Source organism: Electrona antarctica (genome assembly GCF_951216825.1).
Source record: "Electrona antarctica genome assembly, chromosome: 4".
In the NCBI taxonomy this organism is placed as follows: Eukaryota; Metazoa; Chordata; class Actinopteri; order Myctophiformes; family Myctophidae; genus Electrona; species Electrona antarctica.
In genome coordinates this window covers 40,685,536-40,827,437 of record NC_136809.1, presented here as the reverse complement: position 1 = coordinate 40,827,437, position 141,902 = coordinate 40,685,536, and the positions used below count along the sequence as shown (strand labels likewise).

The 141,902-nt window shown below is 42.2% G+C and overlaps 13 protein-coding genes and 1 long non-coding RNA gene across 20 annotated transcripts in view; 7 read left to right on the top strand and 7 right to left on the bottom strand.

The window, feature by feature from the left end:
- Window positions 1–9,195, bottom strand: part of LOC306921050 — a 34,188-nt gene extending 24,993 nt beyond the window's left edge. The window contains exon 1 of the long non-coding RNA XR_013789732.1: window positions 9,076–9,195. This is a non-coding gene — a long non-coding RNA (uncharacterized lncRNA). The remainder of the gene's footprint in view (window positions 1–9,075) is intronic.
- LOC306921047 (hexokinase-1-like) overlaps window positions 1–12,363 on the top strand; it is a 32,999-nt gene extending 20,636 nt beyond the window's left edge. The window contains exons 8-20 of one of the 2 annotated variants that reach the window (XM_079498120.1): window positions 1,070–1,253; window positions 1,974–2,129; window positions 2,560–2,793; window positions 3,846–4,150; window positions 4,599–4,747; window positions 5,160–5,279; window positions 5,605–5,700; window positions 6,263–6,274; window positions 6,957–7,056; window positions 7,489–7,672; window positions 7,976–8,131; window positions 9,174–9,407; window positions 11,108–12,363. In XM_079498120.1, the coding sequence (XP_079354246.1) occupies window positions 1,070–1,253; window positions 1,974–2,129; window positions 2,560–2,793; window positions 3,846–4,150; window positions 4,599–4,747; window positions 5,160–5,279; window positions 5,605–5,700; window positions 6,263–6,274; window positions 6,957–7,056; window positions 7,489–7,672; window positions 7,976–8,131; window positions 9,174–9,407; window positions 11,108–11,267 (2,090 nt within the window). In that variant the 3' untranslated portion in view covers window positions 11,268–12,363. The remainder of the gene's footprint in view (window positions 1–1,069; window positions 1,254–1,973; window positions 2,130–2,559; window positions 2,794–3,845; window positions 4,151–4,598; window positions 4,748–5,159; window positions 5,280–5,604; window positions 5,701–6,262; window positions 6,275–6,956; window positions 7,057–7,488; window positions 7,673–7,975; window positions 8,132–9,173; window positions 9,408–11,107) is intronic. The other variant, XM_079498121.1, reaches the window with a different exon arrangement.
- Window positions 12,364–12,895: 532 nt separating this feature from the next.
- Window positions 12,896–25,534, top strand: zbtb45 (zinc finger and BTB domain containing 45). Of its 2 annotated transcripts, XM_079498123.1 has the most exons (7): window positions 12,896–13,038; window positions 13,900–15,257; window positions 15,625–15,756; window positions 17,704–17,844; window positions 20,738–21,023; window positions 21,229–21,576; window positions 25,485–25,534. In XM_079498123.1, exons 2-7 carry the CDS (start codon window positions 14,217–14,219, stop codon window positions 25,511–25,513), a joined length of 1,977 nt encoding a protein of 658 aa, XP_079354249.1. In that variant the 5' UTR covers window positions 12,896–13,038; window positions 13,900–14,216; the 3' UTR covers window positions 25,514–25,534. The 2 variants fall into 2 exon arrangements, with proteins under 2 accessions (XP_079354249.1, XP_079354248.1); XM_079498122.1 differs by lacking the exon at window positions 25,485–25,534 and having other exon boundaries at window positions 21,229–24,889.
- A 1,609-nt stretch (window positions 25,535–27,143) lies between these two features.
- On the bottom strand, window positions 27,144–33,472 carry dla (deltaA). Its single transcript, XM_079498207.1, has 11 exons — window positions 32,994–33,472; window positions 32,578–32,880; window positions 32,222–32,282; window positions 31,863–32,120; window positions 30,927–30,987; window positions 30,662–30,792; window positions 29,352–29,521; window positions 28,982–29,198; window positions 27,957–28,731; window positions 27,728–27,884; window positions 27,144–27,609 (listed from the first exon to the last, which is right to left on the bottom strand). The coding sequence occupies exons 1-11, from the start codon at window positions 33,207–33,209 to the stop codon at window positions 27,604–27,606; spliced, it is 2,355 nt and encodes a 784-aa protein (XP_079354333.1). The 5' UTR covers window positions 33,210–33,472; the 3' UTR covers window positions 27,144–27,603.
- A 10,800-nt stretch (window positions 33,473–44,272) lies between these two features.
- LOC306921323 (rho-related GTP-binding protein RhoU) lies at window positions 44,273–46,005 on the top strand (the record flags this gene model as incomplete). Its single annotated transcript, XM_079498432.1, has 4 exons — window positions 44,273–44,525; window positions 44,738–44,796; window positions 45,001–45,030; window positions 45,502–46,005. The coding sequence occupies 4 exons, from the start codon at window positions 44,273–44,275 to the stop codon at window positions 46,003–46,005; spliced, it is 846 nt and encodes a 281-aa protein (XP_079354558.1).
- Window positions 46,006–52,635: 6,630 nt separating this feature from the next.
- On the bottom strand, window positions 52,636–59,390 carry ccsapa (centriole, cilia and spindle-associated protein a). 2 transcript variants are annotated; one of them, XM_079498632.1, is made up of 5 exons: window positions 58,963–59,390; window positions 58,156–58,254; window positions 57,650–58,064; window positions 57,177–57,514; window positions 52,636–56,798 (listed from the first exon to the last, which is right to left on the bottom strand). In XM_079498632.1, exons 3-5 carry the CDS (start codon window positions 58,029–58,031, stop codon window positions 56,619–56,621), a joined length of 900 nt encoding a protein of 299 aa, XP_079354758.1. In that variant the 5' UTR covers window positions 58,032–58,064; window positions 58,156–58,254; window positions 58,963–59,390; the 3' UTR covers window positions 52,636–56,618. The 2 variants fall into 2 exon arrangements, with proteins under 2 accessions (XP_079354758.1, XP_079354757.1); XM_079498631.1 differs by having other exon boundaries at window positions 58,156–58,257; window positions 58,963–59,389.
- A 1,074-nt stretch (window positions 59,391–60,464) lies between these two features.
- Window positions 60,465–64,291, bottom strand: acta1a (actin alpha 1, skeletal muscle a). Its single transcript, XM_079499134.1, is given in 8 exon segments — window positions 60,465–60,864; window positions 60,867–60,974; window positions 61,114–61,295; window positions 61,632–61,823; window positions 61,932–62,093; window positions 62,189–62,513; window positions 63,131–63,270; window positions 64,243–64,291. Coding segments are annotated over 8 exon segments (1,185 nt in total). The 5' UTR covers window positions 64,277–64,291; the 3' UTR covers window positions 60,465–60,822.
- A 3,263-nt stretch (window positions 64,292–67,554) lies between these two features.
- On the bottom strand, window positions 67,555–88,413 carry nup133 (nucleoporin 133). Of its 2 annotated transcripts, none has more exons than XM_079500070.1 (25): window positions 88,127–88,413; window positions 86,499–86,611; window positions 86,193–86,296; window positions 85,313–85,546; window positions 84,860–85,030; window positions 84,258–84,413; window positions 84,066–84,136; window positions 83,696–83,843; window positions 82,829–82,979; window positions 81,586–81,740; window positions 80,526–80,635; window positions 79,754–79,917; window positions 78,913–79,007; window positions 76,228–76,452; window positions 75,320–75,442; window positions 74,398–74,497; window positions 73,826–74,074; window positions 73,011–73,144; window positions 72,111–72,269; window positions 71,285–71,420; window positions 70,472–70,590; window positions 69,936–70,016; window positions 69,180–69,244; window positions 68,388–68,476; window positions 67,555–67,794 (listed from the first exon to the last, which is right to left on the bottom strand). In XM_079500070.1, the coding sequence occupies exons 1-25, from the start codon at window positions 88,261–88,263 to the stop codon at window positions 67,658–67,660; spliced, it is 3,426 nt and encodes a 1,141-aa protein (XP_079356196.1). In that variant the 5' UTR covers window positions 88,264–88,413; the 3' UTR covers window positions 67,555–67,657. The 2 variants fall into 2 exon arrangements, with proteins under 2 accessions (XP_079356196.1, XP_079356197.1); XM_079500071.1 differs by having other exon boundaries at window positions 80,526–80,617.
- A 248-nt stretch (window positions 88,414–88,661) lies between these two features.
- Window positions 88,662–95,786, top strand: taf5l (TAF5-like RNA polymerase II, p300/CBP-associated factor (PCAF)-associated factor). Of its 2 annotated transcripts, none has more exons than XM_079500072.1 (5): window positions 88,662–88,871; window positions 89,917–90,058; window positions 90,345–90,449; window positions 90,581–91,338; window positions 92,263–95,786. In XM_079500072.1, the coding sequence occupies exons 2-5, from the start codon at window positions 89,920–89,922 to the stop codon at window positions 93,052–93,054; spliced, it is 1,794 nt and encodes a 597-aa protein (XP_079356198.1). In that variant the 5' UTR covers window positions 88,662–88,871; window positions 89,917–89,919; the 3' UTR covers window positions 93,055–95,786. The 2 variants fall into 2 exon arrangements, with proteins under 2 accessions (XP_079356198.1, XP_079356199.1); XM_079500073.1 differs by having other exon boundaries at window positions 89,878–90,058.
- Window positions 95,787–96,591: 805 nt separating this feature from the next.
- capn9 (calpain 9) lies at window positions 96,592–108,234 on the top strand. Its single transcript, XM_079499141.1, has 20 exons — window positions 96,592–96,933; window positions 97,990–98,059; window positions 98,349–98,467; window positions 98,679–98,812; window positions 99,827–99,995; window positions 100,585–100,668; window positions 100,991–101,076; window positions 101,175–101,252; window positions 101,586–101,746; window positions 103,215–103,372; window positions 103,724–103,932; window positions 104,662–104,698; window positions 104,818–104,898; window positions 105,565–105,622; window positions 105,898–105,962; window positions 106,157–106,225; window positions 106,335–106,413; window positions 107,235–107,351; window positions 107,890–107,948; window positions 108,091–108,234. The coding sequence occupies exons 1-20, from the start codon at window positions 96,727–96,729 to the stop codon at window positions 108,115–108,117; spliced, it is 2,067 nt and encodes a 688-aa protein (XP_079355267.1). The 5' UTR covers window positions 96,592–96,726; the 3' UTR covers window positions 108,118–108,234.
- A 3,828-nt stretch (window positions 108,235–112,062) lies between these two features.
- Window positions 112,063–116,407, top strand: LOC306922019 (G2/mitotic-specific cyclin-B2-like). Of its 2 annotated transcripts, none has more exons than XM_079499376.1 (9): window positions 112,063–112,178; window positions 113,151–113,264; window positions 113,418–113,741; window positions 113,860–113,985; window positions 114,131–114,289; window positions 114,398–114,643; window positions 114,883–115,041; window positions 115,191–115,295; window positions 115,797–116,407. In XM_079499376.1, exons 1-9 carry the CDS (start codon window positions 112,119–112,121, stop codon window positions 115,905–115,907), a joined length of 1,404 nt encoding a protein of 467 aa, XP_079355502.1. In that variant the 5' UTR covers window positions 112,063–112,118; the 3' UTR covers window positions 115,908–116,407. The 2 variants fall into 2 exon arrangements, with proteins under 2 accessions (XP_079355502.1, XP_079355501.1); XM_079499375.1 differs by having other exon boundaries at window positions 114,871–115,041.
- Window positions 116,408–119,265: 2,858 nt separating this feature from the next.
- On the bottom strand, window positions 119,266–120,444 carry LOC306921679 (large ribosomal subunit protein uL4B-like). Its single transcript, XM_079498923.1, is given in 2 exon segments — window positions 119,266–120,361; window positions 120,364–120,444. Coding segments are annotated over 2 exon segments (1,110 nt in total). The 5' UTR covers window positions 120,430–120,444; the 3' UTR covers window positions 119,266–119,317.
- Window positions 120,445–121,088: 644 nt separating this feature from the next.
- ltv1 (LTV1 ribosome biogenesis factor) lies at window positions 121,089–129,100 on the top strand. The gene is made up of 11 exons (XM_079499662.1): window positions 121,089–121,288; window positions 122,448–122,579; window positions 123,190–123,408; window positions 123,591–123,684; window positions 124,478–124,607; window positions 125,608–125,821; window positions 126,224–126,351; window positions 127,810–127,943; window positions 128,163–128,215; window positions 128,352–128,552; window positions 128,703–129,100. Exons 1-11 carry the CDS (start codon window positions 121,286–121,288, stop codon window positions 128,814–128,816), a joined length of 1,422 nt encoding a protein of 473 aa, XP_079355788.1. The 5' UTR covers window positions 121,089–121,285; the 3' UTR covers window positions 128,817–129,100.
- Window positions 129,101–129,586: 486 nt separating this feature from the next.
- Window positions 129,587–138,537, bottom strand: LOC306921322 (interferon gamma receptor 1-like; the record flags this gene model as incomplete). Its single annotated transcript, XM_079498431.1, has 9 exons — window positions 129,587–130,941; window positions 131,134–131,264; window positions 132,080–132,266; window positions 132,354–132,523; window positions 133,373–133,557; window positions 134,144–134,264; window positions 135,108–135,122; window positions 135,545–135,567; window positions 138,470–138,537. 9 exons carry the CDS (start codon window positions 138,535–138,537, stop codon window positions 130,516–130,518), a joined length of 1,326 nt encoding a protein of 441 aa, XP_079354557.1. The 3' UTR covers window positions 129,587–130,515.
- Between the last annotated feature and the right edge of the window lie 3,365 nt (window positions 138,538–141,902).

The following is a 141,902-nucleotide window of genomic DNA, read 5'->3' as shown; positions in this document are numbered from 1 at the left end:
GCTATACACTGCCGCGTGGTCAATGGGTGAAATGATTAGAAGACGGTATACGCTTTTTTGTTGTTTTTCAAAAGGTTTGGCACAGCATACTACGTATATAGCATATAACACCAAAATGAATTGCCCAATTAATTGGGACATACTAATAAAGTTGACCTTGACCTGGCTGTGACCAAAAAGTTCTTGTGAAATTCAGTTGTCATAGCAGCACCGGAATATGAAATTAAGGGACAAACAGATCAAAGGTTGTGTTAAAGATTTTTAACGGTAACTATTCCCCCTCGCTCGCATGCACACGCACGCGCACGCACGCACGCACGCACGCACGCACGCACGCACGCACTTGACACACACTTGACACACACGCACGAGATGATTAAACCCTAACCCCCGGCAGTCAAAGTGTCATATTCGGGAATGCACGTGACATGATCATCATACCTAGAAGTCATGCGGGAACGCCTACTGAGTGGCCTTGATAGCCCATACATCCAATCAGAAGTCTGATTGCATTAAACGATGCATTAAACGATGTTAAACACATTAAACTCACTTTACCAAGTCACTTTGCCACTCGATTTCCCATTCACTTTCTGCATGCGCATACCTCAATGCCATATATAAGATAATTATAAGCTAACATATAAAATGCTGCTATTGAAGATTTGCCATCTTGAAGCTCAGAGGTCATGTGGTTGTTATGACTCCTTTCCAGTGTTGATTTCATCAACTAAAACTAAAACTACCTTTTTGCCATGACGAAAACAAAATAAAAACTATTCGTTTTTATTTTGCTTTAAGCTACGATGACTACTAAGACTAAATACATTGACAATTTCGTCAACAAAACTAGACTAGAGCGTTAAGGAGGGACTAGTGTCAAAATACATTTGTCGTCAAAATCAACTACACATTTAGTCGACTAAAATCTTATATTTTGTCAACTAAAATTAGACCAAAACTACAACCTTTCAGATGACTAAAATATGACTGAAACTAAAATATTTTTTTATTCAAAAGACTATGAGTAAACTAAATAGAAATTCTAAATCAACACTGCTCCTTTCAGGTACAGGAACCAACGCCTGCTACATGGAGGAACTGCGTCACATCGACCTGGTGGAAGGAGACGAGGGCCGGATGTGCATCAACACCGAGTGGGGCGCCTTCGGGGACGACGGCTCCCTGGAGGACATCCGCACAGAGTTTGACCGGGAGATTGACAGGGGCTCCCTCAACCCAGGGAAACAGCTGTAAGACCACACGCTTGCACAACACTTTGGGAATGATGGGTTTGTGGTTGTTGTTAACCCATTCTGGGCGGGAACCCCTTTTGGTGTTTATAGCATTATGTTATACTTTAGCTATTGAAACATAGCAGATCTACAAGCTCATAGTGCGGCACCGAGTGCTGCGCTACGTAGCATTGGGATGTGGCTTCCAATGGTAGAGAATACATTCTAAAATTTGATGACATGCAATTTGATGACAAATTATGACCACTAGATGGCCATACAAGATGCATAATTGTATATAGAGGAAGAAAAAACAAACAAAAATAAAATGGTATAATTTACAGTAGTATTTTTCATCTGAATCACTTTGTTCACCAAGTGCTGAAATGTTGTGACTATGGCATTTTGGGGGCAGCCTTGACGTAAAGGTTGTGCTTGACTGCTTGTAGCCAAAAGGACACAGATTTGAATCCCTGAACCAGCAGAAACAATCTGGGTGGGGAAGTGAATGGCCAACACTCACACACCACTGAAGTGCTCATGAGCAGAGCACTGAACTCCAAACTGCTCCAGTGGAGCTGCACAGTGGCCAACCATATAAGACTGTGGTTGTACTGGGCAGTTCCCAAGTGTTAATGTGTGTGTCTGTGTGTTTATGAAACAATAAGTTGAATTTTGTTAAATGTCTACTGCAGCAAACTTTGCCTTTCTCAAAACCTTCTTTTGCTGTGGGATCAGGTTCGAGAAGATGGCCAGCGGTATGTACATCGGAGAACTTGTTCGACTCATCCTGGTTAAGATGGCTAAAGAGGGACTGCTGTTTGAGGGACGAATAACCCCTGAACTCCTGACAAAAGGAAAGATTGAAACAAAGCATGTTTCAGCAATTGAAAAGTAAGAACTCCAGCCTATGAAGTCGAAATAAAGTATGCGTTAGTTAAGTATATCATTTATTAAAAAAAATAAATAATAGTTTTAGAGCTGGAGACACCACTTGTACTTTGTACTATGTACTAAGATTTGACTTGACTCAAATCACTAATCAGATTTGATGTGGTAAAAATCCCAGAGCAGTCGCCTATTAAAGGACACGCCTAGTTTAGTGTATCTGCCTTCCTATAGCATATTGTTTGAGCAACCGTGTTAACTGGCTTGGCACTGCCAAACCGGCATGGATAATATCAATTATGAGTATGCTGAGCAGAGCTGTACACTTAAGACTTAAACTTAGACTCAACTCAGAGTCTTCGATAAGAAGATCAGCTCTCAAGACTTGACTTGTACATGCACTGAAAACTTAAAGAGTAAATTATTTCCATTTTAGGAGCAAGGAGGGCTTAAAAAAGTGCATGGAGATCCTGACCAGGCTAGGAGTGGAGCCTTCGGATGAGGACTGCCAGGCTGTGCAGCATGTGTGCACCATTGTATCTTTCCGCTCAGCAAATCTCATTGCTTCAACACTTGGTGGAATCCTCACCCGACTAAAAGCCACTAAGGGAGTTGCACGCCTCCGCACTACTGTGGGAATTGATGGATCTCTCTACAAGATGCACCCTCAGTAAGTATTTCCACACCAGTGGCATCCTGGATTCATGAATGCACTTCTCTGCATCTTAATTGATTTTAAAGGACAATCTGAAATCTTTAGCTTTAATATTGACTGCCACGCACATCTTTCTTGACATTACTGCCAATCATTTTCCAAAACATTCCACAGTGTGTTAGATTAAGACTTTTTTTAGTTATTCACTTCCATTAATTTCAGTAAGAAAATATATCCAAAAGTTTCGATAGCTCCGCCTAGCTTTGCCTAAGAATGTAGGCGCAGATTTATGAAAGTCTGGCTATGCGAGACTAAAGTTGCAGAGACTTTAAAAATCCTTGAGACTAAGGTCGCCTTCACACCAGAAAGGTTTACTGCGATTAAAACGAATCCTGCTGCACATTGTCGGAAAGTGCGCTTCGTTTGGCAGGTGAAGCCTCATTCAAATCCTAATGCCCATCAAAGAACCGCATTCTACTCTGCCAAAAAAAACGGGGTTTCGCTTCGCTTCCAATCGCGTTTGATTTAGATTCGGTGCAGGTGGGAATGCAATCCGCAGCAAATAAAGGAAATGAAGCTAAACAGTTGGAGACGGAGAAGGGATATTAATTCCGTATTCAGTCCGTCTGTGCGTAAACATGCAAGTGTTGTCACTGATGTCACTGTGTGGGGAGGGAGTGGGGACTTTCTTCATGTCGATAAACTTGTAAACGGAGGTCGGATTCATTTTGTGCTGCTGTCTGCGCTGTGCCTCCACAAGAGTCCACATGCCCAAAAGAACAGTGCATGCACACAGACACACGCACGTTTGCACACAAGAGTGAGAGACGTCTATTCCCCGACACACGTTACGCTAATTTTACGTCCTAACTATTACTCAAAGTATAATTTCAACACCATAGATTTCACTGTGTAGTTTATGAATGGAACAGGCGAGTCGTCTGGTATTCCTGCGGATGACAGCGCATTGTAAAGGCAAACCGCAGCAATTGTGTATTGACTACATGGTCCTTAATAAATGTCCGATGATTCAGACTCAAAACCAACCAAATCTCCATCCTCAACAGATATGCCCGGCGTCTCCACAAGACCGTGAGGCGCTTGGTGCCAGAATCTGATGTACGCTTCCTGCTGTCAGAGAGTGGGAGCGCCAAAGGGGCTGCCATGGTGACAGCAGTGGCATATCGTTTGAACGACCAGGCTCGCCAGATTCAACAGACCCTGGACAAGTTCCGACTGACCAAGGATCAGTTGTTAGAGGTGAAGAAAAGGATGAAGACGGAGATCGAGAGGGGGCTGGGGAAGGATACGCACGCGGAAGCCACGGTCAAAATGTTGCCTACCTACGTCCGAAGTACACCCGATGGATCAGGTGATGAAAAGGGGTTTCCTGTCTTTTCCACAGTGAAGGTCCCTGAGCAAACTTTTAACAAATGATTCATAAAATGTATATTGCTGACAAAAACAACGAAACAAGCAATCCAGATATGAATGTGAATATGCCGGTCACTGCCACGCGAAAGATGTTCGAAACAGTTACTTTTCATTGGTTGAATATTTATAAAACCCACACACAGCTTAAGGCATATTCAATCATAGTCCAGTTTTCGGTGAAGAGGTGACCACCGAAACTATGGTTAGTAAAAACAGCGAGATGTGTTGTGTGAGCAGTGACCACCGTGGCATGATGTCATCTTGTCGTTTTCGGTGGTCACCTCTTCACCGAAAACTGGACGGAGTTACAAGGTTTCTTCCAACCAGCAACGATATACTCCCTATGTACAATTTATCTGACCAACAAAACTTTCCTTGTGTCACAGAGAATGGTGATTTCCTTGCTCTGGATCTGGGAGGGACAAACTTCCGTGTTCTTCTTGTAAAGATCCGCAGCGGAAAGAAGCGAACGGTAGAGATGCATAACAAAATCTATGCCATTCCCATTGAAGTCATGCAGGGAACAGGAGAGGAGGTAATTAAATGTCACTCTCTTAAGTTTGGACCTACTTGTACAGTACTCCATTTTATAGATAACATGACAGTATGTTTCTGATTATTGTTGCAACTTTCAGCTGCAGTGCTATAGATTTTTAAAGATTAGATCGGGGTTACAGTTCTATTCCTACATTTTTCGCGAATAGCGTCATGAACGTGTTCAAAAAATGCATGCAGTATGCACATTTAGAATGGGTAGCAACAATTGGAACGGAAGAGGTGACATGCACTACCCTTAGTTTGAACTATACATTATCCATAATTAAATAATGTAACTACTCCATTTGATTCCTCCAGCACAGCTGATGACGGTTACAGCACACGTGATGTAATACTTTTGTTCTCTTGTTACTGAAATAACTTAAGAAAGCTGTCGCTGTGTCTCTCAGCTCTTTGACCACATAGTGTTCTGCATCTCTGACTTCCTGGACTACATGGGCATGAAGAGTGCACGTCTGCCCCTGGGATTCACCTTCTCTTTCCCGTGTCACCAGAAAAGCCTTGATGCAGTAAGATTTAAGTTTCTATACGTTTCTAAACTGTTCCCAAACATTCTCGAAGCAGACAAGCAGTGGTACCTCAGGTTTGGTCAGGGAGCTCCAACTATCGTAGCTGGCACCAGTTAATCGAACTAGACAATTTAACCAAATACAAAAAGTAATCGTGTGATTGTGATGCCTTGTTTTGGAAAAGAAAATCAAACCGCTTTTTTAATTCATCAAAAGCGTTAATCAAATTACTTATGAGTAAGTAACATCATTAGCGTTATTTATATGATTGATATAATTATCATCATTATCTATCATTGACTAAATAGTGTTTTACAATCTACAGGGTATTCTTGTAAACTGGACCAAAGGCTTCAAAGCCACTGACTGTGAGGGTGAGGATGTGGTGGATCTTCTACGAGAGGGAATCAAGAGGAAAGAGGTAACAACAGGGTGTTTATTCAACACTAAACTGCATCATTAGCAACAGCATAACTAACAGCTGTTATTATCCTCTAATCATTACCGACACGATACATTGCATTTCATTACACCCTGACCCTGTAAACTGACGAAGCACTTGATTTACGGTAAAGTGCAGTAATGCACCTCTTGAAGTATTGGGCTTCACATATTATTCTAGTAGCATATGATTATAAATGCAGGCTATAGGTGTAGATGAATACAGGGCAAGCTATTTCCAAGGTTAGCCCTGGCCAGACTTTAAAGACTTAGCCCCTATACTAAGTTGCTTGTCAAAAGTAAAATAGCAAAAATAGTCTTGTAGGCTTGTAGATATACAGTTTTCAGCTAATGTTAGCCTATTATGACATGCCCAGAATAGGGGCTCTATTGTGAACAACTGATCTGTCGATCTGTCCCTCATCATAAAAGAAATCTTGATCTGTCATGAATCTCTTGTTTCTTGTTCTACCCGAGCGGTTCACCCAATTCATAATCAAGCCATCATTATTCCATTTCAATATTTGATTTTACCCTTTTAGATCGACGATCCAGTAAGTATTAAGTGAATTTCTGTTTAAGCTAAAGGTAAAGCAAAGTCGAAATGCGATGTGTGGATCATTGTAATAGCATGTGATAACTTCAGGAGAATTGCCTATGTCGAGTGTGATTGGTGTGTTGCATTAGTACCGGTACAAGTATTTGAGTTAGTGAAATGATTACTTTGTTGCCTATTGTGAAAAAGGTTTGAGTGAATTGCAATTTGCTTGCTGTAAAAGCTTACCATATCTGACTAACCATTCTCCAACTAAACGAGTCATCTAATTCCATTTTTGTCCACCATTCTTTCATTCATTATTCAATAACTATTTCAATTAATAATCAGATGTTTAACATTTGTGTTCAAATATTGGAGAATTCTTTTAGGCGAAAACCTTTCAAAGAATAAAAATAAAATGTAATAAAAACTTAACAGTAGAATTAACAGTTAACATCTGACATTGTGTATACTGCAAAATTCAACTAACTAACTTCATCATCAATTCTAACCATATAATTAAGATAAACTTCTGATAACTCAAACACCCACAAAACAAAAATGACATATTCACTGCATTGAAATTTAACCTATTATATCATAATGCACAATTGGAAGGTGAGAGACGATCAAACACCAACCTGGGTTTACACTTTAGCCTAGAACTAAGTCACCTCAAGTGCTGTTTCTGTCAACAGGAGTTTGAGCTGGACGTGGTGGCCATAGTGAATGACACAGTGGGGACAATGATGACCTGTGCCTATGAGGAACCCACTTGTGAGGTGGGGCTTATCGCAGGTATGCTCGTCACTGCTTCTGGACAGTATTAATTATTTTCAATGTGGCATCCCTATACTGGGCATGTCACTGTGGGAAAATAATCTACATTTTGTTTAAAAAATTGTCAAAATAGCAGATCTACGAGTCTCTAGATCGGCTATTTTCACTATCTGTCATATATGAATGTGCTGTAAAGTAAGTAGCCTTGCAGAGCCATGTGGCCCATAGGGCAGGAGCCCATCTCCTGTTTCTGTAGCGTGAGACAGCTTGATGTACAAGTACGTACACTCCCTGGACATGATGTACAAGTACATCCCCTGGACATGATGTGCAATCAAACATGACAAAAACAAGTTTGATTGTTGCCGTGGTGTAGACTGCAACAGCAACATTTATAACACCAATGTAACTATGTAGTTTCTGATACCATGTGTTGTAATGTACTCTCAGGGACTGGCAGCAATGCGTGTTACATGGAGGAGTTGAGAAACATAGAGACAGTGGAAGGAAACGAGGGCCGCATGTGTGTCAACATGGAGTGGGGGGCATTTGGTGATAACGGCTGCCTGGATGACATCAGGACCGAGTATGACCGTTCGGTGGATGAAAACTCGCTCAACGAAGGCAAACAAAGGTAAAGGGAAATCTCGCTGCTGTTTGAAATTGTATTGTTCTCTAATTGCCATATCGTAGCAGTCCAGTAGTTCTGCATGAGGGCGTACATTTACAAAAAACTAAATTAAATTTGGAGAGGAAAGTTTCTTGTCTTTGCAGACACAAATCCATAAAGCTAAGCAATCAAATGTTCCAATTAGAGCAAATTATTAGTCACAAATATTAATTCCATCCAACGTTTTTAACAACTACGGATTATGAATTCTTGCAAAATATACCTCACTTTTTCTGTGAATCAGACTTTTCTCTTTCCTATGTTTAGGTATGAGAAGATGTGCAGTGGTATGTACCTGGGAGAGATCGTCAGGAACGTTCTGATTGACTTTACCAAGCGTGGTTTCCTGTTCCGCGGGCAGATATCTGAGACACTTAAGACCAGGGGCATCTTTGAGACCAAGTTCTTGTCTCAGATAGAGAGGTGAGAGATACAATTCACACTGCACCATCACCATTCAAGAATATGCTGCTATTGCAAAACAGTAGTAAATCAACCAGTTTAATCACTTCCAACCTGGCATCCCTATTTTGGACATCTCATTATGGGGGGAAAAAAAGTTAAACCTTTTAAAAAAATCTTTATTCTCAAAAATATATTTTATGCTTCATAAAATTCGTACATTACACAAATAAATGGGCAAAAAATAATTTTGCGCAACATCATTGTGTGATGAACTATAAACTAGGGCAGCCGAGTTGGTAGAGAAGGTCAGCCGCCCATCTAAGTATTGAATTGTGCATGAGATGCTAGGCTGAGTTTGTAGTCAAGGCAGCGGCAGCTAAACACATTTATAATGGGTGTTTTGGATGTAGGTGTGCCCACCCAGAGCCAAGGGTATGCCAATGTTGCTGCATGTGCATGTACATTCACACACCTGAATGTAAACATGCACATTATTGTATTAACTGCAGCTGTGTTGCTTACATCACGGTGTACTATACGCAGTATAAGGTAGCCTCGGTCCCAGGCTCACTTAACTGCGAAAAAGAAGAGCCTGGTCACAACCTAAGGCAGATAAGCTATCGAAAGGCGGCACTTCCGCCGTGTAACCCCCCCCCCCCCGGAAGTTAACGTTTTTTGACCAATCGCAGCGTTGTGTTCCCGAAAATGTATTCCCGCTGAAATGATCATTGGGTGGGGACTAGTAAACACAGCAGCACCGCGTGACGTAGTTATCTTACACGCAACACTTCCGCCACTTCCGCTGATAGTCTTTTCAGCGTAGGTCTTGGCCAGGGTGAGTATAAGGTCAGTTTTATGCAGCCTGCCAAGTAGAGTAAGACAGATATCAGTTTGGCCATTATTTGACTTTGACAGATTTGGCATCGGTCGGGTTCTAGTTAAACAAGAATGTGAATGTCTACCTTAGCCTCTTGGACAGCTGTGGGGTTTGCGGTGATCCTCATACTGTCGTTATCTGAACTTTGGACACGCTCTCTCTCTCTCTCTCTATCCTCCACAGCGACCGTCTGGCCCTGCTTCAGGTCAGGGCTATCTTGCAGCAGCTTGGCTTAGACAGCACATGTGACGACAGTATTATCGTCAAGGAGGTGTGTGGTACTGTATCCCACCGTGCAGCACAGATCTGTGGAGCCGGAATGGCTGCAGTAGTGGACAAGATCCGTGAGAACAGAGGACTAGACCATCTGGACATCACCGTGGGTGTAGACGGCACTCTCTACAAACTCCACCCGCAGTAAGTGACTGAAAGAGGGAAACAGAAGAGCTTCAGAAGAGTGACATGACATGATGACACAGGCCTACACACCATTTTTACATTTCAAGCTATGCTGAGGGTAGGGGATCACATTTCGAATTTGATTAAACACAATACAACCTTTTTTTCAACCTTATCTTTGTGTCTTTATCGGTAGTAGTAATAATAAATGCATCAACTAAGTCCTTCAGTTACACAGAGTCAGTCAAAAATTACAGACATTCTTCCCTCTGCCATTAGGGGCAAAAGCAAAGCAAAGTTCTTTGTTTACCCAGGGTGAATGGACTAAGCTCGAGATGCTTGTTTACAGCCAGACCCTGCTCATAGAACATTTCATGGTAGGGGTTCAATGCCTTGCTCAAGGGCACTTCAGCGGTGGTAATTTTAACGTGCCGGTCCGGGGATTCGAACTGGCGACCTTCCGATAACAAGACCACTCCGCAAACCGTTCGGCCTTGAGAAATTCTCAAGAAGAACCAAGCCTTCCTATGTAAAGACGGTGTCATGTTCAGAAATCCCTGCTTGGCACTCAGCATCAATGGGTTGGATAGGGGGGTTAATCAACTACCGTAATCAAATGATTCCCGAGCGCGGCACGGCTGCGGCTCACCGCTCCAAGAGATGGGTCAAATGCTGAGAACAAATTTCACTGCTGTAACGTGTGACAAATCGTACAACTTTGACTTTTTGAGCTGGCATTTTATAATCAAAACATTCCTGTGTCAGTCGACACGTAATGTCCCAAATTGACTAAACACTCAGTGGGGTATTACTTAGTAACAAGAGTATAAGTAGAGAAACAATGATTATATGCTATAGTAATAAATCTACACTGCTCAAAAGAATCTAGGGAACAATGTTTGAACCTTGAATTTTGTGCAGTTTTTGTTGCACTGTGCACTGCTCACAAAAACTGCAAAATAAATAAACAAACAAATAAATAATTAAGGGATGAAAGGGTTCCCTTTATTTCTTTGAGCAGTATAGATTATCAACTGCATTTATCGTTGCCGGAGGTTATATAGCACAGGGCCAAGCTGTAGTGTTATCAGTAGCAAATCTGTCTCTGTGTTTTATAACTCCCCAATTAAGGCTTACAGATGAGATAAAAATATAAGAGACTAAAAGTCTGGCCCGACCATCTGCACTTGGACTGACTAGGTTAGCATAACATTAACTATTAATAGATACAGTCATAAGCCTGTCTCCAGTAATACGTATTTATCACTGTAACTACAATGCTACATTGTCAGAGGAGCCGAACAAAAATATCCTTTAATCTTTTTGTAACAGTACACAAGACTTAAAGAATCTTGAAATATGTAATCAATCTACAGTGAATCGACACTCGTGAAACAGCTCTCTGTTTATGATACTACTGGGTCTATGTGATGTCATGATGACAAGACTATATTATTAATAGTTAAGTATTATACATATCTAATATAAAGTGTATTGATTATATATCCGTCTGTGTTTGATAAGTTCAGTTGGGAACTGTAGCAGTAGTGGCTGAAAGCCTCTGCCTGATGAAAAAAAGCCTAATATCTCACCCAACCAAGGGGGAATTCCCTTTAGGCTAGTGGTCAAAATGTTGACTTTTCACGTGGGACACTCAAGTTCGAATCCCGAAGTTACACCATCCCAATCACATTTTTCTGTTCCCTACTTCCTCACAGCTTCTCTGGAATATTCCACCAGACAGTGAAGGACCTGGCCCCCAAATGTGACGTCACGTTCCTACTATCGGAGGACGGCAGTGGCAAGGGGGCCGCCCTCATCACTGCCGTTGGCTGTCGCCAGAGAGAGCAGGAGGCCCAGCAGGCCCAGCAACACTGAGGCAACACTCCACCCAAAATGAGCTGCTTGCTCCACACCTCGCCACCTTTAACACCACCTCTCTCCATGTCCCATTGGCAGCCGTGACTCCATCTCTGCTCCACCTGCTGGCCCCTTCCTCCACCACGCCAGAGAGAGAGACTATACGCATAGGGAATTAAATTTAAATGTCTAAATATTTATTTATACCGCAACGGAAGGTTTATTATTTCCACGTTTGTACATTTTCCTCGGTAGCCTGTTGTCAGTAATCTGATACGGATCTCAACTCCTTACAGTAGGTGTGCAATATTTGTGTTGCTAATTTTATTTTTATATGGAGGCAAATATAGAAATTTGTATTTATATAGGCCACACTTTAAATCCCAGACGTCATTACAGTATTTGCACCGCAAACAAAATCCCTCTACTTTTTATATGTGGGCTAGAATACCAGTTTAAGTGAAACTGCTGAATGAACTTGCTTTTTTGCCGTTACTGTAACAGCTTTTTTGCCGCTCCAGAAGGGCTCCCTGCATAGGGTTGAATGCAAGAGTCACGGCTGTTAAAACAAACCCTCATTTTATGTACCAAACAAACACTCACGTTATACTAGGCTACTAATCCTTTTGTCCACGTTACTCATATATTAAAGTGTTTCACCTGCACCATACCGTTTTCATGAAGAGTTGAAAGGGTTTGAATGAGCCACAGTGTTATAGCTTATCTTGTTACATTTTGTGAACTATTATAGGTGTTGTGTTGAAGATCACCTCTGAGCATTGTAAGCCACAAAGAATAAAATGTTCATTGGGCTCCAAGAAAAGTGGATACCAAGAACGCTTGTGTGTGTATTTGTGTGGCTGAGTGACATGTTTGTCCTATTGTCTTTTGACCTGTAGCTTTCAATGTCCCAAGTTGTATGGAGACTGACTGCATGCCTTATTACATTGACACAAATTGGGAGTTCTGGATCATTTCTCTCTCTCTCTCGCTCTCTCTTGCTCACGCTCTCTCTCTCTCTCTCTCTCTCATTTATTTTGTACATCAATACAGATCTGTGCTAAAACAGTGAAAAGTGAATTCATTAAATTATATTTTGTTGTGCAGTATAAAATCCTGTGGTCTATTTTTTTCTTGGACTCAAGAACCAGGGACAGTCCTAACAATAGGGGGGGGAAAGGAAAAAAATAAAATAACCTTACAGACAACATATTGATTGAAGGATTGATTGATTACATTAGGCGAAATGTAAACAGCACGTGGTTTAAGACTAAAAGGCTAAAAGGATAAACACAAAAAAAGTCCTGGTGACTTGTTTCCATTGTGGCCCTATACTATGCATTCAATTCATGATATGACAATTAACTGCAAGCTGCTACACATTTTAGGTACATTTGGGATTGGGAAAAGGGGAATAACATAATTACCTAATTTCTTTTTACATTGCAATCCAATGCAGTTGCAGACTTAAAATACAGAGCACAACATCAAAGCCTTTAGAAAAATGCAATGCTTGCAAGAATGCAAGACCACGAACAGCTGTAACTAACAGCATGGTGTTAATGGCGTTGTATGTGAACTACACACACATAGATCTGACATTCTGCAAGTCTGCAAGCCACCACTGCTCTGTCTGTACACACACACTCACACACTGACTGCAGCAGCACAAATTGGAGGGATACGCCTGAACGTTATACGCTACTTGCTCATGTCATTTCTTTGTTTACAATGCATGCACACCAATGTCTGGAGGTAAAAAGCACCGCATTGTCGCTGCACGTTGCAGGTATGTATTCTGGCTTTACACGGATGCAATGACAATGTTAACTGTACGATAGTTGTGGGTCGAAGGCGCTGTGCAAAAAAGGGTGTTAGCTCGTTAGCTGACAGGCTAACTTCGCTAGTTCTTGCCTTTGGCTACGTGCTAGCATTGCATTGGAGCGTGGAGGATAGCTTTAGATATCAGGCAGCGTGTATATTTTGCAAGTTAGGTTAGCAGACTCTGAAGTTGATGTCATTGTGCTTTGCAATCAAAGTTCATGTTCATGTCCCCCACATTGCTGTGTATGCATGACATGGTTATTTTTTGTGTGGCATTACGTGGACAATGTGTGCGGGAGTGGAAGTGGCTAATGTCAACATCTAAGCTAACGTTAGCTAGTCAGTGTTTTTTTTTAACCTGTTGGGTTGGTTAGCTACGACTACGAGAGCTAACGTTACGTTAGCCAGTTAGCAGTCCATATATCGAACTGCCATTTGCATTTGTAACAGAAAAAGAACGTTAGTACAGTTTGTGTTGTCAGTGCTGCTCACCGTACGTCCCTTTTGCTGTACTCACAGCGCGACCGGACACTTAAGGTTACTCTGTCCACAAATAAACAATAAACCCTGACACCTGGACCTAATGCCCGGCACGTGCTGTCATTTAGTCAGGGCGGGTGTTCCACAGGAGTGATTGATTGATTGATTGATTGATTGATTTGATTTGATTTGATTGAGAGAGACAGTTGGTTGGTTCTTTAACTACCCAATTGCTATTTCTAAAACTGCACAATTAAGGAAAATATTTGTGCAAAAATAATTACATTACACATTAATGAAGGTATATATTTTGCACTTTAATGTGGTTTATCTTGTAATTTTTCAGCCGGGTTGTGCTAAGCGTGTGAAGCCCGGTGGTGAAGGAGAGCCGTAGAAGAGCAACCGCCTCTTGCAGCTCAACAAAAGGAAGGAAGTTACTTGGACCTCTCCACCCCCCATAGTCTTTGAAAACTTCACAAACACACAGATGACTGCTTGAGCAGCACAAGCGGCCCCACCGTGGCCCATGAGCTATTCCCGTTCCTCTCCCTATCCTCCTCGTCCCTCAAGCTGACGCAGAACCCCAGGCACCTGCCCCCCCTCCCCCACCCCCACCCCCACTCCCACTCCCACCCCCACCCCGGCAGCGCCCCGCCGCATGCCATGGCCACCGGTGGCACGGAGACCATGCATTACATTCACCTGCACAACTCCAGCCAGTCGGTGTTGGAGGCACTGCGCACACAGCGGCGTGAGGGCCTCTTCTGCGACGTGACGGTGCGCATCCACGACGCCTCGCTGCGAGCGCACGCGTGCGTGCTGGCGGCCGGCAGCCCGTTCTTCCAGGACAAGCTCCTGCTGGGACACTCTGAGATCTCGGTGCCGCCGCTGGTGCCTGCCGAGACGGTGAAGCAGCTGGTGGACTTCATGTACAGCGGCTCCCTGGTGGTGCTGCAGTCGCAGGCCCTGTGCATCCTCACCGCCGCCAGCATCCTGCAGATCAAGACGGTCATCGACGAGTGCACCCAGATCATCTCTCAGAGGAAGGCGGCGGGCGGGGCGGCGGCAGCAGCGGCCGCCGCCGCCGCTGCCGCCGGGGGGGCGATGCTGGGTGGAGTGCTCCCCAAGCAGGAGGAGCGTGGAGGGGTCAAAGGGCGGGAAGGCGGCGGAGGAAGCTGTGCTGGTGGCGGTTACCCTAACTTCTCCAACTTCATAGCGGACTGCGGGGCTAGCAACAATATGGGCGGCGGGCTGGGGGGCACTGGCGTCAGCGAGAGCGGCCCTGGACACCTGGATCAGGCTAACCCCGTGGGCTTGATGGCGCTTGGGGACATGGGGCCCGGCACCATGTGCAGCGGTGTCGGGCTGGCTGCCGGGGCCGGCTCGGTCCTCATGAAGCAGAACACCAGCTGCACGCAAGACGTCAGGTACAAGCTGCGGGACCTGCTGGCGCAGACGGCCAACGGCGCCAGTACCAGCAGCACGGGGAACCTCTCCACAGGGTGCAGCTCTGGAGTGGGCAGTGTTGACAGCATCGGCAGGGACAGCCTTCGCGGCAACGCCACCGACCTCTCGGATGACCTGGTGGGGATGGAGCGGTACAGCGAGGAGGAGGACATGGATGGAAGAGAGCGGGGAAGAGACGGAGACCGAGACAGGGGGGCGGGACATAGCCGCAAGCAGAGGCAGCCACTCAGGCTCCAGGTAGGGGGATAAGGGGAAGAGTTGCCATGGTTACAGCTTTCAGGCATGCAGAGCTGCAACGGTTTGCTTTTCTTTCTTTTTCTGCTTTCCCTTTTCCCTCACTGCATTGGCGTATATCACTGAAATGTTTCTGCACTTTATCACAACTGAAGAGAGGCTGTCGTGTAAACTACTTCTCCTCTAGTTGACATGCTATGGCCTTCCGCGTACCTGCTGTGGGTGATTAAGCTAATTAACATCCGGGTGAAGAACTCGTTGCTCTCTTCTTTGCTAAATCACTCTTCTGAAATTTGTAGTCGCGTTAACATGTGCACTTTTCTTTTCTCCTTTCGTAATTTTTTGTATTAATTTTGACGTTTCTTCTTAGGTCCTAGGAGGAGAGGGAGTGGTGGTGAAAGATGAAGGGGTGCAGGACGGAGATGGGACCGTCTACGCTTTGGACGGGAGACGAGATGGAGAGCAGGAAGGCTCCCAGGAATCCATGGCAAGCTTTGGACAGGTGGGCCAAATCAGAGCTGCAGTTTTGTGTTGCAGGTGCACTGCAGCTATGAGTGCCTGTGTGTGTGTGAGAAAGGGGGGGCGGGGGGCTCACTGGAAAATGTGTTAGATAATCATAGAATTAAGTTGTGTCGATTTAACCACTTAAGCCCTGTGTACTTTGTTGTACTACGAATAGCGAAAATAACTGATGTACTGTCAAGCTCACGTGTTGCAACTTATGCAAATTGTTTTAATTATTCGTGAACAATAATTAATTACATGCTCAAAATAGGGATGCCACGCCAGATTGAAAGTGGTTAAATAATTGAAGGGTTTGTTTAGATTTCTAAATAATGTTCAATTATTTAGATTTTTGTCAGTTTGTCTGTTTTTGAAACATTTAAGCATTGCGTGTCAATTGATATGTAGTCTTTTGGGAGTAAATCTTTAAAATTAATGATCAATTTAGACAGAATTGCAGTAGCTCAAAAGTTGGCAGGGAGGAGGAATTGTCAAGCAAGCATATATGCTGCAGCGTTTTGTGTCTGAAGTGAAGACTGTACAAGGAATATCTCCCTGGAATATCTAAAAAAAGGATTCTGCCTTGTCTACCAATTCTCTCCAAGGCACTGCATAGCATGTCACTGCAAAGGGAGTCATCCACTAAGTATAAATGTAGATTTGTCATTGTTTTCATGCATGGCTCACCACTTTATTGTCAGGCAAGGCAAACCACTTTATTGTCAATTAGACTATATTGCAAGATTTGAACTAGGGGCTTTGTTCTGTTACACAGAAGCAATTCAGGGCAGGCAATTGGGTAAAGTTCTCATAGACCTATGTAAACTTTATTTTCCAGTTGCTGCAGTTTAGTTAAAGAGCCTTTTATACTGGTTGGGAGATGTCTTTGCAGTGCACATTGGCATGTGGGGTGTTAACGTATTGTCAGTCAAATGCTGTTAAATTTAGACTGTAGCTGTTTTTCCTGCTCTCACAGTCACTTGTGAAGATAACAAGCCGTCATTCAGAGTCCGTTGCTATTTGAATAGTCCTAGCTGACTTGTTAGTAGTTAATAGTGACAGGAAAATGAATTTGCAAATCCAGCATTCTCTATGATGGATTTAAAAAAAAAAAGTGTTCCTGATTGCAAAAATGTTTCTTGTTTCCATTTGAGAGCAAAGATTTACACAGCGGAATCCTGCATTTATTTCCACTGAGTGTTAAAAATTGAGCTACGGTATAGATATATTCCTGCAGACAGTTCTCGACTATCTGCACAGAAATCCTGTCAGATAATGTACAGTTGGTGTGTGCCCTTGACAGCAATGTAGCTGGACTGGTTGGACCACACTACCAATAAATCTTTCTCTCTCGTAGAGTATACACTGTGCTATTACGGCAGCAGTTGATTTTAAAGGTGCATTCTTGTGAAATGTGAGGGATATGAAATATTTACCCAGGATCCAGCTGAAAGCATCACCTGCATTTGCTTGTTACCCGAGACCGCCTGAATTCTGAGATTCCTTTCCTGAATTAATGTCAAACAGTACTAGTGGTTCTTCTGTCTCATGTTTGACTAGTTGCAGTGCTTAAGTGTTAATATATTTGAATTTACCTAATGTAACGACAGACTAATGGCATCCACCCCAGTAACAACAAGACGAAAGGCATCCACCTTTTCAACAGACTAATGGCATCCACCCCAGCAACAACAGATGAATGGCATCCACACATAGTAAGAATAGACTAATAGCATCCACCCCAGTAACAACAGACAAATGGCATCCACAATAGTAGCAACAGACTAATAGCATCCACCCCAGTAACAAAGTAGTAATGGCATCCAACCCCACAAATTATCCCTGCTTCACATGAGAGTACACTTGAGAGTTCCTCAGTCGCTTGAATTGTGAAATTCAAACCAATATGTGAAGGGTTTTCTTTTCTCCATTGTGTGTATTGTAGGATTTCTATGATGAGCAGGGGGTGTTTTCTGAGAGCTTCTGGCCGCAGAGTGAGCCTACTCAGACCATGTCGTTCAACCCCAGAGGGAGAGTCAACAAGCCCCTGACTCCTCCTCCCTCCACGCAGTCCATCAACAACCAGGTAGGCGCTCCAATTCACTGTCAAATCTTGAGTGTTAATTTAACTCTCAAGAGTTAACAAATGGAACCACATGGACCTGTACGTGTCTTATTTGGTTCCATCCTTATATACATGATACTGTACTACGATATCACATTTTTACTTTGATCCACCAGTGATGTGTTTTCATTGGAGGGAAAAAAAAGAGTTGGCAACAAACTACATTTTATACATGCATGCATTCAACATGAATACATTAAGTAATGCAAGCAATGCTTGCATCGCAGCGCAATGCGTCTGCAACTTAATGAGGTGTAAGTAATGGATTCTTTCATTTGTGGCCTTCCCCCACTGTTTAACTCCAGAAATAGCTTAGAAAAACTTATCTGTGTGTGTGTGTGTGTGTGTGTGTGTGTGTGTGTGTGTGTGTGTGTGTGTGTGTGTGTGTGTGTGTGTGTGTGTGTGTGTGTGTGTGTGTGTGTGTGTGTGTGTGTGTGTGTGTGTGTGTGTGTGTGTGTGTGTGTGTGTGTGTGTGTGTGTGTGTGTGTGTGTGTGTGTGTGTGTGTGTGTGTGTGGTACCACACCAAGTACTCAAGAATTTCAAGTACTCGATCCAATTTTACCCTCTAAATTACGCAGAAAGCTGGTGACGCCTTGAGAGTTTGATGACGCTTAGTCTACACCCCAAGATTTCCGCCAGGATGCATGTTCTAATAATACTGTCTAACAACATAACTTCAAACTGTTTCTTTCTCTATGTATAACTCTGTCTCTCTGTCCCTCTCTCTCTCTCCGTATCTCGCTCGGTCATTCTCCTTCTCTCGGTGTGTGTGTGTGTGTGTGTGTGTGTGTGGGGGGGGGGGGGGGGTGAATTGAATTGCATTGATGTTAGCCTGACTGATATCATTGACATCACTCATAAAGATCAGCAGCAGGTAATAAATGGAACATCAAATGATATACATTTGTCTTATTGGCAAGTGTTGTGAAATAACCGGGACAAGATTACAACAGTAATGTCAATACTACAGTATATCCCCAGAGTCACTTAAGTGCTCATGTAATTGTTGAAATGCTGTAGGTGGTAGCCTACTATGGCGCTCATAACCTCAGACCCCAAACATAAGTAATAAGAAGTTCCACCAAAGCCACAAGGCTGTATGAGAAAATGAAGCCATACCAATGAATTGGCACAGAAGACCTATCAGCATGGTATTACTTTAATTATACTATTATAGCAGGCCACAACAATAGTGAATTAAATAATATTACCAAGCCCCATATCGCATAAGCTCAGATAATGAGTGTGTGCATGCATGACTGCCTGGTTTTTGACTAGTGTAAATGTGAAATCTGTGAATGAGCACAGGTGAGATGTCTATACTTCACTGACTTCTATTGTACAGTTGGGTGCCACCGATATTGTCCCTTATCATTTGACCCATTTAGGCCTGACCTCAAAATTTAAAAAAATCCTTCTAAATCCTCCAGTTTTCTGAAATAAATATTTTCACGACTTTTCAAAAATAGCAGACCTACAAGCTCATAGCGCGCCACTCGGTGGCGCGCTATGAGCTTGTAGATCTGCTATTTTTCAATAGCTAAATTATAACATAGTTTAAAACACCAAAAGGGGTTCCCGCCCAAAATGGGTTAACTGTCCTTTTGCGCAGATCACGCAAACCTCAGCAAAAAGAAAAGGACAATATCGATGGCCTCCAACTGTACATAGATCTAGGCAATAGGCAGGTATCCATCCATGTGCATTAGGGCTGCATCATGATGAGAAAACACTTCTATTGTACATAGATCTAGGCAAAAGGCAGGTATCCATCCATGTGCATTAGGGCTGCATCATGATGAGAAAACATTTATATTGTGATGATGAATCAATATAACAATCAATCAATATGATATCGTGATTGATTATGGCGATCAGAGATAAATTTGCAAGCAAGCAGCTTTGGAAAGCACCTAGTTAAAGACAGCAGAAATTCGTAAAACAATGAAAGAAATATTGCAGAAAAATACTGGAAAAAATAAAACAGAATGTATAGATGAATTCATCTATAGAGTTTATCTCATCTATTCTGCGTACCTCCCAAGTTCATATACTGTCTAATAGGGAGATTGGAGTTCAAAAGTCTGATTGCCTGGGGAAAGAAACTGTTTCGCATCCTTTCCGTGTCATTGTGTGTGTCATTTTCCCAATGGCAGTAGGGGGACTGACAACAGGCTGTGAGAGGGGTGGGTGGTATCCTTGATGATGTGTCCTTGCTCCCTCGTGCATATTTCACGACAATAGACAATTTATAAATTGAATAATTTGATTATATGGAAGCAAGTGGGGAAATAACGGTGCAGGGTCCAACGTTAAGTTTCTTTTCCTACTTGCCCTACAAGTAGTACTTCCAAACTACTTCAAACTACTTCCAAACTTGGTTGCATTGTTAGAGGGTTACAACAAGTTAGCTAGATAACTTGTGTGTGAGTGAGAGACAGAGACCAGCCACTAATAGTGGCAGCGTGCAACTAATGGGAGAAATTTAGAATGAAAACAAAATGAAACAACATCAACAGTGGTACGTGCCTGACCGCCGACCGGGCAGGTCTAGACAGGTTTTAATTGCCCACATTTGACTTCTTTTTTTTTTTTACTTGCCCCAGGGCATTCGGGCACCAGTAAACGTCCGACCCAGCCATGTTCTAAGCAAAGCTGAGTGAAACCTATTTTTCAACTCTCTGCGACCAGATAAAAGGCTGATACAATACCTCGTCACGCTGTTGGCATTTCTAGCATACCCGTAAAATACACTGGGCTTGCATTGAAAACATTCAAAACATGCTCAGGGGGAAAAACAGCGTTGGATGAGATGAGAATGAGAATTTAGGCGTCTCTTCTGTTTTCTCCCAGCTGCTTTTCCAATACCCGGTGAGCCAGTCGCAGCCAGCTCCATTCTTCGTGGGTGGGCCCATGGGAGGAATGGACAGCATGGCCGGTGCAGAGCCCAGTCAACAACAACAGCAGCAGGCTCCGCCCCCAGCACCTATGACACCTGCCCCGGCCCCCTCCACTTCTTCCTGTTCCGCAGGCCCCTCTCCTTCATCCCAGGGATCTGAGACCTCATTTGACTGCACACACTGTGGCAAATCATTACGTTCCAGGAAGAACTACAGCAAGCACATGTTCATCCACTCCGGTAAGTTGTCTTGGTTTACTATGTTTTGTTAACCTATGTCTTACCATTTTCAGCATCCTCTGGTGTACGAGTGACGGGAGTGACATGCATACATGACAGCTTCATGGCAGTAGATGCATCACACGGCCCAACGAGGCAAGCATTGAGGGTGTTTTCTGCTTTTGGTTTGTGTGCGTGCTCACTTGTGTCTGTGTCTTTCCTCCAGGCCAAAAACCTCACCAATGCTCCATCTGTTGGCGCTCCTTTTCCCTGCGTGACTACCTCCTGAAGCACATGGTGGTGCACACTGGTGTCAGGGCCTTCCAGTGCTCCGTGTGCGGCAAGCGCTTCACCCAGAAAAGCTCGCTCAACGTGCACATGCGCACACACCGTGCCGAACGCACGTTCCAGTGCACGGTGTGCCACCGGGCCTTCACCCACCGCACCCTGCTGGAGCGCCATGCCCTGCAACATGCCCATCACACGCCCCAGGGCCAGGCTCAGGGGCAGGGGCGAGGCTCTGGTATGACCTCGCCTCCCAAGCACAGCCCCCCAGCTCTGGGAGGGCCCTCAGGTATGGCTGGCACGGGTGGCATGGGCAATATGGCCAACATGCCCAACCATGGGGCTTCCTCCACCTAGAAAGAGATTAGTGTTCCTGAATCCTTAGCTTCACTCCCCCTCCTGACCCCTGTCCCCCTTTCGTTGATCCTTTGTGTTGATGTTAAAAACATTTGACCAGCCCCTACATTATGGTGGGAATGAAATGCGCATTTCCTGCTACTTTTGCCCCTTTCAAAGAGGGTTCCCAGTCCCATACAGGTCTGGAATAGTATAAAGGTATTAATGAGAATTTCGAGGTCTTAAAAATGCTACACATGTAATGTTGTGGTTGTAAACCTAGTGTCATTTCTCATATTGTGATATTGTTTTTGTCAACAATAATTTCCAGTAACGCGGTGATTTGGTGCTGCTTGGTTAGTTGATGATGCTCCGCCACTATAGGCTCACATCATGATGATCATTGATCCAAAGTTATTTTAGTAAATCAAGAAATTTACGTCCTTAAAATCCAGATATTCTTTTAATTTTAGCATTCAAATGCACCACAAAGAGTCAACAAGTTTCGGAAAGAGGGTCAGATTGGTATTGATTCAGAGTTTGTCGGTGGAGATTTTATTTGATTTCAACAAAGGTTATCTTTTTTTTTTTTAATGGGGGGGAGGTGGCTCATTTATGCTCAACGTTAAGTACAGACATGGACGGCGCCTTCCATACGCAATCATTTCAGCTGTATTTGTCATGTTTTCTGAAATCTTACGGAATACAGTATGTACAAAACGGAGCACGCCGTAAATGGCTTGAATCTAGTTGAAGTGAGACGTGACATACTTTTAATTAAATGGCAGCACCTTTTGAGAAGAGGTTGCACGAGTTAGTAAGAACTTTTAAACATATATATCTATGATGTCAGTTCGCCTGCATGGGCACAGGGAAAACATTTATTACAGAACAGCTCTTTCTTTAGGTACTGTAAATTATTAGGACCTCCTTGATGTCGTCATTTTTTTCGTCGAAAACCTTTGACTCTGCCCTCTAGTATTGCTTAACATCCATGACAACGTAAAGGATTCATTGAAGTCATGGTAACATTGTTTGGAACTGACATTTATTTTCATACAGTATGTAAACGGAGCATAAATGAGCCTTTTAGGTGAAAGAAATCAGAAGGGGGTTGGGATCATTTCAGTTGTAGTTCAGTTCTATTTCATTCAAAATATAAACTACAGTTTACATATGCATCTCCATTTTCAATCATCTCCATAATATAGATTGAATATAAGAACATTTTTCATCAAAAGATTTGCAGCTTTTGAGAAATGAAGAAAAAAAAAATAACCCATTTCATTTGAATTGAATGTGAATTGCCTCAACAGTGAATCTGGGAATGAACAAGGATTACAGAAGTTTGTTGATAGTTGAGATGATGATTTAAAAGTAATCTAGCAAAGCTAGAATACTTGACCACAAGTGAGTGAGGGTGAGGAGAGTAGGAATCCAGATGCACAAGAGAGTGAATGAAATTCACCATCGAGTGTCAGACAGCTTTGTAAGGTTTTCGATAGGCACCACCGCACAGCCTAGGATCATATACCTCGAACCAGAATGAGTCCACAATGGCTCTAAGGACACTATAGTTTGAAATGTTTTGGGCATTTCAGCATGTTTTACACAACACACACACCTACAATTACCTCGGTGGTCCAAAGACAGGCATTATGCTTTACATAAGCTACATCAAGAAGAAACAGTGAAATCTAAAGATATTATAGATCAGTTTACTTTTTAAAAATCCTTTCTAAAGAACATAAATGTAAAATTTCCTGTACATCGTTACGCTAGCTTTGTTAATCTGTTGCTCGTCTGTGATTCTTCGATGCAAAAATAAGAAAAAGGAAGAAGGAAAAAAAAATAACGTTTGAAAGAACTTTAAAACTTAAAGAGCCATTAAAACTATGTTCAACTAGATTGAATAATGATGACAAATCAATGATTTCTATCAGGATTTAAGAGTGTATGCGTTTGGTTGTATTTTATCTTTCAGGGCTCTTGTCGCTGAATGGGAATGATATGTTGCAAAGGGAGATAAGCCTTTCTGGCAACAGTGAAAAGTCTAATAAAGTTTTTTTATGATTTTAGTCAAACTAAATAAAAAAGTACAATCACCCCTTAAAGTTTTGACTTAAAGTCAAAACTGTGATAATGTTGGTTATCACATTAATATTTATTACAATTTGATCGCTATGCACAATTACGTTTGCACATCATGTTGACTTAGACCTAGATGTTGTTCGCCCCAATGATATTTGGCCTAAAATGTTTGTTTTGTCTTGTTTCACACCTAAAAGGTGATCCTAGAAACTTTACTGCTTTTTGCTTTATCTTTATGTTCAGGAAACCACAATGTCAAATTTGAAAAAGAGCTTTCCATTTGGAATTAATACATGAATAAATAAATTCATAAATTGGCACTGTATTAAAGACAACCTTAATACTTTTAATAATATATCCCTTTGGTAAATATTTATAAAATGAGTGGATTCAACAGAATAAGTTTCTGTCTGGTCCTCACTATAAATAATTACATGAAATTCCCCTGTTGAAATTAGGAAAAACTGCTTGTTTACAATGACCAGCCTAAGCAATGTGTTGCGTTGCCTTGGTTTGTAAGATTGTAACCTATTTTGCATACTGTATATGATGTGCTTGGCAGCGTTACAGATGCAAGTGAAAAAATAAATAAAGAAATGTAAGAACCGTTACGATTTTTAATAGATTACTGCTAAGTTATAAACACAAATGTTTTTGTGAAACCCACAAGGTTTTTTAAGCTTTTTGGAAGTTATATTTACCTCATTTGCTAAATGCCAACACCATGCTATGGCCTACCTTTGTAAATGGGCAGTATTGTACTGTTTCAGAGATTTTATCTATCCTCAGCTATTGAAATGGTTTTGATGCATTTTGTCTGAGGCGGACCCTTGTACAGTACTGTAATATGTGTGCTTAAGCCATGTCAGCGCATTGTAATGTACTGTGTTATGCCTTTTTTTTAAGGAGGGAATATGATAATTCCCTCTTTTTCTGTTTCTTTTCTACATTAATATTTGTTTAACAGAGGTGAACTATGTCATAAGAAAGTCATTTTATAAAAGCACTTGTAATCATATACCACATCATTTATGTATAAAAAACTGAAGGCATGATTTAACTTTTTATGAAAACTTAGATGTCGTACTTCATTGACTTAATTGAATTTTAAAACAAGTGATTTTAAAAAATGTTTCAAAGATTTTTCCTCCAAATAAAGTCTCCTACGGCTTAAAGCCAGTTTGTTATCTGATTTTTCCCACCCCAACACATACAAAAAATACATTTGTGTTTCTTCAGTGGTTCTTTTGGGTGGTTGAGGTCTTAAACTTTAAGACTTAAAGACTAGCATTGCTGATCTCAAAGCCCCTGTGGTTAAAGAATCAAGAACGTTCTACTGGTTCTTCAGTTTCATTTATAGGCACCTCTAATAGTGCTACAGTACAGGTACAGGTGGTTTTGCACAATGTTTGTGCAGTGAATTGGATATTTTCGATAAAAAACCTCTTTTTGCAAAAATAATAATTGAAAAGTGTCCCATTTTTTATTTTTTAAATAATTTGTCTTGTCCAAGTACTCAAAAATAGGAATGCAATGGTTAATGTGGTTACATTTACAAGGCTTTTTTCCCTCAAATGAAAAGGTTTTCTATGAACATTTATACACACCAACAATATCTTTATTTGGTTGGTTGGTTCCCCATTACTAAAATAAGGGGGGGGGGAAGAAAGATAGAAACTAGAAAGGAAAAGAAAAAGTATTATATAGACAATATAAAAGCTTCCTTTCCTGAAAGAACCCATAGAAAATCTTTTTTCTCTCCTGTTTCAGACTTTGAAGGTCTGGCTGGTAGTGGCTGAACTCTGGCCAGAAGGCATCTGTTACTCAGCAACATCTGTTCCTGTTAAGCCCAATTTATACTTCGTCGTGCGGCGGTGTAACGTGCTCGGAAATTGCAAGACCTACAAGCTCAAACCAGGTTGCGGATGTGACACGTTGTGAGCTTGTAGATCTGCAATTTTCCAGCGCGTGACACCGTCGTGCGACAGAGCATAAATTAGGCTTCACTCTCTCTCCCAGCATGCCGGGGGACACATAGCTTCTCCCAAGGGTGGCCCTTTGTGTGTCCCATTGTCAATTCCATCATTGTCTGCCGAGGTCTGTTCCCATGATGCTGTGGGGTTATAAAAGCTCTATAGAGGCCAACTCATACTCCTGATGATTTACAGTAATTTATCTCTGCCTATGCCATAATTGTGTTTTAAAATGTAACCGTAAATTTCAATAAAATTGTCACAAAACTTGTTTTCTAAGATGGCTATTGAGCAGTAAAACTGGCCTATATAATAGTGAACGGACAGAAAAGCCCCAGCCACTGGGTTACATTATAAGAACAACTTCTCTTGGGATTTGTCAACTTAGGACATGTACCAAACTCTGGGGATGTTATATTCAAGCATGGCTGTACATTTCTTGAGTTTTCAGGCACGAATTAACTGTCTTTTATTTTAACCACTCAAATTAAAACCTATCCTACATACTTCTTTGAATAGCCCCCCCCCATGCTGAAAATAGCCGATTTACAATGTTATGTATATCAGATATTTTCTGCAAATGTTCACCCCAGAATATAGGGACGCATGTGGTTAAAGAGAAAGAAATAGGAGTGGTAAATCTAGCATGAGCACATTGTTTTTTATGAATAGCCCCTCCCGTCTGTCTCCTGGGAGACACTTTAAAGTTCTGTCAGTAGCCAACAGTGTCTGTATAGAATAGCCCACTATGGGGTCGCCAGGGAAAGATAACAGATGTTACTGATTAACTCTGCTCACAGACCCCAAAAGAAGTAGTGTTGAGAATGTTTACGGCCTAAAAAGAACAAAAACAAAGTTGCACACTGTTAAATTTCACGTTTAATAATATTTATTTGGAAAAATAGTCTTAGCTAAATCCTTCGTTCAAAAACGGTAAAGGAGGCAGTAACATAAGAATTTGTACAATCCCTCTTAAATAGCATTTCTTTAAAAAACAAAGTCCCATTGACCTGAAGTGCCTTTGCAAATAACATTGTTACAAAAAACAACTTAAATAATAACAAACATCACAAATATACAATATTACAAAATAGAAATAATGTAAAAAATCATTAAATTAACTTAAATTAAATCATAGCTTAAATCATAACTTTTTTCTTTCTATTTTTCTTCTTTTTTTTTTTTACAAAAAGGACGATCTGTATCAAAAAGAGCAAAAGGTTTTTTTCATTTTTTTTTCTCAATAAAGACAAAATGTTCATGTCCAAAAAAACAATACTATGTCATAAATGGTTTTGGAGGGCTTTTTAGGAGAAAGAAAACGCACTTCAATGAACACAGTGATCAAGTATACATTACAGTCTTCACAGGTCTAAGCGATATGGGAGCATAGCCCATGTGAACAGCCTCGTGAAGAACCAGGCCATTATGGCCAAACATCCACCATTTGATGCAGTTCCTGCACCCAGCAACGGCATGTGGGTTAGAGAAAAGACCTGAGTGCAAATGTTGCAAAAAAACTAAAAAGACTAAAACCTTGGCTGAAATTGTAACAAGAAGACATTGCCACAAAGTGACAGTGTCCAAATTTGTCTCTCAATCTCGTTACAAAATCAATTTGTCAGCCCAATCAAAGCCAGTGGAAACACAAGCAATAGTTCGCTTTGAAAGGGAAACCGTTAAAAAAAAGTTTTTATTTGTATTATTTTGCCCCCCCCGCCCATTTCTCTTCCCACAGGCCGCCACTGCCTGCACTTAATTTCCAGTAGAGAACCAGCTCACTCTGAATATCAGTTAAACGTCTCCGTATCAGCAGCAGTCTTAAGGTGGGACAATCCCCCCAGGGTTTAGAGCAGCATTTCAAGGAGTATAAAAAGTCTCCTATAGAGCAAATGAGCAACTGGGCTGGTCGCTCGTTACACCTACAGAGACACAAAAGAAAACTGAGATTAGTGTTTATTTCCCAAATATCTCCACCGAAAGAACTGGTGTTTACACAACAATTGGTGACATGAGGACGATAGGGGGTTCAAAACTCACCTCAGTTGCAATTATACATTCATCCTTCTCCTCTGACATCACAAACACAGATTTGTACTTGGTGTCCGCACATGCAGACATTTCTGGGCCTTTCTTTTCTGATGCATCGCTGTGGAAGAGAGGAGAAAAACACAAAAATGTTGTTAGCCAGGCGGTACTTAGACAAACAAATCGCAGCTGAATTTGTACGTTTCAAGACAACATCAACTTTTCAGCATAAAGTGCTTACCTTTTTAAACGTTTGCTGCGTTTCTCCTCAAACTCAAACGAGTCGAGAGATTGGCACTTGTCCTCACAGGCTGCTTCCAACAAGGCTTCTTTAGCAGCATGCTCATAGTTTACCTCGTGTACGAGGTTATAGTCTGCGGGCGGGTGGCGGCTCTTGTAACCGCTCCTCCCCGGTGAAGATCCTTCATCGGGGTCACTGCAGAAGTCCATCTTCTTGTTGATGTTCTTGACGCCTGTTGTTGCCACGACACTGACTGCCAGGTCCTTGTCGCTGCGGTGACAGTTGTTGGTCAGGTTGTTTATGGTCTCGCCCTCAGTGAAAGTGTCTTGACCCTCACGCTGGGCCTTTGAGCGGTAACAACTGACCAGCACCACACATCCAGCGAGAAGCAGCAGCACCAAAGCCACCCCAGAGCCGACGGCCATCCAGGGAACGTCTGAGCCGCGGATTGCGGCGTGCTCCGGAAGTAGGAACTGGCAGTTGCGGCCTCCATAGCCCGGCACGCACGCACAGACATATCGGTTGTTCCTTTCATGGCACGTCGCTCCATTGTGGCAAGGGTTGTGTTCACATCGGCTAATGGGAGAACTGCAGTTGCGGCCGGTGTATCCCGGGGGACAAGAGCAGACGTAGCCGTCTACACCCTCTTGGCATGTCGCACCATTCTGACAGGGGTACGCCGAGCACTCGTCGCCGGTGTGGTCACAGTTCAGGCCAGTGAATCCGTCAGGACACTGACACAAGTAGGAGTTGACGAGATCCACACAGTGTGCTCCTGTGACAGAGTATGGATAAGCAATTAGTCTGGGATCGATAAGGCAGGGTGTTGGACCGTAAGTCTGAAGGTCCATGCTGCCTGACTCAAATGTATTAATCCCTTTCAAGCTGGTGTCCATATTTTGGGCATATCATAAGAAAACATTTCGCTAAATTTCAAACACATCTAAATAATATTCAAAGATAGCAATAGTAGCTATTTTTTAAATAAGTTGTTAAACAAGATATGAAGACATGCCTGTCCATACCATTTGAACAGGGACTGGAGGTGCAGTGGTCAATCTTCTTCTCACAGTTGAAGCCGGCATATCCCGTGGGACATTGACAGTAGTAACCTCCGTCAGGGTTATCGGCACATCGGCCATCGTTGAAGCAGGGACCGTCGGCACACGTCATGGCACTCAGTTCACAGGTGTTGCCATAGAAACCAGGAGGGCATACGCAGGAATATGTGTTGTCCATATCCTGTTTGAAGAGAGGGCATGTTTACAACTCTATCTTAAGTAAATGTTATCTTTGCAATGCTGTAATCAAGTATTACGATATTTAATTCTCTAACTGTATTTGTACTGACAGCAATCAAATGAGCCGTCAACGTGTGTAAACACTGTGACTTACAGTGCAGCTCCCACCGTTGCGGCAGGGGCTTCCCGCACATTCGTTGACCTCAGCATCACAGCTGGACCCAGTGAATCCTGGTTTGCAGGAACAGGTGTAGCTACCCTGGCCAGTGTTGCTACAAGTGGCTCCATTCATGCAGGGCTTGTGGTGAGTGCAGTAGTTGAGGTCTGGAAAGACACAGCAGCACATGTGGATTAGCCTCAGAGGAACACATGGCAGAATTAACAACAGCAGCATGCAGGAGAATGTCTTTTTGCACTCAACTCGTGCTGTATATCTTCTAAAACGCCCGCTGTCCTGCTATTGTCTCTGTTTACCTCGACACTTAATCTATCATCATTTGTTTGTTTTTATCGCTTTATTTTTTACACCCGAGCGTTTGCATCTCTCACACGCACGCACACACATACACACACACACACACACTATCTAATATTTTCTCACACTCTCCCCATCTGGCACCTCTCTAACTTGTCTTTTTTCGACTTCAGATAAGATTCTCAGAACCTAAACCCTGTTCAGGAGGTTAGTAGTCCTACAAAAATACCATAATACCAGATCTACAAGTTCAACGTGTGTTGTGATGTTGCAAGTAGTGAGTTTGGTAGATTGGCTATTTGTGTCTATTATTTTGTAATACCTTTTCTTTTTTTTGAGGGGCGCTAGCCCCTCCTATATACAGGTTTAATGTTTGTTTTTAGTTAAATGTTTGTTTTAAAAATGCCATTGACAATGAACAAATATTAAAATCCATTAACCATAAAGAGAATTTAATGTTTGTGTTGGCACTGTTTGTTTTACATCACCAGTACATCACCTAATCAACATGAGTTAGACTTTAATATATTAGCGCCCCTCACTTCACACAGGTGTGATTTTTGAGGGGCGCTAGCCCCTCCTATATATGGCTTTAATGTTTGTCTTTCAACGATATTTGTTTAAGAAAACGCTATAGACAATAAAGAGAAATCTAATGTTTGTTTTGAGGACTTAAACAAACATTAGCACCCGTTGCTTAAACAAACATTATGTTGTAATTGATGTTGTAAGATGATAAGAGTGACCCTCACTTCACACAGGTGTGATTTTTGTAATGACATATAGCCTACCTCCCCCTTCAGGGGTGGTCGAGGTTGTAATGGAAACAATAAACCAAAAACAACCACAGAACTGAAAGGTTATGGCAGGTTCTGGGTTATCCATCCTAAAGTGGAAAAGAGACATCTGTCTGCCGCTCTGCCTGTCTGCCCCTCTGTCAGTCAGTCAGTCAATATGTCGGTCAGTCGGTCTGTCTGTCTGGGACTCACCTTGGTTGCAGAAGAGCCCCCCCCATCCCTCCTGACAGTTACACTGCCATGGTTGCTGACACGTCCCGTGGAGGCAGCCCGGGTAACGAATGCAGTCATCGCAGTAACGGCCTTTGAATCCCACTCTGCACCTGTTGTCCAATTAGAAGAACACCGGTCAGTCAGTCCACTCAAATTACCTCATGTGTCCCCCCCGCCCCCTCCCCCCACTAATTAATTAATGCTTTTCTGTTGGTAGCAAGAGGTCAGCATCACATAAACTTACTTGCACTCCCCGGGTTTCTCGCAAAAGCCGTGATCTCCATCACATCCTGGTAGGCAGATCGCTGTATGAAAAAAAAGGTATATATTTTATGTTTACAACAGCAAAACAGTTGGAACAACATGGTTTATTTGAACAAAAATAAAAACAGCTATTAGCCTGGTTTTACTCTTATATAGGCTACTAATTAATTAATTAAAAAAACAAGTCCTGAAACCAATTACTGTTATTTAAAACAAAAGTATCCTTTATTAGAACCATGGAAGAATGTTCTGATCAATGTAAGTAAATTGAAGGGAAGCGCACGCACGCGCACACACACACACACACACACACACACACACACACACTTTTTCTTCGCTGTGGGTCAAAACTCTTTTATTCATTCAGTGCACACAACTCCCCTTAATGTCTCGGATTGGGCAGATAAGAGTGGACAGCTGGCGAGTATGTTGCCAGTGCGCGACAGCTGCCCCATTGTCTACTCTCTCCCAGCAGCTGCCCACTTCAAACAATACCTCACCCGCCTCAGCCAATCAGCGTCCAGCCCACTCCGAGAGTAACGAATCGGACGTAGCATGTAAATTTATGGCACGCGTGAGATTATTCCGAAAACTTTCCTCAGCCTCATTTGAATAAATCAAGTGGTCGTGTGTGTGGGAGCGTGTGGGAGCGTGGTGTCTTCTTGTATGAGCGCACAAGTTGCTAATAATAACGGCTTCCACGAGTATAGGCTATAGGCCTGCTAAATCCATAACATAACAAATCGCTGATAGCACTTACATAGACTGCAATTATACTTTAGTCATGATCATCCTATAGGCCTACCTACTGTAAAATCCTCAACCCAAAATGTAGGACTACCATCACACTCTCATCTCACGTAGTTAGCCTACAGTTAAATGATCAGAACAGTAGTGGTCTATCAGTATTACTCACGTTCTGTGCAGTACGTTCCCTTCCATCCCGAGTCGCACACTATCTCGCCTCTCTCTCCACAGGTGAAGTGGCCGAAGGCGTCGTCTCGTGGGCGGCAGAACACCGAGCATCCATCGCCGTAGTAGTGCTCGTCGCACACGAAACGGTACGAGTATTTCAGCTCGGTTCTGCCGCCTGTGTGCAGATCCTGGGACCACTCCTCTCCCACGGTCAGATGTCTCTGTGTGGTCATGGTGCTGATGACGCGATCTGGATTCTCTGAAGCATAGGGGGAATTATGTATTTGGTTACATACTATTAGGTTCTCAGACTCTCGCTATCTTTCTCTTAACTACTCAGCAGGGTGTTTATTGTAGTACCTGTAGAGAGGTCGTCTTTGGAGTCGGTGTGTAATGCCTCGATAATCAGCGAGAACGTGCCCTGGAGAACACAAATGGCTTGGTGAGACAGGTGGCCAGCGAAGATGTGGCGATAAGATCAAGCATAGCATGCCTGAGGCAATTGTTCTCTACGGTGCCTGTGCACAATGCTATTACAAACGCTTAACCTGATACGAGCACTTTCTGAGCAGCTGTATTCCGAGCCTACTTTCAGCCCGCAGTGCTGTGTTTTACGCACGATTACGCGCGGATTCACCAAGATGGCGTGGTTTGCGGTTTGTTTTTATTCATGCATCACTGGTTCAGGAACAAACACAAGCCAATTTACTACTCACCGGCCAAGTAAATCCGAAGTTGATTTTGATGGGACTGGAGAACGAACTCTCCGGTATAACATCGGGCACTTGGAATGAGTTTGAGCCGAGCACCGGCGTCACCGCGCCGCCATAAGTGCACGGCGGTTCCGGGGACGCGTTTGGCTGATAATGTTTCAGACAGATTCTGAAAAAGGTTTTACATTCGCACTGCTGTTGGAATGATGAAGTGATTCCCCCCTTGCAGCAGTTTTTGTTGCCTTGTACTCCTTTCTTGTTTAAAAACTCCTGCAACTTCACTTCAAAAACTCCCGAGCAAAATCCCTGTTGAGAAAAGAAGTGGGTTTTGTTTTAACTCGAGTTGAACTTCTAGCTACTGCCTACTGGTGTGGTTTCATTGTTCTTAAATGATGAAATAATTACAAGATATTGCTTACCTGACACACCAAGATGGACATAACGGCGACAGTTAGAATGATGACACGCCCCATATTAAATAAATAAATAAATAATAAATAAATAAATAGTAAAACAGTCTGGGGCTCAGGCAGTGCACTCAAATCCGTCCACAGCTCTGAGAAAGATGCATTGAGCACGTTTTCCTGCCTTGTGGTCTTCACATTAGCTGATGGTTTAAGCCACGCCGTTTTCATTCATGTCCAAGAAACAAAAGGATAAATCCAAACTGTAAAAAAGTGAATGATTTGATCTGTATTTCAAAGGTAAAAAAGAATGAAAGGAAGAACAAAAAAAAGCTTTAAAATTCCCTTGGTGCGATAATCCAGTGCTAAAAGTGTAGAGAATTGTTTGATTCGGTTCCTTTCTTCGTTCAAAAGAAGAAGGCGACAAATTTAGGAAGTAGCTTTTGTTGTGTCTTGGTCTATCCCAAGGACAGATTTGTCACTGATCCAACATTCTTCCTCTCCACCTTCTCCCAACGTCTTTCCCTCAACATGAACTGTTCATCTGTTTACAGGAAAGGCCGCCTGCCGCCAGTTTTATACGGCTTGGCGCATGCTATGGTAATAACATGCAAATGAACTGCTCCCACCCCAACCCCCCAATCTGGCCCGAATGTTCACAATGGGGACCCAATACCCATGCCCTCGTAGCACAAGAGTAAAACTGGCTAGTTGTGTGAAACTATTTGATCTTATAAGAAAAGAGCGTTTAAACAAAGATTGGCGATGATCGACAATAGCCTAATTTAGAAGTTGTGTTGCAGCACAAAGCAGGAATCCAATGTGTGGTGCTGATGATGATGATGATGATGTGGTTTTGTTTAAGTCAGACTTTCCAGTAACCCAGGTGTTGTGATAGGTCTACCGTATAGCAGCTATGTTGTTCTGCATGTGTTATAGAAAAACTTATTTCAACTGAAGGCATTGGTGGAAAAGTAGCTGCAAAAATAATGTTAGGTTAATTCTGTATTATTTATATTGGGCTATATATTCGTCAAACCCTGACTCAGTTAAGTGTGTATAGCTTTGTGGCTTACTCCACCCTCGTTTTGCTATTTCTGGTGATGGTGTGGGAAGAATTTAATGCTTTGAATCAATTCAAAGGCTTAAATAAAGGAAACATTCCTTGGCAGAGATGTGTGACTATAGTGAGGTAAACGAGTGAGGGGGGGGGAAACGGTTTTCAATTTGCTTCAAGTAAAAAAAGGGGAAAAAGTGGTGTGTGTGTGTGTGTGTGTGTGTGTGCGCGCGCGCGTGCGCGCGCGCACGTGCTTACTGCTTTGAGTGAGTAGTGTACACGTGTGTGCGCGCGCGCTGGTGTGTCTGAGAGTCCATGCACATATCCGCGCGCGCCAGAGAGAGAGAGAGAGTCTCTCGCATGCATGGCCGTCCTGAGAGCACTTTGTTATTGTGTGCTGGAGGAATAAGTTGTGTGCGCTCAGCTGTATGGTAATTCGGGCAGCACCTGCTCTCCCCTCAATAACAGAGCGCGAGCTTCCCTCGGCGCGCGCCGCCATCCTTGCACAATGCCCCCCCCCCCCCCCCCCCAACACACACACACACACACACTTTGAAGGAGTCCCTTCAGAGTAAAACATGGCCAGCGCGGTCAGAGGTATAGTGTATAGGCAGCTATTTGATGTTTACTTCTGAAAATGTCTTTTGCAACATCTCCATGGAGATGGCTTATATACGGAGGCAATTCTGAGCAAACGTCAGACTGGGGGGGACTATTAATTCGAAGTCCTACTTTAGTGTTGAGGCAATGTGGAGATGGGGGGTGCGTTTTTCTTAATTAGGTCGTTATAACTTTAGTGTGATTTTTTTGATAATGCATGCATGCATGGCCCGCGGTCCATAGTTATACCACACACACACACACACACACACACATACACACACACACACACACACACACACACACACACACACACACACACACACACACACACACACACACACACACACACACACACACACACACACACACACACACACACACACACACACACACACACACACACACACACACACATTGCGTCACTCTGTTAAGATATGCACCTCAGGTTTTTAAGCCTGGCCTTCTTTTGATGCAGTTGTAATTAGGCTATCTACCTGTTGTCTGACCATATTGACAATACAAATATGGGATGACAGCAAACTAAGCCTGTCAAATTCAACCATGTTCAGTCAGTGTATCTTTACTATTCAGTCTTTAGTCTTCTTGGCAAAAGTACTGCCATGGGCCCCCATGGCTTGATATTATAAGAATAAGAAAAATGGCAAAATCGGCACTCCTTTCCTTTTAGTAGGCCTATTGAGGTCATGCATAAGTATATAGGTAGCATGTGCGCCAAAGCAAGAGTCTTCCGAGTCAGGCTTGTAAAGTGTGTGATTATTGGCGTTTGGTGTGACGCTGAATGCTTGAATGCCATCAATACAATCAACATGTTGGTTTGGGTAGCCTATAGGAAACATGCCACTCCTTCCTTCCCCTAACTGACTCTTATGTATATTGCTGCCAACCGTATAGTTTAGATATTCTCCCTTTTTTCTTCTCTCTCTATAGCCTACTTGTGTGTACCTTCCCAAAATGACGACGGAGGGGTGACTGTTTAACTAAAGTGGTGCTACTGTAGGGGGCTGTGTAGTTTAACTCCTGCCCACCAGTAGCTGCGCCGAACAAAAAGGGTGACTCGAGGCCCGACAATCCATCCATTCTGTGCGCTTTAATTTTCATTGATTGTGAATGCACGGGGGAGCCCTGGGGGATTCTGTGTGAAGGACCACGACACGCCTTCAGACGCGGTCAGACCCTTACAAGCCATCTGCCACTGCTCCAAAACGTCGTTTCTCTCTCTCTCTCTCTCTCTCTCTCCTCCACCCGCCCTCCCTCAAGCGCACCGCGGACTGTCCACTGACTGGGCACCGTCTAAATTGAACTGGAAGCATGTTAAAGGAACCTGTAACGGTATGGCTATCCCGGGGCCATATGGCGAGGGGAAGCCATAAGTTTTCGTCCCCGAAGAGTAGACACCACATGGTGGCTCGTGGGAACGTAAACACGGCGCGCATCACACGAAATCGATCATATGAAGTGGTGTGGTGAAGATGATTAGCTTGAATTAAGCCCTGGGTTCACTCATACTTAGGCGCACGACCGTGTCGCGCGCCGGAAAATAGCCGAAGCTCACAATTCGATACTGCTATTTTCGACGGAACATAAATTAGGCTTCACGAGGGGTACTCGTCCTCTGACTGTTACCGGGTGATCAATGGATTTTTCATTGATATGCCTTAATGCCTATACCACTCCATGAGCAGTGGAAACAATGCTACATATATTAACACTCAATCTACCAATTAACATAATTGATAGATTCTAGAAAACGTCGATGCCATTTTGTGCTCATTTCCCCCTTCCAAACAAAACGATTTTACGCATGAGTCATTTTTTGTGCATTTAAATTTAGCCCACACCCACAACCCAGAGTCGCTTTACGAACGACACACTGGCACACATCTGTTTGTTTTCAAAAGTGGCCCATATAGGCCCAAATAGTTGTGGTGGAAAAATGGCGGTGTATGATGATGGCAGTGGCTTTGGGAAGTCTTTCATTTTCATAACTGACTCGCCTGTTTACCTGCTCAAATCCAGAAAGCAACAGGCTCCTTTGTGTTCAGATCAGATTACTAGGGCCAGCTGCTTGAAGAGGGGACACAGGCCAGTCCACGGGTCTGCTGGTTCGTGCTGCCGTCTCATTTGCATGATGTTGTTGCCGGAGACGTGCTGAGCTTAAGTTTAGGGGAAGAGTGCCGCAATAATTACGTGGGGGCCCCCAAGACGCGCCCGCGTGTGTACATACTACACGCGTATGGTATGCAACGTGTGTGTGTGTGTGTGTGTGTGTGTGTGCACGCACACACACACACACACACACACACACACACACACACACACACACACACACACACACACACACACACACACACAGAGGGAGGGGGACTTGGGCAAGTTGGACCATAGGAGAAGTAAAGGAGGCGTCGAAGGTTTTTTCACGGTCCTATGGCGAGTCGCGTGCCAATGTTTATCAAAACACATCTGCCGCGTTCCCCTGGGCAACGCCTGTTCGTTGACGCGTCACAACAGATGCGGGTCCCTATGAATAAATCGATAATTCAACAACTGATACTTTACATGATACATTGATTTACCCACAACAAATACCACTGTTTGTACTTCTGAACATTATAACACAGGTGAGTGAGAGTGAGTGACTGAAGACACAATTTGGATGCGGGTTAAAGAATTAGGAACCTATAATGTTTGACTTTAGTTGCATCCTGGTAACTTAAAAAGCTAAATGTCATAAATTACGCTGTAGCCTAAATATTAATACTACAATTAGATTGTTTTAATGCCCATATAGGCTCAAACTTGTTGAGAATAGCGGTGAAGATTTTATACATCTCAAAATATTGGAAGATAAAACATGCATGAGAACGTGCAGGGGAGCATGATTTTACCTTTTTTTGGGACACACAGTTTTTATTCACCATTCTTCATAGTGATTTGAGCAGTCTAAATTATCATGCAGATTTCACTGTCTCTGTCTCTTGATATCCCCCCTCCCTCTCTCTCTCTCTCTCTCTCTCTCTCTCCCTCTCTCTCTCTTTCTCTCTCTCTCTCTCTCTCTCTCTCTCTCTCTCTCTCTCTCTCTCTCTCTCTCTCTCTCTACCCCTCTCCCTCTCCCTCTCTCTCTCTCTACCCCTCCATCTTTCTCTTCTATCGCTGGACCATGAGCATCTGCCCAGAAATGAACAGATGTAGGCACCTGCGCTGGGAGCCCACATATGCACACATGTCCCTTTTCAACCTTCCATGGGACCCAGAGCCAGTCACAATGGGGAGAGATCAGGGGTGCAGTAACCAAATACTCCCAATCCCCCCAGGACACCCGCTCTGTTAGAGGCATTGTCACCAGTAATATCATGTGGCCGCACCAAACAATCTGGTGTATGACTGCTCATTTGAGACACTTCATATTTCAAGTGAACTGAAAGGTGAGGGATAACGGAGAGCATGTAGGCGCTGGCTGTGTTGAGAGTCTCCCGATTATGTACTTTAGTGTATAAAGCAGGGCTGCAGGATGTTCTTATATGCTTAAAAGAGAGACATTTTATAAGTAATGGAGGTTCAATTCAGTTGAACGTCGTTGTGGGATAAGTGGCTGTTGGGCTCATTTAGAGGCGCTGAGCCTGTGGGTGGCAGGTGCTAGCTGGGGTTGGGAGGATGAAAGAGAGGCTTTATTGGAGCAGGTTGGGTATAGAGGGACCAGGTTACAGATAGAAAACCTTGTTTTTTGTTCAGAAAGATATAGGCGAGAGAGAGAAAAAAAAAGCGGGCCAACAGCCCACCGGTATACAGCAGCAGCAGCGGCAGTGGATAATGGGCCATAATAGCCCCCCGTCCCTATCTCTCAGCTGCCACTGGACGACAGAAGATCCACGCGCACCTGTTGTCTTCCCCCCATTGTGTCCGGCGAGCCCTGGCGCGTTACACCTCAGGAATGCTCCGCAGCGCCATTCAGAAACCTGTCTCCTTCTCCCAGGAGAGAGCTTTTTGCCACAGTGGGATGGATGGGGTAAGGAGGGTGTTAAGGGAGGTGGGGTGGAATGGGGTGGGGTGGGGGGGGGGGGGGGGGGTGGTGTGGTACGATGTACGGGAACCAGCAGGGAGGCTTTTGGGACAGGGGCTAAGAAGGAGGGGAGATTCTCCAAAGCCCACTGTCCTCTCTCCTTCAGGCCTCCTCTCCAGGGGCCTCTGTCCAGAGAGCCCTGTCCTAAATCACTGGCCCCAGGGGGAAGACTCTCCATTGTGAGGATACGGCCCCGCAAGCTGGGCCGCCAGCTGCCACTGCTGCAGCGTCATGGTGCCCCCCCCTCACACACACACACACACACACACACACACACACACACACACACACACACACACACACACACACACACACACACACACACACACACACACACACACACACACACACACACACACACACACTAACCCCCTTCCTGCACCCAGCCCTCTCCAACACCATGACAATGCTCTCTCCGGCCAGGGCCACAGGCCACCAGAGACCATTAAAAAGGACTTGGGAGAGAATCCTGAGAGAGACCCCAGCAATGCAACACATTTTTTAGACAAACATTAATGATGACAAACTCTGCGCAGGGTTATAGTGTATGACATCGGTAAACTTTATAATATCGATTACCGACCGGAAGGTGAATAAAATTGAGTGTCGAATGAGGGAGAGGTTATAATAATTGTGATCTTGTCAATATAATTTGCGATATGACAGTTTTCCTTGTGCAAGGGTTTACAGAGGTTTAATTTTAAAATATATATAATAACTTGTATATAGCTCCTATATAGCTCCTGAGCATTTTGCTGTGCAATTATTCCAAAACAAATGTTTTAGAATAATTGCAATAACTATCATCTTTTTTATTGATTTGATTCAGCATTAACTGTTATATGTCATGCGTAGGCCTGTTTATGTCTGTACAGTAATCCATCAATTTCAATCCTTGGATGTAAACATCTGGCAAGGCAAATGGACCTGTGCAGTCAAGAAGAAAATAACAAACATATTTCCCCCCTATTCATGTGTACCAATATTAAGCACGCATCATGCATTTGATACATTTCCCTGATCACAACAACAACGGTGAACCCTGTGACAAAAGTTTGTGGATAACGTTAACAGACAACCTTGCAGAGTTTTTTATTTTATTTATTTCATCGTCTCGTAGGAGGATTTTCCCATCCATAACTAAGGGAGTCATCTCTCCATTGTGCAGCGTCTAATGATGATTCTAATGATGGCTTGTCCATCTTTGATAAGAAACAGCACGCCCCTCATTAAAGACCCCAGGGTCTGGTTCTCATGGCTCCTCTTCTTCTCTTTCCCAATCCCCCCCCCCCCCCCACTGCACCCTCCCTTCCCCCGAAGCTGGACAGCAGGCGAGGGAGTCGAGACAACACTCGTGGCACACGCCTGTTGACCGAGCCACAAAGCAAAAGCGTGTGACACACACTCACCCCTGCAACCCAGCCCACCCCAGACCCCCCACCACCCCCCGCCCAGGTCCCATTGTCCTCCTTGTGGGTCCCACAGACAAGCACAATCCAACACCCATCCAGACACACAGAGACCCTCCTTCTTCTGCTTCTTCTTTCCCCCTTCTAAAACACACACACACACACATGCACAGATTGCACACGCATGCACGCACGCACGCACGCACGCACGCACGCGCACACGCGCACACACACACACACACACACACACTGTCACAATCTCCTCCTCTTCCTTCCGCACGTTCCCTTTACGATCCGTTTTATCAATCAGCTGATCTCTATCTTTCTCACACATACAGTACACCGGTACGGTGCAGTATCCCCCTCCTCAACCTCCTCTCTCTGTACAGTACACCGGTACGGTGCAGTATCCCCCTCCTCAACCTCCTCTCTCTGTTCCTTTTTTCCACATCTCCTCCTTCAGCCTTCATGTACCATCACCATCATCATCACAAACTATACCAATCCCCCTCTCCTCTCTCTCTCTCTCTCTCTCTGTCACATCAGCTGCTAAGGTGGAAATCCATCATTGTGTGTGTAAAAAAAAAAGTCCTCCTGCTCACTGTGCAGCTATTACCATACACCCGGTAGTTGGGTGGGATGGGTGGGAGGCAGGGTGATTTGTTGGGTCTCTAATTCACTGATTCATATGCAGACAGTATTTCTTGGTGGTGGAGGGTGTGGTCTGGGTTCAGGCGATATGGTGGTGGGGCTATGGTCGGAGATGCTGGTGGTTATGAGGTTTGGGGGGAGTTGGGGGTAGAGGGGGGTGGGTAGGGGGGGGGGGGGGGGGGGGTGCCACGGCTGCCGGGGTCAGGCCTGTGTGTCCTGGGAAAGTTGGGTTCTCCATTTAAATCAGCACATGTTGTGGCCTTCTGGTGGCTGCGTGAATGCGCACGGTGACAGATGGCCCCAGTCCATAACTATAGAGTCCGAGCACCCTGGTCCCTCAGGGGGAGAGAGAGAGAGAGCGAGAGAGAGAGAGAGAGAGAGAGGATGAGGGAGCAAGAGGAGGAAATAGGGAAGAGAATGCAGCGCTCAGCTGATCCCATAAAAAAAGAAAGGGATGGAGGAAAGAGCAGAGAGAGGAGGGGGGGTTGTGGATGTGTGCGTGGGGCGGGGGGGGGGGGGGGGGGGGATGAATGAAGGGGGTCTTTTAATCCCAAACTCTAAATTGAGTAAATGTATTTGCCTTTCTGCAAACTCAAATAAGAGGCCCACGCATGCAGGCTGCCCAACGATTCTGACTGCATGTCTAGTTTATCAGCTGTGGGGGGCTTTGAGGCGATTGTATACGAGTAGAATGGCAGCTTTGTGTGTTGTCTGTGTGTACCATAGGGTTTATGGGTTTCATGCCACCTTCTGAAAGCAGGGGTGCCCGATGTCTCTATTCAAAAGATCACAATGTATGTTTGAGCGCTGCTATTTTTCACTGACTCATCGTTAATCCGATTAAGTAACAAGGTCGGCACTTGGTTAAGGATTCTCCTTTTCTCAGGCTTACATGTTAAATCTGTAAAAGATGGCTGTGGACAAAATGGCATCATCTTTTAGGCCCAGGAAGTGTGTTGTTCAGAGAATGAAGGACACAGCTCACGTTCAATGTATTACAAGGGCAACTCTGCCAAGTACCTGAATCTTATCATTCTGTTATGGGGTTACGGGGAATCTGATATGATGACACTTCCCATTATGCTCTGTGCTTCGGGAGCTCTTTCTCAAAGGGTGATGAAAACTATCTGTGAGCCTACGTTAACTGCGTCCAAACATCAGCATGTGAGGACTCACATTTAAAATCAGTTAAGTCATCTTTTTTATTGAATACTGTATTGGTCAGAAATGTAAACAGCACGTGGTATTAATGCAAAAAGGATAACACAAAAAAAGTCCTGGGACTTTTCCATTATGGCCCTATGTATTCCCTATGTATTCAGTTAATCAAAAGCATGAAAAACGCATGAAAAAAAGTTAAATAATATGTACATGTCATCAACAAATACAAGAGAAGGGAAAATTACATTTACTTCCCCTTGTTGTCTCCTGATAGATGTTTTTTCTGGCTCACTCTATGATATACCCAGCCTCCTTATACAATGCTGTTGTATTACTTCTGTATGAAATTGAGTTTCATTGAGTGCTGTCTAAAAGGTATGGTGACGCCCATGTCGCCTACTCACTGGTGTTACAGCACTGTGGTCTTCTCAGGCACAGAGACACCAATCTGGGAACCCATTTGGTACAAATAATTTGGTAAAACAATTATTTCGTTTTTCTTCTGGGGTCACACCTCCTTTTGTAGAAACAGGAACTCAGTCTTGCTCCTCCCCTTTCTTAGTCCACTTCTTCCCAGGTGTTTCTGTTTATTCTTACTAACAACAACACTGTCTACATCAGTGGTTCCCAAACGTTTTAGCTCAAGACCCAAAAAAAGAAATTAGAAAATAGCAAATATACAAGATCACAACGCGTCGATTGAGCTTGTAGATTGACTATTTTTCATTTAGGCTATTTTGTGATTTCTTCATGAAATTACTGACAAAATAATTGAATTTAGTTTTTAAAAATCTTTACTTTTTTGGGAAAGATTTTTGAAAATGTTTTGAAATAATAATAATGAAAAACAAAATGGAAGAAACAAAAATTTAAAATTAGTTTTATATTTATGTTACATTCCCTATAATTATGCTTTATATATTCTCACACAAACCACTATTAATGTACCTATACATGCAGAGGCATTGTCTGCTACGAGCTGACAATTATATGAAGAAACAAAAGAGAGGTCTTATTTCACATTAATACAAAATCTTGAAGAATATATATATGAACACTTTCTCAACATCGGGTCTGGTGGTACCAAAATGGACCCCTGGACGGGTCTGTAACTCTGACTGAGGATGTACAAATGGAACCAAATGGACCCTTACATTTGGTTATATTTCAGATTTCACATGTGTACTAGATGGTGGTTCCACACCCAGAAATGAAAAGGATTATCCAATGGGGGTCTGTCTGCATGTGGCCAATGCAAATGGAAGAAAACATTTGTATACACGCTCAGTGTTACAGATCCATAAGTGTCCAGGCATTTGGACCCCTGAACTCCACGTTGAGAACCGGCGAATTTGATTGGTTACTTGGAAGCAATAAGAACATGTTGATGTTCTGCACATTGTTATGCAGAGGATGAAAAAAGTTTGATACACCTGATGTCTGTGAGTCTGTCTGTGAACCACACATGCGCACACACACACACACACACACACACACACACACACACACACACACACACACACACACACACACACACAGAACACAGAACACACACACACACACACACACACACACACACACACACACACACACACACACACACACACACACACACACACACACACACCTAGTGTTTCACGCTAGGGGGCGCCTGTAGACAGATTAATTCCACATGCTGTTCTACTCCTACCACAGATGAAAGTACCAGAGGGATTAGTGGAAAGATTGGGAATGGCATGGATTGTTGAGGCTGGTTCATCATAGGTCAGATTCTGTCACAAAAATAAACGAACTAACAATAACCCCTGTATCTTGATCTTTTCTATTATAAAATGGCAAAAGGGGAAGTCCATTTATTATAAAGAAATCTAATTCAAATTGCTTACGTAATGGACAAAACAACAAATGATACGTCTATGGACTGAAAAGGATCAAAAGTGGATCACTAACGTGAGACATAGGTGTTTCCAATGAGCTTAGATAATTTCCCTTGGAAAGCACGCATCTCATATGGTGCCTGTTAAGCTTCTTAGGACAATGAACACCAGATGTAGAATGCCATCTCATGCTGTGAGGAGAAAGAACCCAACAGGGCAGGCAGCTTTACTATGCACATCGCTGCAGAGAGGTAAAGAGAAAACATGACGTAATTTAGATTACTCTGTTGACTTTATATCGCAGAAATGCTTTGTACGTTGAGTGGTAGGCGTAGTCTACGGACACACCTGGACACAGCACCTGGAATGGAACAGTAGGCCTAGTGTCAAAATGAAGCGCGCAAGAAGTTGAACCGTTCTACAGAATAACACGACGGAATACAATGCTACCACAAGATATGGGGAATCAGAAACAGAAACCGTCGGAACTGGCATGTTGGAGCGACGGCCTCCCGTTCCCACCGGTTCCAACGCGGCGTTTGAGGAACCGAGAGTTTCCTTTGGGTTCCAAGCGCACTGCAGTTCCTGAGCGGAAAGTGAACTGCGTCCTTGTTGGAGATGGCGCGGTGGGGAAAACGAGCCTTATTGTCAGCTATACCACGAATGGTTATCCAACACAGTATGTTCCAACGGCATTTGACAACTTTGCTGGTAATAATCATCTCTTATTAAACTAACTATCCTGATATTGGCCAATGCAATGCCCTCACAGCCTATGCTGCTTTGCGCATGATTTGTACGCATCATGCTGCATGCACAGCTATAATAATAACATTATAGGTAGGTAGGCTACTGTCACTGACTGTTCGAGATTTCTGTCATGGTGTCTTGGTCTGTGTAATGTTTATTTATCCCCCATACAGCAATGGTTATGGTTGACGGAAAGCCTGTGCGAATACAGCTCTGTGACACGGCTGGGCAGGTTTGTACAATGTTTCCTCTTTGATTTAATTACGGATATACCTGCACCTTGTAGCGCTGAGTGCATTGGCTTGCCATTGAGTTGAGTTACCGTACATAGGGAATGGAAGCCCTAACCCATGTTGTGTCATGTCCTTCTAAACACAGAAAACATGGTCACATACGTTGATAACTGTCTTTATTGCTTTCTTTGCCGAACCAATAGAAGTGGGGGTTGGTGAGTGGATCAATAAATGTAAGTCATTAATGAGCTTTAGCTAATTTGCCCCCTCACCTACAGCATCCCTGTTTGCAGCTATATATGTCATTTAGTTTGCCCCCTGCTGGGTGGATGTGGTCATACACTGTGTAGTAAAATCCTATGATTCCTTTTCCAACCCTCAAGTCGTGCATCTAGCAGTTTTTCCCCCACCGTATCCCTGTACTTTATCGCCCTCTTTTGGTTCAATGCAGGCTCTGCTGAAGTCTATTTAAAATTTGCAATAATTCTTTAAAATTATGGATAGATTTGATGGATTTATCATTTATGAATGCAGTGCACCTGAAGAGAGATTGGGTTTTAAAGAGCAAATTAACACAATTATGTTCAAGGTTGTAGGCCCACTTTATTGTTAGGTACATACATTATTTTTGTTTAGCTTACATTGTGCCTCTGTCCTCTTCTGTTTGAACTTTTCTCTCTTCCCCCTCCTCCCCGTCTTTACAGCACGAGCTAGACAGAATCCGACCGCTGTGCTACAGACACGCAGACGTGGTCCTGCTCTGCTACAGTGTGGTGCAACCGTCCTCCGTACTTAGCCTGACCGGCAGGTGGGTGCCCGAGATTCGCCAGCACTGTCCCGGCGTGCCCCTGGTGCTGGTGGGCACCCAGCTGGACCTACGGGAGGACGTCCAGGTACTCATCCACCTGGCACAGACCCAGGAGCGTCCGGTCAGCACCGAGGAGGGCCAACGGCTGGCCCAGGAGATCGGAGCGGTGAGCTTCGCAGAGTGCTCGGCACTGACCCAGAAGAACTTGAAAGACGCCTTTGATTTGGCCATCCTGGCCAGCATCCAGCAGACAGACAGCAGCCGTGGCGGCCAGCTGCAGAGGCTGACTCTGAAGACCAAAACCCCAGATAAGATCAAGAGCCTCTCAGAGACCTGGTTGAGGAAGATCAACTGTCTGATGGGAGACGAACAAAGCTGTGGCTTTCAAGTGAAAGGCTGAATGACAGAGATTGCATGGCTCAAATTGGGGAGATGCATTCAGCAGCAGTATTTGTTTTTGCCAATTTAAGTCCCTGATGGATAGGGCACTGTTTAGCATACAGGACTGCACAAAGAAGGCTCATTATCAGGTGAAAAGAAGCCACTGGTGACTCCGTCTCCATGTCATGTATCGGAGGAGACGTGCAGGTTGTCTACACCCTCCCTCGACCAATGTTAGGGGTTGGCAATGACAGGGACTATACAAACAACTAAATTGGGTGAGAATACATAATAAAAGATTCACTAACTCCATAGCTATCAGCATAGCTGCATTTCAACTGCAGTCGACTCATTATCCTTGTGAACCCACATTCAAATTCCCACAATGACAAAGTTTGCTCTGTGTGATATTGATATTGGCATAGCTCCACAGGCAGAACAGCAATGGAATAGTGTCTCTAGGTCAAGTAGTCTTTAATCTCAGTGTATAAGCCCCAGATCAGTTAGTCAGGCTTTCCCCTTGACCCTTAACCAGAATCTGTTAGGTTATAGTTTCTCTCGCTTGTGGCCGCATGCAGGTCCTCCACTAATAGGACCAGACAGTACCACCTGGACCGGATTACCAGACATATGGAGCTTGAGTTGAGCACCATGACAGCATTCACTCTTATAAGCAAAGCACTCCTTCAACAGCAGTCCAGGAGAAACAGGCCCCTTTTTCCTCAGTGTTGTTTTGGTTGTTGCTTTTTTTAGACCTAAAACTAGACTATCCCAAATTAAAGCTAAACAGAACACACATGATCAAGCATGCAGCCAGTTGTGAATTACATATGGATTGGATTCCCATGCCTGTGTTGCCGATGTACACAGATGATCATCATAGTCATCGTTAGTATTAGTGTCACTTTGCATTTATACAGCGCTTTTATCCAAAACGCTTTACATAGATTGTGCATTACATTCACACACACATTCATACACCGATGGCAGAGGAAACCAACCCTACAGGGCACCAACCATCGGGAGCAACTATGGGTTCAGAGCCTTGCTCAAGGACACTTTGACACTAACTCCGGGGGAGCCGGGATCGAACTGGGAACCTCAACGGTTCCCATCCGGCTGCTCTACCGGCCACTGCTACCCCTTGCTGTGACATGTAACAGTCTGTTGTTCGCTTGTTTGTTTTGTATTGAATATTTGAAATTGCCTATACTCTTTCCACCCAGCTCTTTTGATTCTTCCTTAGGTTTCTTCATTTTCTTTTTCCATCAAGGGGTTTTTCTTAGGAGTTTTTCCTCATCCAATTGAGGGTCTATAAAGGACAGGGCATGCTGTTGTTGATGTTGTTTTAAAGGATGTGTGAAATGTGTTGAAATTTTGTGATTGATCTATATAGCTCACAATTTACTTAACCATTTGCCAAGTATATGTAGCATAGAGAATATATTTTTCTTCCAGTTATGATGTGTAAATTAGCCTATAGCAAATTCCTCAGTGTTACTTTGAGATTAACCACATGAATCCTAGTAGCCCCCCGATTCTTGGCAAAAATAGGTGAACATTTGGCAAAAAAATAAAACAAAAAAACAAATAAGCTGAAGTAAGAGCAGTGCCAGCTCAGTGGCCTTGTGGTTAGAGTGTCCGCCCTGAGGAGTTTGGGGTTCAATCCCAGGCCGGGTCATACCAAAGACTCAAAAAATGGGACCCAGTGCCTCCCTCGTTGGATTGGGGGTAAATCCCTGCGACATACCAGCGTCATGTCAGAAACAGGAGATAGGCTCCTGCCCTATGGGCCTCATGGCTCGGCAAGGCCACTTACATATTTAAGAGCAGTGCAACCAGAACCGCAGCCTGAAGAACAAATTGTTTTTTTGTGTGTCAGTGTGCACGCGCATGTTGCATATACCTGTAGGTCAATTCCACTGAGATTTCAAGTTTCGGTTTATCTTTACTCAAGATATTGCTAGGAATCCAAAACCAGTATTTCCATACTAAAAAATGACATTGTATTTTGTAAGCATATACAAACACTTATATTATTACTATTTATAAAGAGGTTTGTTCGTGAATTCATTCATTCATTCATTTTATTACTGGAATGACAATGACAGCTACCATACTGAGGTTGACCACTAGGTGTCACCAACACATGCTGTTATTGGTTAGGTCCCAATCAAGTTTGGGACCTAAGTTTCATATTATGTTTCATATTATGCTTGTGACAGCCTGTACATCAGAAGCCCTGAAGATGAATATAAAATAAAGCGTCTGTCCCATCTCCACTCATGTGGGCTTGATTTTCTTGTGGTACACCCATATAGTCGGCATAAAAAGTGGCCTATATTACCATTTGCTTTACTAATGAATTAACTTAAAACAGATGAATCAACTTCTACCTATAACTCATGACAAAAAGACCACCACACGGTAATTATACAAGATAAGGAGATATTCTGCCAAAAACAAAACTTAGGGCCGGGGAGTCACTGGCATGTAATCAGGGACATGCTTTGCTTTCACAACAGCAGCTATTTTTGTCATTCCCATAACCACTTAAAGCACAATTGTTTGTCATACGACGAACATAGACGATCTACAAGCTCACAACTTGTAGAGTTGCACATTTTTCAAGTTTATGAATATTTTTGAAAATTCCCCAAAAGTTCACACATGCCCAAAATAGGGATGCCAGGTTTAAAGTTTGCTTGTTAACTGACCGTTTCCAATTTTAATCAGCTTAGCTAGCTGTAAAGTGAAAACACAGTAGATACTGTAGAATCCATCTCTCCTAAAACTACAGCCATAGCAGTTTCTTCCAGTTGTCACTGTACAAAAGGACACATTGTTGACAGTGTACGGTCCTATAGGCATTTACACAGAATAACAAAACAGATGTTTGTGGAATATACAGTATCACAGTTTGAAAACATCTGATGACAAACAAGTTACTATAGTGTAAAGAAGATTCCTCTTACTTCTATAAACTCGGGCTAAACTTGCCACTCTCCAACAACCCCCAGAATGTGGTGTGTGTTCTATAGGACAGTCCCAGACAGTTTCTGTTTAGGTTCACTCACATAGGGCCCTACAAGCAAAGAACCACTTGTGTTAAGCTATATAAATAGTTCTGAACCTCCCACATCCACCCCCTAGACAGGGCCCTAGTGGTGCTCAAACTATTTTGACACATAGCATTTCATCATTTGAAATGTCCTTGTATGGTTAAAATGTGTGGATGATGACTTTGATGATAAATAATACAGTGACTATTGGGTTTTATGTCTTTTGTCCATATATTATGTTGTAAATAGATCTCTCTATCTCTGGTGTTTATAAACTGAGCAGTGTTAGGAAGGCTGTGATATATTATTATGCCTGGTGCCTGGTGCTGGGAGTCTGGTGCAACGCACAGGTCCTGGGCCTGGTGAGAGCAGCAGTGGACCTGGTGAGACGTAGGAGGGGCCCGGACAGGAGTCAACCCACAGAGCCTAGTCCTTCCACGCGCCAGAATTTGGTTCTCCCAGTCCCGGCAGAGTAGTTCCGGAGCAACGGATTGTATGGCCTTGCTCATTCCCTGATGGACTGATCGAGGGTAGCTACTGGGACGTAAGTCGGGATTTGATCAACCCCGACTGGGTCGCCTGAGTGAGGGGTATGATGTTGGTAGACCCGAAACCCTGATGACCTTGGGATACATCACTGAGGATACGTCCCAGGTGCATCCATGCGATGTATTTTTAGTTATTATGTCACGACAAAATTGAATCAGTAGGCAGGCTACCTCAGATGCCTGTTACACTGTCAGAATTACATCTTTATAGGAGCTTGTTAGCCCAGCCCTGCTATAGTTTAGAACAGTGGCCCTGAAAGTGGGGTCCGGGGATCCCCAGGGGTCCTTGAGGAGGTTCTAATCTAGGCCAAGGGTCCCCAGCGAAATGAGTTAACAGCATCTAAAGTAAATCAGTTTAACCACTTTAACCCTATTGATATGAAAAGAGACAATTCTACAAGCTCAACGCACAGATTCTCTTATAGTGGTCAACTACTATTAATTTGGGGCGAAGAAAGTAATTATACAGAATGCACATCAAAAACATACAGACAAGACAGTTCAATAAAAGGGATTTGGAATTTGTAGACTAGTGTGTGGGTCTGTGTGAGTACAAATGGGCTTCTAAAGACCAGTGGGAGTGAAGTCAATCCAGGCAGTCTCTGATCTATGTTTTCCTGGATTTACCATATATGGGTAGTTTAGTTTTATTGGGGAAGCTGATATGGCCCCTCATCTCTATCACAGCAAATTGTGTGAGTCGTTGAGAGAGGGGCCCCTAGGCATCTGAGTCGTTGAGAGAGGGGCCCCTAGGCATCTGTGTGAGTCGTTGAGAGAGGGGCCCCTAGGCATCTGCCAAGGATTGACACAGAGTGCAACCCAGTTGAAACATATAACCACATGAACCGTAGCGTTCCTATTCTGGGCATAATAGGCAAACATTCAGAAAAAATCACACCCGTGTGAACTGAGTGGTGCAAGGTCTTATATAGCCTGATCAGCTGTGGTCTGACGTCACACACTAACCATAGCAACCATGCTCACCTGTACGTGGCCCCACGTACAGGTACACACATACATAGACACATAGAAGACACATAGATACAGACAAAGCTGGTTATTGGAGTGGTTTGCACCACTCAAAAAAACACACTTGTGTGAAGTCATCAAACATAATCACATTCCGGCCAATCACAATTGGCGTATTCACTTTTCTATCATTCCGACCAATCACAATTGGCATCTTCAATTTTCTGCCCTCACTTTTTGAGGGGCTCCTTTATTCAGCTATAGTGTAGATTTTTGTGCTAACACAAACATTAAATGCAATTGACAATGAATGGAGAATTTGCGTCATATAGACGAGCAAATCGGCTATTTTGTCCTAACACAAACATTAAATGCAATTGACAATGAATGGAGACTTTACGACCGTCATATGTAGGCAAGCAAATCAGTTATTTTGTCCTAACACAAACATTAAATGCCATTGACAATGAATGGAGAATTATATTTACGTCATATGTAGACGAGCAAATCGGCTATTTTTGTACTACACAAAGATTAAATTCCCATTGACAATGAATGGAGAATTTACATCATACAGTATGTTTGAGCAAATCGGTATTTTTGTTAAATTCCCATTGACAATGAATGGAGAATTTATGTAATATGTCTCTAAGCAAATCGATGTTACGTCATGATGATGTACGATGATAAGAGTACCCCTCACTTCACACGGGTGTGATTTGTGATTATTATCCTCAATATGTACTTTTATCAGCCAATCAAATCATCACTATGGGGTGATCAGCCAATCAAATCATCGCTAAAATTCACCTGCACACACAACACTGGGCATAGGAGGGGCTAGCGCCCCTCAAAAACTGAGTGAACTGAACAATTGGCAAAAACAGCTAATCTAGATCTAGACTAGATCAGCTATTGTCGCTGTGACGTATAACAAAGTAGCCTGTAGGTTAAATGGTCTGGATTCAGGTAGACTTCTCAAGCAGAATAACCAATTAGTCTTATTTGAGTAATTATTGTTTCCACATTCATACAAAATTATATTTCCCTGACAATTGATAAGGCCCGAAATAAGTGTCCTAAATGACCTAAAACTAGTGAAATCCTAGAACAAAAGAATCACAGGCCCAGATTAGCAGTTTGGTTTCTTGATATTTAAGCTTAGTGGTATTTAAGCCTAAGGAACCTGTTTCACTAAAAGCACTCTGTGGATGAAATTGACTAAACCTGACATTAAGTACTTCAAACCTGAAAATAATCATGATAGTGACAGTTCTTTCCTATGATACTATAACATTGTTGGAAGTTGACTTGGCAGCGAGAACACACAGTGTGTTACAGAAGAACTCCTTCAGAGGAGCCAAGGACCAATGCTGCATAGGCACCAGTGTGGCACCGTGCCCACAATGGATTATGTAACAGTCGAGGACCTAGTCCTAGATAATAGTGTCCCTGTCGGAAGGCTATTTTCTGCTTCAATGTATAGCACCAGACTGAGCTGAACTCATATGCTGAGTCATGACAGGACAGAAATGAAAATGAAAATATTTCAAACTCATGCCCCTTCCTACCTCTCAGATGTTTTAAACCACTTATTTTATATATATATATATATATATATATATATATCAAAAAGGGAAAAACCTTCCAAGGAAGGGACTGCACACTCCAGGGAACAAAGACGGACAACTTACTGCATCAACTTATTTATTAGCAGTTAGTGCAGTCCCTTCCTTGGAAGGTTTTTCCCTTTTTGATGTCTATGCCTGCTAACTAGACTTGCACCTCCCACGGGTCTTGTTGGATGTGCAGGAGTCCTTTTTCGTCTCATATATATATATATATATATATATATATATATACACACACACACACACACAAGTGTGTTTTTTTTATTTTTCTCCTAAAAACGTTCTAACCCTATAAACGTGACTACTTCTGTTCTGACTAGAAATAATGTGCAAGTTACAATTTTGAATCCATGCTGCAGGTCGAGAAGCTTACTTCATTATTCTTATGAAATCAAACATTACAGTTCATGAAAACAAGCAAAGGTAGAGAACCACATGATAAACTAATCAAATATTTATTCACAGCAATGCCCCAGAGTGGATGAAAATATAATATAGTGCATGTTTTCAAATACAAATACAGTGACCAAAAATGTAAACAACAGCCGACATAAAATAGATAGATTAAATTCACCACATATCTCACTCTGTATACTATGTAATATCTAATCTAATTCAAAGCCTTTTTAAGACAGCTAAAGCAAATAAAATAATAATCTTTCTCCAACTGTGTGTTTTACAAACTCTTTAAGCCTAATGTTTCCTTAAAGTTGCATAATATTAGACGTGGATATTATTATTTATGTCTAGAAATGCTCAGCATTTGCGTTAACATGCTTCAAATTTCAGACAGGTGGAGTTTCTTTTTTGACGGAAGTTCTTTTCAGCGATTGTTTATTTTCTTTCTTTTTCGTTGTGCTATAATATGCAAATCTCGTCCATCTGCAAACCATATAAAACTATTGAACTACATTAAAAATGAAATAATATTTGACCCACATCTGCATATAAGATGTTCTTTACCTTAATATAATATTTCTTCCTGAGATGTTTCCTGGAATGAGCACATATACGTAAAGGGATGCTTAAAAGCCTTGGAATATACAAAGACATTAACCTGTCCTTTAAATTAAAACATGTCATCAAAATGTTACATTTTAAACTGAGCAGTTGAATTCCAAAGTGAGACATCAAAATAAAAACATTTATACGCAATTAAAAACTTACTCTTGCTAGATCACACGAATTTGTGATAAATTATGGTAAAAGGTAAGTTAACACTTAACTTAACACATTTTCAAGTCAGGCTTCTTCTCTATATTTAACCTATAGCGTCCTTATACTGGCTTATTTGGCAAAAAATAGCACATCTATACGAGCTCACAACGCACTGTTTTATGATGCATTGTGAGCTCATAGATCGGTTATTTTCTGCAAAGACATTTGGTGGAGGGAAAAGAAGGAGTGGGCCAAGTACAGACCCCTATGGGACTCCGGTCAATGAAATATGGTAGTGTGATTTCGTCATACATGTTTTTTCCATCATTCCAATGTTTTATATATATATTCAATCTAAGCTCACTGTAGATCGGCTGTTTTTAAATAGCACTATAGGACATCGTAAAGGAAAGCTAGTCCTTAACTCTTCACTAGTGACAGTCTGATCTCATATGAGATCTGTGATTCAGCACAGGCTTAATGACCCCCTTACAGTAAACCAGTTAGGGAATCTAATTAGATTGTCCATGCACAATACAATTAAAGCCAAACCCATGTCCTCTACACAATACAAGCACTGTGATATGGTCTCCCCTCATAAAGAGTCCTCAAAAAGGGTCCCTTTCTAGTCTGTCTTTGGATTTCATCACAAAAGGGAGGTTTCATTCTGATGTGCTATAATTTGAGAACAAACCGTTAAACACATTCCCTGCCAACGACGAGTATACTCGCCTTTTCAAATACACCCGTTGTCTATTATAGTATACTCGTCTTATAACACCAGCAGAAAATGACAAATGCATAAGTGTTGAAGATCAGGACATCTCAAAGAAAACATAATCATAACCTGCCCTACAAGTGTCCTATGAGTGTCAAAAACATGAGTGAGAAAATGTGCCCTCATGTTCATAATCATATGACTGTTTAACATTCTTAAATAATTAACATTTCGTAAATAACATTGTCAAATAAGAAAATACAACCATTGATTACGAGGACACATTTTCTCACTCATATATTTGTGACACGGCTGGTTACAATTAAATACAACCCATACATTTTCATTAGCCCTCACATTTTTTAATACTGACATCACATACAATCATAAATTAAGTCAAACACAAATAAGTTGTGATACGAGTGAAACCTACAGTACTGTACATTAAGATCTAAAGTGTTAATTGTGTCATTCATTAACAATACTTTTCAACTTTTTGTATAAAAAAAAAGTGTCACCATGTGAGTTGTGATGAATTAAAGAAGTAAAATCAAAACTTAAACAATGCACTTGCTGTATAATTGGGGGAAGTTTAATTTCTTGAACCATTTTTGATTTAAATGTGAGCGATGACATTTTTCACTAATCCTGTCTCTCAAATTACCAATTGTAATTAAAAAATCACACCCGTGTGAACTGAGTGGTGCAAGGTCTTATATAGCCTGATCAGCTGTGGTCTGACGTAATGTCAGTGACCATAGTAACCATGCTCATTTTTTTGGTACGAACACGTGTACACAGCCAGTTGTTGGAGTGTTTTGCACCACTCAAAAAGGAAGCAATTTAACCATTTTAGACCATGCAAATCTATGACAATTTCGGGTGTGACACGATAGGGTGTTATGACACGATAGGGTGTTTCCCAAGAGGCCATAAGTCAAGCCAGTCTATCTTCCCCAGATTATTATGACATTTTGTACAGAAACAAAATGTTAATAATGTAATGACACTTCACCTAACACCTAGCATTCTCCACTGTAACCACTGACTTTGTAAACCACAACATATCGCTGTATTCCAGGTAACTGAGGTGTCAAACCAGTAAATGTCACCAAAGCCAATTTCAGCATAGAGGAAAACAGACATTTCAAAATGCCATTGTCCTTTCAACAATCAATTGGGAGTGTACAAAATAAACTTTCAAATGCTGTAAATATCCAAAAGGTAATTTAAATGCTGAAAATAAAGCTAGAAGATGATGAAAACATTTACAGTATAGTTTTTCTACTAGTTAGCGATTCATTCATGATTTAAGAAAACCCTATGATAATAACAGGCTATTTTAATAGATTTCTGCATCATCTTTCACCTCCAAAATACAGAAATATCAAATATATCTATCTCACTGTTTGGTCCTTTCCAAGTGCCTCATTAAATTAATACAAATACAAATATTGGTACAGCTGCCTTTGTGATTTGATTAAAAAAATACTCGACCCGTTTCAGTAAGAAACGGTGATAATGCACAGCGATGTCTTTTTGAAACAGTCATGCTTAAGAAATAAAATACATTCAAATAGTGATTTAGCCTATTGTAGATAAAAACCCTCTGTAATTCTGTACATCTATAGAAAGTGTTTATTTATCGGTTTATTTATTTATTTTTAAACAACATATTTAGTTGCCGGTTAGTAAATATCTAAATGAAAAACAATTCAAACATACACACCTTTAACAGTTCTTAGCTGAATAACAAAGCTGGGCCTGCAAACAATATAATTTTTGGGTGACATGATCTGCAAAAAAAGTAGGCTGTTATTATCAGACCTGAAGCACATCGATTCCACCGCTGAATTCTGTTATTCACTCTTCTTTCATAACGAAACATAGGCTGTGTCAATCATTCGCTCCGTCACTACTCCCTATAGGGACTAGGGAGTTATAGGTAGGGGGCTATAATAGTGAACTCATTGCTGTCGCACAATTGTAACGCACGCTGGGCAAGACCTACGCTGTAGACGCTATCATTTTTTGGGGGGTGGAAGTTGCGGGATTTTGGCGGAAGTACCGCTCAAGGTAATGATGTTGATGCTTTACAAATCAGTTTACATTCTCCGTGAATGAAACAAGTGTTGCGATTGGTCCGAAAAATATCGTATCTGGGGGAAATACATCAGACGGATGTTCTGGACCAACACTTCCGCCGATAGCGTCTCTGCCTTAGGTTGTGACCAGGCTTTTCTCTTCGCAGATGAGTAAGGCTGGGACGGAGGCTAATTATAACGTGCCAACTGTACGTAGGCTATACCTTACTTTTCATGATGCATTTGTAAGATAAGGTGAGTGAGTCCACTACATAGGGTATAATAATCATTATACATTCGGACACCACTACAGATGGTGTAATCATTATATAGTGCAATAGGCATATACTGTATAGTGAGTAGGGAGGGAGTGATTTTAGACACAGCAATGGTGTTAGGGGATGGTGTTTCAAAATGGCAGACAGTGATGGATTGCCTGTGGCCTGCCAAGCCTTGCCTCGTCTACCTCATCCGTGCGGAGAAACAGCGCATGTACTCCGTAATCCAGCGATCATCCACTACAGTCAGCTCAGACTTCTTCAATTTCTCCAGGTCGGCTGACCGCGCTCTTCTGCGCTCCACATTGGAGCCTCGCTTGTCCGATTCCCGTCGGGTCTGCGTACGCACATCAGAGGTGCGAGTCTGTGTGTGGAAAGAGATGGCCAGAGTTGTGGACGGGTCAATGAGATAGGAGCTTGCCTCCAAAAACACAAGCCATTTTATTATTAATGATTGCCTGTGGCGGTGGCAGTGTTGGATGACATACCTACACGTCTCTGGTATCCACTACATAAGAAAGTGCCCATGTGCTAAAAGACTGACTTGCAAATTAATGCAACAGTAGAATAAACAGAAATTCCAATATTGTGAACATTACTAGAAACCATTGCCAATGAATACACAGTAGGCTCTATGTTGTCATGATGAGCACAAAGCTTTTTTTATGAAGTTTAAGAGAAGTAAACTCTCATAAATACTGTACAGATCTATATTATATCATAGAAATACATACAAACTCACCTCATTAGGCATCTTTCGGACCTCACTGTGTTTCTCGGTCCAGTCGTATCGGCAGAGAGTTTGCCTGTTCTCCCTCTCCCTGTTGCTGACCGGTGGCTGGCTCTTGGCTCTCAATGTTTTCCGAGCTATCGCCGCAGATTTGTCGTCCTGGGAACTGTCCCTGTGTCCCGGCTCAGAGCGAGGGGTCCGATGGCGGTGGCGGCGTTTAGGCTCTGATTTTACCGGTTCCTCATCAGAGGACACCCTGTCCAATGGACCGTCATCTGTCGCTGTGTCATCGCTGGTGGTGTTAGGGCCATCAGTGGTTGAAACCATGCCTGGACCATTCACACCGTTTTCTAGAAAATAAACAAAGGATGGAAGGACGGACGGACAGAAAGAAATCAGCCCAAAATGAAAGCAATCAATTGTGTAATAGAGACAGAAATCTCCTGCACCTGCATAATAGTAGGCTACAAGCCTATAATATTTACCGGTAGGTGCAGCATCCAAACAGAGTGCTTCCATTGCCTGTACCTCTGCTTCTCCGTTCACATAAGGAGGTTTGGGTTCAGGGGTGGACCTGGGTTCAGTGGAGGACATGGAGTCTGATAACCTCCCGTGTATGACCCCTAAGGATGTTGACGGTTTGACAGACAGGGGTAAGACTTTGTTCCTGGTCAGTCTCGGGGTGGACCGCCCGCTGGAGTCGGAACCGTTGTCCCAGCCTTCCCAGATCCACGGTTTGTGTGAGGACTCCATCATACGGCGGGTCAAGCGGTACTTGAGCGAGTCCTCGTAGCATTTGGAAAAGGTCTCCCATTTCGGATCTCTGAATTTTTTCATGTATTCCGTCCGTATTTTCTTGGTTACCATTCTTCTTATTGGTTGTGTGTCTAATTCCAATCACTTTGAGCAAACCAGAAAATTAGAAAACAATGCAATTAGAATTCATAGGTATTCCTTAATGAACTTCATTGTTGTAGACAGTGTAGCCTACCTGTGGAGAGTTGGTTTATGGTGAATACACTGAACTGAACATAATTCAATGCATTCACCTGCACTGATGATCAGGTGTCTACCGTTAGGCCACGCCCACCTGCTGAAACGAGGATTGAGTGACATTTAGCCTACATTTCACTGACCATGTGACCAGTGAGCCATTCCACTGAATGGCTACAATTTCACTCACAGCTCTGTCTGACTGTCTTCTTCTAGCTACATCATTGCATGCGCATTCTTTCATTCTAAAAACATCAATGTTTCATATTGTAAAGAAACAGCATGACTAATTAGTAATTAGCATTACTGGCAGTGTCCTGCTATATCCAAGCTGTTCGAGAACAAGTAGGAGAAAATAGTTTTATGCATTTTCCATCTACTATTAAAGCCCATAGGAGCAACTAAAGCAAGTCAAGTGTTAATGCGATTTGCTGCTGTTTTGACTGTTTACCCTCTATATCACACCATCGCCAGCTGGGCGCCTCCGAGTTATAGATATAGGCATAGCCCGACACTGCCGACAGTAGTGCAAAATACTACAGACCATTACGTTTGCCAATGCCAGTGCCTCCTAGATGCAGTAGCTGCACATTTAATATTCCAGCACGTATTCTGAATGGGCTATACTATAAACCGTAGAACACTGACCATCTTTACCGATGTTATCTGTGCTGATCGATGTTTTCTTCACCTGCTGCTTAATGTACAGACGGCAAAGCCCCGTTTGTAAACACCGTCAGGTTATTATTGGAGCTTATCGCTTACATGCTTAGCCTATCTATCTAAGGCTAGATACATTACTCACCTAAGGAAAGTGACGCCTCAGCCCTGCGGTTTCATTCCAGGCAGTTGTCATTCGCTGTAGATGTATTCCTGTCCCTCAGCATACAGCCATTACAATACAATCTGGACGAATATGTTTTCTATTTATTTTTTCACGAAGATGGACTAAGTGACCACAACGCGCATGCTCGACGGTCTCTACTCTCTACACTGGTGCTGGGAGACGAGAGCGATTATAGGTTACGAGGCGCGCCTCTAGACTAGTAGGCTACGACACTAACGACAGTACCGCAGTCAAAAAGAACATATATATAAAAGCTAATGCGTTATTAGCTTGATTGGTAGTCTGTTCTTTCTGGCATGTGATATGATGCCCTGCTGCCTCTCACACGTCACAGGACATGATTATGCGCGCTCCAATGAGTAGCCTCCTCAGTGCCATTGCCAACAGGTTGAGGAAATATTTTGAGTAGGCCTAGGTCTACTGGTCTAGGCTATGTTATTTCATGTCACATGATGACGTGTTTGGTTAATAAACGTGTTCGGATGAATTAGCCTACTGCAACTCTAGCCTGCCATCCTGTCAAAATATTTAACATAAAGTAGTGAGCATTTGAGTGTGAGCTAGCATCAAATGTGAGTGTGAACTAGTTCAATCTAGCTATCTTCATATCATTGAGGACCTCACTCAATTGCCACTGCAATTACCACTGCTCTCCATAAGTATGGCACCAATTATGGGAGCTGCGGACACCTAACATATAGCCTGCCTTACCCTACTTCAGTTGGCAGGTTTGGTCATTTAAAAAAAAATATATATCCCATTTCCGCATGCCATTCTAAGAGAGCTGTAGTTTCTATTAGCTTGGAATTCCCATTGATGATGACATTGGTTGGCAGGATTCTGAACTGTAGGCGTACATAGTAGCCCACTACTGAGGCGCATAATGAGTACATGTAAAGATCTTACCATCTTGAGCATTAGTAAGGAAGACCAATTGAAAATAGGGTTAAAATGGCTTAAGTGCATGGTCCAGTAAATAAACATTTAATCCAAACTCACTATGGCCAATGTTTATCCAAATTGCTTACTTCACACATGCCCTTTTTATGCCCTCTGGCATTCAGGACAGCTGTCTGTTCTGTGGGAATTTTCAGTGGAATGAGTCTACCCTTGTTTCATTTGATGCTGAGAAACAACACTGCCGTGTCGTTAGGAGATTGTTTAGCTTGGCATGAAGTTTGCCACTAGACTTTATACTTACAACAGTCAGTGAACTTGAGCTCTTTGTTTGGATTTCCGAACCATGTTGGAGCTATTCCTCCAAACAATAACCATGTTGGAGCTGTTCCTCCAAACAATAAAACACCTCCAAGTGTTAAGTGCCTCAAATGTTTCTACTGCAGTCTGACTTTATACCTTAACGATTTTCAACACCTTTCCCATTGAGGGAGTTTGTGCATCCTTGCGTGCATTATTGCACTATAAAAAACATTAAAAGAATAATAAACAGTAGGCGTGAGTGAAAATAAATGTTTTATTTGCTTTGTTTGGTCTTTTTTGTTGGTCCGAGTATAGGAGTGTGTGGTACCTCGAAGCCAACACCGGGCAGCAGGAGACTCATGGATAAGTTCCTGTTCCTCGGTTGTCCACCATATAGCAAACTGTTCTTTGACTCATACACAACATATCAATAAATAAAATATGTACAGTTTACACATTCACACGGTGGCATTATTTTCCATGTGTCCTTGGTGTTGACATTGTTTCCACAGCGGTGCTCGTTCATTTGGCTAACAGTAAAGTCATATAAAAGATAATGTCCTTGGCACAGTGATGGCAGCGTGCCACAGCTTTGATCCTGGGCGAGATTATTGCACTTTAGAAGCACTTCCTGTGAACAATGCTGGGCCCTGCCGCCCTGCCTCGTCGTACTCCTGTTTGCTGATCCACATCTGCTGGAAGGTGGACAGAGAAGCCAGGATGGAGCCTCCAATCCAGACTGAGTATTTACGCTCAGGTGGGGCAATGATCTATAGAGGAGGAACACAGTCATTCATTGGATTATTAATTGTCCATAACGGGGTCCATTCTAATTTCATTTAAAATATTAGGCCTATTTCAAATGTTCCTGGCTTAAACCAATGGTTAACGATTTCTGGTATAGCATACCTTGATCTTCATGGTGCTGGGGGCCAGAGCGGTGATCTCCTTCTGCATACGGTCAGCAATACCAGGGTACATGGTGGTTCCACCGGAGAGCACGTTGTTGGCATACAGGTCCTTACGGATGTCAATATCGCACTTCATGATGCTGTTGTAGGCTGTCTCATGGATACCAGCAGACTCCATACCTGTCGAGATTCACAGGGTCAGGTCAACTTAATATTTAGTAGCTCAACCCGAAGCCCAAAAAGCCTAATATCTAGCATGGATAAGCGGAATTTCCCTCTTGCCCTAGAGTAGATGTTTGATTAGAATCTTGTACCAAACAGTGTTAATTTAACTCAAGTGTACAAGTATGTGTGTGTGTGTGTGTGTGTGTGTGTGTGTGTGTGTGTATATATATATATATATATATATATACATATACACACACATATATATACATATATACATATATACATACGTAATATTAATTGAATAAATTAAGGACATGTACAGTAGACTACATTTGGATGGATACGTACCAATGAAGGAGGGCTGGAACAGGGTCTCGGGGCAACGGAACCTCTCGTTACCGATGGTGATGACCTGACCGTCGGGCAGCTCGTAGCTCTTCTCCAGGGAGGAGGAGGAGGCAGCGGTTGCCATCTCGTTCTCGAAGTCCAGAGCCACGTAGCACAGCTTCTCCTTGATGTCACGAACGATCTCACGCTCGGCTGAAATCAGCAGTGTGTATAAGTTAGCATTGTGATACGTTGAACGTAAGCGACACTACACACAAAATGCAGGATGTTTTATTTTTTTCCCTGAGCAAAAGTGCTTACCGGTTGTGACGAATGAATAGCCACGCTCTGTCAGGATTTTCATGAGGTAGTCGGTCAGATCGCGACCAGCCAAGTCCAGACGCATGATGGCGTGGGGCAGCGCATAACCCTCATAGATGGGGACGTTGTGGGTCACACCATCACCAGAGTCCAGCACAATACCTATAAGTTCAGATATAAACATGTAACTCAATCATTTATGGATGGAAGGTGGAGAACAGGCAAAAGTCATGTTCAGATTGCACACAATTCCTTACCGGTGGTACGACCGGAGGCATACAGTGACAGCACGGCCTGGATGGCCACATACATGGCTGGGACATTGAAGGTCTCAAACATGATCTGGGTCATCTTCTCACGATTGGCCTTGGGGTTCAAGGGGGCCTCTGTGAGCAGGGTGGGGTGCTCCTCGGGGGCCACACGCAGCTCATTGTAGAAGGTGTGATGCCAGATCTTCTCCATGTCGTCCCAGTTGGTGATGATGCCATGCTCGATGGGGTACTTCAGTGTCAGGATACCCCTCTTGCTCTGGGCCTCGTCTCCTACATAGGAGTCCTTCTGACCCATACCCACCATCACACCCTATAGGGAACAAAAACAGTCACAGGCATGCCATGAAATATCTAGTCTAAACAGAATGTCGGAGCATTTGAAAATACATGTAATGCTGGTTGCTAAATATACGTGTAATCTTTACATACAAATTGATGTCTTTGACACACAAAGGTTGTTCCCAAGACATTTCTGTGTTACAAGCAGTGTAAAGTAACTAAGTACATGTACTCAAGTGTACTCAATCTATTTTTACTCCATATTTATTTGGAAACTTAAGTTACTTTGCAGACTTTAATTATTACAAAACACTTCAGCTATATATATTTTTTTGGCATTGGAAAATAGCAAATCTACAAGCTCACAATGCATCGCTAACGCATTGTGAGTTTGTAGATTGCTATATTGCTATTTTCAAAAGATTCTTTTATACATTTCGAAAACTGGGACATTCTGCATAATGAGTACTTTTGATTACGGACGAATATTTTGATGTCGATAATTTGTACTTTTACCCAATTACTTTTTGAATACGGGGCTTCTACTTGTAACAGAGCATCTACAATGCAGTATTGATACTTTTACTGAAGTAAAACATGTGAGTACTTCTTCCATCATTGGCTACAAGTGTTATTGCTCATCTGTACCTGATGGCGAGGTCGGCCTACGATGGAGGGGAACACAGCCCTGGGGGCATCGTCTCCGGCAAAGCCAGCCTTCACCAGACCGGAGCCGTTGTCGCACACAAGAGCGGTAGTCTCATCATCGTCACACATGTTGGAGGATTCTGAAGAAAATAAAAAAACATTGTTTAATAAGAAAAAGAAAAGGAAGACACACACGCGCGCACGCACACACGCGCACACACACGCACACACAGTATGTTTTACATACTGTAAAACACTACTTTTTTGTCCACCAGAAAGACATCCGAATAGTGCTCTATACTATAGTCTAAATCAGTGGCTTCCAGTTCAATTTCTATAATTCAATTAACTTGAAAATATTTCAATACAAATACAGAAACAAATTATTATTATGTCATGAGACAATCAAAACATATTTGAATAGCAGGATCCCTAATAGGACTAAATCATTTGAAATGGGGATGGGGAGCTGAATGTGGGGGTCCCATGCCAGGAAAACGTTTATAAAGCCCAGCACTGTCACCAAGCTCTGCTATATGCTAAAGTTTACCCCCAAATTGACAACATGATAGTGTAGTTATTCCATGCATTAATCAGCCTGCAAATAAAACAATAAGAGAGAGCCTGTATTCTAGTTTGCTGCTGATACAACACAGTATCAATAATAATACAAAAAAGTGAATGAATTGAATACAGATAGGACCACAAAGGAAACAAGCCCCTTTTGTGTTATCCTTAAAAAAATCATTGTAAACCGTATAGCCTACCTCTGTAAATTACAAACTGTTTATAAAGTATTCAATCAATTCAATTCCGAATCATATCTTTGTCTATTTTAGACATAACAGCATTATAACATAGCATCCCCTTTGAAATCTTTGAATAAGTAGCCAACCCACATCATGCATTGGTTGAAGAACAAGGATTCAAAATAGCTATGAAAATGTTTAGCAAAGTAGGATCACATTTAAAGAAATCCATAATTTGCCAATGCAGCATACAAATAGGCTATAGGCCTACATTACACATAGGTGCCACTGCGCCAGATGACCCATTATCAACATCTTAACAAGCGTCTGACAAAAGCGTATTTGTCTGGAAGTGAAGTTAACCAGCGCACAGCGGCGGACTGCCAAGCTCCAGCATTTCATTCCTGCAGGCTGCAGAGATCCTTTGATCGGGTTCATTCATAGAACGGCAGTTTAAAAGTCCCCGTGGAAAAAGGAGAAAATCCACCGTTCCCTGGTCAGTCCCAGTCTGTATATTCCCGATAGCATAGGCTGCTCCACGCCCGCTTTGCTTACCTGTTGTTATTGTTGCCGATGATCAGAGCACAAGTGTGGCAGGATGTTCGAGCTGTAGAGACACAGTGATCCTTATATACCCGGGGCCCTTTCACGGTTTTTTCTCCTTCCACAGACAACCATTTGGAATGTCCGTGTATTCCATAGGAATTCTCTCTACCCCTTCATCCATATTTGGTTCTTGGACGGGTCGGGAGTGCCTCGGGCACGCCGTGGGGAGTGCGCTCCCGTCGCCGCGCTCCATGGCGCGCGGGGCGCTCCATATATGGAGAGGTAGTCCCGAATCCACACAGGAGATGTCGGCCCGTGTAAGGCGAGCCAACGCTCTCCCGGCATGGCATTTTGAAGGCTAGGCGCGCCGTGACGCAGAACTACTACTACCACCGCACACGTAGACTGGACACACACACACACACACACACACACACACACACACACACACACACACACACACACACACACACACACACACACACACACACACACACACACACACACACACACACACACACACACACACACACACACACACACACACACACACACACACACACACACACACACACACACACACACACACACACACACACACACACACACACACACACACTCTCTCTCTCTCAATGGAATGTCAGTTCAGTAGCTTACACACAAAGTGGATACCGATTATGGTTGTCAGATGGCCAGTGGGGTGCCTTTCGAGTAACTATATCTATATTCAAAAGGTAGACATTTTATTGACAAAATAAAAATAACATTTTAGTTTATTAAAGGATCCAGCGCCAGGGTTTATACACACTATGACTCAGTGAGTCAATGTTCAAATTGTTCAAATTGTTCATGAATTGAGAATAGAACAAGTATATATAGGCTTCTCTCTCAATTATTATTTTTGTTTTTTTAATTTTAGGCCTACTCGACTAACAATGTGTAAACAAGGTGTCTCAGTGCAGTAACTAGATACATAAACAAAGAGTGAGATTAAAGATATATTGAATGAGGTATAAATAATAGTAAAAAATAACTCTAGCCTACAAACATAACTTCAGTTTCAATAAGACTGTGTTAGTCAGGCAGCATCAACAGAATTAAAAGCTGTGTCATGTATGAATTAAGGTTGTGATTCATCAGTGAAAATCTGGGTCACTTCTGACTGAAGTGATCATGCTCTATTTTCTGCAATGAGTGGTTGGTTGAAAGAGGACTTTCAAACCCAGTTGAACAGCTGCAGCCAACTGCCGGCAAAAGCATTCTTTTGAGAAGCCCTTGTATTTTACAAGAGCCAAAAGGTTCATTGTGTTTATCCAACTGCTTGACTAGGATATCAGATTTACAGGGCTGGCCTTTCAGTAAATCCAATTCAAGTTTTAAAGAGACATGGTCATGAAATAAATGTATTTGAACGACTACATGTCAGGTCAAGTACAATATATTTAAAAGGGAAAACATGGAATCTGAGATAAAAGTATTTCTGGTAAACCTTGTGTGTGCAATCATATAAATACATTCAGATAAACTGCTTAAGCTAAGCTTTAATATTTACACTGGCATGTGAGCACATAAAAGTTGTGTAATAATCCATAGTCAAAGTGACCAATGTTATGGCTGTAGGCCAGGGTGATTATGCCCACACAAGGCCATAAACAACAGCCTGAGCAATCAATCATAGGTTATGATAAGATTGATCTCAGGTGTCTAGGAGTTTCAGTGTTAAAGCATATTCATAGTCCAGTTTTCGGTGAAGAGGTGCCCACTGGAAACTACATGATGTCACGCTGCGGTGGTCACCGCTCACACAACACATGTTTTTACTAGCCACCGTTTCGTTGGTCACCTCAACGAAAACTGTGAAAACTATGAATAGGCCTTTAGGCATCTTAATTATAGACCTTCAAAACCAATCCAAATTGTCATGACTGAAGCATAGCCATTATTACATTTCAGTTTTAACATTATGTATTTAAAAATATATGATTATTGTAGTGTCATTATATTGGCCTCAGACTATTTCACTGACAGATTGTTAAACAGTTCAAGTTTGTGAACCCCCACACAGTGTTCTTCCAGAACACTGTGTGTATAGTCTACTGTTGACATCCCCAAATTAACCTGCTTTCTCTATTTTCAGGAGGCAGATGGTTCCGTCTCCTGCTGTGGCTGTTAAAGTAGACTAGAGCAATGCTGTGGAGTCCTACAACACTATTTATAAGTCACACCTGCCCTCTTGTCACCAACGAGGAACCCCTCATAATGTAGGATAACAAGTCCATTCAGCAGCCAACTGCTTACCGTCCCTGTTGGCGAGGTTCACATTTCTCTCCAGGACTACTGGCTCACTGTGTGCATGCATGGTTCCAATCAATGACACATCCCAGTAGACCATTAAAGTCAATGAATTAGAACCATAAAGCCACAGACAGATATAATCCAAAGGGACCCCAACATCTTTATTCTGGGCATGTGATAATAGGCGAGGAAAAAATAAAAATAAAAAACATGTTCACTATTGGTGTAAGTGGTTAAAGGGTGTACCTTGCATACTGTACATACAGTAGATGCACCATTATTAATATTCCTGCAAAGCTAAAGTATACCAGTAAGACGCCCTGAGGGCAAGAAGTGCACACATCCGCCTGGGTGACGGCAGACTGCTGGGCAAGCGCTGGCGCTTTGGTATGGGGGGTCAGATCAACATAATGGAATGAATTCTGTACTGGCCATATATGGAGTGTGTCTTGAGTGTACAGGGTACAGTGTACAGGTCAGCTCCATATATGGAGATCTACGGGTGGCAGCAGGGGCAGTGTCTTGAAGTGCTTTATTAGTTTGGAAAAGTTCTGACAATTTTAAAAACCTTCTCCTATAATGACATGCCCAAAACAGGAACCCCTGTTGAAAGTGGTCAAGTCTGTCTGTGGGTTTTATAATATAATAATAATTATTTAGCCAATGAAAACAGGTTGTGACTAACTGGATTATTCCATTGGCTCCATTGGAACACAGGTTCTTTTTTCACCCCATTTCCTGAAAAGTAAAGGTTTTATATATGTACAATTTTTGCGTCAGACAGAGAATATCATATCAAGGTCTTAAAAGTCAAAACATTGGTGAGTCCAAACGTACAAATGTAGCATTTATTTAGAAAAGGAGTACTTTGTTTTTTCCTCAAACAAATTATATTATTAAGAAAACAATCAAGTAACAGTGGATTGAAGGTGAAAGGTCAGATCTGGGCTTGAAGGTAATGTTCATAATTAGCTCGCAGGACAAACTCAAAAGAGGGCTTGGATTTCAAACTTGCCAGCTCATCCAAGTCCAAGAGGTCTTTGACATCTGGAAGATACGTCTGTAGAGGAACACCTGGGAAAGTAGACAGTTTAATATGAATCTATATTAAATCCATATCCTTAAATGTAGATTAACAAAAAAAAATTATGTTTCAGAAAAGATAGGATTCCATGTGATATGCAATTTGTAAGGCTGGAAAGGGAAAATCGTCAATATACTTTTTTTATTGTCATTGTTTTCAATGTAATGTGGTAAAAAAACTAAATGGTTCACACGAAATAACAGATGTACAAGCTCAAAATGGGTCGCACTGTGAAGCATCATGAGCCTATAGTTTTTCGAGGGGCGCTAGCCCCTCCTATAGCTTTTGTCCCCACAAAATGTCCGAAACACAAACATTAAATGCCATTGACAATGGTGTCCCCACACGTCTCATATTTGCCATCGACAATGAAAGGAGAAATTAGGTGAAATGTCTGCCAAATATGATGTCAATTTGTGGCAACAGGCATTCTGATTGGCCAGTATGAGATGATTCATGATGATGTATGATGATAAGAGCGCCCCTCACTACACGGGTGTGATTTTATATATATTTTGTGGACAACACTGTCCTCCAACAAAGTATAAATCCGGCTTATTATTTTCTCCTCTCCCCAACTCACCTTCTTGTATGAGCTTGAGGAGGATCTTGACAAAAATACTGTCTTTGGCTGCCTCTAGTGGGTCATCATTGCCATCAGCAGAGGACCAGCTGGAAAGAGAAAGGTGTCGTAAATAAGAAATGAACAAAAAAAAACAACACATTTTCAAGTCAAATGTGGAGATGTCATGTCATCACTTTGCTGCACCATGAATGGTTGTGCTCTGCAGCCATTAAATATTTAATCTACTGCTCCAGATTTAACATTTTCGATATGCAGATGTAGCTAGAAGATGCTGAGATTGTGTTAACCCATTAAGACCCGAGGCCGATTCTACAAAAGGTCTTTAAATCCCAACAGTTTGTGAAAAACCTATGTTGCTATATCGTTCTCAAAATGTTCGTGTCAAGGAGCCCCAAAAAGTATATGAATTTGGCCGCTGACCGCCATCTCAATATATTTTGTATCAGGAACACGCAGAAGCAAAGCATTTGAGTTAAAAATCTTTGCTTTTTTTTAAAGATATTTGTTTTTGTTGCCTTTATTGATGGGGTACAGTAATTAGACAGGAAAGGGGGAGAGAGATGGGGAGTGACTCAGAAGTCGAACCCGCGGCACACTGTCCGGTTGGCTTGGCAGCCTAGGTGCCCAGACGGTTAAGCTAACCGTCCGGGCCCCAAATTTTGACGCTCATAAATATATAGCTAAAAATCTAAAATGACAGACCGGTTTTAATAGGATTAAAATGGAAACATCATCCTCATTTCTTCTCTCAATGTGCAGAAACTAAAAAGGATCAGATATGGCCCTTACTCGTCTTTCTTGAGGGCCTTGCCAAAGATCTCGCATTTGAGAGTGTCCGTCTCCGCAACCTCCTCCTGTCAAATGAACATGTATATTTACAGCATATGTATGTACAGTAAAAGTAAACCATGCCAGTACAACAATGGGCAGCTCCGGCCAAGCATTTTGATTTGTTGAAATAAAGCTTTCCAGCCATGCTCAAGTCACGATACAGCACACCTCAACTACAGTATTATATGCTTAAATGAAATATACATCACTGTAAATATCACTCCATCATTGATACAAGAAGAAAATGTCAACACATTTCCATGGTAACAAAGAATATGTCTAGATGTTACTTTACTAGCCTGATTAGATGTAAACGTTGTATAATTGCAATATTACAATGAGAGGGTCAGAGAGAATAATACCTCTCAGGAGAGACAACCTGAATAAAACACTGGAGCACTTGGCTGGTCTACACGCATTTATCATTTTGCAGGGGTGACCAAGCTCCAGCTCAGTGGTCTTATGGTTTGAGTGTCCACCGTGAGACTGGGAGGTTGGATAATTGCCACTCCAGAGATTCTAACGGCTCTCTACGCAAGTACCTCATTTCTAACCGCACAACTGTCATGACAATAACAACAGTAAGCTTCACTCTGGAGTACAATACTGTGAAATACTGCTTAAAACAGATTCAATTGTTTAACAGTTCCACTTCCAATCAAGAGAATCATCATGCCTAGATCAAGGCAAATCAGGCAGGAGTCAGGACATTACCTCATCAATGTATTCAAGTAGATCCAGGGCCTTTTTGAAGTCGTATTCATTGGCTCGCCTGTTGTCGTCGCAAATATACAGCTAGTGAAAGGACAAAATGGGTGTTAACATGAACAACAGGTTAGGCTTATGTGTAATACATTGCTACCTGTGGTATTATTTCTGGAAAAAGCTTGTAAGCCAATATTAGAATTGCCATGTGTTGTTTTTGAGGGGCGCTAGCCCCTCCTATGCCCATCCTTGTGTGTTTGTGTGTACCCCATAGCTATGATTTGATTGGCTGAGCACCCCATAGGCTGAGCAATGTACGTATTGAGGATAAAAAGTGAGGACACCAATTGTGATTGGCCGGAATGTGCTGATGTATGATATATGATGATAGGAGCGCCCCTCACTTCACACAGGTGTGAAGTTTTTTTTATATTTGTGGGTATTTTCTGCCTATATTTGGAAAGTACAGTTGAGATAAACAGCATGTGCTACGACACATTGTGAGATTTAGTATGACACTGGGAGAATTCAGGCTTTATTCTTACTTCGATGAGGTTGTGAGCGGTGAGCACAGGTATGACGTCCGGATTCATCTGCTTCTCTTCCAGCAGTTGTTTGGGCAGAGTCTCCTGGTGTAGGAGGAAGCGCTCCTGCTCTATGATGTCTAAATACACACACAACAAACAAAAGATCTGTGTCAACTTGCCCTTTTTGCTCATCTCGTAATCATATTTCTACTGTATGTAGGGCTTTGTCTTTTTCATTAATAAAATAAGGACATCTCCATTAAAAATGCATCATTATATCGCTTATTATCGTGTCCAGTATAAATACATGAATCTCAAAAGCAATTGCCTCTAATTGAGGCATAAGATATTATGCAGCCCGAGTGCTGCAGTCAATAGACCCATTTCAGAGCAGACTTATTCTTTTCTTTGTCTTTTGTCTAAAATCTTAATTTAGACTTTGTGTGGGTGTGTTTCATGTAAACGTTTAGTGTGCCAAGCAACTCAGTTCCTGCTAACTTCATGCTGGCACACAGAACTAAGCACCTACAGTACATGAAAAAGACCCACAAATGAATTCATGTTAATTAGCTGATATTTTGCAGAATATGATACACTATGGACCAATCCTTCTGTGTTAGTTTCCCATTATCCATGCCAATTAACTTTGACTAAAATAAATGAATTCCTTTTACACAAAATAAAATGGCACATCAAAAATATATCTGAACTGAAGTAGTGTTTCATCAATAGTCTGACATATAGAAGACGGAGCATTTCAAATAGTTTTTGCAGGATAAACCCTAGGGGCAGATGAGCTAAAATGTCAGGAAGTGGTCAGTGAGTTTTTACCATCAACTTGTTTCTGCATGGCATCCTCTGGCATGTCAGAAGCCAGAGCAGTCAGCTTACTGAGGGCTAAAAGGGTCTTTTTCTTCACAAAGTAGCGTGTTTCCGCATTGGCTTGATTGTACAGTGTTCTGTGGGCCTGAGGACGAAGGAAACACTGGGTCAAATTCCATGGGCTTTGCAGTCACCAACAGCCCCAATGTCAACCTAGTTACTGTAACCCTTAATGGGAGATACTAAAAATGTGCTTGAGACAGTGCTTCCCTCCCAGCACCGTAGACCTCTAAGGCGATCAATAGCCTAGACTAGTGTTTGTATTTCATATTTTCCTCCAATTTACTAGTGTGTGCGCGTTGTCAACATTCCCAAGTATGTTGCATGTCACCCCTACCCTCACCTTCTATCATTCGTCACTGTCCGGTTTAAAAAAAGCAAGAATCTTTAGCTGTATTCCTCTTTAGTGGTGAAAACACTCAGTGTTTCAGCTCAGTGGCCACCCACACACAGGATTATGAGCATACGGTATTAGTGCAACTAGGAGACAGGGTCAGTCAGAACTTAGTGCAGATGGCTAGGATAGACTAGTCTATTTATTTTATCATTATTGTTATCTTATCATCCCACACTTGTTAGCTCAAGACCCAAAAGAGAAATTACAGGTTTCCAACTGTAAGCCATCTGCCATTTACAATACTTAATACCCCGAATTGTATTTATGAAATACTTCCGTTACGATATCGGGAGGTATAGTTGATTGTGTACTTGTAATCAACACTCATTTCTTCTCTATGTAGCCATACAGTGTGTAATGATTCTATGGTGTCCCTACACTCTGGTAGTCTTGGATGTGGATGTGGTGCAGCCAGCTGAGATGTTGATGGGCTTGCAGGAAGCTGGCTAGCTGCTGGTGCTGTGCACTGGGCTGGGACAGCAGCTTTCCCCTCTTCCCCTTCTCCATGTACCACCGGAACAGGAAGTCTGCAAAGTTCTACGGGAGGACAGGAAACGTGTCAGGAAAAGACATCAGGATATATACTGTAGCTCACTGCGGTATCGTACACCGCAAAGCTTTTCTTTTCAAAATACTACTCTGGTCAATACTACTTGACCAGAGTTTGACAAGAAGATCGATACCCTTTTCTCATCTACAGTATATAAAATGCAAACGTTGGTGCTCAAAGCAGATGGAATTACCCTGTAAAGTGAGGAATGGGGCGGGAGTGGCTCAGTTGTAGAGTGGCCGGTAGAGCAGCCGGATGGGAACCATGAGGTTCCCAGTTTGATCACGGGCTCCCCCAGAGTTAGTGTCGAAGTGTCCTTGAGCAAGACGCTGAACCCCTAATTGCTCCTGATGCGCAGGTTGGTACCTTGCATGGTTTTCTCCGCCATCGGTGTGTGAATGGGTGAATGTTAGGGGTGTAACGATATAGTAACTGCATCGAAAAATCTATTTTAATTTCAAGAATCGAAGTATATCGAAATGGAATTGAAGTGGAGAGGTGTTATGTCATGGCCAGTTGGCCACTAGACCTGTACCCACAAGATGAGGATCACATGGACACATCCTAAATCTTGTGGATATGACATAACCCGTTATGGTTCTGGTTCAGTTAGTTAACCTCTCCTCTTCTAATCTGTAGTATAATATAAGACTGTGTAAACCCTATACTTCAGCGATCTAACCCAGGTCTGTGTTGAAACAGTGGTTCTGAACTGGTGTGTTCTGTACCTGGTCAGCAAACTTGGTCATGTAGTGCTGCAGACGGCTCTGATTGTCTGTCTGCTCACACAGCTGTACCAAGATGTCAAAGTCACAGTATTTCTCGGCCAAGGCTGCCACCCATTGGTATTGACCCAGTTCCACTACAACACACAGCAATAAAAACAACAATATGTTATGGGATTGGGATTCCCGTCCACCACCAGCTGAAATATAGTTCAATATAATACAGTACTGTATATAAGGGATTCCCACTACTTGACAGTGTAATTCCAAAACTCAAATAAGACATTCCCATGAAAGAAAAACAAAATGTCTGCAGTTATGAACTTCAATGCCTGAACCACTCCTTCCTCTCACCAAAACATATATAACCCTAACACAAAGATTCCCAAACTTTTCAGGCCATGACAGACAGAATCACATCTGATCTCGGCACCCCCCACCCCCCACCCTGATTGATGTAGGGAAGGCATTCCATTTAGTTTGACTCTGTTCCACAGATGAATATTGCGAAGCCGAACTACAAGATCACGTGTTGTGAGCTTGTAGATAGTCTATTTTCGGCTATTAGATCGGTTTCATGTTTGCCTCTTTCTTATGACATTTTTGGCCAATTTGGCATTAAAAAGGGTGTTAAAAGTCCTTAAATTGTTAACTTTAGAAATGTTCAGATAGCCTGTACACACTCGTTTACTGTTGAGTGAGAAAACAATGTTGCACATTAAGCTAATCATCAGGGAGTGGGGGCCCCCAGTTCGCCCTAACATACCTAACCAAGCGTAACATATCTAACCCCTAACAAATATGAAAATCTAACTCACGCAGCGGGGCCAACAGCTCGGAGCGGCGCTGACTGTACTCCATCTCCAGGCTGTTGTAGCGTTCCTGCTGGGAGCGAGGCAGGGAGGTCAGCTGGGAAACGTAGCCGCCGAGGTAGAGGTCCAACAGCGCCACCAGCTGCTCACAGAGCACGCTGCGCAGCTCCGAGTCGGCATGTGGGTAGACCGAGCGCAAGATGAGCTCGTGCTGGCGGGAGATGATGCCGCGCACGCCTCCCACACCTCCAGAGGCTGGAGAGAAATCATTTGAAGGTAATTGTCCGTTATAAACTTCCCAGCTGGCTGGTAAAATCAAGCATTCCATAAGTCCATATAGTTGAGTTTGCCATTTTACACCATCAGAAATGCAAAGCAATTGGACTGAAGACAAAACTACATTTGCACATCATTAGTCAATGGATGAAGTGACATCTCATGTCAAATATCACTATTAAGATGAAGTGACGTCTCAAGTCAAATCTCACTATTAACACAGGGCTCTAAAGTCCTATGGTTGATATGGATGGGGAATGTGTGCGTTTGTACGTGTGTGTGTGTATGCGTGCATGCCCTACCTGTCCATGGAATGTACTCTGGCTCGGTGGCAGCATTCTCAGTAGGTCTGTATATCGAGGCCCTAGAGTCTCTGTACTGACCCGCAGCTAGAAGCATGTCCTGCAACACAAAAAACATTTTTATACATTCAAGGAAGGCAGGAATAAGAAAATAAAGAAATGTCTGTCATATTTACACTACAGCTTTGACCATTGCCATACTGTAAGGTTGGTGATTGAAACATTTGTTTTTATTTCTATGCTTTTGTCGTCACCAGTTTCAGCGATAAGTAGGCATCTCCACAGCCGATTATGCCTGCTCAAGCAGGCCGGAGCCGATCACGTGTCATAAATCTGGTCCACACCACTTTAAGTGACACCTGCTACAATTTAAGCATTTAGCAGATGCTATTCATCCAGAGCAACTTTTACAGTAAGCAAGGTAAAGACATACATCAAATACATACAGTGTAATGCCACAGTAATCTAGGAATATAGGTAAACCAAGAACTTAGTATCAGTCTAAACAGTCTAATATTTAAAAAAATGGGTGGGTGAAATGTAAATGTTAAGGAAGACAAGATATTAAGATCTAAGTTAGTGCTGACCTTAGAGTATAATATAATAGAGACGTCACCGAGAGGAAACCCTGAGGCGAAATGGACATAGTGGTCGAATTTGGTATTGCAGCTCGAGCCAGCGCTGGGCCGTTGACTATCATTGCGCACGTTCATGTTATTAGGGCAATGACACGTGAACGCCGTTTCATACGTGAACGCGTGCAATGATAGTCAACGGCCAGCGCGTTCACAATTTGGCCCAATCCATCCCAGATTGCACTCTGTTCCTACCCGGAAAGAGGAGTGAAATCGCCTCATGCACTTTTGAGCAACTTAATGCAAGTGGATGGGAGGAGAAATCCTAGGTGCTGACATGTGGGTACCTTGATGATGATGTTGACAGCGACCACCACCTCAGCCCACTGGACAGAGTCCACCGGGTTCTCCTTCAGACTCCTGTCCTCCTCCTCTAGGAGACACTCCAACACAGAGGAGATCTGGGACACCTGGACACAAACGCACAGTTCTTAATATACTGTAGATGTGCAGTTATTGTGATGATTGCTATACAATGGACCTGTTAAACAATGCCTGATCACCGCCCTTCATCAGACTGGCCTGTCAACTTCCTCCTTAAAAGGACCGTTTTCCTCCCTTCACGTGGATTTGTTCCTCTAGTCTATGCAGACTTTCATTTCCTTCTGGTTCTACCTGTGAAGTTTCTGGACCTACCAATATTTTTACCACATTTGCACATCATGTTTGATCTTTGTATCTGCTGGTTTTATACGTGACATGGCGTGTAATGAGCTTGTAGATTTGCTATTTTTGAAATATCGTGATTTTCCTTTTTAAAGCGAACATTTTGAATCCATTGAGACCTGGAACGCATACATGTCACGTTAGCGTTTAACCACATTAACCATTAACCCATTTTGGGCGGGAACCCCTTTTGGTGTTTTAAACATTATGTTGTAATTTAGCTATTGAAAAATAGCAGATCGACAAGCTCATAGCACGCCACCGAGTGGCGCGCTATGAACTTGTAGGTCTGCTATTTTTGAAAAATCGTTAAAATGTGCCTCAAATCTTTCCGAAAATTGTCATGATTTAGAAAACTTTTTTTTTTTAAATTTCGACGTCAGGCCTGAATGGGTTAAAGCGAACATTTTTAACACAAATGTTTGCTTCTGGCACAACATATTTCCAGATGGGGGTCCGCAGCCAAATACATATCAATGTGGGTGTCCTTGGCAGGAAAACATTTGAGAAGCACTGTGCTAAAGAGCACCTCTCTGAAGAAGACATCTGCAGGCGTGAGGCTGGGCGGCACGACAGCATTGTTCTTCTGCAGAGCACTGAGGATGGCTCGGTTGACCAGCTCGGCATGCTTGGCGTGGTGGTTCTTCAGAACCATGGCCGCCTGCAGCTTCTCGGCGTGTTCGCACAGGAGCAGACGCGTGGCCATGGCCGCGGAACGCACCGTCACCTGGCTCAGCCGATCCAGGAGACCCACCTTGGAGAGGGATGGAGCAGAGACAATAAAGCTATACGAGGATCGTGTTAAAGAACTGTGCAAAAAACATTAATATACATCTGGGGCGTTTCTGCCATTATTCAATAGTACAGTGGAGATGACAGGAAACGGGGAGAGTCTGGGAGTGACAACAATCGGAATCGAACCCGGGACTCGCTGTCAGGCTGCAACAGAGCCTATGTGGCACGTTCCTTAACCACTAGGCCATCGGCGATGAAATGTGCTAATTTTCAGTATTAGAATCAGTTTCCTCGTCTGTGAATTATTTAATTATGCTAAACTATATTCTAGGTGTGTGTGTGTGTTAGGGCTTTCACGACTGATAGTGATTTTTACTCGGTTTACTAGCCGACCAGTCGTTTACCTACCTATTATGTAATAAAGACGCAGAGAGGAGTTTTGCGTAGCAGTAGCTAGGTGGCCATGACAATGGATACAAAAACAATTGCACGTGCAGTGAGAACGTTTACAACAGCATTCACCTTTCACCTCAAACCCACATCTATTTTAGCTGCTACAATAATAAGAAATGAAAACTGGACTGACCAAAATGATGCGTCTCTTGTTAAACAACAATAAATCCACCATGTTGGTCAATAACACAAGGCTATCGGCTACTCGTTGTCCGCTGGCTCCTCGTTTTAATTGTTTTTGGTTTGCGTTAAGGAAGACTATAGTGCATCAACGTGGGAAGGATGCAGACTTATTCCCTGGGAGAAGACACGTTCGCTTGGAGTGCTTACCCAGAATAGCCAGGTAGCAACCTGGCTACCTGGAGAGCTTGGCAAGACTAGGGGGAACACCTCGTTACGTGCCCATCACACAGTGGGTTTCCCACACCACCGTTTTTAGTCCGGATCTTCTGTGACATACTGCCATATGATACAATTGAACGACGAGGAAGATTAGATTACCCGCCACTTCAGTGCTGTGTTGTCGCTGTGTCATGTTTGTTTACGCTAATGTTGTGTCCATAGGAGACAATTGCGCTAATGTTGTGACGATTGAAGCAGTGTGTGTGCCAGCTGCATCACACACCGTTTTATTATAATATTTGTAATTTTAAAAAGAAAGCTGTACATTGGTGACTATAATCTAGCCAAGATTGGTAGATGTTGTATGTAGGACTACAATAATAAATAATATTAAAGGGCCACTTCACCCCTTTGCAACCAGAGCTTATTTTAATGATGTTTAGGACACAAGGAACACTTTCTTGGGGTTGTTATGCGTGTAATATGGTTTAGATGATATTTTAGTTATGAAGCCATGTTCATGAACATGGTCCAACTTCCTTCCTGGACTACAAAGTCACACATCCATGCAGCCTCCTCCCTCTCCACAAGCATGATTTCTTTCTACGTCCGAGGCTAGACAGAGACCCGCCCTTGGTGACGCCCCGTGCGGCCTGCCTGCCTCTGATTGGCTGCGAACCCTCTTATTGGCTAGCTATGCTGCTGCTGTCAGAAGAAGAGTAGAGGAAGTAGGGAGAAGCTTAGCGATAATAATATTAAAACGTTAGCGATTCAGCGATAATAATATTAAAACGCCAACATTTATCTGTCGCCGTCCCCGATAAAAGGTAAGCCTTGTAACTGTATGAAGTAAGTAGGCTTAGTAATTGTCTCGTGAACACTTATTTTTGTTGTAGTTTGCACAGAACGAAAATAATATTAAAACACCAACATGTATCTGTCGCCGCATGACATAATCATGATCATGACATGATTCATGACGGTGAACTATGGCTTACGTTTACGTCCTGTGTGCATGTGTAGGCAAAAGTGTGTGTTTATGCAAGTGTGCTCATGATATGATTTTCTGTAGTGTGTGTGTTGCTGCAGAAGCTGCGCGGGGCGTCACCAAGGGCGGGTCTCTGTCTAGCCTCGGACGTGGAAAGAAATCACGCTCTCCACAAGGATGGGAAGTGCACTGAAGCATTATGGGCATTGTAGGAATTCAGCAATCCAGTCAAACACACAGACTTCATTATTATTCTGGCCATAGTGCAAATTTCAATTTGTGCTACCGTTATCTACTACAAATACTATTAACATTGAGTGACTGCGGTTTCTTCCAGCAGTGAAATGTCCCTTTAATTTAAATAGGACATCAATTTGTGGCAACATAAACAGTTCAGTTGTTCATGAAATTATGTATAATAAGAGCGCCACTCACTTCACACAGGTGTGATTTTGTTATATCTATGTATTATAAATTTTTTCATCCAATGTCTGGCTTTCGGAAATTACGTCATGTGGCAGCTAAGTCTATGGACTTTTTTTGTTTAGTTTGTTTAGAGCACACAAGTGATGCGCCCCTCACTTCACACAAGTGTGATTTTATTTCTTAGCAACTATACAACTTGTACCGAGGTCGACTAGTGGTTTTACTAGTCGACTAGTTGGTTAATGCCCTATAGTGTGTGTGCGTGCCTACTTGTTGCAGGAAGTCCATGAAGCAGCCGTGGGCCTTCATCTTGTCCTCCAGTTGGTGGAGGATGATGAGGGACGTGAGGGGAAAGCCTGCACTCTCTAGGAGAAACAAGAACAAAAGTACAGAAATTATAACGCATCACATGATTAACATTCAGGACCAGCATCTAAAGGTTTGTTCACTTTACTTATTTGCTTTAGTTATCTGGCTATGCATTGTCGTATTCTGTAAAGCATTTCATAAGGTCTGTACCATGAGAAAGGTCATAGAGTTGTTTTTATTATTATAGTTGTATTATCGTTTTTTTATATCAAAATGTGGAATGAATGATAATGCATCCATGCTACCACAGGAAGTCCTCCTGGCCACTTCACAATGCTCAAAATGTGTCATTTATTTATTTTAAGTCTTTTTTTCCCCCCCCACGACTTTGCAACCCATTTTTTCACCCAGTGTCAATTATCTAATGTAATCCTGGGCGCTACACTTCCTCTGCCAACCTGGGGGGGCAGCGGACTGACCTCATGCTTCCTTCTATGCATGAGGAGTCCAAGCTGCTTCTTTTCACCTGACAGGAGGGGAGAGTTTCCCCGGACGGACGTAGCGCATGGAAGGAACACATTATTCTGACCAGTTCCTTTCTCCTCTATCAGGCGCCCCGGCTGGCCAGGGGGAGGTAGTTTAGAGACCAGGATTACTGCATGTTTTTTTTAGGGTACCTACCCTAGGGGACACGGGAGAACATGCAAACTACACACATGAAAGTCATTTTAACAGTTTAAGACATGCATAGGAGAACATAGGAGAACCTCTCTATATACCCCAACCTCCCTCCCTTCCTTACCATCGGGGACCGACTCTGCCCAGCGGGGGTCAGAGGCTGGATAGTCGTCCACCAGATCCAGGTTGATGCGGGTGACCACACTGTCCAGCTCCGTTCCCTCCTCTCCCTCCACCTCTGCAGGGAACAGCTCATCTGTCAAAGTCTGGGCGCCAATCCCGTCGTTACTGTCAAATCAAACACCCAGAGATCCACTGATGACACACTCTAATATTAAATTATCTATCAAAAAGGGGTCGATGCACCAACACTGTTTTCTATGCATTTCAGAGCAAAAATCAACAAGTTTGACCTGTATTTCGAACTTTAAGGAGTAGTTCACCCAAAAAAGACTAATTGTCAATTACACACCCCATGAAGCCTTGTATTTGTCACATTCCTAAGCCAATAAAAGGGTGCCAAGCACAGTTCCCTGGGGGACAACAAGTAAACAAGTACATAAAGTTTAAGTGGTTAACCGTGTTTTAGGACTACAGAATGTTGCACCTCACCCATTAAAATCAGCTGCAACTATTGATTATTTTCTTAGTGGTTACGAATCAACAAATTGATTAACCACTTACTAGGGCCTGGCAAAAGGCAAGGCCTCAAGAGTCTACTCTATAGACTCTTGAGGCAGTGGGGAAGGGGGCAACAATCATCACGTCATGCAGAAATAGTGAAAATAGTCTATCTACAATACAGTACAAGCTAGATAAGGTTGTAGATCGGCTACGTTCACACTTAACTGCCCTGTAGACCAGAATGGAGTCACTCTATGCCATGGCATACATACCGACAGAACTGCAGGAAGGCCGTTTTGAGGAGCCTGGTTTTGTCTTCCTGAGCCACAGGTTCCATCCTGTTAGGAGTCTCCATGGCTGAAACCTTAAATGAATGAATAGCCTAAATGAATTAAAGGAATGCAGAAAAGAATATATAATTCATAACAATGAATGAATAAATGAACAACAGGAGAATATTCGTTCTGGGATAGACCCGCTTTACCATGTGTCTGATTGGCTCCCGGGCAGGCATAGTTTTACTGAGGTTAGGGTTAGGCATAGTTGTAAAAACGAGAACTATCAATCACAGTGACTACTGGCCAATCACAGCAAGGCTTTCCTAGAACTGCGGTGGGATTCATAAATCACACATCTTTAAAGAAAGTAGAATTTGAAGAATATTTTGACATTCCTAATGGAAACATCAGTTTAGAAAAAGACAATAAAAGGTTCGTCTGCTCCAATCTTCAGTCATATTGTGAGAAATTCCAGATCGTCATCCAGATAAATAGGTCGAAATACTTTTCTACATGTATAAACACTAATTAACTTTGACCCCATGAGTAATATGTGTATGATATTGAAGTGAAATAACTAAGGGGTTAGTCATTTTGTGAATGTATAAATTACAGGTCTATTGACCGTCTTCATGCCTGAAGGTCAATAGACCGAAAGATTGCAAAACAAAATACCCGATTGTGCACAGATATGTGTGGAGACTTCCTTTATTTTTTAATTTCTAAACTTTTGTGACTCCAGCACCTCAACTAAATCTATCGGCTGATGAGCCGTGGCGCTAACCCATCCAATGCCCAGCTTTCCGGGTTTGTGTGAACGCAAACATTGGTGTGTGATTGGCTCATAACCCCATAGCGATGATTTGATTGGCTGAGCAAAGTACATATTGAGGATAAAAATGCAGGCAGAAAGGTGATTGGCCGAATTACTTTTGTGATGATTTGATTGGCTGAGCACGGAATGTGATGTATGATGATAAGAGCGCCCCTCACTTCACACAAGTGTGATTTTTTGTCTTATAAATGACACCGATTGCTAAGGTTCTGTGTGTACCTCCGGAGCAGCAGCCAGTGAGGAGCACAGCGAGTCCTCCATGGTCTCAGGCAACATGGAGACACTCTCCCTGGCCACCACGGCGACAAGACTGCTGTTCTTGGAGAAGAAGACCGGCAGGTTGGCACAGCTGCCCCCACCACACACACGGTCCCCTGCATGGGCAAAACACACAACAGTTCAGCCTGGTAATGAAGCAGTGAAAAACTGGAGATCTGAATTTGAAATAAAAAAGGTACATTCATTTTGTGCCAAAATTATCCAAAATGATTAGAGCCACTTGGGTGACATTAAAAAATAAAAGAATAGCCCATCTACAAGCTCAAGTCATCATGGTGCAACACGTTGTGAGCTTTTATATCTGCTACCTTTCCATTTTTAACACCGTTACGACATCAAGGACATTCAGGAGAGTCAGATTTCAATGCATAGAATTTAAAGGAGAATTCCATGCTAGAAGGCTTTCTTACCTTTATTTGTAGTTGTTACGTCCCCAACAAAGAGGTCCAGGTGTTATTTTGTGCAAAAGTGCATTATTGGCTATTTCCCCTAATATAAGCCCTCAATGGGGGTTGGGTTTTTGTTCTAATTCGCTTATTTCCATCGAAATAAGTAGTAAAGTGTGCCATTTTTGAGCTATGGAAATAAGCGAATTAGCATAACACCCCATAGCCCCATTCAATTCAATGCAATTCATTGAAGGCTTATGGTAGGGGAAATAGCCAATAATGTGCTTTTGCACAAAATAACACCTGAACATCTTTGGTGGGGACGTAACAACTACACATAAAGGTAAGACAGCCTTCTAGCATGGAATTCTCCTTTAAAACGTTAAAACAAATGAAATCATGGCGATCTAATACATCTATGACAATCAGTTGTCTATGTCATATCTATGATGTACTTTTTCCCTGAATCCCAGCACAAATTTGGGCAGGGATTCAGCAGAATCAGAACCCCACTGACTTCCATTGTAAAATGCATATTTTTTAAAACAAATGTACTGTGGCCTACTGGCAGTGTGTGCACAAAATATTTGGCGCCCCCGCTTCTTAGTCCAGTGGCTTCTGAGCTTAGCTCCGGACACATAGACAGACCCTCTTACACAGGCAAGATTCCTGTAGAACCACACCTTATAAATAACATTTTAAAGTGAATTTAAGATGGAAATCAGGGATAAAAATGTAAGAGAAGTCGTCTACAAACAACACAACTGCTACGGCCTCCCTTCATGTGGTCTCACCTGGGGAGTTGAAGGAGATCTTCTCCTCTGGCAGGCCTCCCCTGCCGGTGCCGGTGGAGCAGGCAAACACCAGCTCCTCGTTGTACAGGAAGGCAGCGGGGCCGGCGGCCCATGGCAGCACTAGCCTCGTGGCATGGAGTGACTCCTCGTCCTGACGAGACAAACATGTTAACAGTAACACCAAGTTTAAATAAGGTGCAAGTGCCTGCAACAAGCAGCCGATGGCCTTGTGTATTGAAAGCATGGTAATTATCACCCGTTGTAAATTTATCATTGGAAATATATCATGTACCGTGCAAGCTGGAATTTTAGAAATGTATTTCTAGAGAGATGACTTCCGCACGCCCGGTAGGTAATTTGGAACAGGTGATGATGACGAGGCATATACAATGTGGAAAGGAGGGACACCCGCACACCGCCACTTGCTGGGTTCAGAGGATTTTATTAAAGCAACGTTTCGGTCTTGTAGCCTGAGGAAGGTCGCAAGACCGAAACGTTGCTTTAATAAAATGCATTTCTAAAATATTAAAAAAAATAAAAATTAAGAAATCTTTTGGGCTTTTTCCTGCCTTTATTTGATAGTTTACACTACAGTAAACTAGCAGGAAATGGAGGGAGAGAGATGGGGAGTGACACACAGCAAAGGTCATCGGGACCTGCGACCCGCTGTCAGGCTGGATTAGCCGCCTTGGTGCCCGGTCTGCTAGGCCGGCCCGAGCCAACCCACTTTATACTTGATCCATGCATTAAACAACTTAAGCTTGCGGGACCCTGACCATGACATCTCCCAGACTCAACTTGACTGTACAATAAATCAAATAAAACACACAAAAGTGAATAGTAAAAAGTATAATGGCAAAGACCAACCTTGAAGGGTGGATTGTGCTTGGTGACCTCCACTGTAAACTGATCAGAGATGGAGGCTCCATGATCCTGTAGGGTGACCAGGCAGTAGTAGGCCAGGCAGGGCGTGTCCGAGCAATGCCAGGCTGCTGCCAACACCACCAGACCAACCCTAAAAGACAAGACACAGAAAACAGGGATTTAAAGACCCGCTTTCAGCCTGCCCCACCATCATTTAAAGTCAGTGATATTAGCAGCCACACACATCCGTCTCTAGCGCCAACATTACGAAATTCAACTTGTGAATTTCTCCCAAAACAAATAACCTGTTTCTACTTTCTACACACGGACAATAGTAATTAGCAACCCAAACCACAAACACGCAGATACTCACTGGCTGAACTTCATATCAAGGTATGTTATATTCACTCCTTCCTTCATTTCCTCGTAGTTGCTCTCTGATCCCTGGTTTGAAAAAACAAGTTTAGAAGATTTTAATACTGTATACTAGGGATGTTAATGGTTAATTTGTTAACAGTTAATTTATTAAAATGTTTAAATGTCATAATTTTGGTGCCAAATGTACCCAGATTGCATCTGCAATGCTCTCAGTCAGAGCTCCGCTGGCATCCCAGCTCAAGAGCTGGTGCTCCGAGGTCTCGTCCACCTCCCACTTGTTAAGTGTGGAGCTGGTCAATGTGTAGAGGCAGCCCGACTCCCCCAACCACAGCACACTTTGTAGCTGCAGAGAGGAAAAGCCGGATTAGGATCTGTACAGTACATTCAAACCCTATATGTGAAACAACCATAAGGTACAATGGAAGCAAACAACTTCAGCACTGAGCTGCTTTTTCTGGACAGCCCATACTGTACATCCAAACAGAAAAGTCCTATCTGATTGAATTAAACAACATTAAACTCACTTTACTTGATTTGACACTCACTTTATGCATGCATATACCCTCTATCTCATTGCAAATTAAACACATTGGTTTGGAGATGGTTTCCCACTTTGGTTTCCTATTTGCTGCTGTTTCACCCTTTTTTTTACCTCGTAAACCTGTGATGTGACAATAAAGCTTATTCTGATGGCGGTCCTGGCCCGGGATAAACAGTTTCATTGTCAATGCATGCGTGCATACATACTGTATGTCTGGTGAAAACAAAGCATCACAATATTTCACTCACCGTGTCGTTGAGTGGAGTGGGCCCCATACCAAACAGGCTGGACATGCGGCGCCCAATGCCAGACAGCACCCCGTGACCCTGCTGTAGAGCTCTGTGCTGGAGCTTCCCAGAGGAGTCAACACTAACTCTCAACAGCTGGCTCTTGAAAGAGGATACAATGAAACTTCCACCCTGAGGAGGGAAGGGGGGATAATAATATTGTTTTTTTTATTAATAAAATGAAGATATGACAGCAGGGATGTTTTATCAGATTTTAACTACAGGGAGTGCAGGTCTTGGTAATGCTGCATGCTTTGAATGTCTTCATACAACAAGCATATTTCAATTGATGCCATTAAAAAACATCTCTTCCCAAGACACACTTTAACAAACCAACTTAATTATGGTCATTTGTCCACATTATTTGAATTTCCAGTGTTTAAAATGATCTGTTGCCCAGTTTTTTCCACTTACTTTTACAGCAACAACAAAGTTGCAGAGTTCTCCCATGTCAAGGGAAGTCTCAGTGTAGTTACCCTCATGGGCCAGGCTGGGCCAGAATCTAGCCACTCCTTCTGCTACCACGGCCATGACAGAGATGGACTGAACCGGGACCATCTCCAGAGGCCCGGCTGAGGCTATGGAGATGAGGTCTGCCGAGTAGTCAAACTCACTGCTGGGGAGCTGCAGCTCCTTACACACAGACATCTATGGATCAAGGACAGTTTGGCAGTCATTACATTGAAAATCATAAAGATAGATAACTAAATAATGCCTGTTTGATATTGTGGACCAACCTACGGTGATAGAAACATGTTGGTGATCACTTGACATACAGTAGGTAAATGGTACATTTAAGGTGCTTTACAGAGATTGTGCATTACATTCACCCATTCATGCACACATTCATTCACCAATGGCGGCGGAAACCATGCAAGGCACCAACCAGCACATCAGGAGCAATTAGGGGTTCAGTGTCTTGCTCAAGGACACTTCGACACTAACTCTGGGGGAGCCCGGGTTCGAATTGGCAACCTTGCGGTTCTCATCCAGCCACTCTACCCCTGAGCCACTACAGAGTACTCTGTAATATGCATCGTTCATAATCACTCAAACCCTAGTTTCCCTGTTCTGGACAGTGAGTGGGCATGCCATATAGGCGAACATTCTGCAAAAATGAAGCAAATCTACACACATTGTGAACTTGTGTTGTAGATCAGCTAGGAGGGGTATATACATATATAATATATAGTATAGTATAGTAATTCAGAATGTGCCTTTAAGCGGTCAACAGACACTGCAGTCAATAACTACCCACAAATGCCCTTATGGATGGTCACTGACCAGACTGTACCTTGGCCACAGCAGTCTGACAAATCTTCCAGATGATCACTCTTTCTCCACACACCATCCAGGCCCAGCCACTTTCATCCACTTTAACTGAGATCTGGTCATCGGCTGGAAAGGTCAAACACACACAAGATATAATAACACATTTGTATTGCATTTTCATTGACAGGGAATGTCAGAGTTAAACACATAAGTAGGTTAAAAGCAGGGTTTCCAAAAAAAAGTCTTTAAGCCTGTTTTAAAAGAGAGTGTTTGGTGCGATGTGTAATATTGAAATCATAATTGTTTCTGTTATTAGAAGTGTTCTCACCGTCGGCCATCGTCAACGCCTCCATGACTTTGACAGGCAGCGAAGAGCCGAATGGCTGTACATCAAAGTGAACCGACTCTGCAGTTTGGCTTTGCATACGTGTAGGAGTGGACCTGATATAACACAACAAATAAAGATTATAATTTGTTTAGTGCACTGGTTCTCAAAGTGGACTGGAGTCCCCCAGAGGTCATTGGGGTGGTTCCAGGGGTCTGCAGCAAAATTATTGATAGTTGGGAATGGGAACCAATTTTGGATCCTTACCGGTCTGTACAGGTTTGTACTATAGCATAAATCTAGCTGCAATTTGCAACACTAGTTTTTTTTTTTATTATGTTGAATCTAGAGTTGCAACACCAACCATTGCCCATACATCCAAACAGAAAAGTCCCATCTGATTGTATTAAACAACATCTCACCAATATTGCAGCAGTAAGGAAAGATTGAATTATCCTCTATCTGCAAAGTTTTTATTTCATAAAAATCCACCGTATGCAATGAGCTACTTTCCGTCAAGAAATTCAGTGCAGGTGATTTTTCTAAGAGTTCAAGTTTGGAAGCGCTTGTTGGAAATCACTCAATGGCTGCATACCACCCGTTTTGAAATTGCACATAATGCAGGAGGCAGCAGGACACACTCCAACAAGCGCTTCCAAAATTGAACTCTTCCAAAAAATAATCACCTGCATGAAATGTCTTGACATAAAGTAGTTCAAAATAACATGTCTACGGTCGGTTATGGTAAATGGTGCATTTATATAGCGCCTTTATCCAAGGCGCTTTACATAGTGCATTACATTCACCCATTCACACACACACATTCATACACCGATTGCGGCGGAAGCCATGCAAGGTACCAACCAGCACATCGGGAGCAATTTGGGGTTCAGTGTCTTGCCCAAGGACACTTCGACATGTAGACAGGAGGAGCCGGGATTCGAACCGCCGACCCATGGATCATTGGACGACCTGCTCTACCTCCTGAGCCACAGTCGCCCCTTTATGAAACAAACACTTTACAAATAGAGAAGAGTATCAACTTAGTTTAACGTTGTTTAATACAATCAGATGGGACATTTCTGTTTGGATGTATGGGCTGTTGATTGGTGGTATCTAGTGTTAAACTAGATTAGCATAAATCTATGATCGTCTTGATCCAAGTTGATTGATTGACTAATGACTACTACTAACAGTTACAGTTTGCAAAAAAGCAGGTAGTTTCATATAAAAGGATGCCATCATCATTGCTATGCGTATGCGATAACCCAAGTAAGCCTCAAGTTTCAATGTGGGTCCTGATTAGCCTGGCTCCTGGTTTATTAGCCAGGCTAGGTCCTGATGACCTGTGTATTACACACTAACTCAGACAGTGAGTTAGCTCCTTTCGGAACCCTACGTTAAAGTTTCTGACATTTTGATGACTTTATCCAAAGGAGCTCAACCCGGGGGGTCCGGAGACGGGCTAACAGTGAGTGTACAATAGACACATAGTAGGGGCTCCGTGGTATACCAAGCTGGGGGTCCTTGGAATTAAAAAAACGTTTGACAAAGCAGTGGTTTAGTGATCATTTACGAATAAACGCCCCGGGACAAACATAATTCATGATGACATGGTGGTGGTTGCTGACCTGACGGCCAGAGACGTCCTGCGCGGGGAGAAGAGCAGAGCAGACGGGGTGCCGGCCAAACTCTTCCTACCGCCGGTCACCCGGGGCGTCTGTCTGCGGCCCGAGCCGGTCGGAGTTCCACCACGCGGGGTGAACATCTCTACAAAATACCCTTTATGATTTATTATTAATAGTCGGGAAATTACAGAAGCGTTCCAAACAAATAACACGCTTTCTCCTCAGGGCTCAGTCAGAGCGCGGTACAAACAAACCAAACCTTTAGTCGCTTGAAATAGACGTCACCACGGTCATCATCATCATCATCATCATCACTATGTAAACTCCACCCACTGTAGATTATGATATTTTTTTCATGGTTTAAAATTAATCTATGTATCTGAATTAGCCTTAGATTAAGACTTTTGCCGACATTTGCATATCTACCATAGATAAGATATGAAAGTAAAAGTCAGACTCGATATGAATCTATGATAGGCTGTGTACAGAATAAATGATCCAGGCAGAGGTAGAAGATCATCGACGGCCTGATGAGATCTACCCGTCCAGATATGAACGCAGCTACAGCTAGCTTTAGCTTTCTCTCTGATGGAGGGTGCTGCTGCTGGAACATGGAGAGGAAAAGCAGCACGATGGAGTTACACCGCTGCTGATGTTGTGCTTTCAGTTGGGGATTATTTTCATCTGGTCCTTCCTTGCACGTAGCATCTGACCACTAAAGGGAGAGCACAGTACAGCACGATATGCAGTGAGTAACCATTCAACAGTCTTGTGTCTGCAAACTGATCAGTGATCACCTCCTCGGGATTCTCGCGCTAATCCAGTTAGTTAGCTCAAAGCTAGTTAGCCCAGTTAGCCCAATCATAGTTTAATGCTGCATCTTTATGGGTTGTTAAGATTAAATCGGACGGCACAAGCAGGTGTATTTTTCTCTTTTTTTTGTGGATTCCTGACTGTTTTACTATTACGTATAGCTATATTTCAGCCTCAAAGAGAGAGCCATAACTCGTTCAATTAACCCACTTGTTCCTTGTTAGCTGTAGCCTGGTGTAAATATGCTATATTCATTTATATAAGATTAATTCTGCTAGATTTTTTTGTTTTCAGTTTTGTAGCATACACGTGCCTTCCTTCTTCCTAAGCACACAAGAGTTGGTGATAAGTCTGGATATTAATGATGAATCAATGCAATGACTGTGACCCTCTTCCTTTGCATGACATTTCCCTCCACCTCTCAGCTGTGCGTGATTGGTAACAGGATAGGTGGGCAGTTGGGCACCAAGTAAGAGTGGGCACCTCAGTGTAAAATTGGATTCCGCTACCGTATTTCCTCAAATGTAAAGAATTAGAACATGCTTAAACATTGGGACAATTACGGTCTAATATTTCTGCAATTTCTTTATCATTTTGGGGCATAACAGGGCTCGAAATTAACTTTTTTACTTGGTAGCACTGGCGCTACCAATTTCAGAATGAAGGATTCTTCAGAATGAAGGATTCTTGTTTATGATAAACAAGAAGTTGACGGATCAAATTAAGTGTGATAATGTACTGTGGATATTCACATCATGTATACTTTACATTAATTGATACTATTTTTTATTACAATTTGTAACTTTTTGGACAAAGATGCCCACTGCCCAGATGTCCCTAGTGCTCACCTATCCTGTACCCTGTGATTCTCCATTGACTAATTGACTTGGCTTCAATTGATGTCTCTCTTCCATTGTCTGACATTTCCCTCCACCTCTCAGCTGTGTGGTGAATCTCCATTGACTTGGTTGGTTCCACAGGTCATGAAGCGAGTACGCACTGAGCAGATCCAGTACACAGTGGCTCAGTACCTGAAGAGGAGGCAGTATGTGGACATGGAAGGTGCCCTGAAAGGGGCTAAACTCTTCCAGTCGCCAGAGGAGATGGCTGCCAACCTCACAGGTGGGTAGATATTGCCTCTCTAAAGTTGGAGCAACCCCATTTTGAGAACCACTGCAATATGGAAATCCGATCTATTAGCTTCTTTCCACCAAGGGTCGTAAGTTCTGCAGTCTTAACACACTAACTTAACTTTGAACAAATACCTTGTCCCACAATAAAAAAGGTGGTACTTAAAAGCTCAGAATTGTTCACTTGGCATAGAATCTAAATGTACATGAATGTGGCGACACTACTAAATGATTGAGCTTATCGCTCTTCGTGTCATTTTGTCTCTCTGCCCGAGCAGTGCAAACGGAGTCGGGGTGTGCCAACATCGTCTCTGCTGCACCTTGCCAGTCTGACCCTCAACAGTATGAGACACAGTTCTCCAGACTTCGTACCTTTCTCTCAGGTACTCCACCTAAATTATCGTATTGTTAGTTGGATCACAGCCTACTGTAAGTGAGGCCGTGATTGGTTTTTAAGCCAGTGCTCCTTGGCATGTTTTTGTTTAATTCTGCTCCCCCCCCTCCCCCATTTTAGAAACAGAGGTGCCCTGGGCCAAAGAGGTGAGCAGCATCCTCTATCCACTCTTTGTTTACCTTCACCTGGACATGGTGCGCTGTGGCCTGAAGTCAGCCGTCGACAGCTTCTACAGCCGCTTCCACGGTGCTTTCCTCCAGGACAGCGACCACCGCGCCACCGTGGAACAACTCCGCCACGTTCTCACCGCTCAGGACGTGACGGCCAACCCGAAGCTCAACGCCTTCCTGGAGCACAAGTACGTGGTCCACTTGACGGAGCCGGGCCACAGCTACTTGCTGCGCTACCTGCAGAGCGAGGACAACAGCGCCCTCTGCAGGGCCCTCAGCACCCACGTGCAGGTGGAGGTCACAGCATCGAGACGCACCGACTACCAGCTGTACGGGGTGGCCGGTGATCCCGTCACTGCCCCCAACTCCTCCTCCTGGGTGGCGGCAGACGGGGCAGAGGGAGGGGAGGGGGTAGACGTCCCCGCCGGGCTGCCGCAGAGCGAGGTGGCCCTGGAGGCCTTGCAGGACTGCATCAAGAAGGTGCGCGAGGGGCCGCCCTCGCTCACCACCGTGTGCTTCTATGCGTTCCATCACACGGAGCAACTCCTCAACACGGCGGAGGTGTCTGCCGACAGCAGGCTGCTGGCTGCGGGGTTCGACAGCTCCGCGGTGAAGCTGTGGAGCCTCAGGGCCAGGAAGCTGAAGGCCAAGCCACACAGGGCCGACGTTTCACATATCCACCTGGCCTGTGATTTACTGGAAGAGGAAGTGAGTATATTCATTGTAATGCCGATGCACAATGTATCTTTCTAAAACGGTTAGTCCCAATACTTGATTCTGATTGGCTGGTATCTCACGATAATCCACACCTTCAATCACTTTATATCATTCCCAGCTGATCCCGCAGCTCTGTAGCTGAACTGGGTAAGGGAAGCATTTGATGGCCTTACACACCCTGGCCGTGTGGCCGTCTAAGCACCGCCCGCGCTCATATGACATGTGTGGCCCCGGGCGGCCTCGTAAAAACTATTCCCCCGTCACAGATACTGGCCGAGTAAAAACAAGGAAGTGTGGCTCGCTCTGGTGGGCGCAAAGCGTAGCTACTTTTGTGACTAATAGTTTTATGAGGTTAATATTGCTATATGTTTGTAACCATTTTAGAAGAGCAATAAGCCATGCAAGGTCCCAGCTTACCAGGTATTTTATAATGGCTAACAGGGTCAGGGACCCTCCGCTACGCATCGTGTCTCACTATGCCTCTCAGCCATTATAAAATTATATAATTGTTGATGTTGCACACAGTATTGCAGAGTAATGCAGACCGTACCAACGGTCGCTACTTGTAGTGACATATAAACCTTTGGATAGTATTTATAATAAGTATTAATATATTAATCATGACTATGTGTTTCTACTATAGTGGTTATGAAGGTGACCATATAATCTTATAATTCTGTAATGCACTGTATGATTATTATATTATAATATGCACATAAGGAGCTGTCTTAATTGCATAAAATGTGAAATGGTTGACATCACTGTCGTTTTGTTCTCTCTGTCTATCATATAATAGTTGAAAGTTAATTAACAAACATAAATCTTAGTTTCTATGATGTGGGATATTGAGATGGTTAAAGATAAATGTTTGCAAGACTATAAATTGCCCGGTTAACTTAGCTAATTTCTCCTCAGGCGGATGAGGAAGACGGCAGTGAGATCAAGACCCTGCGTGGCCACAGCGGCCCGGTGTTCCGGACAGCCTTCCTCACGGACAGCTCTGGCCTGCTCTCCTGCTCAGAGGACACGTCCATCCGCTACTGGGACCTGGGCAGCTTCACCAACACGGCGCTCTACCAGGGCCACGCCTACCCGGTCTGGGACGTCAACGTCAGCCCCTGCAGCCTCTACTTCGCCAGCGGCTCGCAGGACCGCACGGCCCGCCTCTGGACGTTCTCCCGCACGTACCCGCTGCGGATCTACGCCGGCCACCTGGCTGACGTGGACTGCGTCAAGTTCCATCCCAACTCCAACTACTTGGCCACCGGCTCCACAGACAAGACTGTCCGCCTGTGGAGCACCCAGCAGGGGGCGTCTGTTCGCCTCTTCACAGGCCACCGCGGGCCTGTGCTGTCGCTGGCCTTCGCACCCAATGGGAAGTATCTGGCGTCGGCCGGCGAGGACCAGAGGGTGAAGCTGTGGGACTTGGCTTCAGGGACCTTGTTCAAAGACCTGCGGGGACACACGGACAGCGTCACCAGTCTGTCCTTCAGCCCGGACAGCAGCCTGGTGGCGTCGTCCTCCATGGACAACTCCGTCCGGGTGTGGGACATCCGGAACTCCCACAGCGGAGCCCCCTCGGACGGGTCGTCAGGCGAACTGGTGGGGCAGTACACTGGAAACACCAGCAACGTGCTCAATGTCCAGTTCATGGCCTGCAACCTGCTCCTGGTGACAGGAACGGCACAAGAAAAGACTGAACAGTAGCCAAAGGGAATTCTCATTTGTCAGGGCTCATTTGTTTTATGTTGAGAACAAACATTTATTTGGCTTTCTTTTGTCGTCATCCAACAGACTGTTTCTCTCTCATTCTCATGTTTTCTTCCCTGAGACGGGCACACAAAAAGCTTTGATTGCAGGTCTAACTAATCTGCCGGCCACCAGTCCACTTAATCTTTTTCGTAGAAAAAACGGTATCGTCACTTCTGAAGTCCAATGTTCACAGTTGATAAAGGCAGAGGCAAGAAAGCAACCAGGTGCTCGACGGAGACGTGCAGGTAGATACAAAATATAAAAATAGTAATAGTAAAAAGGTGCTCCTGGATCAATCGGGATAAGACCTCTATTGAAAAAAGGCGGAGATCCGGGCACACAAAATGGTTAAAAAGGAGAAGAATCTTTATTAAACCAACATGTTTTTACCTATACCGGTCTTCATCAGGGCTTCACAGTTGATAGTCGAGTATAATTCAAATACAGTGTCATTTCAATGTTTTTGCGGTATTTTATAGATGTCAAAGGTTTACAGCATTGGGATCTTAGCCTACCCTTTTCTGAACAACTAATTCTGTTGAACCGGGTCAATCGTAGACTGCTGTAGATTGCAACTGGGATCGTGGAAAGGTGTTCAAAACATAGTTTACTGTTCTCTCACGCACAATGTTATTATGATCAATGAAAAGTGCTTGTAGAAGTAACCGACAGTATACATATGTTAGGAGGTGAATGTGTCCTTCTCCAAAGGTGTCCTAGGCTCCAGGTTGACACTGTTGATCATTGCTGTTGTCAGGTTCTAAACTTATAGAATATGTTTTGCTTTTCAAGAATTTTGGAATAACAAACATTGACCTGTCATTTTATCATGTCACATGACCTGACATTATATTATGGTTCCAACATCATGAACCTCAAGTTGAAATACATAGCCTACTTGGTGGGGGAAATCATAAAATTTGGCTTTATGGTTTTTCCTATGACCGTAATATTAACATGATGTTGCTAGTTCATGCTGAACAGACATCCACAAAATTGCCAAAAGAAATGCGACAGAATGGAAATTTGTGTTCTGCTGTAAACTGGCACCTGGGGGTATTTAGTGTACAAAATATTATGACTGCCTAGTAGTACTATTGAAATACTATAGAATTATTGCCCTCGTTTTGCACAGTCCATGTTTCAAACATCCTTTCGTTAACTAGCTTCTTCCTTTTCATGGTTAAAGTGGACGTATATGGGGTGAAATCAATAAGTGATGCAGGTTTTCAACTCGTTAAGACGGATCGAGCAGGTCGTTGCTGTCGGGCAGAAACCTTGTATGTCCAAAACCATTGATTTTCAGGAAATGGGTAAAAGAACCTATAGAGGGTATGCGCCGCTGCACGTGACATCATCATAATACCCGGAAGTTATGCGGGATCACCTACTGAGTGGCAAAACATTTCTGGCTTTGACAGTCCATATATCATGAGTCCTATCTGATTGCATTAAACAACGTTAAACTCACTTTGCCACTCGATTTGCCACTTAGTTTATGCATGCGCATACCCTCAATACATCCAATGTAGTTATTATTTAGTGAAGTCAAAAGCTCTTATTGATAGGTTTTCATTGGTGAAATATTTATAAACCCACAGACTGAGTCTGAAGATCTTTCAACCTGGCATCCCTATTTTTGGGCAAGCAGTTTTTTTTCTTCCCAAAGAGCAAATGTAGCGGATCTACATCTATCCGTTAATGTTGGATGACACATTTATGAAAAACAAAATGTTGAAATATGGCTATTTCTGCCTGACAGCAATGAGGTGGTCTTACTATTCTGTACACTGAGTGTACACTGGTTATTATCATTAGTGACATAGCAGCTTAACCACTTAAACCCCAGCATCTGTACTGTGGGCAAAGCTTTTGCTGGAAGCTCGCAACCTGATGCGTTGCATTGCGTTGTGAGCTTGTCGATCAGCTACTTTCAGTAAAAGCTTTCCCCACAATAACGGAAAACATAAAAGACGCTAGTATAGACCATATTCAGATGCTGGCAATGTTGGCCTTTTGCATTGAAAACAGGTTGGCATTTCCATAGACTGAAAGGTAGACGCCTCCTTCCGCTCTGGGGCGTGTGTGTGTGTACTCAAGTGAGTGTAAGCTTCTGCATTGGTGCTTCACTAGTCTTGCATAGCCAGACAACTATTACGAGAGGCAACAGTCTGGCACCGTGAGACTAGTGCTTCACAGAAGTTTCCGCGTGCATCACAGAGCGGACGGTCGGGTCTGACAAGTCCCGGAAAAGACACGCTGTGATTGGCTGCGTGGCAGTGTGGGATAACGTGCCTTCCGGCGCACTTCCACCCTCACATTGATACAGGTTGCTCCATTGTAATTGCAGCGGCCAATGAGGCATCTATTTTTTTTATATATCTATGGGCATTTCATCACGTTAATGGCAAGATGGCCGCCGTGTGAATATGGCCTATAGAGCTGAGGGAGAAGCGTCACCATGTGTCTTCTCAAGGAACGTTCTAAAAAGAGGAAAAAGCGACTAAATAAATAATGGCTGTATTTTTCGCACAATTCTGCTATAGTGGCATTATTTGTGCAATGCTGAAAAGTGTAAATATATTTTTGTAATATCTTGCTTACTCTTTTTTTTCTATTTCAAGAGAATTGGCATTTGCTACAGTATATGTTGGTGTAAGAAGTATTGATAAAGTTCTTCAGTTTGATGTGGTCTTCCTTGTATGTTTTTATATGCCAACAGCCAGGTTATATACATACGCAGCACTGAGATTTTGGATAATACATTTATAAATTCAGTTGGCTCTGCCCCATGTAATCTTAAATTATCAGCCAGATTGAGACCTTTTATATAACTTTATTTTCAGACAGATTTTTGTCTGAAAATGAAGCAAAACTTTTGAGCCCCCTCTCAAAACAAGAAATAAAGTAACAATTTATCAGAATATAGTATGCTTCAATCTTTTTTTTTCTTTGTCAACATTATACCAGTATGCTGTGTCTGAAATCTGCTTGGATCAAAATGTCAATTTAACTATGATTGTACAAATGGACAAATGTGGTTCCATTTGTGCACTCAGTACAGACCCATAAGGTTCCATATGGAGCCCTTTTGGTCCCTAGACATGACATTGAGAACTATTTGTCTGTATTCCACAGTTCTGTCATAGGATCTTGATAATGTCGAAGAAATCTGTACTGTATTGATGAAAGTGCAGGAGAATCAAGAAGCTGAAATGAATCTCCCTGCCCATAAAAAGACGCTTCCTTAGATGATTATGAAATACACTAAGTCCTGCCATAAGACCACTTGAGGGTGTAGAGTTTTGAATGTGCCATGGGCTTAATTTATTTGATTCTACATCATCCACATTCCGCGATGAATTCCTCCTTTCGCCTATGACTCAAACGTATAGTGAGTTTAAGGCAGAGTAGGTGGAAGGGGCGAGGTCCATTAAAAGGGAGGACAAACCAGTTTTTGTCTAGAGGGTGTGTTAGTAGTGCAGTACTCCACCGACCTGACAGGCCTGTCCCTCCATCACACCGAGGTGGATCGGACAGACAGAGCTTTTGACACGAACCACGCCATAGTCTGGCCGGAGTCACCGACACAGAGACATCTCATCCCCTTGTCTCCCCAGCCTGAAGATGCCCCTCCATTCTACCCTGTCAGGCGGGAGCGCCAAAGCGGCCAAGGGCATCAACACACAGTACGACGGGAAGTCTTTTGAGGAGCTGAGGCAGGAGTGTCTGAGGAAAAACACCTTGTTTGAGGACCCCGACTTCCCTGCCATTGATTCCTCTCTCTTCTACAGCCAGAGTGTTCCCATCAGCTTTGAATGGAAGAGACCAAAGGTATGTACAGTACAGTTTAATGTTGGTTTTCTCTCTTATCCAGAGAGAAGTACAATGAGTGAGCTGGAATTCAGAGTTTCAGATGATTGCACGTTGACAGGACATACAGCAATATGCTGTTCATAGACGTTGCAGGTCTCACAGCTGAACTGTCATCCCAAGTAGCTTTCAGCCTGAACCAATACATTTGTTTAGAAATGTCTCCCTTTAAAAACAAAGTTGTCATACAAACAATAAAATACCATGTGACAAGGAAGGGAAGAATTAATCCAGCATGACTGTTAAACCAGTTTTACAACAAAATATGGTAAATAGGCTTATGTCAAAGGAAAGCATAGGGGCAGCATTCTTGTTTTCAAGTTCTGTGAGTGATTAGTTTCATGCATAAATGTCAGTACTATTAAATAGCAAGAATTTTGTAGAACATTTTCTTTCCAGACATTTAGCATAAAGGCATTGAACTATTTTAAGGTTAGGTTGAGCTCAGATGAAAAGTACTGATAATCATTTAGACATCTTTAAGAGAGCTTGGAAATTATGAATTCTTTACATAATCTTAATGTGACGTTCTTCTATGTCTATAAATGTCAATGATTCAGATTGTTTTTAGAATGCAAAATCTGGATACAGATAATTGTTTTGTCAAAGAGAATATTTGTTTTACATTGACAGACCTACACAGTAATGTGTGAGATTGAGATGCAATGCTACCCTGAACAATGGAGAAAATCACCATTAGGGAGAATTACTATTAAAGGATGCATTTCTCTGTAGGGTGTTCCTTGCAGGTAAATACCTCAGCTGCCTTCCTGTGGCGTGGTCTACTGTGTGTGTGTGTGTGTGTGTGTGTGTGTGTGTGTGTGTGTGTGTGTGTGTGTGTGTGTGTGTGTGTGTGTGTGTGTGTGTCAGATTAAAAGTCCAGGACTCCCAGGAATGTCGACACACCTACTTGTGTCACCTCGCCCGTCAATTCTCAAAACAAGAAAAAAAAAGCAGAACTAACCAGTACCTTTCCATCTTTAATCACCTGACATGGTCTGTTTCTGATCCTTCTAGGAGCTCTGTGAGAACCCCAAGTTCATTGTTGGTGATGCCAACAGGACAGACATATGTCAAGGACAACTGGGTTGGTACTCAAAAGAGCTATAACTACTACTAGAAATGCACTCTGTCGAGGTGCCAACTTGTGCGCAAGCAGAGCGCGCAAGTACTGCTACTAACTAATGTCGATTTACAACTGCTGTTCTAAATCCTTTAGACCCGTTATTGACCTTTATACCAATCACTTTAAAAGCTTTTTGTATTTTTAATATTGCCTGTATCAGGCCTACATACTGTAAGCTCACAGACTAATCTTTCATTCTAAGATCACCTTTGCATACAGTGGTTAAAACACACTTGTTTTGTCACTCCAGGGGACTGCTGGCTCCTGGCAGCCATTGCCTCCCTGACCCTCCATAAGGAAGCCTTGGCCAGGGTCGTACCCCATGACCAGGGATTTGACCACAGTTATGCTGGCATCTTCCATTTTCAGGTACACTTACCTGTATATGTCAGTGATATGCTGCAGCAAAGTAAAAATGAAATATAAAACCCTTGCCTCTTAAATTAATCTCATTGGTTGTCATAATTTTACCCATATTTTCTAGACGGCATCATTGATACTTTGGAGACAATATATGTAATATGTTTTTCACACTGTTTCAGAAGTGAGCTGTTACATTTGTTATCTGCTTCTCTTTCAGTTTTGGCGTCACAACAAATGGCTGGACGTAGTGGTGGATGACAGGCTGCCCTCTGTGAGGAACAAGCTGGTTCTGGTCCACTCTGCCTCAAACAATGAGTTCTGGAGCGCTCTGCTGGAGAAGGCCTATGCCAAGTAATTTTGCACTTCAGTCTATTAACCATATTCACACGACGGCCATTTTGCTATTAAGCTAATAACGCGCTGGATTGGAAAATATCCCAACCTGAACATATGACGTGAGAACAAAATGGCCGCTGTGTGAATATAGTCTATATTGGTAGACCTATTGTAGCCTGCCCAAAGATGGCTAAAGATGGATCCCTTTATTTTTCTATGTCACCTTCCTTCCTTTCCCCTCCACTACTAGGCCTACTTGTTTCAACACATAAAGTCTCCATAATATCCTCTTCTTCTATACCAGTGTTTCAAACTCTGGGTCAGACTCAAGCTTGAGCTAAAAGGTTTGGGAACAACTGTTCTATACCACTTGAAATCATCTCCCATTACTATCCCACAGTTCTTCATGTGACCTTTTGCCTGTCTTGTAAAAAAAGACTTCTGGCTGGTGCATATTTGTTTACTTTTTATTTACATACTGCATAGTATCCTACTGACATTCTGCAGTGACATGAATATTTCTTTCTTTAAGTAAATGTAAACAACACCTAAAGACAATCCCTTTTTACAAACATTATACAATTTATTTGTTTATCCACTAATAACAATGTCATGCACCCTTTATGGTAGATTTATTTTTGAGCCTTTATGCCTTTATTATAGCTATAGGACAGTAGGCTGACAGGAAATGTAGAGAGAGACATGCATGGGGAGTGACACGCAGCAAAGGTTGTCGAGATCGGGACTCAAACCCATGCTTAGAGCATGACACATAGCAGAGAAATTACATGATATAATACAACGTACATAGAATACTCCTTAACCATTTCAACCCTATAGATCCAATTTTGGACATGTCATTACAGGCAAAAATAAAGGAAAAAAGAAGCCAATCCAAAAGCTTGCAATATGAATGATATGAAATGATGCATTGTGAGATGGCAGATCGACTATTTTGGACATCATTTAGAATGTCTTGTGGTTAAGGCTTAAGTGGTTAAAAGATCAGTGTTTTCCCCATCCTTTCAGATTGTATGGCAGCTATGAGTCTCTGAAGGGTGGCAGCACAATAGAAGCCATGGAGGACTTTACAGGCGGTGTGGCTGAGATGTATAACACCAAAAAAGCTCCACCTACCCTCTTCAAGACCATGAAGAAGGCCCATGACAGAGGCTCCATGCTGGGATGCTCAATTGATGTAAGGACCCCTAAAGCGGCTTGATCTAAAGATAGGAATATACTATTATTATAGTCGAGTACATATGAACAATGTACATGAGTCAAATTGCATAGAGTAGTAGAGTAAATGGCGGAGTCAGGTTAGAGTAAATGTGTTTAAATGTAAATTTAAAGTTTTAAGTTTTAAGTTAAGTACATTTGTTTTACACTGTCCCATGATCATATGGCAGTGCAAATGCAAACAAAGGCCTGATTACTAGTGGTTGTCCCATGTGCAAAACACCTTTTACAATGGTGGAAATTATGAGTACCTGTTAAAACTATCCCCATTAAACACTGTTTAAGCTGATTGCTCCATCAGAAAAAAAGGCTAGTGTAATAATGTACAATTATAATTATTACAATTTAGGCATTTAGCAGACGCTCTTAATCCAGAGCGATTTAAATAAATAAAAACTCACAAAAACATGGCATGGCAAAACATGGCAAAAACGTAGCATAATGAAGTACTTCATATATGTTCAAAACCATCCTGGATTGGGCCTTTAAGATGAGCAAAGTGGGTTTCACTTTCAGCAGAACTTTTATGTATTTTTGCTGTCCTCCAGATCACCAGCTCAGCAGAGTCGGAGGCCCAGACTGCCAGTGGTCTGGTGAAGGGACATGCTTACACGATCACAGGACTTGAAGAGGTAACGCACGCACGCACGCACGCACGCACGCACGCACACACACACACACACACACACAAACACACACACACGCACACGCACAAGAAAAACAATATTTTGTATTTTATTGTGGAAATGGAATCGAATTCAGAGTTGTATGTAGTTATATTACATAGTGTTTTTGTCTCAAAACAGTGAAGTTTAGATACTTATGCCTGATTTATAATTTACTTTGTCATGCAATGGTGCCACATGCCAAAAATAGCTGATCTACAAGTTCATAATTAACGTGTTGTAGCTTTGATAATTCTATCATTAAATTAAGCATTACTTTACTCCTCAGGTGAATTACAGAGGAGGGAAAGTCAAGCTAATCCGGATCAGGAACCCCTGGGGACAAGTAGAATGGAATGGACCCTGGAGTGACAAGTACGTTTAACTATTCACAAACTGCTAAGAAAACCTAAACTGTAACTTTAATGATAAATTGACCAGTCTTGTGACCTGATCTCTTCTTTCATCGACAGATCCAGAGAATGGGACTCAATTGACAGGTCTGAGAAAAAACGTATCCTTCAGAATTCCATGGAGGATGGTGAATTCTGGTAAGCCTCAATCAATGGAATAAAGCAAGGATTGCACAGATGTGCAAACTCATAAAGGTGTGGTTAATAGTAAGCGTGCTTCCTCTGGATGCCTATAATTTTGTAATAATACAGTTCTGTTCAATTCCGTCAAACTTCACAGTGACTTAAAATCAAAAGCGGTAATCTCGACAGCAAGTTTATGTCTTGCTTTGTCCTTTTATACGTGAGGTGCTGTAGTGAAGCCATCTTCTGTACTGTATGTTAGCAGTGTCCAGTATATGTGATGTCAAACTCTAGATATTTGGTCATTTAGGTGTCATTAGATGTTATTGATTTTGACTTTGATTTCAGGATGGAGTTTGAGGACTTCAAAACCAACTATGACAAGGTTGAGATCTGCAACATGACCCCGGATGATTTGACTGACAACACCAAGCGCCACTGGGAGGTCAGCATGTTTGAGGGAAACTGGATCCGAGGCTCTTCGGCAGGAGGCTGCAGGAACTTCATTGGTAAGAAGTTAAGAACAGGGTCAAGCATCAGGACATCAAATGTTTAATGTGATTAACCAAAGGGACATTGGTTCTTTTCTCTCACCCGCTACCACATGGAGGACAAAGTTCAGGATCAGCCACAGAGTGGTGACCTACTGGTGACCTCACCTTCTTCAAACTGAAAGTTGCACATAAGAGACCAAACATTGGACCTTCCACTTACAAGACTCTATACGAATCACCATGCCACCCTTTAATCTCACATATCTTTTCGGCTAAACTCAGTGAAACGGAACAACTTAAATGCATGAAATCCTCCTCCCTCTAGGTTTGATTTTTAAAAAGCATGGCATTCCCCTACCACTTCTATGCAGATGAGTCGCAGATCTACATGCCCCTGAAGAAAAATTAAAAGCGTGAATGGCCCTATAAACTTCCAAAAATGTAATGTTTCAGATCCAGGACTGCCTGTGACTCCTCCTCTCTGGATCTGGGCCCCCTGCAGCCATTTTTAAAACCGGTGGTCACTAACCTTGGTGTCAAATTGGACAGTGATTTTAAGCTTCATGGCAAACAGATTAATTCTGTTCCAATCCAGTTTTTATCAGCTGAGACTTTAGCCAAAGTCAAGTCTGCTCTTTGCTGTAACCTCTTCTGATTTTGAACGTCTTATCCATGCTTTTATTTCAACCCGACTCGACTACGCACTTTATGTTGGCTTTACCCAAGCCTGCTTATCACAATACAGTTAGTTGCAGGGGCACGGAAGTATGATCACATCTTCCCGATTCTCGCCTCCAGGATCCAGTTTAAGATTTTAATGTTTGCTTTTAAGTCTTTAAATGGGTTGGCACCATTGTACATATCGGAGCTTCTACCTCCCAAATAACCTACAATGGTCTTGAGGTCACTTATTAAGGTCCCTAAAACAAAGCTGAAGTCCCGGGTAGAGATCATTTTCTGTTGTAGCACCAACACTGTGGAACGATCTTCCACCTCATGTTAGAGCTTCCCAAACCTCGCCTGTGTTTAAATCACATTTGAAAACTCAAGTGTTCTCCTTGGAGTTCGAACATGCTGAGAGTTGCTGTTTCCACTAGGCATTATCTTAATGTTGCCTGTTTATTGTGTATTGTTCTTTTGCTCCGGGTATCTTTGGTTAAGAGTGTACAGTACTTTAGCTCAACACTGTTGTTTTACATGTGCTGTGCTCTCTATATAAAGTGGATTGGAAGGAATAATAATGGTTAGCCACTTAAGCCCTTTGTTCGTGCAAAAACAGCGAAGAATATGCTATCTAGAATAGCTGATCTTGTATTTTCACAATTGTGGAGAATTTTGGAAATGTTTTGCCTATAATGACATTCACGAAAAAAGTGGCTTAGAGGGTTGAACATTGTTGGTCATACATGTACTTGTACATGTACTTGCATATAACACACATGTGTGACATGTTCTAACGTCTAAGTTTCACCATGCTATATAGACACATTCTGGACCAATCCCCAGTTCAAGCTGACGTTGGAGGATGCTGATGACGAGGATGATGTGTGCAGTGTGGTCATCGCCCTGATGCAGAAGAACAGACGTAAGCTGAGGAAAGAAGGACTGGACATGGAGACCATCGGCTTCGCTGTGTATGATGTGAGACAGATTTTTTTTTTTATCTGAAACTTCTTCTTATGTGATCTTTGTATGATGTTGATAGGCAACACCTGACGAATTTGAATCCTGAAAAGTAACATGGCTGAATACATGATATGAGGTGTAACAACGTATGATGCTACATGTGAGAAATTGGTTAAAGTTACTGCAAAACAGATACTGTATGACGTGTTGGACTGAAACCACACTGAGAAGAACACAGGCACAGACCGATAAAAACAGAATATGTGGGCAGGTTTAGTTAAGGATCAATTTAGAACTGTGTCAAATTATCAAATGTAAAAGTATATGAGACAGGATGTTGAAATCTACCCCCACCCCGCTTCTCAGGCTCCCGATGATGCGGACCACTTGGGGAAGGATTTCTTCCGGTACCATGCATCCAAGGCTCGCAGTAGGACCTATATCAACATGAGGGAGGTATCGGAACGCTTCACCCTACCCCCTGGGAACTATCTGCTGGTCCCTACCACCTTCCAGCCTCACCACGAGGCTGACTTCCTTATACGGATCTTCTCTGAGAAGAAAGCTGGAGCGCTGTGAGTGATTAGTTAGACGTCTGTAAATATGGACAAAGAATAAAATTCCAAAGGAGGAGGGCTAAAAGATAAAACACCTCTAAAAACCTCAAAACTCAAACAACAAAGAGAACACAACTGAATAACATAAGAACAAAAGAGAAGTGTAATTTCACAGGCTTTTGTTCTATCACTATCACAGTGGTTGCTATAGGCAAGGCCAGGTGGAACACTGCTTCTCAACGTTTAGATCTGTCCTGACTCCTGTCCCAGACAACTGGAGAGCTCTCGATGGTTTATGATGTAGCACAAGATCAGAAATGTATTTGGGCCCTAAACTGTTCAGTGCTTAATTTATGAGCCAACAGTAGTAATATGTTGAAATCAGTTCAGAAACCAGTGTAAAGACCTGAGAACTGGATTGAGGGCTAAGGCCAGGGCAGATTAATCTGAGTGGAACGGTCAGTAGTGATTGATTATGGTTACCTGGTAAAGACTTGTGTAGACTGACATTATAGCCACAGTGAAAACTGAAAATATGTTTGATTGGTGATGATTTCTTATCCTACACTCACCTACAGAGTTCACTCATATTGTAAAAAAGAAAAAAGAAAAGGGAAATTAAGCCACTAACGTTCTAATAATTATTTAATAATTGGACCTTTAGCTGCTATATTGTTATTATTGTGACATGGTCATTGTGTATAGATTAGAAAGTAAAAACTGCTAAATTGTGGTGTTATTCTACAGAGAGATGGGGAGTAATGTTGATGCTGACTTGCCGGATGTAAGTAGATCAGTTCTTCACCCAATAATGATATTCCTTGTATAATACAGGATGTAAGTTTATTTTTTATTTACACATGCTATGCTGTATTTATAATACAAAATGTCCATATCACACAGCCACCCATGCCCAGTCTCCCTGAGGAGGAGAGCGACGAGGAAAAGGGTCTGAGGAGGCTGTTTGATCAGCTGGCTGGCTCGGTGAGTTAACATTAAACATTCTCATGTTTGTTGAAACATGGTTTCAACAAAATGAAATGAAATATTTAAGTATTTAATAACATTTAACCACTCTCAACCTGGCGTCGTTGTTTTGGGGAGGTCATTACATCACAGGCAATCATTTTCAAACAGAGATTTTCAAAAATAGCAACAAAATAATCGTTTATAAGCTCCAAAGGCTTTGTGATTTTTTTTAAAAATCTATCAATTATAAAATATGGCTTTAATAAGTGGTTCAAAAAGTTGAGATGGAAATGTAAATTTCATGCGATATACAATTTCTGCTGCAGCTTTGGAAAAAAATGTATAAGCCAAATCAAAAGTAATTCTCAGTCCATGAGATTATGTAATCCTTCAATTCCAGTACAAAAAGAAATAAACAGCAAACTAGCGATTTAGGTTTCTTAATCTCAAAACAATGGTGTGGATGTGTCTTCCCTATGTTGCATAGACTAGGTAGACCATATTCACACTAGTCACAGTGGCATTTATTTACAATCAGACAGGGGTGTAGTTACCCAACCCTAGTAGAAGAATGTAACACAAACATGACCTCCATGCGATACTGTAAGGTTCTAATTTTAGGTCAAGTGTGATTCACGTGAACTGCACCTTCAACATTATCTTTTACGATTGTATTTCCAGGACAAGGCCATCTCTGCCAGAGAACTTCAGCAGATGTTGAATGGAGTGCTCAGCAGAAGTATGCATCGTCTTGTTTTGTTGTAACAACATAGTCATACTAGCCTGACTGACACTCAGTCTGAATTTTAATTGTGTTTCACTTCATTATTCAATCGCCAGGACATACTTTTTTTAATGGTAGCGATTCAGAAAACACCAATCCCATGTTTAATCTACATTACTGTGTTGCTCTGTAAAGTACTTTGTGATAAACTTATTTGGAGTGCTTATATTCAAGTTAAACTGACATTGCTCGTTGAATTCTGTTCCATGATTGCTTTTGGTTTTCCCCAGGAAAAGAAATCAAATTTGATGGCCTCAGTCTTAACACATGTCACAGCATCATCAACCTAATGGATGTATCCTTTTATGCTTCTTTGAGCGACAGTTCTTTACTGGATGAGAGATTACAGTGTAAAGATGAACCCCTTGGCATTTAAACTAAACTAAACTAAATACAGCTTCTACTTTGCATATCCTCTTGTTTTCAAATGAACACTATTCCTGTGAATGTCGAGATACTGTGATTGCATTTCCCTTGACAGCAAATCAGGTGGACAACACAGGCATGTTGGAGTTCCAGGAGTTCAAGGTCTTCTGGGAAAAGATGAAGAAGTGGATTGTATGGGTTCAGATATTTCATGATATTTGTTAAATGTATCTATTGGCGGATTGATGTGTTATGAATGAGAGTGGGAGAGGTTGTGAAACATGTGTCACTGTTGTTCCAGATGCTCTTCTTGTCGTTTGATACGGACCGATCAGGAAAGATGTCTTCCTACGAGCTTCGCATTGCCCTCAAAGCCGCAGGTGAGATAGAACTCTTTAGCATTACGAAAAGATTATACCCACAAGTAAAATGATCTTCTTCTACAATAACTGCAAATATATGTATAGACTGGACGATCGGGTGGCACAGGAGTAAGGGTTTCACCCACCACCACATACAGTAGGGCTTTGAATCCGCTCTGCGGGTCAGTAGTGACAGGGGCTAAATGGGAGAATTTATGTAAAAATTGTAATGTAAAATAATGACAATTAGTTATTTTTTCTTTGTTCATATAATTATATTTGTATATTTCAACATTTATCAGGATTATGTTTTAGAGTTGTATCATTTATACATTTATATTTCACTTTCCTCACTGTAAATCACTTGCTACCAAATTTCTGTTGTGGAGAAAATAGAGAATGTCAGTGCCAAGACTAAAATAACGGTAATGGGTCGCACACACCAAGACTGCATTTTATAGTTTTTATTTTTGCATAATGGAATATAATAATAATAATATCCAGCCTTCATCAGTGTGGAGAGTTTGTGAATGTCAGTCCCTTTTAAAGGAGTGGTAATAGTGCAGGTGCACCTAATCACCACTGATCACCTCACCTCACCCGATGGGTGATTACAGACTGGAATTGTGTTATAAAGTCTCTGTGAACAATCCACAATGTGACTAGTAAATACATCTTATAAAATATACATATATACAAAAAACAATTATATCATTGTTTAAACAAAGCTAATGTAGGTCGCTGAGGACATCAGGCCTTTCTGCCGTTCATAAATCAGTTACATACATTAGAATAGAGCAACAAGCCAAGACTAACAAATAATATTTCTTTTGACCAAGGCATGCAACTGAACACCAAGCTCCTGCAGTTGCTTGGCTTAAGGTTTGCTGATGACAGCTATGACATTGACTTTGACGACTACCTCACATGCATTGTTCGTTTGGAGAACATGTTCAGTAAGTACACCCTTCCTGTAACAACCACCTGTCCTTCCTTGCATCATTCACACCATATTCACACAGCAGCCCTATAATGTATGTATTTATCATAATGTATGCTAGACTGGGCCTCAAAGCAGGGTGGTATCTCATAACGATCTAATAGGCAGATTGCAGGATGAATCCAAGTGATTTCAGTGAGCTCTTGGCCTTTCTGCGAGCTCCACCATTAGGCCAGACTTTCCACTTCCACCCAAGACATTTCAAAATGTAATAGGCTTGCTGCCATGAAACTTTCTAAATGCATTCATGCTCCCTGAACACCTAGCTATCCATTTCAGCTACACCAGCCTGTGGCCTTTACTCTAGCACCACCCTCAGGACAAAATATGTTAGATTTGCACACAAGATTTCTCATAATGTTTGGCCAGTCTAGGGGCTGCCCAGCTGTTTCTGTCTTGTTTCTTTTGGTTTTGTAAACAAACCTTTTGTTTGAGTACCATAAATATGTAAGTTGCTGGAACGTCTTATAGACTGACTTTGCTTCCTCTACCAGGAGTTTTCCAGGCGCTGGACAATGTCAAGCAAGGAAAGGTGAACATGAACATAATGCAGGTAAAAGCTCATTAACAGTCAAACAGCTGTATTGCCATCATTGTACATTTTCAGTAAATGTTCAGAACGTTTATTTTTCCTTTTAATCTAATAATATTTTATTTATAGCAGTTGTGATAATGTTATTTTCTTCTTCCTGCAGTTCCTTATGTTGTCCATGAACGTCTAAGGATACCCTTGAAGTCAAATGAAAGAAGAACAAATAAACATGGGTGCAATGTGTTGCATACCCTTAAAATGTGTGTGCGCACACAAATACATTCTTATTTTATTTCTTACTTAAAAGCTATTTTTATACTTTCTTGTTGCCTATTGACATGAAAAAGTATGGTGAAGATCAGAGGTACTGTACTGTGAAGTGTTTACCAGACAGGGGGAATTTTGTATTGTCATTACCTATGTTGTGCTGAACAAGTTGTCTTCTATCCACTCTGCAAGAAGTTTACCATTAAATCTGCTTTGAGAGTAAAACATGTGTCTTGGCTGGGTGTAACACATCAGTGTCATCACTCAGAAATTCATCTCCATGTTCCACATAGGTTTGATTGATTGAAAAATGTATTAACAGTATACAGAATGGGTACATTTCAAACGAAAAGCACAAGTCAATACAGACTACACAACCCACACTCCACCCAAGTGTAATTGAGCTTTAACAGCACATCAATGTCATCAAACTCACCTAAGCCAAACATGGATAAGGAAAGTAAGGTTCAGTCATATCAGAAAACTGGTTTTGAACGAACAGCCTCCAAACTAAAGAAACACTAATTGTCGCTGATAAATCGCTCAACAACCTTGGGAGGTTTGCTATCTAATGTATGTGATTATAAAATGTAGACTGTAGTATACTGTATAACACAAGACTTTTGAGCCCTGTTCCAGGACATGGAATATTTTCTCATATTGCTCTGCAAACAGCTTCAATTTCCACTGGAACCTGAGGGACAGCATCTTAGTTGTGATGATAGTAGACTAAACTGTAGAAAAGTGTGTCTTGCCTTCCTGTGCATCTGTCTAGTGTCTTTCCCCCCCATTCAGGTAATTTGCTCATATTATGTGTTTGTATTTGGGTGCCAAATGTGTCAAATCTAAAATAATAAAAATGCCTGTTTAGATGTTATTAGAAGTTAATATTGATATTAAACAATATCAATATTATGTCAGCCTCCACAAAGTTAGATTAAATGGTTTAATAAAAACCAAAGACACAGTTGAAATCAAAGGACAGGATACATTTATTTACATGAATGCCTATATTCTATAATAAAGGGTTTGGTTTGTTTCTAACTATTTACAGAATTTTGTAATTAAGAATATAATTATGTAGACCTTGTTACGAACTGTTCAAGTCTAGGGGTTTTACTGCCCGTAACATGTATGAAAGAACAACACGGCTCATAAAGAGTATCTGCTTTAATACTCAGTTCAACAATAAATAACAAAGTGGCTTAAGTGCATCACAAACTGATAGACAGAATGGCTCTGTGAGCCCAAAATGTGTAGTATGACTTACATGACTGGATGGATCAACAAACACTCTAACAGACAGACAAATGGAACTACAACTAAACCTGACATGAAACACATAAGCAGTCGGCTGGAGGGACGGCCACACGCTGGACACAACGCTTATCACCTGCAGGGGACAGAAGCAACAACCAGAACCAGGCAACATAATAGGCACTCCTATAACCTAGTACCTGCTAAACAAGCCTACTAATAAATATATATAGATATGATCACATTAGCATCATCATGTTGTAAGTAAGGAATAGAGCGTCTCTCTCTCTATGCAGCATTGATGGGGGTGGAGGGGGGGGGGGGGGTGGAGGGATCTCAACATAAATAACAAATAACATGTATGATCAATCAATCAGTTCTAATAGGCCTACTTACTGACTGAATTACATCTGAATAGCAAAGCAATATTGCCCCCACCCCCCCACCAACGATGATGATGGTTACTGCTTTCATCATAGTTAATAGTTATACATTAGCATGTGAGAAATGACAAGTTACCTTATATAACCACTCAGCCAAGACAGCCATCTTAAGTAAACAAATTAAGAGAGGTCCAGGTAATATTAACATATCTATGGCCAAGTTGCCAACACATTTGACTCTTGTGTTATATTCTTGTGAAATATTCAGTAAAGTATATAAAAGAGCTCAAAGGGTACATATTCAGTCAACTATTAAAAAAAAGGAGCTCAGACACTCTTTGCACAAACAGCCAAACACTCAACTCTCACCCCGAGACAACTCACCCTGAAAGTGAAGACAGCTCACCCCCGAAATTGAAGACATCTCACCGGGGTGAGATGTCTGGTGAGTTGTCCGGACTTTCGGGGTGAGATGTCCGGACAACTCACTTGGAGGTGGAAAAAGGGTGAGTTGTCTTGTTACCCATCAGATTTTTTTCACATTATAGGTAAACAGTGCTCATATTTTACATTCTACAGACCAGAAGACAGACAGGTGTTACTGTTTAGACATATCTCGTGTTGTGTTTATAGACGGCTGCGTCCCCTCTCAAAGGAGCACTTGCCCAGTCAAGCAAACTGAAAGCAAACTCCACCTGCCCAACATTTGTATTCACCTGCCAGAGGCAGGTGTACGTGCAACCCTTGTGTCAACGGACGCCTTAGTCAAAGGTCAACACTTACGTACCTCTGCAAAAGATGAGTCACTGACAGGCTAAAAAGTACCCCTGCACTTTATAGTGGTCTCTGCGGCTGAACAACCAAGGGCTGCAACACTGGCTGTTACATGATGCCACTGTGGGTCTTGTAGGGCTGGAGGATGTAGCACACCGTCCTGGAAATCAACCTGGAAAATAAACAGAATATTATTTATCATTAACAGATGAATCTGGTTTAAGACCATACAAAATAAATACATGTAATTACATACTTACTGATTATATCATGTGATACTATAGTTTCTTCATATGTACTTGATTATAATTGAGTTGAGTTTAATGAGATTTAATAATAAATAAATAATTGTCTTGTATATTATGTTCCAAATTAGGCTACTCATGTTAAATCAAGTGATGTGACCTGCAAACGCATGAGTGCTTTTGAAGCCTGTTTCACCGTGCATTGTATTGCATTGTAAATAATAAATTCTCGCCATTGGGGCCATTTGAATCATATGTCCCTAGATATGAGATCTCAGTTAGTATTTTGGAGTTACATGATAGCCTAATCATCATGGCATGTAACGGACCCGGTAGCCTAAGAGTTATACTGTATAGAGTATATCTCAATATTTAGGACAATTCGGAGTTACCTTAAGTGCGACGTGCCTATGGAAGGTAGGCTAACTAGTATGCCTACTCAACGCAAACCTGAACAAAGGCGGGGACAGTTACAAGGCCCAGGCCCCAGGGTACCAATGTAGTGAGACTGTGGACCGTGGTACTGTCATAGGAGGAGCAAGACGGGCTTTGCTTGCTCGGTGCATAGAGACTCGGTCACGGTGTCATCATGGCAAGAACTTTGCTAGCGAGCTATGTTATAAGTTTCTGGAACTCAGAACTCGTCTTGGTTTGAATACAACCGAACCGAAACAACAATGCAGGATCAACAAGGGCGGGCTAGCTACAGTAGTTTTAACTAGTTTACTTCCAGAAGGGGTGGATTGGATGTGTTGTTCTTGGCAGTTGGTTAAAGCTTCGATGAGTGAATTCGGTGAAATACTGTGACTGTTTCATGTAATCAATTCCGAACAGATCTCCAAACCTGCTGTCATGATATTTTGTCCAGAGTCTTCGCGTCACCAGGCTTTCCACCCTTCAACCAATGAGCGGCGTGCCTTCCGCGGCAGGTTGGCCAATCAGAGGAGGCGCGCCTCAACCAATGAGCGGCGTGCCTTCCGCGGCAGGTTGGCCAATCAGAGGAGGCGCGCGTGAACGTTTAAATACAGAAGCTGCAGAACTTCTCTTCAGTCAGTGTTAGTTTTCAACAGCGAGCATCTGACTCACCGCCGCAGCGGTGCATACATTAACGGTTATCAGCATCACTCGGTTTGCTAGTGTTACTTTTGCAGCGGTGCATACATTAACGGATTATCAGCATCACTCTGTTTGCTAGTGTTACCTTTGTTAGTTAGTTGTTGTTTTTTGTTTAAGTTTCAACTGTTGAGAGTGAGACTACAATTACCATGGAAAACGCTGTTTTTCATCCCGTTTTTGTTGTGTCCTCGGAGAATTTCCGCAGTACGGTGAGTAAACTAAACGTTGCCCAGTTTTTCCGTGTCGTTAAGCAGCATTATGCTTGGTTAACCCCGGTTAAATCAATGTCAGCAGAATGTACCTCACTGTTGCCGCTCCTCGATCGTGTCGCAGACCGATATCTTTCTAGTCGACAAGAGACGTGTAACCCTTAACGGTTGTTACATGATGTCGCGCTTGTCGACCAGAACAGATATTAAAGCCGATAACGCGTCGTGTTAGATAGTTTTGGCGAGCGCTGTAACGGTTACATGTCGCTTGTCGACCAGAAAGATATCGACATGTAACCGTTGCATGTCGCTCGCCGAAACTATCTAACACGACGCGTTATCAGCTTTAATATCTGTTCTGGTCGACAAGCGACATCATGTAACAACCGTTAAGGGTTACATGTCGCTCGCCGAACCGATCTAACACGACGCGTTGTCGGCTTTAATATAATTCCGGTCGGTAAGCGACGTGTAACTGCAAACCGTCGCCTGCCAACGGTGTCGCAAAACGACACTATCAGATATGATAAGTGATGATTTCCTGTTTTGACTATATAGTTGTGTATATTCGTACGTCTCTAATTGTTTTGATGAATTTGTAAATGGTGGGCCCTATTGTAAACCAGTGTAATGCTTTATGGTGTCATCCACTCACAGTTAACAGTTGTTGTATTGAGTTGTACTTTAAATGTACTGTAATTATGCAAACTGTTAATAAATCAATCTCTGTTCTGGTCGCCAAGCGACGGGGCGCAGACGTTGGTCGGATCGTAGCCCTGAAACATGACTGCCATGATAATCATCATGATGATTATCATGTCATGTTTCAGGGCTAGTCGGATCGATGACCCGCCGGTTACATGTCTTATTTTTTAACATGAACTTTGCGAATCTTTAAGTGGATTTTTTACGTTGTTTTTTTTTCTCCAAACGGATGATTTACTGTTTCTGTTTTTTAATGTTCCTGAACAGTGGATGAACGTGGAGAAGGAGAACCGTGTACACATGGGGAATGTCAACGTGCATGAACCTGGTCCAAAGAGAGCTGCTCTTGGAGACCTTGCCAACAAGGTGCCTAACACGAAGGTAATATATTTAAATCTCAACCTTTACAATTCCACAGACTCCAGTTTGCTACTTGTTTTTACACTTTTAAATCACTTGTGTTCATTTAAAACGACAAATTGTGTTCAACTTTAGTGAGTCATACCTAACAGAAGGTTCCCTCTGTACACTCAGGTCAAGGCCCTGGATAGTGTCTACACAAGAACGCTGCAGATGATCCCTGGTGTACCATGGGTGGACCACATCCGAAACGTGGACCTCTACAAATGCCTCCCGGGAGTCGCGGACAAGCTCAGGGAGAGAATGACGAGGATGGCTGGGCACTGTGCTAGGCACCTGAAAGTGATGGCCAACAGAGTCGCACGAGGCACAGTTGGATGGGGAGACGGGCACATCACCTATGTAGACACACTGCAGCGTGACAGCAGAGCTGTGAACACTGCAGAGCTCCTGATGATGACTAGGAAGGTGTGGAGAGCATCCATCCTGGAGTCCCGAGTAAGTTTTTGCTAGTCTGCACTGTAGAATTGCATATCATCGCTATCAGTATTTGTATATTGTTTTTTTATATAAATTATTGTACAAGGATGGGTTTTGACTTTTTTTTTCTCTTCAGAGGACTGGCGCAGCCATACCTTCAACCAAAACGACCGTAGAGGACATTGATGCACGAGACTCGGAGATGCCCCACCTATGTTCTGAATATGTGAAAGACATATATGCATATCTTATGGATCTAGAGGTATGTGATGCCAGAGGCATGTTTTTTTTTTTACTACATGATGCGACTAAGGTTGTTGTCACAGTCATGACATTTTACTTTACTTGAATTTCTTTTTGGCTTTTAGGCTTTGTAAACTAATGCATTGGATATATTGTTTGTACAGGTAAAGCAGGATGTCCGACCCGGGTACTTGAAGGGCTACAAGATAACAGCACACATGCGAGCTGTCTTAATCGACTGGCTGATCCGGCTTCATTCCAGTTACCAGCTGCAGCAGGATACACTCTATCTCACAGTTGCCATCTTGGATCGTTTTCTGCAAGTAAGGGCAATTTACTAATTTAATTAGTTTGCCATTTAATCTGCTCTAGTGTCTTTTTTTTAAAATTATATAAATCTTTTTTTAATTAGCTGTTTTGATGTATTTCAGGTTCAGCAAGTTTCACCAACTAAGCTCCAACTTGTTGGTGTCACTGCCATGCTGCTGGCCTCAAAGTATGAGGAGACGAGACAAATGGACGCCCTTAGGATCCAGGAGTTGGCTGACATTACAGACAACACCTACACAACCACTCAGATTAGACAGATGGAGTGGCTGATGCTAAGGTCTCTCAACTTTGAGCTGGGGCGCCCACTGCCCTTGCACTTCCTCAGGAGAGCATCCAAGGCTGCAAGCGTGAGTCATTGTTCCTCATTGTTTCACTAACATACAAGGTGTAGTGATCAGACTTGACCCTCTGAGTCAAAATAATCAAATATTCCAATAAACATTATGCTGTTCAGAGTTACTTTATAAAGCAACAAGAACATGGTCTAAATGAAAAAATAACGCATGATGTAGCAGAGTATTGTATGAAAGCAGGCCTTTTAATGTGTGTGGGTTTTGTTTTTCTTTTTTTCTAGTGTACCATGGAGCAATCTGAGAACCCATGTCTAACCGTGGAGAGACACATGCTGGCCAAGTATCTCATGGAGTTGACGCTCCTAGATTACGACATGGTTCACTACCGGCCCTCTGAGATCGCTGCTGCTTCACTGTGCCTCTCCCAGCTGCTGCTGGGTGGCCTGCCTTGGGTGAGTTGAATAGAATAAATGTATAATGTTGGCTCATTACAGACACTTTGTCCTTTGATTAAAGTTGTTTTTCCATGTGTTGCAGACTACTATAGAGCCGTATTGCACCACATATGATGTTCTTATTGATTGTTTTTCATGTGTTGCAGACTCCTACAGAGCAGCATTGCACAACCTATGATGCAGCTCACCTGAAACCGATAATGCAGCACATTGCTAAGAATGTCGTCAACGAGGGGAATACAAATTTCCAGGTGAGTTGGCAAACGAAGGCACTCATGTTCTCCTGTTCAAGCATCATGTTCACACTGATGCTTGGTTTACCTATGAACCTAGATTACTGAGACACTCGGACACTAGCTTTCCGCATGTGATGTCTGTGTTTACTTTAAGTTGCTCTGGACAAGGAGCATCTGCTAAATGCCTTAATTGTAAATTGGAATATAATGCAGTAAAATGGGGATGTTCACATAGATTAATATTACTAAAATAAAATATATATTCTCCACTAGGGTTAGTATAATGTAGAGTTATAAAGCTATTTTCTTTTTAGATAATTCAAATCTTTCATGAAATGGATACAATTAATTGTAATTATGCATGAGTCATAATAATCAAATATTCCAATAAATGTTTTTCCTACATCGGCGGTAAATTCCGCGATCGCGGATTCCTGTGGGGACTATATAATGGAGTAACATATGTTTAATAAATACATTAATTTAATTCTAATGCTAGTTTTCCCTCTCCACAAGGCCATCAAGATGAAGTACTCGGGGAGCAACCTGATGAATGTCACTCGCCTTTCTGAGCTGCAGTCATCTACGGTGAGGAGCCTAGCTGCGCCCCTGCTTGGCAATCCCTGAAGTTGAATCAGACTAGCCTGGAAACCAGACATCTGCCACACGACAAAGTGCCCTGGGCAGATATTGGTCTGGCACTACTCTAATTACATTTCGCTCACCCCAAGTTGTGGGTGACTAATCAGAGCCCGCTATTCAAAGTGAGATTTTTTTTGCTGTGACATTGGAACCTGGTCTGTAACCACTAACTGCCCCTTCTTCAACACTAATGTTCCAGATGTCTACCCAGTGATGTTAGTCTGGTCATGCCAGGCTAGAATCAGACATGCTTGCAGACATGTTGACTTTCATCTATACACTTACTGTGTGTATAATTTTTTTCTTTTTTTTGAGGGGGTGAGAGCCTACTCAAACACACTTTCTATGAATGATATGTGTTGTAAATAGCAAACTGGTAAGTCATGTACATTTTGTAAATATCTATGAATTATATGTGTTGTAAATAGCAAACTGGTAAGTCTCATGTACATTTTGTAAATATCTATGAATTATATGTGTTGTAAATATCCATTAATAAATCAGTTTGATCAGTTTGAACCATGAAAATTGTGGGTCTGACTCTTGAATTGGTATAATCTCCTTCAGTACTATGGTAATGTTTAAAAGAAAGTTGTGGCACTAGGTGTAATGGGGAAAAGGAATGAGGACTGCACACTTCTACACTACAGCTCCCAGAGTAGTTTATTTGAAATGAACGTTTCAACCCACAACAGGTCTTCGTCAGGTCCTGATGAAGAAAATGACTACTTAAATGTGTAAAAATCACACCCGTGTGAAGTGAAGGGCGCTCTTATCATCTTACATCGGGAACTGATTTATGATGTAATTATGAAAACATTGTTAATTTATTTAATGTTTGTTTAAGCAACGGGTGCTAATGTTTGTAGTCCTCAAAACAAACATTTGATTTTTCTTAAACCTAGTTGAAAAACAAAGCCATATATATATATAGGAGGTCTCTCAAAAATCAGACCCTAAGTGAGTGCAAAAAACCTCAGCTTCCCATCATGCACCTGTGCCCAGTGTGAAGCTCAACAATGCCACTGTCACCTGTTTACCACAGACATAGGGAGGGCCGGTCATAGCTGGGCATTGGAGTGGCAGCACCCTATGGTTGTACCACTCAAACTAAGCAAATAAAATCATTAAAGGGTGAGGGGGATTTGAATTAGATGGGGACTGCAAGTCAGAAGTCTGTTTTGAGGATGCTTTAAAACATTGGGGGCAGCTTTGATGTGACTCCTTAACCGAGTGGTCAGCTACATTTCAGGATATAATTTAATTGTTATAGGGCAGCCAATTTATATGAATATGAGCAGCACATTTCAAGGGTTAGGGTGGTCATCTGCTAGGCCTATATTTGACTATTTGGGGTTTTTGAGGGGTGCTAGCCTATACACAGGTTTAATGTTTGTCTTTAGTTCAATGTTTGTTTAGTAACCGCATTGACAATGAAGGGAAAATTTACGTCATGTCTCTTTATTGTTAATGGCGTTTAATGTTTGCACCGTTTGTTTTACATCACCCTTACATCACCTAATCAACATGAGAGAGACTTTAATAGCGCCCCTCACTTCACACTGGTGTGATTTTTGTTATACTTGTCACTCCACTAGGGTACATACATTTCAAAGACAAATTATATTTTGACTGAGTTTTGACTCAACTTCATTTTTGGAAAGTAAAGGTAGGCCTACATTGTGAATTAACCACTTAAGCCCTATTTGAAATACCATGAGTTTCAGTTGCACCACCATCCTGAATTGCTTGCCTACAGTATATGGATTGTAGTGTCCAAGCCCTATGCTTGAACACTGACGGCTAGGGAGACTGTTCAGGGAGTGTGCTCAAATAAACTGAAAGTCCAAATGTTGTCCGTTGAGTTCACAAATATATTTATTAGCAGATCTGTCACCTCAACAGACAATAAATACTTACATAAAAATCAGGATATAGTCGTCTTGCCAGAATGTGAGCCCAGACATGTTGAGTACCCTAAGGTTTTATCTTGTTGAGTATGGGTCCCCAGCATTTAGAAACTGCCGGATGCTAACTTACATATGTTGGGCAAATATGTTCGTTTCCAAAATGCTCTTTGAGCAGCTGCTTTTCTCTCTGGTAGCCCTGTGATGGAGGCAGATGTTGGCAACTTTGAACCAGGTCTTTTGGATGCCCTCTTGTATATTGCTCCAAAAAATGTAAACCGTCACCATAATTAGGCCTATCTGTCTTTTTCTCAATTGCACTCTCAAATGCCCTGATAAACCCTTCATATTGTAATGGGTCCCCGTCATAAATTGGAATGTCTCTGAGACGGGTGTCAAAGTGGAATAAAGGTTCTGCTTGACCACTAGAGCTGTTATGTCATTCTGTCTTTGCAACACATTGTAAATATCACCTTGATTACCAACATTTGTTAACAGGGAGTGAAGTATGAACAGTATGACCTTGAACACCTTTTTTCATTTGACCCAGTACATTTTCAGTTTGCACATTTTGACTGAGGAGAGGGTATTGCATTGATGGAGTTTGCCTGGGGAGTATTGAGTCAGAGGAGATTTTTCATAAATTGATTGTTTTGGCCTCACAACCTGTGGCTGGGAGGGAGGCTTTGTTTCCTTTGACACATTTCCTTTGTGTCGAGGTTTGACCAGGTAAGTATGTGTTTGTATTTGGATGTAATGTAGACTTTTCCTTTTGAGCAGCAGCCCCCTTTTGCATATCTGAGTTCGTTCCATTTGACACTCTTGAACTGCTCCTTGAGCTCATCATCTCTCCAGAACATGGGCTTTTGCATTGGCTGCTGCCAGCTGAGTCTCCATTTCCAGCTGCTCTTTTTCTCTTCTCAACTTTTCCTGTTGCATTCTGAGCTGTTCTGGTTGTGCTTCAATTTGATGTTTCTGCTGTAAGCCAGCAACCTGCTCCATGAGAACTGCCTTTTCAGCCTGGGCTATAATGCGAGCAGATGAAGATGTTGATGCTTTTGATGCAGTGGATTTGTGTGTGGACTTTGACTTTGAAACATTTGATACACTGTCATGGGGTCCAATATCCATCAGCATCCACAGCACAACCTTTCACCTTCAGCAATGGCATGTATTTGTGATTCCCTTTCAACAGAGACATGCATGTGTGGTTAATTTTCAAATAGCCAGCATTGTACACTTTGCATGAAATCATTGCATGCACACATTGTTGGGTCAAACCAGTAATTTTGTCTTTCAAGTTCACCTGAGTGACCCTCTATGTGCTGTCAAATCTAAAGCCCACCACCAAGTGTTCAAAACTAATATGCCAACCTAACCAATAATATAGCACCATCATAATGGCTCCTACACTTTTTTTTTTTTTTTACTTTTTTTTAAGCCAGTATTGAACCCAACAGTCTTTATGATCCAATTTAAGCTTTGAATTTATGCTTTGAAAGATGCAGCAGCTGACTTCTTGGCTGGTTTCTTCTTGGGCTTCAGCATCTTGGCCTTGATAGTAGGGTCGTGCTGGAGAATTGCACGGCGCCTGGCTGTCTTGGCATAGGGGTTCAGTTTCCACATGATTCTTGCATTCTTCAGAGGGTTCTTCTTCAGAATTCTGCGGACGATCTTCTTATTTGGTGCACAAAGTGCTTTCTGGATCTCCTCACTCTTCAGAATCCTGCTCAGGTCAGTGTTGGTCATCTTATGCATGGGGAGATTGTAATCCACCTTCAGGGAGGCAGCTTTGCGCCCAGTTCCATACAGCTCATCTAGTTTACGGAAAGCACTTTCTGTCCAGATGCAGAAGCGGCCCACATGTCCACCAGGTGCGAGCCTCAGGAGGTTCAGTTTGTTCACATTCTGAAGGTTCATCCCAGGGATATTTCTGAATGCTTTGGTGACACCGGCATCTTGGTTATAGATGATGCATGGTCCTCTGCGCTGGACTCTCCTGCGATTCCTCATTTTACCCTTACCGGCACGCATTCGCTGGGAGGCGTACACCCTCTTGATGTCATTCCAGGCCTTCAGCTTTTTAAGCAGAAGAACTGCATCCTTGGTCTTCTTGTACCCTTCAACTTTGTCATCAACCACTAGTGGGACCTCAGGGATCTCTTCAATACGGTGTCCCTTGGCCATCACCAGGGCAGGCAGGGCAGAGGCTGCCAGAGCAGAGCAGATGGCGTAGCACTTCTGGGTTGTGTTGATCCTGCGGTGCCAACGACGCCATGTCTTAGTGGGGGCAAACATGCGGCCTCCACGACACATATTTCCAAAGGCTCCCTGGCCAGAACGGTGGGTTCCGCCACCCCTCACACGAGGAATACGGGCCACAGCTCTTCCTGTACCCCAGGACTCAGCACTGGTCTGGTGACCTGCCAGCTCACTGACAGCATAGGGCTGACGGTTATTTTTGCGCATGTTAGTGTGCACAAAATTCACGATGTCAGGGCGAATTGGAGCTTTGAACACCGCTGGCATGAGAATACATTCTTGCCTGAAGTTTCTCCTTTCTCGGAATAAACCGAGATCATCGGTCTGGCACAAGCCATTTTGGGTAGTTATTTTATGGCTCGCTGGGAACCACACTCCTCACGCTATGACGGCCACAGTAACAGTAACACAGTAGGCCTAACACATTTCTGTATCTGTCAGTCATTGTCCCTTTTATGCCCATATATGGATATCCCTGATGTCATATCATATATGCCCATATTTGAGCCTGATGCCATGTGAGACACATTGAGGTACCGGTTTGACCTGGAGTAGGCCTACTGCTTGATTCTTTGGCCCTCACTGATAGTGAGTGATAATGTCTAGTGCGTGGTAATCTAATTACTTTGGAAGGGGAAATATAAAGCATAGGCCAAAAACATTCCATAGGCCTGTAGTATATTTAAATTTGAAGTATGATCTAATGATATAAATTCTGATAGGATGGGAATCAACCATAGAGTATAGTCAACTATGCGAACCACTTTACTACGTCATTATTACGCGTTCGATTGCTGTCGTCTTCTGGACTATACCAACAATATTGACTGGAGGAGACATTGGAGTCATCTGCGTCATTACTTCTATTATAAAATGATATAATGCAAACGATTTTAAATCCGTAGTAGTAATTTTATAAATAAATCTTCAGGATACTCGCCGCCGATGCCCGAACAAGTTGAAAAGGTTTCTTTTTTGTTGAAGTACACAACAACCCTACGGTATTTCCAGAAATGGTTCTTTCCAGGAATGGTGGTCTTTCAGCGTGGTGAAGAGGAGCCCAATGTTGATTATAAACATTGACAAATTCTACATTTAAATCATTTTTCAGGTTTACAGCAGCTAATAGTTTGTGTCGCGACGAGGTTCTTTATTGATAACATCCAACAAAGCCATCAGCAATCTCGTTAAACTATGGTAAGTGTACTTTGTTGTTGCGTGCGCCTTTTAAAGACCTAATCAACTAGCCAACGATAGCTAACATACAGTACATACAGTAGCTTGTTTTCTGACTAGAGAAGATCTTTACCAAACCAGACATTATCACCAACTGACTGCGCCTGCTCTAGCCTTAGATCAAGACTCTCGTAGATGTATTTTATGTCAACATCGATAAAATACAGTCGTACTCTTGATCTAAAGCTAATGCTGTAGGGACTGAGGGAACGTATTGGGGCTAAGGCTATGCTAGCCCCTTTCGGCAGCTTGAATCAAATTGGGCACGCAGGGGTGAGGTGGGTTCGGGGAGTGAGGCCAAGTAGTAGCCTGACCAGTTTGTTTTGGGAAGTCTGGAGCCTTGTTTTAAGGGCCTTAGAGGTGCTGTCGAAGAAACCTCCTCGAGGGCTCCGGTTGCTGGTCTTCAAGGTGTTTTTGTTGGTGGTCACAGGGAAATGTTTGCCTGTACAGGCACAGGTTTTCTAGCTATGGGTGAGTGGGCACCTCGGTGTTAAATTGCCTCATTACAAAATGTAAATAATGAGTGTATGTATGTATGTATGTATGTATACAACATGCTTAGGATCAGATATTTGTTCTACAATTGCTACAAAAAACCTGTATATCCAGTCAATTTGGGGCATAAGAAATAAGTTGACGGATAAGACTCACAATGATGTACTGTGCATGTTCACATCATGGATATTTTTATTTTACATTACACAAATATTTTTTTATATATATATTTTTTTTAACTTTTTGGGCAAAATAGCCAATTGCAATTTGACATCAAGGTGCCCAGATGCTCCTATTGCCCGCCTAGCCTGTATCCATGCCATGCCAATAGCATCGTACACAAATCAGACATTTCCTTGTGCTATGATTTAGGAGATATGATTATTTATTTATATAATATTTATAATTCATAGTGGTTTTTTTGTGCAAGAAATTTCAATCGTCATAAAAAGAATCACAATGGCATAATACATACTAATGCAATAATATATCATTTAGTAAATGTGTTTTCTAATTTCATCCCATCCAAAATGGAGTATCAATCAATGCATGTCATTTTACTACCACATTATGATGCTGTCATAATGCAACAGTCCTGATCCATGGTCATGGTCTCTTCCTCCAGCCTCACAAAAAGAAGAGGCACTTCATAGACAAGAAGAATGCGGTGAACTTCCATCTGGTCCATAGGAGTCAGAGGGATCCGCTGGTTGCAGACGAGACCGCACCCCAGCGTGTCCTCCTGCCAACCAATCCGGTGAGAAGATTTGGCCTACTGCAGTAGTTCCCAAGTAACCTTTTCTGAATCAGGCCCACTTGAAAGTCTCAAAGATAAATAAACTATTTTCCAAGGCCAGCAGTACCTAAATGGTAAATGGTGCCTTTATCCAAGGCGCTTTACATAGATTGTGCATTACATTCACCCAAGGCAAGGCACCAACCAGCACATCCGGAGCAATTCAGTGTCTTGCTCAATGACACTTCGACACACTAACTCTGGGGGAGCCCAGGTTCGAACTGGCAACCTTGCGGTTACCACCCAGTCACTCTACCCCTGAGCCACCGCTGCCCCTCACCAATACTGTTGTGCTCCTTTCTCCTGTTTGTTTACTAGTCGGCCCTTCCATCAATTAATCAATCTGACACTGCCTTTCAGCCTATCAGCTGTGGTCAAATGACATTTGACCACAGCTGACAGGCTGAAAGGCAGTGTCAGATTGATTAATTGAATACTTCATTAGTCTGAATTCTGAAATGTTAACGGCAAGATGTTAAGGCTATATATTAAAAAATAATAATAATTTAAAGGTTTTCAGAAAACATGGTAATATTGGCAGTGTGACGTGTGATTTTCCTGAATTTCTCAGGTGGATACAGAGAAGCGAATCGAGGAGCAGAGGGAATTCGGGGTGTTCTTTGACGATGATTACAACTACCTGCAGCACCTGAAGGAGCCCGCCAGACTGGTGCCAGAGCTGGTGCCGACCTATCCCTCTCACCTGGACACGAAGCTTGTTGACCTCCGAGATGAAGGAGAGGAGGAGGAGGAGGAAGAAGAAGAGGGGGAAATGGACCAGGCCATCTCTGTATGTTCTGGAACTATTGGTTAACTTATTAGCTATAGCATTTGCTTAAATGACTGTTGATTACGCAGACAATGATAGCAGTGCCTCTGCCGAATAAAGGCACGAAATCAGTATTGTGATGAGCCGCATTAGCTTGTTTTTTTTACTTGGACGTGATTTTTATTGTGTTTTGTAACAAACAGGTACCGGTACATACTCTGAACCTCCCTTCGTCAGTGTTTGCTTCAGAGTTTGAAGAGGCTGTGGGACTTCTGAACAAAGCTGCTCCCATTTCAGGTAAGCAGCGAACCCTCTAGATACTCTAGCCTGAGGCCGATTCTACAAGTGTCTTCTAAATTTCTGTGTAACAATTTTCTGAAAAACCTATATTGCTATATCAGTTGGGCTCAAACCTTTTCATGTCAAGGACCCCCAAAATTATATGCAATTGGCCGCCAACTGACCCAACTCGAAATATTTAGTTCCAGGGACTCCCAGATGCAAAGATTTGAGTAAAACATGTTCGCTTTAAAATATCATATTCAAAGTGACGTGCTATGAGCTTGTATATCTGATATTTTTATGGTATAGGGTTCAAGTCATATAAAGGAGAATTACGCAAAGATTAAGAATTTGTCTGTGAAATCAAGAGTGTTTGTTGGTAAACTGTGATAACTCCAATTTGGAGTTATTTTTCTGGGGCATAAACTGTGACATTTTCCCTTTTGAGTTGTGATTAATCTTGATTGTCAATGTCTCTCTCAATAGTGGAAACCTCATACTTTTCAGATTCCAATTAAAAAATCAAAAGTAGCAGATCTAATGTACAAGCTCAAAACGCTCAAAAGCTTATGGATCTGCTACTTTTTATACTTTTGTGTGATGCTGTAGTAGTGTAGTATGATCACATGAAGCATTAATCTAAGAAAAAAAACCACAAAAAATTAGAATATGGAGATAAGGGGTTTCTGCCCGACAGCAGCGAAATGACAAAACAAACATTGTCGTTTGTTTGTTTGTTTGGACGACAACCTGAAGGGGTTGTCGTCCTTCAGGAAGTGTTAACACCCGTCCATGTGTGTCCTTGTAGGGCCCAGATTGGACATGGACCCTGACATCGTAGCAGGTCTCGATGAGGACTTTGACTATGATGACCCAAACAACGTACTGGACGATGACTTCATCATCAAGGCCAATGATGTAAATGGGGCTTTGAAGGAGTAAGAACCTTTTTTTTCCCATTACGCCCATTGAACCTGCCCGTGTCGAGAGAATCCACTAACTACATCTTCTGTGAAAAAAAATAACTTTGTTCGCTGTTTGCTGTAGTATGTTTAACCTGTGTTCAGAATGGTTTCTCAGTTGGGCTGTCCTTAGCTATGGGCACCTGGCAGCATTAGAGCTAGCATTGCAGGTTTCCCCCTTACTCTAGTCGTTTGTTACTAACCATGTGAACCCTATCGTCCCTATTCTGGGGGGAGAACATTCGGTGAAAGTTGCAGATCTTCAAGCTCACAATGCATCACTACGTGCTCTGAGCTTGTAGATCGACTATTTTCGGGGGAGGGATTTGGTGTAGCGGGGGAAATGTGTATTTTTGCCCATTATTCAGCTGTTAAGAAATACCCAGAATAGGGATGCTAGGGTTCATGTGGTTAACACCTAGAACGCCCGGGGGTATTTGTAACCATAAAATCAGGACGCCCAGTGATTTTCTTTCCTTTAGTGCCTATTTCAAGGATGCTCCGCGCCATTTTGGAAGTGGCTTGAAGTAGCTAGATGTAGCCAAAACACCCCCGAGGGGATCGACAACAACGGGAAGTATGATTACTTCTAACGTGACAAGCGACGGGACCGCGATGGGTGTCCTAATCTTTGGTTAGAATTGGACGGATTGATTTAGATCAACAGTTATTCAGTTATTTTTCCTCTCATCCACTAAAATGGAGGGGTCCACTTTGGATGACGTCCCAACTGGAAATGACATCGAATGTTGCTCAATCGACGCTCCCAGCCTGCGGAGCGGTGCGCTCTGTTATGATATATATCATTAATGTTCCGTCCTGTGATTAATCTCCATCCTGGGCGACGAGCGGGATTATTCGATAGGACGGAGACCTCCGTTTCAGAGTGTTAAGTACCGTACAGACCTTGATAATAGATATTCCATGACATACCTGGTTCATAACAACTCCCATCCGTGTGTATAATGATTTGCAGAGGGGATGGCGGCGACGACGATGAGTGGGAGGACACGGATGAGGAGGGTGACTTCGGCTCGGAGGGGGCTCTGTCGGGGGATGAGGAAGGGCTTGGCAGAGAGTTCATGTTCATGGACGAGGAGACCAAGAGTCGCTTCACAGAGTACTCCATGTCCTCCTCTGTCATGAGGAGGAACGAACAGCTCACACTGCTAGACGACCGCTTCGAAAAGGTAACTTCAGCTCAGCATCTAATCACTTAAACCCTGGCCTACAGTATATATGTTGTTGACTGCATTCCCATAGAGGTCTTTACTTGGTCCTCTCCTACACTAAATCTACTCCAACAACAGCCTATGTATGTATCCTTTTGAGCTTATAGATCGGCTATTTTCACCGCTTGTTTCAGAATTTTCCAGTATTAGGCCAAGCTCGGAAAAGCACAATGTTCATGTGGTTTAAGGGTTTATTATTATATGTGGAAATGGAAGAAGTGGAAGTGTCAATCTCATAAATTCTGTATATCATCCATTCATTACCACTCTCCGAAATTTGGATCAGCATCTTACCAAAAAATCTGTTACTGGCCGCCTGGCCGGACTCTACTCTAAACCAATGTGTTTGTGTTGTCAAAGTTTTATGAGCAGTTTGATGATGATGAGATTGGAGCGCTGGACAATGCTGAACTGGAAGGCTACATCAACCCGGACAGCATGCGCTTAGATGAGATCATCAAGGACTACTTCACACAGAAAGAGAAAGAGTGAGTTCATGTGATCATTTATCATTTCATTGTTTGAAAAAACATTTAGATTTGGCCGTTAATAATATGGATAACTGTGGCACTACTTCCATAAAATTGGGATATTTTGCCAAAGCGTAATCGATGTAGAAAGGTTTTTTGCACCTGCACCCACTTGTAACCGCAGTGTTTAAACCAACCCTTAACACATTCCATCTGTAGGATGTCTAGAAACGTCATAGGGAATCTAATCGACGGATGCATAGGACGTGTGTACACGTCCTAGCGCATCCTCAATGATATCAGGCGAAAGAATAACATTCTGAATTTTTTTCCTTTTTTATTTTTGAGTGAGACTCTCTAAGGCCACCGTACGCTTCGCTCTTCGTTCATATTAGCGTCTCGTTCACTTAGCTGTTAGCGCGGCAGAAATAATGCCTCGTCTCCTAATCCAGGGCGCTCTCCGTGGCTCTTTCCGGCACCCCAGAGCTCCTATTTTGAATGAATCCGGGGATGATTGTGTTAAGCAGTACTTTTAAACCCATACCACCACGGTGCATCTGGTTTGGCCGACCGTCTTTTTCGTGAAATGTAATCTTTGTCGAACATCTCTTTTTAAATGTAATCTTTTTCATGTACATTTGAATGTAAACCCCAACAAATGTCCAACTGCACAGCAATGGCAAAAAAGGGAATTGGAAAGACACTTTCTGACGAACCACAAATCATTTAACAATACCTTCCCAACTGACACAGTGAAATGAGAAAAAGAAAGTGGAAGGAACTGAAATCTCAACCAGCAATATAAAAAGCAGGTAGTTTAAATGACGGCAGACACTATTTCATTCTCCTTGTGTGTACACGAGGTGTTGCTCACTGTTTTACCACTGAAACGACACGCAGGTGATAAGGTTCCTTCCTTCTTCATAATAGCCTCGTTTAATACTCGTGTCCATAACGGCGAACTTTGTCCAAGTCATGGAGGGCCAGGTGCACAAAGCTCTGATTCCCCTGTTTCGCCAGTCGCCACTGTCATTGCATTACTCAATAGCAAGTACTGTGCAGGAAAATACTGAATATGAAGGATATAATGGATGTTGCCATGAAGATTTGTGTTCCATTTGTGCACACATGTCTTTGTTTTCTCACATGAAGGCTATCAATCAGTCCCAATAAACAGATGGTCATCTGTTTACATTCTGTTCACCTTGTGGTGAACAGAATAGAATAGCAACCAGCAGCATGTACCAACATCACTGGAATGTTTGGTAGTCGTAGATCTCGCCAGTTCGGAACCAAATCTTGTGTCTAAAAAGGTTGCCTGAAAAGTATGCTTTAACTCGACTCTGTCCTCGAGTCTATAGGATGTGTGAACAATGAAGTAAAACTGATATGATTACACAGCCTTCTGGGGAATGGAGCCTGTAGTTTTGAACAGTGAATAATAAGTAATTGATGGAGATGATGTTTGTGCTTTAGCTTCCAGCGGCCTGATGACCTGGGACCTAGAGGACTTGCTGTGGTGAACGAGGACGAGGAAGATGATGAAGAGGAACAGGAGACATTGGTCATTGAAGAGTCAACAGAGAAGTGGGACTGTGAAACCATCATCAGTGAGTGGGAATTTACCAACATTCCTCAGGGCGCCTGTCTACTAAATGTTTTTGCTGTAGATATTCAGAATATTGTATTGTTTTTTCTCAGGGAGTTTTCTGATGTCGAGAGTTGTCAAAGAGGCGGTTTTGATACTCAATCATTACTGGCCGAAATCAGGAACAGGTTTTGCTCAAAGTAATTTTGCTTTCATCATATCATATTTTATTTTTTCCTAGGTACATATTCAAACTTATACAACCGACCCAAAATCATTCAAGATCCACCAAAGGTATGTCATGAGTATTTTGCTTTTTCTGTCTTCATGTTGGAGTTGCTTTCTATGTGCATCTGTTATGCCAGCTTCTCAGCTTTCAGGCCACACATTTTAAAATGAGCCCTGCCTCTGCTGTGTGTTCATGCCCCAGCTTAAGCCCATCCGAGTATCCAACAGAACGGGCATTCCCCTGGATGTCCTACCCACCAGAGGCCTGACTGCCAAGCAGGCTGAGCGCATGGAGCGGATCAATGACTCGGACCTTCCGCGTGTTTGCACCCAGCCACGCAGCAAGGAGGAGAGTAAGGACGACAAGAGAGCCAGGAAACAGGCCATCAAAGGAGAGCGCAAGGTGTGTTTGAGCAAAGATATTGAGGAGTGACATTTCTGACTTGGGAGGACAGATTTAGGTCTAATCTGGGCGGGGCAACATAAGTCATATTTGAATGTAGGAGCGCTTTACATTAAAAACATGACATAAATTGCCATATTGTCTCAACAGGAGAGGAGAACGGAGAAGAAAGCCAACCAGGTGGCATTCAAAGAAGAGAAAGTCCGACAAGAGAAACAGATGTGTAACCTGCGATCAAACGTTCAGGGCCTGAAGCTCTCCTAGCTGGCTGGATGAGAAGCTGGAAGTGCTTTTCTTAACAATGAATGACTTTGTTTCTCTCCCGTTAATGGAATTATCCACGCAGAGACTGGAACCTCAAAGATCAGGACTAAAGGGATGTGCTTCATTAGGTGATCGGAGAGTTCCATTTTTCTGATAACCACAATCACAGAAGATTGTGTGACGGAGTTTCAAAATGGTCATCACAGTATACATGGAAGTGCTATCCAAAACAGTGGTTTCATTCTTATTGAAGATCATGAAAATAAATATATCTTACTATTATGTCCCTGTATCGCGCTTTATCATTTTGTGACTCCTGTTTATTTCAGCATATTTCTTTCCATGACCTGCTCTGTCAATTCTTTCTTGATTCCAACCCATGTCATACACAGGATGATTTCCCCCCTCCCCCTACATAAACGCTTAATGTCCCCATTGCCTTGACTAATGACTAGTTCATGCCAACCACTGTCTATGGGCAAAAGCAACCGTTGCTCAAACCACTTGTAACTTTTATTGAAATCCAATAAAACTACAAGGAAAGCAATCGTCAAGATTTTGAAAGACAGCATACTGGTTTGTTTTTTTAATATTCTTTTATATTCTTATTCTGGTATGCGCTTGGACTAATGGGAACATATAAAGGTAGAATTTAAGTTGGGGAACTTTATGATATGGCATTTTGCTCAGCTGTGCAGTTGTTGCCAATGGCGACCATTAGTCCAGGCAAGTGTTGTATACTGCAAAATAAAAGCTGTATAAAGACAATATTTCATAACTTTGCTTTATTGTTCACCTTGAACCATTGTAAAATAAAAATGAGCAATTTTAATCGGTAATTAACTCCCACTGATTAAAAAAAAAGCTCAAACAACATACAATAAATACATATTTACATTGCGGTCTGCTGTGCAGGTTGGCATGTTACAGTACTTTTGGCACAGCCACATTATAAAGTACTTCCGTTATTTAAACCAAGATGTACACAGAAGCACACAGCATCTTATGTAAATCTGACCAGAGCTGAAGAGAGTTCCTTTTTGTTGCAAGTCCTTGTCTCCAGTTAACGAGAGAGGAAGGGGTTTGATGCTGAGGTTAAGACCAACTGGAAAAATACAGTCGCTTGGAGGCATTTTGTTTGACTCTGCGCCACAGATAAATAGTGGAAAATAGCAGATCTACAAGCTCAACCCCTCACAATGCAAGCTTGTATATCGTCCATTTAAAAAAAAAAAAAAAGAATTATGGTCCCGACCCGACCAATAGGTTGAGAATCACTGAACTACAGCTCTATCCCCCTTCACCCTTTCAGAAAGGAGCGTTTTGCTCCTCTTGTGCTATGATCAAATGAAGATGATCAAATGAAGAGTAGGCTACTTATGAGTCATTTAGTGTAGCAGCTCCTCTTGTGCTATGATCAAATGAAGATGATGATCAAATGAAGAGTAGGCTACTTATGAGTCATTTAGTGTAGCAGCTCCTCTTGTGCTATGATCAAATGAAGAGTAGGCTACTTATGAGTCATTTAGTGTAGCAGCTCCTCTTGTGCTATGATCAAATGAAGAGTAGGCTACTTATGAGTCATTTAGTGTAGCAGCTCCTCTTGTGCTATGATCAAATGAAGAGTAGGCTACGTATGAGTCATTTAGTGTAGCAGGGCATTGCAAAACCAAGTACCCAATCCTGAATGGATTAAATATCAACATGGTCTATTGTAGCATTTAACAACATCCCCATGGCCCATATCCACCACATCCACCTCCAGTCTGTGTGGTCGGTCATAGCCAGAAGAACATTCCTCCTCTGGATCCAATGTAACAGATGCCGTTTCCACCGAGTCCTCCTCAGAGCAAAGTTCTGACTCGTAGGTGTCCTTAGACTTGTGTTGGTTACTGCTCTCTGAAAGCCTGTCTTCCGTGTACGCAGAGCCAATGGATTTTGGAGAAGACGGATCAGACCTGGAGCAGTAGGTTTGAGACTCGTTGCGATCCGTCTCCTCTGCAGTGACAACCATCAGGCTGCTGTCAGACTTGTTAAAGTCTGGCTCCGTAAAGCTGATAGTGGAAACACTCTCATAGGGGATGTTCATTACGTTCCCGTATTTACTTGAGTCCATTGGCATCTTCTGTGCAACAGAATGAAACGGATATTAATATCATAATGAAACCAATCTGGTTACCCATTGACAAAACAAAGGAAAAAACAGCACCCTCTTTTCTTTTGACGTTAGTCAAAGGAGAGAGAGACAACAAGGTAAGAGAGAAGGTAACAACAAGGTAATACAAGTGACTTGCAAATGTTTAATTTGATGACTTACCAAAGCCTTTGGTAGACTAGAAGGAATCATTTTCCATGCCTTTGCCATGACATTAAATAATATCACCACACACACTCCAATTACAAAGACTGTTAGCACAACCACCACAAATATGATATGATTGCCAGTGTCTGCAACGAAAAACAAAAATCATACAATTTAATTTCTATAGTTCCAGATTTGTCAGATTTAAAATAAATATCCTAAACTTTAACATTAACAATCTACTTGAGATGTTTAGTTAGATAAGTTACTTTTCTTGTGTTTTAGGGAAAATAATAATAATTGACATGTTGTACTGTGAGACACGTACTCATTTAACTCCTTTAACCTTTTTTGGGTCAGGTCCACTTGAAAACCTCAAAAGCGTTCACGGCCCACCCATCTGACCATTTAACATGGCAGCCGAATAGCATGCATTCTTAGAGCATGTTTATTTGAATGATTTTTTTTTCTTTTTTCCGCGCAATAAAAAAATACAAAAGGTAACATCATTAAAAGAGAAAAATAAGTGCACTTGAGAAACTCATGAAGGGCTTATACATGGTTCTCACCTAAGATAATAAACAAATAGTAAGTTAGACAAAGTACTCAAACATAATATAAGGTATGACAAACAACAAATACAAATACAACGACAAATACACTTGTGTGCAATTGAATGTGTGGGTGCGTGAGTAATGATGAGTAGTGATGATCAAAGTAGTACTTTAAGTTCTTATTTATCAGTATCACAATGAAAACGCATTTTTGAATTTTTCTAAGGAAGAAAATACCATCTTATTTGTTTTGGCATAAATTGTTTTAGTTCTATATTAATGTTATATAATTTTTTTTTTTTAAGTATTTCTTTGCCAATTATTTTGGGGCCCACTTGTTGGAGGAATCAAATGCTATCCTAATGTACAGTGAAAAGGACATTTCCCAATTCATCATCGGTTCATACCTTGTACAGTGTCCTTATCAGTAGCACAGATGGGGTCAGTCTTTTTGAAGGGAACTTCATAGTTTGATCCTTTCATCCATCCTTCTAACGTAATGCAGTACTTCTCCATCTCTGGACAATTGAAGCTATATGTGCAGATTTCGTTGGGGCACTCCATCGGATCTGAAGCCTCGGATCTGAAGATCTTCTAAACGTCATTAACATATATTTTTATGCAAAAATGTCCCTTTAAACATTAAACGTTAAACATCCATTAAAAAAATAAAAAAGTTACCTGTTGTCCATCATTTAACAGGTGAACAGTGAATACAAATTCACGAGCACTGTAAGCCTGCTTGAGTTTCATAGTTTTCATAGTTTCATAGTAGTGATGGGGGTTGTCAAACCTCACTGTGGCATCCAATCCCTTCATAGATAGATTCACAGGAGGGAAGTCTAATTCACCTGCAATCAAAGTAACATTGTCAGTCTGTTTCAAAACATACAGTGTGAAGCAATGAATGAATTGAATACACAGGAACCCAATGGAAACAAGCCATAGTGCTTTTTTGGGTTCAATTATTTTAGCATTGTATTTGTATTAAACTGTACGCTTTTATTTTAATTTTTTGCAAACTGTTTAATAAAGTACACACTATTCAAAAAAAGAAGAAAGAAAAGCAGTAGTGTCTGGTTAGATAGTAGACCAAAGATTCTTATGGTTACTTTAAGCAAACATATATTGTGTGCCCAGCTGAGAACTGGTATCCTGCCTCTGGCTATTGAGGTAGGGCGGTTTTCAGCGGTCCCAGAAGAGAATAGATTATGCATTGTATGTGACCTAAATGATGTGGAAAATGAATTTCATTTTATGTTTTATTGTACCCTGTATGATGATTTGAGGGTTCCACTGTTTGAGGTAATGCAACAAAGAAATCCTGATCTATTCTGGGAAGATGATGGACAGAAGTTAGACTGGTTATTTAATTATGAAGTATTTAGGACAGCCCAGTTTGTTTCTAGAGCCTGGAGTAGAAGGCAATCCCAGCTCTTCAAGTAGGTACATGTGTCTCCTGTCACAGGCCTAATGGTGTATTTTATGTTATATGTTATGTAATCTGCTCGTAAGGATCTGGAGTGTCAGTTTGGTATTCAATTGATCATTGTTTGCAAACCGTCATGTCGGTTTATTGTAATTGTTCATGTAAACTGTAAAAAGTGTCCTGTAAGTCCATATGGGCTGGGCTTCTTCGGAAGCATGACACTTAAATAAAGAATCAATCAATCAATCATATACTGTAGTATATTACTTACATTGTTTAAAAGCTGGCTTCAATTCATTAAATGTGAATGTGGATTCAACCATTTTGGATTTATGTTTCCCCTCTGCGGCAGATACAGTCACAGACTGGAAAGCAGAGAAACGTTTTTCAGATTCCCATACGAACGAGGTGAGGTCATACAAGCGATGCTTGTCGGTTACAGACACACTGACGGACCTTGGAAAAAACACAATAAATTGAACTGAAACAAAGGAATACCAGTATGCTGTACATGTCAGTTACAATGTATGATTTATATAAAAACGTAATTTAGGAGAATTGACTCAAATATACATGTGTTTTATTAGTGGTGGCAAGATTTTCAATAGTAACACTGCACTCTTATTGGTTAAGCTTGGGTGATGTCCGTCACCATGTCCCACCAAATATTGTGATATAGTGAGTGTTTAGCAGGGTTTTAAGTATTTGGCAGCATGAAGCCAAAACATCTATGTATCGCTAAATACTGGAGGTCCACTACATCAGTGGTTCCCAAACGTTTTAGCTCAAGACCCAAAAGAGAAATTAGACGTTTGCCCGGGACCCCAACTAGTGAAAATAACAGATCTGTATACCTGCTATTTTCAGTACTTCCTAAACATTATTTTCTAATTTACGGAATGTCTTTGATTTTTTTTTAATATTCATGAAATTACTTTGAAATAATTAAAATCAAAATGTTTGGGAACCAGTGCTCTACATGTACTATGATTGCTGGGATACAAATCTCATTACAATAGTCATAATACAATATTAAAGTTACCCAGCATCACTGGCACTGATGTTTAACTTGAAGCTAGTCTTTGGATGCGGCCTGCTGTAGTTCCAGTAGACGGTTGTCTGGAAGTTGTGACAGCTCACTGTGACATTCTCTGGAGGTGGCACTACAGGAAGAAATGAAAAAGAGGAAAATGTAATTGGCTCAATTCTGTATTGCGTCAGTAAAAGTGGATGGATGATAGTGTAAAATACGTAGCACTACATTACACTCCAATCATTGCTACACTGAGAGTTTGTTCAGTAACAGGGGTCTCCCCATCTCTCCAGCTCTTATTAAACAGAAAATACATTTTCAAATTCAGGCTGCTTGGGTACGATAGAGCTAGCCATATTATGTCCCAGGTCCTAGCCCCTTTCGGGACCCTAGTTTACCTTTTCTGTATTTGGGACGTCGGTACCATCCCAAATACAGAAAATGTAAACCAGGGCCCCGAAAGGGGCTACACCAGGTCCATTCCACCACAGCAGCCTGAATAATACTAATAACCAGATACAGCCATATTCTACTGCTTTGTATAGTTTTGAGCCAACACAGTATTTCAGCATTGTTTGGAAATGCCAACTCTTTTCAAACTATTCAAATATAGGAATAGAAATTAGAATCTAAACTATCTTTGTCATGTCATGTAAATATTTAACTGAACTTGCATAGCAGCATAGGCACACCTATAGTTTTTATGACATCAGAGTCCACCTTTGGATCGTGACTATAAAGAAGATAATTTATCATACTTGTTCCAACTATCATGGACATGGCAAAGTACACACACACACACACACACACACACACACACACACACACACACACACACACACACGGAGTATAATTATTTACTTAATATGCCTAATGATTTAAGCTGACTAATGGACACAGTTAGCCTATATTTCATACAAGATAATAATTAGAAGTTGAATATCTGGTAGTGGAATGTATATCCTATACTTACCCAGGGAGAACGCACCTGCAACCAAAGCAAGAACTGATAATGAACCATGAATATCAAACACCATGGTTACGACGTCAATCAGTGGGTCAACTTTAATCCAAAAAAATGACCAAGAATTAAACCCAGGGTTATAGGGCCTATATATTCCAATTACCAGGCCGTTAAAACATCTTTAAAATCTTTGAAATAGACAAAAAGACATTCCCAGACCGAGGATTCTCGTCAGTCCCTCCCTCCACTTCCTTAAGCGTCTATTCTTATTGTCATACTTCTCAGGAATAGGCTAGCCTAGTAACTATAGTGAGTCACGTCCCGATTGCGACATTGTATGCTACCTCTAATGTGGGTAATTCACTGCTTGTTAGTTATCATAATCCAACCACCTGACAACTGAGACAAATTCGACACAGGTGAAACTATCTAGGTTAGAAACTCACCTGGCTGAGCAAATGACCGGGGTCTACTTTATATACTGTCTACTCCCACGGGATACTCTGCTCAGTTCAACACAAGCAAAAGGCGCCCCCTGCCGGTAACATGCAATATAGACACAAGCATGTGTATTGTAATAAATCACACCCGTGTGAAGCGAGGGGCGCTCTTATCATCGTACATCATCATGGATCATCTCATACTGGCCAATCAGAATGCCTGTTGCCTGTTGCCACAAATTTACGTCATATTTGGCGGACATTTTACCTAATTTCTCCTTTCATTGTCAATGGCAAATATTGAGACTGTAAAAAAAAGCTGTATTAGGCCTACTGTCACTTATGAAAAGCTGGGCCATTTGTAATTCTAAAATGTTTTAACAGTATTCCTAGCACAAATTTGTCACACGTAATTCATTTTGCTATTCAAAAATATATTTCCAGTCATCACTCATCTGATGATGAGTGATGACTTGTATTATGACTCAAAATATCTTCTTTTTTCCTCCAGAATCATGACAAATGGTATTGTAGTTTAAAATCTGTAATCACAGACAGATAGACAGACCTAAATCACTTTGCCATAAGAAAGAAAAAAAGAAAGAAAGAAAGAAAGAAAGAAAGAAAGAAAGAAAGACTGGTTTATCTTCACTTGGGCTGAGCATAAGGTATACTAAAAAGAGATAATGTATACAGGCATATACTGTTGTCGATATGTACAGAGTTTCAAAAGTAGAAGTAGGCCTAGGCTAATGTGAATCAATGTATACATACAGTAGTATATACAGGCATCCATATAAAAATCACACACGTGTGAAGTGAGGGGCGCTAATATATTAAAGTCTAACTCATGTTGATTAGGTGATGTAATGGTGATGTAAAACAAACGGTGCAAACACAAACATTAAACGCCATTAACAATAAAGTGACAATATGACGTAATGATGCACATTATGACATACATTTTCCCTTCATTGTCAATGGTGTTTACAAAACAAACATTGAACTAAAGACAAACATTAAACCTGTGTATAGGGGCTGACGCCCAAAAATGCAGCCTAGTGTCAGTGAGATGGGCATATGGGGTGGGCAACTTTGATGATGAAGGACACTATATTTCCACCATCACTCCAGAGGGTCACATTGCATATTGTTACTGAAGGACAGAAACCTCCAGAGGGTCACATTGCATATTGTTACTGAAGGACAGAAACCTCTCTGATCCGTTTTGAGCATCACTCCAGAGGGTCACATTGCATATTGTTACTGAAGGACAGAAACCTCCAGAGGGTCACATTGCATATTGTTACTGAAGGACAGAAACCTCCAGAGGGTCACATTGCATATTGTTACTGAAGGACAGAAACCTCTCTGATCACTCCAGAGGGTCACATTGCATATTGTTACTGAAGGACAGAAACCTCTCTGATCCGTTTTGAGCATCACTCCAGAGGGTCACATTGCATATTGTTACTGAAGGACAGAAACCTCTCTGATCCGTTTTGAGCATCACTCCAGAGGGTCACATTGCATATTGTTACTGAAGGACAGAAACCTCCAGAGGGTCACATTGCATATTGTTACTGAAGGACAGAAACCTCCAGAGGGTCACATTGCATATTGTTACTGAAGGACAGAAACCTCCAGAGGGTCACATTGCATATTGTTACTGAAGGACAGAAACCTCCAGAGGGTCACATTGCATATTGTTACTGAAGGACAGAAACCTCCAGAGGGTCACATTGCATATTGTTACTGAAGGACAGAAACCTCCAGAGGGTCACATTGCATATTGTTACTGAAGGACAGAAACCTCCAGAGGGTCACATTGCATATTGTTACTGAAGGACAGAAACCTCCAGAGGGTCACATTGCATATTGTTACTGAAGGACAGAAACCTCCAGAGGGTCACATTGCATATTGTTACTGAAGGACAGAAACCTCCAGAGGGTCACATTGCATATTGTTACTGAATGACAGAAACCTCCAGAGAGTCACATTGCATATTGTTACTGAAGGACAGAAACCTCCAGAGGGTCACATTGCATATTGTTACTGAAGGACAGAAACCTCCAGAGGGTCACATTGCATATTGTTACTGAAGGACAGAAACCTCCAGAGGGTCACATTGCATATTGTTACTGAAGGACAGAAACCTCCAGAGGGTCACATTGCATATTGTTACTGAATGACAGAAACCTCCAGAGGGTCACATTGCATATTGTTACTGAAGGACAGAAACCTCCAGAGGGTCACATTGCATATTGTTACTGAAGGACAGAAACCTCCAGAGGGTCACATTGCATATTGTTACTGAAGGACAGAAACCTCCAGAGGGTCACATTGCATATTGTTACTGAAGGACAGAAACCTCCAGAGGGTCACATTGCATATTGTTACTGAAGGACAGAAACCTCCAGAGGGTCACATTGCATATTGTTACTGAAGGACAGAAACCTCCAGAGGGTCACATTGCATATTGTTACTGAAGGACAGAAACCTCTCTGATCCGTTTTGAGCATGTAGATCTGCATCCCTTTTTTTTGTTGTTGCTATTTTTATTTTTTTTAAACATATGTTTATTGATTTTTCTTTACAACATAGTATTTTCAAAGCAATTATTCACATATATTTTTCCCCCCTGTTGTTGCTATTTTTAATTGGAATCGTGAAAAGTGGGACATATAAAAGACAATAACATTTTAGTTATTATTAAGCTATTAATATGATTGAAGTAATTAAAGCGGGTCATGTTTGTTGATTAGGCCTACTGTTGATGCAGTAATGGTCTTCTAAATATTCTTTAGGTATTAAAATATCTTAAAGGTCCTTAAATTGTGACTTTACTGTCATCTGGGGACCTCCACTAAAATAAACAACAACAACAACAACATGTGGGGACCCCCTTGGGGGAAGTTGGGGCTCCTGACCCGCAGGCTGAGAACCACTGCTGGAGGACATGTGTTGTTGGTTTTTCTACATCAGCGTTCAGAGCCATATTGCACGATCGAAAGAGCAGCTCTGGTATAGGCTACAGTTTTGTTTTTGTACTTATGCTGTACTTCCACCTGATGCTGATATCAGTGGTTCTTTGCATCATCCAGTCTATATAGTCTCGTGTTGCCAGACTCTTGCAATTTTCCAGACTCTTGCAATTTTCAAATCGGAGATTGTGATATAGTCGTCAGACGCGAGACTATGGTAAATGGTGCATTTATATAGCGCCTTTATCCAAGGCGCTTTACATAGATTGTGCATCAATTCACCAATTCACACACACATTTATACACCGAAGGCGGTGGAAACCATACAAGGCACCAACCAGCACATCAGGATCAATTAGGGGTTCAGTGTCTTGCTCAAGGACAAGGACACTTCAACACTAACTCTGGGGGAGCCCGGGTTCGAACTGGCAACCTTGCGGTTACCATCCAGCCACTCTACCCCTGAGCCACCGCCGCCACTGTCCAGTCTATGACTGTGTAGAAAAGTAGATCACAACCTTGCGTCACTCAATCTAGCACCAGTCTTAGTAGAAGGCATATTAACAGTAATACTGTCACGTGTCACACTGTGACACGTGAGTTTATAGATCGGCTGTTTTTTAATAAATGAAGTAGGCCTATAAAATAGGGTTAAAGTGGTTAAAGTTATATTTAGTAATTTAGCTGGAGACCTCCTGGAACCCACTCAAGGACACCTGGGGGTCCTCAGCCCCCACTTTGAGAACCACTGTCATATATGCAGACACTGCAGTGGCTCACATATCTGTCTATCAGTGTGCCACGTGAGGACTGGAGTAATTACAGTTACAGTCTGCACGCCTGGCCAAATAATCCCCATGCAGGGACAAATCCCAGTTTTCCCAGAGCACTGTGCAACCTGCAGGGCTGCGGTGAGACAGCTGTTGACAGCTGGATCACGGATATGGGCGACATTGGGCGTGTGTCACTGTCTGTCTGTCCATCGTGCTAAACATCTGGACTAAGGCTGCACGCCAAAATAGAGTAATTTTCTTAATTAAGATTGTGATGTGACTATGTTGTTATATCCATTGGTTTGACCTGCTTCAAAGTATCGGTATTATGATGCTTGCTTGACGAGATTCATATCATTCAACATGGCAAAACAGGCCATAGAGTTTTCTTTACTGTGGGGATTTGAAAATTTCAACACTTTTACTTCTACTTCAGTACATCTCAGAGGCAAATAAATATTGTATGTTTTACTCCACTACAATTACTACTATTTGAAAGATTTTTACTAGTTACTTTGCAGATTTTAATTATTATTACAGAACATACTTTAACCACTTCAGCCTTAAACTTTGGCTATTTGAAAATATATATTTGAAAATATTTTCTAAATATTTGAATACATTTTATACCTTGTGAAATGGGACATTCTGCATAATGCATACTTTTACCTTTGGTACTTTAAGTATATTTTGATGCAATACTTTTGTACTTTCGAGAGTGTTTCTGCATTGCTTGCAGTATTGGTACTTTTACTTACGTAAATAAATTGATTACTTTTTCCACCACTGAGTTTGAGCATCAGGATTGAACAGGGAGTACAGGTGGTGTCAGTGTAGAGAGCTGCTAGTGGTGCTGTCCATCAGCACCGTAAGTCCAGTATCCAGCACCAGTCTAATATGTCACTGAGCACTGCCACTGAAGCTCACATTCACCCATTCACACACATTCACACACCGATGCCGTAGGAAATCATCTGGAGCAATTAGGGGTTCAGAGTCTTGCTCAAGGACACTTCGACACTTAACTCTGGGGGAGCCCGGGTTTGAACTGGGAACCTTGCGGTTGCCATCCGGTCACTCTACCCCTGTCCCCTGAGCCACTGCCAGCTGATGGTGAGCTTCAATAGCACAATGGGGAAATGGTGCCATTGTCTCTTGACCTGTTTTGTCTGTAAGTAAACTGTAGGGGGTCTAATGTGCCATAAGTGAGAGCTGATATAAGCTTCGACTAGATGCTCGAAGCACCTGACTGAGTTCAACAGGGACCTGCTGTATATACTGTCCCCTTGGCCAGGGCTCATTTAAATGAATAAATAAACAAACAAATGAATGAATAAAAAAAGATAGAAAAGATAGGGGCGGGAACTATTATTAGACATCCTCATGTTGTAAACCCACAAAATGAATTAATGACAAATAACAAATGGACAAATTGTAGAAGTTTTTGTCTCGTTTAAATTCCTATTTAAAATCATTTTAGACACTTGTTTAAATAAATGTCGACAGTGCGTGAACATCTCCAGGTAGCCTATCTGATATGCTGTAGCATACAGTATGCTGTAGCACTATGCTGAAGAACAACAGAACATAATGTTGTAGTGATGATCCATGCAAGATTTAAATAAACAACACGAGGAAGATTGATCATGGGACAGTGTTGTCAATGTCAGCAATATTCTCATTTACAAGAAGTATTTGGTAGGTATGTAGGCCTAATGTATTATTGTGTTTGACTGAGACAGGCTTTGATCATGTATTTCGCTCACTGCACTCAGCCAGGGTAGACAGGATTGTTAATGTGGGTATTTATCAGTGACATCTGTAATGAAATATATAATTGTTGTATTTGTCGTGATTACTCAGGCATAAAACCAGTGTTAATCTATTTATTTATGCTGCTGAGGAGAGCTGAGATTAACCTTATTTGAACTAGCACCGTGTCACTTTTGCAAGGTCACGTTCTTCACTTGCTTTTTCCTTTCCTTTCCTTTTTTATTAGATGTTTTACTGTAGTTAAGGTCCTACTGTAAATAATTTGGCTTTGTAGGAAATGAATCATCAATCTGGGAAATGTTCATGACATTTAATCAAAGTTGTTAATACTACATAATAATACATTTAATGAATTGAATAATACTGTATACTGTAAATCATTGCCATAGTTAATCACTATAATTCTGAACATATGATCATGTTTTTTACGATGATGTCTGATTTAACCACTATACTAGACCCGGGTCCCCAGGGGTCTGTACTTGGGCCTCTCCTTTTTTCCCTCTACACCAAATATCCTCTCTAAAAATACACACAACTTGCAATGCATCAAAGTGAGCTTGTAGATATGCAATTTTTGGTTCGCCAAATTGTTGCCTATGAGATTCCCAGAATATCAGTGCTATAGAATTATGACACCTGCTATAAAGTTACTGACAACAAAAATGAAAAGGTAGGCCTATATTTTTTTTAAAGAACTTTTGTCCTGTATAGTTTTTTTCTTTCTTTTTTTATAATGTTTTTTGTGGCTTTCGCCTTTATTTCTTTTATAGAGGAATAGACAGTAGGCTGACAGGAAATGGGGAGAGAGATGGGGTGACATGCCAGACTGG

Bases quoted from the DNA above. Each gene is read 5' to 3' on its own strand.
- zbtb45 (XM_079498122.1), top strand. From the start codon at position 14,217: ATGGCCACCGGTGGCACGGAGACCATGCATTACATTCACCTGCACAAC. The intron at 15,757-17,703 runs GTGGGCCAAATC...TGTGTATTGTAG, and splicing joins CCATGGCAAGCTTTGGACAG to GATTTCTATGATGAGCAGGG. The intron at 17,845-20,737 runs GTAGGCGCTCCA...GTTTTCTCCCAG, and splicing joins CGCAGTCCATCAACAACCAG to CTGCTTTTCCAATACCCGGT.
- dla (XM_079498207.1), bottom strand. From the start codon at position 33,209: ATGAAAACGGCGTGGCTTAAACCATCAGCTAATGTGAAGACCACAAGG. The intron at 32,283-32,577 runs GTGAGTAGTAAA...TGTGTTCTCCAG, and splicing joins ACTTCGGATTTACTTGGCCG to GGCACGTTCTCGCTGATTAT. The intron at 27,885-27,956 runs GTAAGCACTTTA...TGTTTGTCTAAG, and splicing joins CGCAGCAAACGTTTAAAAAG to TACCGCCTGGCTAACAACAT.
- ccsapa (XM_079498632.1), bottom strand. From the start codon at position 58,031: ATGGTAACCAAGAAAATACGGACGGAATACATGAAAAAATTCAGAGAT. The intron at 57,515-57,649 runs GTAAATATTATA...TTTATTTTCTAG, and splicing joins TTTGGATGCTGCACCTACCG to AAAACGGTGTGAATGGTCCA. The intron at 56,799-57,176 runs GTGAGTTTGTAT...TTCCACACACAG, and splicing joins TCCGAAAGATGCCTAATGAG to ACTCGCACCTCTGATGTGCG.
- nup133 (XM_079500070.1), bottom strand. From the start codon at position 88,263: ATGTTCACCCCGCGTGGTGGAACTCCGACCGGCTCGGGCCGCAGACAG. The intron at 69,245-69,935 runs GTAATGTCCTGA...TTCATTTGACAG, and splicing joins TACTTGAATACATTGATGAG to GAGGAGGTTGCGGAGACGGA. The intron at 68,477-69,179 runs GTAAGGGCCATA...TTCTCTTTCCAG, and splicing joins AAGGCCCTCAAGAAAGACGA to CTGGTCCTCTGCTGATGGCA.
- taf5l (XM_079500072.1), top strand. From the start codon at position 89,920: ATGAAGCGAGTACGCACTGAGCAGATCCAGTACACAGTGGCTCAGTAC. The intron at 90,059-90,344 runs GTGGGTAGATAT...CTGCCCGAGCAG, and splicing joins GATGGCTGCCAACCTCACAG to TGCAAACGGAGTCGGGGTGT. The intron at 90,450-90,580 runs GTACTCCACCTA...CCCCCATTTTAG, and splicing joins ACTTCGTACCTTTCTCTCAG to AAACAGAGGTGCCCTGGGCC.
- capn9 (XM_079499141.1), top strand. From the start codon at position 96,727: ATGCCCCTCCATTCTACCCTGTCAGGCGGGAGCGCCAAAGCGGCCAAG. The intron at 98,468-98,678 runs GTACACTTACCT...CTTCTCTTTCAG, and splicing joins CTGGCATCTTCCATTTTCAG to TTTTGGCGTCACAACAAATG. The intron at 103,373-103,723 runs GTGAGACAGATT...CCCGCTTCTCAG, and splicing joins TCGGCTTCGCTGTGTATGAT to GCTCCCGATGATGCGGACCA.
- LOC306922019 (XM_079499375.1), top strand. From the start codon at position 112,119: ATGGAAAACGCTGTTTTTCATCCCGTTTTTGTTGTGTCCTCGGAGAAT. The intron at 113,986-114,130 runs GTATGTGATGCC...TTGTTTGTACAG, and splicing joins CATATCTTATGGATCTAGAG to GTAAAGCAGGATGTCCGACC. The intron at 114,644-114,870 runs GTGAGTCATTGT...CTTTTTTTCTAG, and splicing joins GAGCATCCAAGGCTGCAAGC to TGTACCATGGAGCAATCTGA.
- ltv1 (XM_079499662.1), top strand. The intron at 126,352-127,809 runs GTGAGTTCATGT...TTTGTGCTTTAG, and splicing joins TTCACACAGAAAGAGAAAGA to CTTCCAGCGGCCTGATGACC. The intron at 128,216-128,351 runs GTATGTCATGAG...TTCATGCCCCAG, and splicing joins TCATTCAAGATCCACCAAAG to CTTAAGCCCATCCGAGTATC.